This window comes from Erpetoichthys calabaricus, chromosome 14 (assembly GCF_900747795.2).
Source record: "Erpetoichthys calabaricus chromosome 14, fErpCal1.3, whole genome shotgun sequence".
In the NCBI taxonomy this organism is placed as follows: domain Eukaryota; kingdom Metazoa; phylum Chordata; class Cladistia; order Polypteriformes; family Polypteridae; genus Erpetoichthys; species Erpetoichthys calabaricus.
Window position 1 is genome coordinate 26,534,450 of NC_041407.2, and position 113,700 is coordinate 26,648,149.

A 113,700-nucleotide genomic window follows, 5' to 3' on the forward strand; every position below is an offset into this window, starting at 1 on the left:
GCCAGTGAGAAGCAGTGTGATGCTCCTGGCAGCATTTTGCTAGGATACGTTGGTTCCTGGTATTTATGTGGATGTTACTTTCAACATGTACAACCTACCTCAAGATTACTGCAGACCACATACACTCCTTCATGGCACTGGTATTTCCTGGTGGCAGTGGCCTCTTTCAGCAGGATAACGCACTTTGCTACACTGCAAAAATTGTTCAGGAATAATTTGAAGAACATGGCAAAGAGTTCAAGGTGTTGACTTTGCCTTCCAAATTCCCCAGACCATAATCGGATTGAGCAACTGTGCTGGAAAAACAAGTCTGATCCATGGAGGCCCCACCTTGCGGTTTAAAGGACTTTAAAGATCTACTGCTAACGTCTCAGTGCCAGATGCCACACAATGCCTTTGTGGATCTTGTGGCATCCATGCCTTTAATCCAGAGTTGTTTTGGTGGCACAAAACGGGCCTTCACAATTTTAGACAGCCAGTTTTAATGTTGTGGCTGATCAGTGTATTTCTTAAGCACCATGAAGCATCCTGGGTTGAAATATGGCATCATGTTGTCCGTGTGGAGCTTGCATGTTCAAATTTATTATTATTATTATTATCTCTGTGAACCTTCATCTGGGTAATTGGGGTTGACTGGGAGGTTTCCAAATTGGCCCCATTGCAGGTGTGGGTGTGTGCGATGAACTGTTGCCCTGTCCAGCCACCATTTGGAGCAACAGGAGTTAAAATGCATGTATTTTTGGTTGATGTCTTTACCTCCTGCTTTACTGCAGGAGTCCGGAGAAGACTTAGTGACTTGCAGTAAAGGCTTGCATTTCATTCATTCCAAACAGATGCGGCACGGTCCATGATCTCATGTAGCACGGAGCATGAACTGTTAACAGAAGGCCCACGCCTTCACGGGGGTCCCAGACTGCATATTTGGGACATTAAACTTCAGTCCCAGGACGACGGCTCCAGACTCTGAGCTCATCCCAAACGTGCGCCTTAGACCCCCAGGATTTGAGTCATTGCCACGTGCGCAGCCCGCCGTCACACTTGAGGCAATTAAAGCTTGCGAAACCTCAGAGACTTCAGCGTTTTCAGTTGGTGCTTCTCATTTATGTTAATGGCGCTATATGAATGAGATCGCAGCTGCCTGACTGCTTGTCTGTGCTGTGTAGACGGGATGGGATGTGACAGGGCGGAGCGAAGCGGGTGACTCGCCCGGTCAAGTGCCTCATTAGCGAGTAGTTCAGTGCAGATGGGGGAACAGGCGGACGGGGAATTTGGGACGCCGGTCCTCGGGGACTTCGATGACCCACTGCGGTCGGGCCGGCGGTGTGTCGTAACCCTGAGCGCCCGTGAGATGAACGTCCAGCGCTCGGGCTATCAGTCTCGGGAGGTCATGCAGCTCGTTGACTGCATTGGGTGCCAGGTTACTGGCCACGAACTGTCGGTCTATTTCTACCCGTTCGGCAAAAGCTGGCCGCAAGCCGGGACGGCACGACAGAGACTGGTACTCAGGTTCAAAGCTGAGAACGACGAGATGGCACGACGCTGGGCATGGATGGTGAGAGAGCGAAGCAGACATGAGCTGCCGGCGCAGGACGGTCAGTATATCGGGGATCTGGCTGGGCTCTGATTCTGGGTGAGATATGGAAGCAGCGCGACGTCCACGTCGGTGTTTGCTACACGCAGGATGGCGTGACTGCACGTCGGCCCCTTTGGATTCGGTTTATAACCCGATCCTGGGTTGGGCTCCGAAATTCCGAACTTAATGGAGCCATCCGTACGGCTTCGTGAACAGCTTTGTTCACCTGTTTCAACTACGGACGCAAAACTGCATTTCGTATCCAGGTCAACTAAACAAACAGGAAAGTTCAAAAACCCTCTTCTTCTTCCCCAAATTCCGTCTCTGCACCTACTGTCGGTCGGGGACACAAGCGCCGCAGCGTAAGACCGGTATCTCGAACGCCGATCTCGTCCCAAAGACTCAGTCTGTCACTCAGACTTCCAAGATTTGCGATCAGTATCCGAACTTTCAGTAGAAATTTTAAATATTTATATCAAATATGAAGAATCCTTTGCTGGATACACAAAGCCGATTGATTTTTTTTAATACCGAAAACCACCATTACGCTTTGATTTTGATGATCAATAAGTGTTCAAACACTAAACCCCCTTTGCATGACCGCGGAGCCTCGGGCTCATTTTTTAAAGCTGCGGCTCACCCGTCCATACCGGCTCAGGTATCACCGGTTTAGCCGGTCTGTCCTGTCTGTCAGTAGCGTACATGTCGCTTGTCGCTGGATCTGGACAGTCAATCTCGGGTGCCACTACCGAGGCGATTTCCCGAAATAACAGTGGACTCCGCTTAGTTATTCATCCATCCCTTTTCAGAAAACGCTTTATTCAGAGTAGATGTAGTGATCCGGACCCAACGGCATTGGTTAGAATCTGCTCTGGACAGGTTGCCAGGCTGTCGCAGCTCATACACGTATCGCGGGCTGAGAATTACCCGAACGAATGCACGAACCAAAGCTGTGAGTTTGTGTAAAAACTGGAACATTTCATGAAAAAAACATTGCAAAAATGAAACGCAACCGGGGTTGATCACCGAATCAAACATGCACTAGAACTCGGCTGATGATATGCGCACATGACTTCTTACCTGCAGTCATTCTTAGGACTTGCACGCTTGATGAGCGGTACACGCCTCCTATACACGTCACCAGTCCTAGCCACACCCCTTCACTCACAGTGCTGCCAATGCTAAGTTATTTGCTGAACAGTTTGGAAGGATTTTGTTAACAAAAGTCATTGATACAGAAATCACACTCAATATTTCTGATAAATCCAGAAAAGCACGGTCAGAGCATGCGCTACTACTCTGCCTATACAGTATATTAAAACATCCGTACTAAACTTAAACTTGATTAAATCGAAATGTATACCTATAACTGATTCATTTATTGACACTTGTTTGCAAGCTAAGTGCGTACCTAAATCTGTTCCTTAATATCTGTCATTAAACGACCAAAGCACGCTACATCGACATTTTTCTTTTATAAGTTTCCATGAGCTGCTTCATTCCTGGTTCATCCAGAAAGAGGCAGTTACTTCCTGGAAAAACTCTCTTTGTTATGTGTGTTTTTAATACCAGCGCTTTACGAGCGTTACCATTGATTACAATGGAACAAGTGTTTAACTGAAAATGCTCGAAATCTGCTGCATGCAGGAAATTTCAAAACACTTCGCTGGTAAAACGTGGAGGTGTGAATAGTTTCATTGGAAATTGACACATAACTTTATAAGCGGGTTTGGAGCGTTCGGGTAAAAACGTTTAGGTGTTAATGGACTCTAATTGAAGCTTCGAGGGCAGCCTCCCCGCCTTTATAATGGTGCGTCCCGCGATCCCCTTGGAAACCGACAAGCGAGAGCGGGCGCGGTTATGAGGATCAACAGACCGCCCCCTAAATCTCTTCTTACGGATCCACGTTGTGCAACTCGGTCGTTTTTGTCTGACGGGAAACCAGCCGTGCTCTTCTCATACGTCTTTTTAAAGAATTTAATGACGAAATTGACGAATTGCAAATCATACTGAGTGAGCTGTTAGCACTTTCAGTTCAATTTATTCTTACTCAGTGCTGGCCGGTGGATGTGTGCAAAAACAAACATCTACAGTACGCAATACATTTGTTGTAAACGGAAAAAAAAACATTCTTTGGAAATCAAATAGTGTAATTTGAAACATAAGGGTCATTCTCAGTTTATGATTACATTGAGCATACTAGTGAAATCCAAGAAGGGGACAGGAAAAGAAGAAGCGCCAGCTGAGACACACTCTGTTTCTGGAGAAATGTCATTAAGTCCAGGACCATCTGTCCTTGTACCCGTGTCTGCTTGACTTCCTCATTTATCCTGTCTCATGGATCCAGGATCTTTGGTTGTTAAATGCAGGTTTGCATGAGGTTTCAAAATGTGCCAGTGAGGTTAATTGGCAGTTCTGAACTGGCTGTGTGAGGGCAAATTAGTATGTGAATGGGCACTGCCATAGAATGGCACCTGGAGCACGGTTGGTTCCTGACCATTGCTCATTGGAAAGTGTTTGTCAGCTTATACACTCTTAAAAATAAAGGTGCTAGGGTGGTCCTCCAGAGAAATGTTATAAGGGAACAATTTTTGGTTCCCAAAAGACCCATCCACATGAAGGTTCCGGAAAGAACCTTTATTTATTTAGATAAATGGCTCCATACAATAAAAAAAAAAACAGATTTGTGAAATACCAACAAGTTGTGATTTTTGAAAGGACTCTTGCTGCATAAGTCCAGTAAGGCAGGCTATGTCCAAATTGTCTTAATCTGGTAAGTGTCCTGCAGCGTACCATACTTTGAAGATTTTTTTTGTACATATTAGGAAATTTTTCAAAGCACAAAGAACCAATTTCATATGCAAAGAGCCCATTCCAGAATGAAATGATGGTTTGTCAAGCAAGGGTTCTACGAGGAACCACACAACCCAGTAAAGAACCATAAAGTGTCATTAAAGAACCAATGTTTTTAAGAATGTGGATTCATTATTGTTATCCATCTTCCACAACCACTTCACCCCTAGCGGGGTTGTGGTAGAGCTGGAGTCCATCTCAACAAGCTTCAGGTTTGAGGCAGGAACCATCCCTGGACAGGGTACCATTCCAAAGTGTACAGATATTCTTACTTGCATGTACTAATCAACATGAAACATGCTGCCACACTCTGGTGCCATGACCAGTGAGTAGAACTACCTTACCTCGAAACACCCTTACCTTAAATGACCACTCTGCTTCAAAACTCCGATCTGGATTAAGCAGATTCAAGGTGAAGCGCATATTTGTTGTCCAGTTTACAGAGAACAATAGGACACTCTAGACGAGAACAGGCCATTCAGCCCAACAAAGCTCGCCAGTCCTATCCACTTATTTCTTCCAAAAAAACATCAAGTCGAGTTTTGAAAGTCCCCAAAGTCTTACTGTCTACCACACTACTTGGTAGCTTATTCCAAGTGTGTATCATTTTTTGTGTAAAGAAAAACTTCCTAATGTTTGTGCAAAATTTACCCTTAACAAGTTTCCAACTGTGTCCCCATGTTCTTGATGAACTCATTTTAAAACAACAGTCTCGATCCACTGGACTAATTCCCTTCATAATTTTAAACACTTCAGTCATGTCACCTCTTAATCGTCTTTTGCTTAAACTGTAAAGGCTCAGCTCTTTTAATCTTTCCTCATAATTCAACCCCTGTAGCCCTGGAATCAGCCTAGTTGCTCTTCTCTGGACCTTTTCCAGTGCTGCTATGTCCTTTTTGTAGCCTGGAGAGCAAAACTGCATACAGTACTTAAGATGAGGCCTCACCAGTGCATTATAAAGGTTGAGCAGAACCTCCTTGGACTTGTACTGCACACACCGTGCTATATAACCTGACATTCTGTTAGCCTTCTTAATGGCTTCTGAACACTACCTGGATGTCGATAGCTTAGAGTCCACTATGACTCCTAAATCCTTCACATAAGGTGTACTCTCAATTTTCTGACCACCCATTGTGTATTCAAACCTAACATTTTTACTTCCTATGTGTAATACTTTACATTTACTGACATTAAATTTCATCTGCCACAAATCTGCCCAAGCTTGTATGCTATCCAAGTCCTTCTGTAATGATATAATGGTTTCCAAATTATCTGCTAATCCACCTTTCTTGGTATCATCTGCAAACTTAACCAGCTCGTTCCTTATATTCCTATCTAAATCATTTATTTATATATATATTTATATATATATATATATATATATATATATATATATATATTTTATATATATATATAATATATTAAAAATAGCAGTGGCCCTAGTACTGACCCCTGTGGAACACCACTCTTAACATCGGCCAGTTCTGATGAGGGTCCTCGCACCATCACCCTCTGCTTCCTGTGTCTGAGCCAATTCTGCACCTATCTAAAAATATCACCCTGAACTCCCACTTCTTTTAATTTGATGCCCAGCCTCTCATATGGCACCTTATCAAAGAGTACTGTGAAACTCTGACTTAGATGGATGACCAACATGGTAGGCTCAAAAGAGAAATTAAAAAATGAAAAGGGGAGACTGGCCAGTCTTTGTGATTGCTTTGCATGTAAATTGTTTTTTTTTCTCCAGTCAATTAACCTTTTATATATAGCTCCTTTCCTTGATTAACATCATTCCAGTGTGCTCTACGCTACAGAGCTGTAGTACAATTTCCCCCATTTAATTCAGGTTATGGCCAGGTTGGAGCCGACTTCAGCATTGTCAGGCCTGAGGAAGGAGAACCTGCCTTGAATTTATACTAAATTCTCTGAGCCCCTTAATCCACTTCTGATTCCTGACAGTGAGAAGACCATCACAGGGCTGTGGTACAATTACTTACATTCGCTTTTAAAGGCCGGATAAGTGGCTCCCATAAATCAATGTTGCATTACTTGACTATTTCAGCTATTTTCAGTGACAGGCTTTACTTACTAGTCATGTAGTGTGGCACACACAGCAACTCCAACAAGTCTGAAAACCTCCTCTCCTGACAGAATCAAACTGGTCATATAGGTGGGCTCTGTGTCCATAAGAGAGTTGACAGTTCAATCCATATAATGCAGGCATGAGGAATAATGTATGCAATTGTTTTGCACCTCAAAAACATACAACTGAATGGGGGGAAAAAAAAGAGAATGAGGTTGTGGTTGAACTCTCCATACCTGGAAAACATTCCAGGCTTCATCAGGTAGCATGTTATTGGCTGTCAGAATGCAGTGAGCATGCAATAGTTTGGAAATGTCAAACTGTACTGGAAAGTCATCATGTAGATACAAAATTTGACATCCCCTGCAATAGCAAGTCATGTAATCTGACAGCTTCAGGTGATGAGATCAGCAACATCAGTCATCAAGTTTGACATACCCACTGACTAGAGGTCATGTAATATGACACCGGCTTTAATGTCACGTCACACTACTTGCCTTCTTTCAGTGATTTTCAGTCATACATTTCATTTACATGATCTTAGCAAGCAGAAGCAGTCATGTAGTTTGGTGTCTCCTGCAATTCAATTTGACAAAATGCCGCATTCACTTTCTATTGGGCAGACAGTAAATACAAGAATCCATCCATCCATCCATTTTCCAACCCGCTGAATCCGAACACAGGGTCACGGGGGTCTGCTGGAGCCAATCCCAGCCAACACAGGGCACAAGGCAGGGAACCAATCCTGGGCAGGGTGCCAACCCACCGCAGAAATACAAGAATTAATGCTGTAAATTCCACATGAACTAACTACAAATTCAGAGCTCCAAATCAGACAATTTGAAGAAAATTAGCTACCTGAGTTGTGACATAAGCCTGCCCTTTCATCTTAATCAATTGTATAAAATAAAAATATACAGGTGCTGGTCATAAAATTAGAATATCATGACAAAGTTGATTGATTTCAGTAATTCCATTCAAAAAGTGAAACTTGTAGATTAGATTCATTCATTACACACAGACTGATGTATTTCAAATGTTTATTTCTTTTAATGTTGATGATTATAACTGACAACTAATGAAAGTCCCAAATTCTGTATCTCGGAAAATTAGAATATCAATTAAGACCAATGCAAAAAAAGGATTTTTAGAAATGTTGGCCAACTGAAAGGTATGAACATGAAAAGTATGAGCATGTACAGCACTCAATATTTAGTTGGGGCTCCTTTGGCCTGGATTACTGCAGGAATGCGGCGTGGCATGGAGTCGATCAGTCTGTGGCACTGCTCAGGTGTTATGAGAGTCCATGTTGCTCTGATAGTGGCCTTCAGCTCTTCTGAATTGTTGGGTCTGGCGTATTGCATCTTCCTCTTCACAATACCCCATAGATTTTCTCTGGGGTTAAGGTCAGGCGAGTTTGCTGGCCAATCAAGAACAGGGATACCATGGTCCTTAAACCAGGTACTGGTAGCTTTGGCACTGTGTGCAGGTTGGAAAATGAAATCTGCATCTCCATAAAGTCCGTCAGCAGCAGGAAGCATGAAGTGCTCTAAAAGTTCTTGGTAGATGGCTGCGTTGACCTTGGACCTCAGAAAACACAATGGACCAACACCAGCAGATGACAGGGCACCCGAAACCATCACTGACTTTGGAAACTTTACACTGGACCTCACGCAATGTGGATTCTGTGCCTCTCCAGACTCTGGGACCTTGATTTCCAAAGGAAATGCAAAATTTACTTTCATCAGAGAACATAACTTTGGACCACTCAGCAGCAGTCCAGTCCTTTTTGTCTTTAGCCCAGGCGAGACGCTTCGGACTCTGTCTCTTGTTCAACTGAACATACTGAATTTGGGACTTTCATTAGTTGTCAGTTATAATCATCAACATTAAAAGAAATAAACATTTGAAATACATCAGTCTGTGTGTAATGAATGAATCTAATATACAAGTTTCACTTTTTGAATGGAATTACTGAAATAAATCAACTTTGTCATGATATTCTAATTTTATGACCAGCACCTGTATAACCTGGTCATGGTCAGACAGAAATGCAAGTTTTGTGGCCGAATTACATTTGGAGTTAAGTAATACTCCTTTAATACATTTAGTTTGCTCTTTTTTTGTTTTTTGTAGATAGTAAGAAATCAACAGCCGTGTAACATTTTTCTGTTAAGTTCGATTGGAAATTCATGTGAAAGCACTTAAGTGGGAAGGTGAAGCAGCACAAGTTAGTGCTCTGAAAATGCAGAGCGCACATGAATGCAGCAATAAGAGGGCCCATCTCAGTAAGTCAGTCCTCACCACTTTTTACAGAGGGACCATAGAAAGCGTGCTAACCAGCAGCAGCTCTCTGTGGCAGGACAGCTGCAGCGCTTCGGACTGAAAAGCACTGAGGAAAGTGGTGAGGGCTGCGGAGAGGATCATTGGAGCCCCGTTGCCAAATGTACAAGATTTGGCAAAACAACGCTGTCTGGCCAGAGCTGTGCGGATTTCTAGAGACCCTACTTATCCTGCCTCTGAACTCTTTTCCCTCATGCCCTCAAGCAGAAGGTACCACAGCCTGAAATGTAGAACTACCAGGTTTAAAAATAGTTTTTTTCCTACTGCCGTTCGTCTTTTAAATGAAGCATTTTAGTATTTTATTGTAGGCTGATTTTAACTATGTGTTTTTTATTAATGTCTTGTGCATCGTATTTTCGTTCTGCAGCACATCTTGGATGTTCTGCTAAATGACAAATAAAATTGAATTGAATTGAAATAAGTGAATTTCTGTCTAGCTGATTGTATTAGCTGTTAGGTCTTGAAACCTAACTCATTTCTGTTTTGTTCTGAGCACCTCAATTAATTCTATGACCTTATTCTGTTAGACTTGTTCCCATACAGTCCCCCAGACTGATGTTTACTCGCCTATGGTAACCTTATTTGTAAGTCACTTTGGATAAAAGCATTTGCTATGCAAATAAATGAAAATGTCAGTTGTAGGCGTGCATGGACTCTGTGTGCGGGAGAGCTGATTACCAATGAAGTCCAACGCATGTAATGCAGCTGTAGAAGTGTACATTTTGGACCTCGCAAATAGAAGAGAGACTCATCTGACTTATGTCTCCTGTTTTATGTATCACAAAAGAAGGGAAAAAAAAAAACAAGTTAGGCAATGTATGGTGTAACATTCAGGTGTGTTCGATGACTAAGTGATATCAAAGCTGGAGCGTTTCACATTTTTTATTTACATCACCCAAGAGTCAGATATTACATTATTGTCTATTAAATAGTTTTGTAACAATGAGTCATATTCAAAAGTAATAGCGATAACAGAATGCAGTTTCAAGCAGACAATAAATACGTGCTTTTTAACAGCACTTTACAGTGGAGTTAAAAGCAGAACACAAATAAGCGTGTGGTGGCTCAATGGCTTTCATACGCAGCAGACTGCAATTCAAGTGACTTGATAATGGCATCGATTTAATGTAAGTGGTAAAGGATCTGTGACTAACTGTTGTTCAATTTTCTTAAACATAACACTTTTTAAAAGTATACCCAATAGAGTATTATCCAGTAATTAGCAACTGCAAAATCTCTATTAATACAAAATCAACAATACTAGCACAAAATAAGTATCAGTGCTACCCTATGACAGGAGGAAAGGAACTGAAATATGTTCCCCATCTAGCAATTAATACTTGTTAAAACACAGAAATCCATTAAGTACATAAATAAGTAAGAACTTGAAAAGAAACTAATTTACTGTATTGTATAACAGGAGTATAAATGGTACACGATGGGCAAGAAGATCAGAGGCTTGCCGCAATTCTCTATGTACAGTGCATCCGGAAAGTATTCACAGTGTATCACTTTTTCCACATTTTGTTATGTTACAGCCTTATTCCAAAATGGATTAAATTAATTTTTTTCCTCAGAATTCTACACACAACACCCCATAATGACAATGTGAAAAAAGTTTACTTGAGATTTTTGCAAATTTGTTAAAAATAAAAAAACTGAGAAATCCCATGTACATAAGTATTCACAGCCTTTGCTCAATACTTTGTCGATGCCCCTTTGGCAGCAATTACAGCCTCAAGTCTTTTTGAATATGAAGCCACAAGCTTGGCACACCTATCCTTGGCCAGTTTCACCCATTCCTCTTTGCAGCACCTCTCAAGCTCCATCAGGTTGGATGGGAAGCGTCGGTGCACAACCATTTTAAGATCTCTCCAGAGATGTTCAATCGGATTCAAGTCTGGGCTCTGGCTGGGCCACTCAAGGACATTCACAGAGTTGTCCTGAAGCCACTCCTTTGATATCTTGGCCAGAGAATTTTCTTTCTCATGGTCTGAGAGTCCTTCAGGTGAATTTTGGCAAACTCCAGGTGGGCTGCCATGTGCCTTTTACTAAGGAGTGGCTTCCGTCTGGCCACTCTACCATACAGGCCTGATTGGTGAATTGCTGCAGAGATGGTTGTCCTTCTGGAAGGTTCTCCTCTCTCCACAGAGGACCTCTGACAGAGTGACCATCGGGTTCTTGGTCACCTCCCTGACTAAGGCCCTTCTCCCCCAATCGCTCAGTTTAGATGGCCGGCCAGCTCTAGGAAGAGTCCTGGTGGTTTCGAACTTCTTTCCCTTACGGATGATGGAGGTCACTGTGCTCATTGGGACCTTCAAAGCAGCAGAAATTTTTCTGTAACCTTTCCCAGATTTGTGCCTCGAGACAATCCTGTCTCGGAGGTCTACAGACAATTCCTTTGACTTCATGCTTGGTTTGTGCTGTGACATGAACTGTCAACTGTGGGACCTTATATAGACAGGTGTGTGCCTTTCCAAATCATGTCCAGTCAACTGAATTTACCACAGGTGGACTCCAATTAAGCTGCAGAAACATCTTAAGGATGATCAGGGGAAACCGGATGCACCTGAGCTCAATTTTGAGCTTCATGGCAAAGGCTGTGAATACTTATGTACATGTGCTTTCTCAATTTTTTATTTTTAATATATTTGCAACAATCTCAAGTAAACTTTTTTCACATTGTCATTATGGGGTGTGTTGTGTAGAATTCTAAGGAAAAAATGAATTTGATCCATTTTGGAATAAGGCTGTAACATAACAAAATGTGGAAAAAGTGATACGCTGTGAATACCTTTCCGGATGCACTGTATATCTGGGCCTTGAAGATCAGGGGCTTGAGCCACTGAAGACCCCCACCCACCGACGCCACTATCCATTTTTGTCCAGTAGGACGGCCGCGCCTTCCCCGTGTTATTAACTTATTCAAACACCGTTTACCTGCATATTGAAATTGTCGGTTCTTTACAATAATAATCTGCACATATTAGTTTAGTGATCACATAATTGCTTTTTCCTTCCATTTATTTCCAGTGAAGTTACTTTTTTGGCCTCTTTTAGTTTACTTACCTAAAGCAGCAGGAGACGGCGCTGCGGGGTAAGCGGTTTGTCCACGCGCGCTCTGCCCGCCACTTCACTCACTTGCATTGGACATCCGAGCAGCTCTCAGAACATATGCAATATATACAACGAAAATATGCAAAATACACAAGTTCAAGCAACCGCGCTCAAGGTAAACGTTAAACTATACATGAATTCCTGGTCGAAATCGTACAGAACGTTTCTCCGTTTTAAAATGGACTGGTCAACATGGGGGCAAGTTGTTTTATGCATGCGGACAGATTGAAAGTTCCGCGACTGGTTCGCGCCTTATGAGTATGACACCTAACTGTGTGTACCAGTAAATCAACGGGGCAGCGGCGCGCGCGCAGGAAGCGCGCTATTGGCTATCAGAAACTCGCGATACTTTGGAAACATGAAACTGGGCTGGCCAGCCGTCGAGCCTTTTTCACACTTCTGCATTTTAGTGATGGGAACTCCGGCTCTTTTCAAAGCTTCGGCTCTTTTGGATCGGCTCCCTTTAAAGAGCCGGCTCTTACGGCTCCCGAATGGCTCTTCGTTTAGTATCATTTGGATGCTTATATTTTAGCCTAATTAAGCAATTATGAATGGTTTGTGTATAAGCAATTTCTTATTCATTGTTTTCAGACATTACGTATTGTTATGCATTTTTTCATTACAATAAATACACAGTTACTATTGTTTAACATTTTAATAAAAGCTTTAAATGAACAACTTAACACAAAACCACAGCAAACAAATTAAATAAAGGCCAAACTCAACAACAACAACACCACACTATGACTCTTTGAATAAAAGTTTTTAGGCCAGGTTGGCATTCAGAAATGCCAGATGCCTCAGCTTAGATGGGCTGATGCGATTTCTCCTCTCCGTGATTATTTGTCCTGTTTTTGAGAAGTCTTTCTGAGGGGACCGATGTAGCGACAATGCAAAGTCTTCCTACCATTACCTTAACCAGGCATGGGTAGACTGCAGCCTTGGCCTTCCACCAGCTCAGTGGGTCTTCAGCTCTTTGGATGAGGGGCTCCTCAAGATAGGACCTCAACTCCAGCATAGCATCAGCTGTGGGATTTCTACTTGCAGTGTCTCCTGTTGCTCTTTCGTCAAAGAGCCTCCACACAGCAGAAGCTTGTGGTTCCTGTGAACACGGCCCTACTCCAATTTCTTCCTCTTGGCCCTCTGATGGAGGAGCAGACAGGCTGCTAGGGTTGCATCTTGCTGCTGCTGCACTTATTTTTTGAAATGCCTCATCCACAGCTCTGTTGTCATTAAATGCTACCTTTTTTCCAGAGCAGTGGTTTCTGAAAGCACAGTGTTGTAATCCATCCTCGGATATATAGTTATGGAATAATTGTTTGGGACAAAGTTTTTTCTGCTAGGGAGAACATACATGGGGTTTAATGCCTGTACAAAAGTTGTAAATCCTCTGTCCTCCACAATGGAAAATGGTTGAAAGTCGCCAGCTATCATTTTAGCCAGCTCCTCATCGACACTTATTTGTTTGTTTGGCGTCATTTGTTTTGGAATAAATGTGCTTATTTTGGTTTGAACTGAAGACCGTGTTATACCTGCAGTTTTCGGTAAGACAGTGGATGCTGCAGCAGAAGTACTTGGCTCTTTTCCAGGGTCAGTGGATGGCAGGAGAGAGGGCACGCTCTCCTCCAGTTGCACGGATGAGTGGGTGGTTCTTATATGTCTGTGCAGGTTTGTTGTTGACCCTGCTCTAACGGATATTTTCATATTACAAATTCTGCACTTAGCTTTGCAGTCTCCAATATCACTGAAATGCAGCCAGATGCTGCTTCTTTTTCGGCTTTCACTCATTTCTTCACTCTTCTTTTTTTCTTCACGATGCGCTTGCATTTAAATCTGGCTCCTCGTCTGTCGCAGCGACAGGTACACAGAGCGACAGTGTCGCTCTTTGTACCTGGCCTGTACCAACACTCGCTATCTTCGGAGCGTCTGCCCCCCTTCCTTCTTTCACATAATGGTACGATCCTAGTCCGATGTGTTGTTCTTGAACGAGCCGGCATTATGAGCCAATGTTCTGTGTGCCCATATAAGTAAAGTCCCGCCCCTGCCGAATGGATTTTCAGCAGAGCTGAGAAGGAGCGGCTGAAGCTTCGGCTCTGCTCGACGGGCATCAGCTCCTCTCGTTCGCTTCAAAGCATCGGCTCTTAGAGCCGGCTCGTTCGCGAACGACACATCACTACCATGAAAGTCATCATGTTTTTCTGTATGACAAAAGATTTGTATATTTATATTTTCAGTAGTTTTAATGTGAACTCTTATGCTGTAACAATACATTTCCAAAGTCAAAATAAATCATTCCCTGTAGATATTTAATTGAAGAAGAAAAACTCCAAAGTTAGTGTTTGTTTTAAGTATTCAAGCCCTACACCTTAATATTTTGTTGAGAAGCCTTTTGCTGCAACAACACCTTTCATTCTTTTGGGGTAAGCAGGTCCCAGTTTTGCACATTACTCAGGAGTGATTTCTTCCTCATTCTTCTCTCTAAAGTGGTGGGATGATGCCCCTGAACAGCAGTTTTCAAACCGTGCCACAGAAGTTAAGTTCAGGGCTTTGACTTGGCCATTCCAAAATATTCATCTTTCTGTTTCTGAGCCATTCCAGTGTCACTTTGGCCCTATGCTGAGGGCTGTTGTCATGCTGAAAGATTAATCTTCTCCCAAGCCGTAGGTTCACAGCAGACTGGAACAAATTCATGCACATCTTAACTGGGACTTCTCATGCTTTGTAGCAAATGCCATACTTGCTTTTATATGGATCTTCTTAAGGCATGACTTCGTTCTTGCTCCCCTACCATAGAAGCCTGTTTTATGGAGAGCTCTTGAATTTGTGGACCCCTGTGCCATCACAGAGCATTGCAGACTTCAATGAGTGACGGTTGGATTTTTAGTTGCCTCTCCTACCAGTCAATGTCTTGCTCTTGATGTTTAGTTTTGAGGTATGGCCTGTTCTAGTAAGAGTCTGGGTGCCGTGATGAACCTTCAACTTTCTGATGATGGATCCAACAGTGCTTAATGGGACATTCAGACTCTTTGATAATTTTGTGTAGCCATTTCCTGCCTTGTGCATTTCAATTACTTTGTTTCTCACATCAGCAGAAGGCTCCATTGTCTTCATTTTTGCAGTGATTGTCAAACAAAGACTATGGCCCTTACAAAGGAGGCTTTTTATATCCACAGAGATGTAAAGGACTCACAAGTAGTACCTCATTATGTTTAATTATGACTGTCACCATACCTTTGTGTTGTTTGTGATGAATTTGTTACTTGTGTAAATCTGGAGCTTCCAAAGTACAGGGTGGGAAGTATTCATCAAAAGTAGGAAATCAATCCTATCCAGTTCAGAAATCTCAGAGTGATGCACATTTGGTCTTACTCTTAGGATTAACACTAATAGTATTTTATCAGTTTCTCCTAACTTAGGAAACTTCTCCTAACTTCACCAGAATTTAGGAGCGCTTGTGAGGTACTGTGACACGTTAGGGGCTGCCAGAAGATGGCGTTCAGACAGAGATCAGCAGGCACATCCCAGGAAAGGCAGAATGTTTTGAAAATGTTGGTGAACAATGATCTTCTAGAAAGTATACTGATTGGACAGAGATTGATTAAATTGTTGTATGTCACGTGATCGCTCCATCTACATCTTGAAAGCCAGGTGCTGTCACCCAAAATAACAGCTTTGGTAACATTACTCTTTTTTGGCCAAAGGGAAAATGTAGCTTTGCAGTGGCCATGGTTTGGGTGTGTCACAACTGAGTATTTATTGAATTTGAACGTCATTTCAATGCATGCACAGATTTATACTTTTCTCATTCACTCTACGTGAGGTAATGTTAAAGCATGCTGCCTTTAATGTAAATGGCTTGTTTTCCTGGAGTTGTTGTTGGCACACACATCAAGACCACAGGCCCAAGTGCAGATGACCACATGTAAGACAATAGTCGTGTCACAGTACCAACACACAGGTGGTCATGGACGCCCAGAAGAGATATTCTACCCTGAAAATAGACGCAGCTAAATGGGTGATTCACAGCGGAATATCACATGGGTATGGGTATTCCATGAACCCCTGAAATATTCGTGTTAGTCTTCACAAAGCATGAAGGTTCAAGAAGACTGTTGTAAACTTCTGCAGTATCAGATAAACAGAACCTTGCAGAAGATAAGGGGGACTCACAGGGTTGGGCATGACACACGATTCTAGAAGACAACAGGGAACACAAATGATCAGAAGGACTTGAAGTTAGGCAGGCCACATCAACTGAACCCAGGGGTTCACCCCCTAATGAGATATGAGGGGTCAAAATTACTTCTTTTGGAAAAAATGGTGCTCAGTAAAATAGGGGAATGAAGTGACATTTTCTGCTATTTCGAGGTTGCTGATCATTAATATGATAGTGTTTTAGATAGTAGATTCTTTACCAATGGTCCTAGGCCTCTAAGAGCTACTCCCAGAAGGTTACAAATGACAAATTTCAAACAGAAGCATGCAAGGTATCGTTTTAGACTAATTCCAAGATCAGGGATTATAAATATGATGTTATATTTGATCATCTGCTGGAGCTGTAGCCCTCCATGGACCTCTAGAAGAGGGCATGTTCTCCCCTGTGTCTGTGTGAATTTGCTCTGGGTGCTCCTGTTTCCATTCCACTGTCCAAAGACATGCAGGTTAGGTGAATTGGCCCATGTGTGTGTGTTCACCCTGTGATGGACTGGCGCCCTTTCCATTACCTTTAATGACCTCTTGGGCACAGCCATCAGCAGTGTATCTGTTTGCGGAGAGAGTGTCGACCTCATCGAGAGGTTTACTTACCTCGGCAGTGACATTCATGTCTCTGGTGACCATTCTTATGAAGCCAGTAGAGAAATTGGAAGAGGATGGGGGGTCATGAGGTCGCTGGAAAGGGGTGTGTGGCCCTCCCAATATCTTTGCAAAAGGACAAAAGTCCAAGTCTTTAGAGTCCTGGTGCTTCCTGTCTTGCTAGATGGTTGCGAGACCTGGACGCTATCCAGTGACCTGAGACGAAGACTGGACTCCTTGGAAAATCCTTGGGTATTGCTGGTTTGACTTTGTGTTGCTCATGGCATCCCGAACACATTACCTGCATTGTGAGGGAGCATCAGTTATGGCACTACAGCCATGTGGCGCAATTCCTGAGGGTGATCCGGCTCACAGGAACCTCATTGTTGGGGACCTGAGTGGCTGGACCAGGCCAAGGGGTTGCCCATATAACACCTGGCTGCAACAGATAGGAGGTCATTTCCGGAGGTTGGGTTTGCCTATGGGGTTGCCAACCAGAATCCCAAGCTTTTTCGTCGTGTGGTGGGTGTGGCAATGCACTGTACCAGTGCATGTTCCCCAACTTGACTTGACTTCCTTACTTGTGCCCAGTGTTTGCTGGGATAGGACTCCAGCGACCCCCTACATGACCCTCATCTAGTTTAAATGGGTTAGAAAATGATATAACAATTTTAATTACAATTAAGAATATTTCGACTTGAAACATTTTCATTGAAGCACACATTTTAATATTTCAAACATTTAACACGACTGTCCTTGTTTCTTATGAACTGTACTTCTACTTCATGATGTCAGCTGTTACATTTCTTATGGACACCCTGCATTAGGGCAGCTTATGCTAATTGAGACTTTTTATTATCATGTTTGCAGTGAAGCCTTGCATTAGTATCGGTAAAACTACCAAAGCATCATCATAATTTCAAAGTAAACTAAAAGGTCTTCATGAGTGCCATTTTGTGGTTTGGCTTCTCATCAAATTGTGACATCTCTCACTGCCAAACATGGCCTCCTAGTCCTAGCTGGGCGTGTGTGTAGGATGCTTCCTAACTACTTCTCATTTCCTGCTCGGACTTTGGATTGTATTGAATTTTGGCACATATAATTGTCCATATCGTTCCCTATAATGTTTACAGAGAAGTTCTATGAAAGTGTTTATTTATTAGACTTTTAGGAGTAGTTCTAAGACGCCTGATGAATGAAGGCCCTGATCAGCCATTGTTCCATCTGGGTGGTGTCGGATAAAATGGCACCCGAATAGTGTTTAGGTTTTTATTTTTTAAGTTGTAATGTCCGACTGCACAAAACATCTTGCTGGTCAGAGGAGCTAAAGCCAATGGTCAGGTACACAGCTAAAACTAGACTTCTGCCATTCCAGTATATTTTTTCCATCTATATCTATGCACATAAATTTATATAATCTGTATTTTGTGTGGCAGCATGGTGGCACAGTGGTAGCACTGCTTCCTTGCAGTAAGGAGTCCAGGGTTCATGTCTTAGGTCCCCACTTTTTGAAGTTTGCATGTTCTCATTGTGTGTATATGTTTTTCCTCTGGGTGCTCCCACTGTCCAAAGACATGCAAGTTTAGCCCTTGTGTTAGTGTGGTGCAGTGGTCAAGGATTTGTACTTCAAACCCTGAGGTTGTGGGTTCAAATCCCACTACTGACACTGTGCGACCATGAATGAGCAAGTCACTTGATCTGCCTGCATTCTAATTGGAAAACTAAAAGAAATGAAGCCAATTGTATCATGAATGTTGTAAGCCGCCTTGGATAAAGGCATCAGCCAGATAAGTAAATGTGTGTTTGTCTGCCCTGTGATGGACTGGCACCCTGTCCACCTTGTGCCCTATGCTAGCTTGGATAGGCTCCAGCAGACCCCTGTGACCCTGTTCAGGACTAAGTGGGTTACACAATGACTGAGTGACTGTATTTTGTGTACGGCGTGGCATTCACCTAACATTTTTAGGCACATTTAATTCAAGTCTGACTGTGTTAATTGTTGATTATCCTACACATGTAAAAATTTTTCTGTCCTCTACATGTGCCAGTAATGACTCTGGAAAACTTTCAAAATGAGCTGAACTAGACATCATTAAGACTGTTCTGTGCCTCATTGATTCTGCATCTTTCGACGGTGGTCGTCTGCACCTCATTTGTGTTTCCGAACGTCTTTTTTTTCTTTTTAATAGATAGATAGATACTTTATTAATTCCCAAGGGGAAATTCACAATGCCTCTGCCTTTCATTATGTACGGTGCTACTAATGAGATGAGCAAGATGTGGTAGTGCCAATTTCATTTTAAAGTAATGAGACTAAAAAAGAGCCTGAGCTGTAAACTGCACTAAGCAGATGGAGAGGAAAGCTGAAGACCTTTTTTCTTATCGAAGAGCCTGACATGTTAATAACATGAAGTGTGGAGGAAACGGACACCAGTGAAAATGAGATGCAGTTTTGGAAAATGTACCCAAGCTACTGATTAGATTAGATAAACTTTTTTTAATCTCAAGAGGACATTTAAAAGAATTTAGCTGCAGCAACATAAAGAAAGATATAAACACACAGGGCAAATAATACAATCAACCAATAGCTGAAGGAGTGAATGAATGTTGCGCAGAAATAGCTAAATAATTTGCGATTCTTTATTGTAAGAGTGTAACTTCCTGCATGAAGTGGGGGCCTACAACTGAGAATTGTTTGGATCTAGAATGCCAAAACTGGGAGGGAACTCCAAAATACTCAAATGTCTTATGTAATTAGACATCATGACTAGTCGAAAGGTATGTAATATTGTGGGAGTTTTCTATCGTACACGCACTGGCCACTTTATTAGGTTCACCTGTTCAACTGCTTGTTAACAAAAATATCTAATCAGCCAATCACTTGACAGCAACTCAATGCATTTCGGCCTGTAGACATTGCCAAGATGACCTGCTGAAGTTCAAACCAAACATCAGAACAGGAAAGAAAGGGTATTGAAGTGACTTTGAACGTGGCCTGGTTGTTGGTGCCAGATAAGGCAGCTCTGAGTGTTTCAGAAACTGCTCATCTACTAGGATTTTCACGCACAACCATTTTTAAGGTTTACAGAAAATGGTCCGAAAAAGGGAAAATGTCCAGTGAGCAGCAGTTCTTTGGGATAAAATGCCTTGCTGATGCCAGAGGTCAGAGGAGAATGGCCAGACTGGTTTGAGCTGATAAAAAGGCAACAGTAACTCAAATGACCACTTGTTACAACTGAGGTATGAAGAAGAGCATCTCTGAACGCACATGTCGAACCTTGAAGCGGATGGGCTACAGCAGCAGGAGACCACACCGGAACCACCCCTGTCAACTAAGAATGGGCAACTGAGGCTGTAATTTGCACAGGCTCACCAAAATTGGACAACAAAAGATTGGAAAAACGTTGTCTGGTCTGATGAGTCTCAATTTCTGCTGCGACATTCGGATGGTAAAATCAGAATTTGGTGTCAACATGAAAGCATGGATCCATCCTGCCTTGTATTAACAGTTCAGGCTGGTGGTGATGGTGTAATGGTGTGGGGGATATTTTCTTGGCACAATTTGGCCCCTTAGTACAAACTGGGTATTGTTTAAATGCCACAGCCTACCTCAGTATTATTGCTGACCATGTTCATCCCTTTATGACCGCAGTGTACACATCTTCTGATTGCTACTTCAAATCATCTCAAACTGGTTTCTTAAACATGCTAATGAGTTTACTGGACTCAAATGGCCTTCAGTCATTGGATCTCAATCCAATTGAGCACCTTTGGGATGTGGTGGAATAGGAGATTCACATCATGAGTGCACAGCCGACAAATCTGCAGCAACTGTATGGTGCTATCATGTTAATATGGACCACAATCCCTGAGGAATTTTTCTAGTACCTTGTTGAATCTATGCCATGAAGAATATAACAGTTCTGAAGGCAAAAGGGGGCCTAACCCGATACTAGCAAGGTGTACTTAATAAAGTGGCCAGTGAGTGTATAATCCACAGTTCAAGTCGGCCAGTTGTACTCTGACAACATCCCCAAAACAGGCATTTTTGACAAAATATTCAACAGACTCTAGCTGCGGACCTCCAGAGCTCCACTCCATTGAGGGGTTTGTCACTTTATATTAAACATCAGTGATGGTTACACTATGATTAAGATTATGGTTGGACAAGTAAACCAAGTAACAAAAACCTGCAATGCACTTGGCTGGCTAGTGGAGCTACTGAATCGCTGGGCACATCTCAAAATATTGTTAAATAAACCATCTCCAAAAATCACTTCTCTTGAACAAAAACTGAATTGTGACCAACGGTTAAACCTCCCCTAATCTGCACATCAAGAGTGATACACATAGGTGGGAGTCTTCTCAATGTGATGGGCACAATGTGGGCACTGGAGACAAACTATAATATTCTGTCCTTCCTTTCCTTTGATCCCTAGCTGGTTCTTGGTTTAGGTCATTTCCTAAGCCCGTATGCTGCTGTTGGTGCCAATGGTTGGCGGTCCACAGCTACTGTTCTGGCACCATCAAGGGTGATTTGTTGATTCTTTGTCTTCTTCAACCTGTTTGGTCCACGTTTTCTTTGGTGCTATTCGCTGGAATCTCCACTGCATGGGTTGCTTTCACCAGAGGAGTGTTTGGAGTAACCAGCTGTTTTCCATTCTACAAACGTGGCTGAACCATCATAATTGTCATTTCTGAATCTGCTCCTCAACTGTTGGCCAGGGTTCACATCTGCGTTGAATATCCTCATTTCAAAGGCGGTCTTGAAGCGAGAATCTGGCATAGGCAGTGCATTTAGAAGACCTCCAATTTGGTAAGATCTGATTTGAGTTGTGTTCAAGTTTCCACTCCATAGAGGAGAATCAGTAGGAATAGGGTCCAGAAGGACGCAGCTTGATTTTGCTGAAAATGTTGGTTTGCTTCCACAGGAACCACTTGACAGAAGCGAATGCAGCAGTTGCGTGACCAATTTGGGTGTGGACCTCTGCTGTGGATGCTACTTTCTTCTTATGTAGCAAGCCCATGTAGTTGAATTCTGGGTGCCATTCATTTGAAGGATAGCTGGCAATCCGTTCGTTGTCAGCACTTTTGTCTTGTCTGTGTTCAGAGTTTTTCATATTGTGTAGTAAAAGGTCTAAATCCAGCAAACGTGCAATTCAAGGTAAACTAAATGGATGGGGCAGTAATTCGCAACATCAAATAGCAACGTGAAATTCACCCGAAATGTCTACTGCCCAATTGTCCGGAAGCACATCACCATAGACCCTCAGTAGAGCTTGACCTGCCATCTTCTATAGTGTCCCCTAGAGAAAACATGTCCTTCCTGTAGTATGCAAAGTAGCACATCATTTTCATGTTATCTTCTTGTTATGAGATAAATAGCCATTCAGACCAAAGATGGGTTGGCACAAAGCACTTAGCTACCTCAAATGTTGCAGTACACAAACATGGCTCTTCTTGACAGTCCATGATGATTTTTCTCCGGAAAAATTTTAGACACCTGACCAGAAGCTGCAAGTCATGGAAAAGGTTATTGCTGAAGGGAAAAATATCATGTTTTTTTTTCTCTCTTTGTAGAATATCCAATACAGCCTTTATGAATGCAAACAAATCACCGAAGTTAGCACTCTTGTTACAGCGAACAGCACAACCTGCCTGCTGGTGAACATTAGGTTGTTCAAACAATCCAAAGATGTTGCGTAATCCTGGAGAGGTTTACAGACTGTCTTAGATTGATAAAGTGTCTTCAGAATGTCTTCAGCCCCCTTTAACTTTTGTGTTGCAGCTTTGTACTAAAATCATTCACATTCATTTTTTTCCCTAATCAAAAAAATCTTAATACCTCTGAATGACAAAGTAAAAACCAGATTTTGTAGATTTTTGAAAATGCATTTAAAATAGACCTGACATATTACATTGACCCTTTATTCAGAACTTATTTGAAACCCCTTTGGCAGTGATTCCAGCCTGGAGTCTCCTTGGGTCTGATGCAACATGATTTTCTGCCATTCCTCTGCAGATCCTCTTGAGTTCTGTTAGGTTGGGTGATGACTCCAAAGATGTCCAGTTGGGTTCAAGTCCAACTGAACATGAAAATGACCCACATAAAGTTACTAGCATGATCCTCCAAGATTTTAATGAAAATTTTAAAATTCTCAATGGCACTGATAAGTAGAGCCCATCAAATTCTTTCAGGGGAAATGCACTTAAGACTGAAACCAGGATGCACTTCTTTTATCAAAGAGTTGTTCCAGATTACTACAAACTACTGAGATATGGAGTTGAAGCAGAAACCTTAACAACCTTTAAGAAGTATCAGAAGGAGATATTAGGACAACTGAGCTATTAGCAAAACAAACAAGCCTGATGAACTGAATGCTCTTCTCTCGTTTAACAAATGTCTTATGTTTTAAATTCTCTGTTGTGAACTCAGGATTCTTTTGAAGCCCACTACCCCTTAAGCAAGAAAAGATTGGATGACAATGACTGCCCACTAATCAGGTGCTTTGTGTTTGTCAACAGGCTGCCGTTATGGACTTCTGCCACAGCCCTGCCGGGCACTGGTACTGGTGAACCCTCAAGGTGGCAGTGGACAAGCATTGAGCATCTTCCACAACCAGGTGAAGAAAATGCTGATGGAGGCAGACATTCAGTACACCCTGCTGGTCACTGGTAGGTGAACAAACCTGGGGGTCAACTAAACATGTCGGCAGATTAGCAGGCATTCATATATTCTTTGTTTTCAGACAAGCAGAACCACGCTAGGGACCTCATGAGAACAGCTGAACTGTCCCAATGGGATATTGTAGTGATCCTTTCGGGCGATGGCCTCATCTTTGAGGTGAGTTTCTATATCAGCTGATGCCTCAGGATTTTACTATATGCCATTAAACTAAAACTTCTTCAATAATTGTGTCTGCAGGTGATCAATGGGCTGATGGAGAGAGCAGATTGGCGTGATGCAATCCAGAAGCCACTGGCCATCCTTCCAGGAGGTTCTGGGAATGCACTGGCTTCATCTATTAACAACTATAGCAGGTATTTAGTCTCTGAGCTGGGTGGTGTGGTCTGGAGGGCACTGATGTTCCTCTGAATGCCTGTTTTCATTCTCTCCAAGGTTCCCTCCTGTGACTGGTAACAACCTCCTGCTAAACTGCACCTTCCTCCTGTGCAAGGGCCTGATCTCCCCAATGGATCTAATGTCAGTGACCACAGTATCTGGCCACCGCCTCTTCTCCTTCCTCAGCGTGTCCTGGGGCTTTGTGTCAGATGTAGACATAGAGAGTGAGCGGCTCCGTCTCATTGGTGGAGCCCGCTTTACACTGGGTACGTTATGGCGCCTAGCATCCCTCAGGGTTTATCGGGGTAAGGTTGCCTACCTCCCCTTAGAAGCAAAGATAGACAGCAGCCCCAACTCACAGCAATTTACCACTGGTACAAATGGGCCAAAGGACACTCTGCTAGTGCCACTGGATCAACCTGTGCCTAGCCACTGGACATTGGTAGAGGAGGAGGAGCTGGTGCTGGTGCTTGGCGTTTGCCAAACGCATCTTGGGGAGGACTTCATATGTGCACCAGCCGCTTTGCTCAGTGACGGTATTATCCACCTGATAGTGGTAAAAGCAGGCATCTCTCGGTCTGCCCTTCTGAGTCTCTTTTTGGCAATGGAGAAGGGTACCCATTTGCAGGTCCAGAACCCACATGTGTTGTACATTCAAACTCGAGCCTTCCGCCTGGTGCCTCACTCAACAAAGGGCTATATGACTGTGGACGGGGAGCGAGTGGAGTGCGGCCCAATCCAGGCACAGGTCCACCATCAGCTTGGCCGGGTCATTTCAGGGTAGAGTCACCAACATATCGTTACTTGAATACACCACAGAAAATGGACGGTTAACCAAGGACTACATGGAAAAACGGCTCCTTAACTAGGAGACACACTGAGGTCAGATCTTCAATGCCTGCCACTGGTATGATTGTTAGCTTACAATGGAACTCAAGTGGATTGAGGAATAGGGAGAACCTAGATTCTAGTTACATAGAGGAGACTGGCTACCGGCCACCTGCCACCATGGCCAGTGTTGACCGGAAAGCAGTTTAGGGTGAATGGTGATGAAAGGGTGGTCCTGGGAAATGCAAATCTAGCACCTTCCAAACAGTTTGATCTTGTCAAGGAACAATGCACCAATAAACCATATACCTTAAGCGCTGCATTTTATTTGTCTCACTCTTCATTGTCACTTTTGTCCAGGCTTGCATTACCCTATAACAGGATATATAGTGTGGTTCTCAAATACAAGAAGAAAATCTCCAACATCTGTTCTTATCATCTGGGTAAGGAGGAGCTCAACAATAAGGAAGCCAGCTTGCAGGCCACGTTTTATTTAATTTTTACAAGTTGCAACCAAATCTAGCAGCAAAAGGGGAAAAAAAAAAAAAAAAACACACACACTGCACACCTAGCGTTCAGCATTCACGCCATTTCATGACTGTACAAAGTGGACAAGGCGAAGGATGGCACGGCCAGCACTAAGGCAGATAAATGGTGCATGCTTGACCGGTCCTTTAACACTATTAATTAGAAACAAGAAAAATGCCACAGTCCAGGACCCAACAGGTGACCAATGAAGTGGCCTCCAGCCAAAACGCAAGCTCCTGCACACAGCAGCCACTTGGGCATGAGGCAGTTCCCAAGCGATCACCAAGTAGGCATCTTGAGGTCTGTCTGGTCACAAGACATAGAGCTGTGCTTGAAAAACAGGTAGCACATCAGCACAGCTGCAACCACCTGTGTCAAGGGTCACACTGATGGCCAATTTGTACATTCTGAAATCTCCAGGGGAGACTAGCTGGCACAGCCCCTGCTGCCTCACCCTTGCAGGTCTCAACGGTTCCCAGTAAACGTGCAATGTATAACAACAGCAGATGGAAGCCCCATCTCCCCATCCCAGTAGCCCATCACTCCAGCTGCTTTGCACAAGACCAAGGTCAGCTGCAACTTGAGGTGTGCAGCTGGACAGCAGCAAGGTTAACATGGGCAGGGTTCCGGAGAGGAAACTCCAGTCAGGTAAGCCTTATCACATTTTTTTTTTTTTTTATTTCAGTTCAAGACTTGGCGATTGTGTCAGTCTTTGTGCAAACCTATTTTCAGTTTAACTGACACAGTCCGGTCAGTGTGGCGGCTAGCAGTTGAGGTCAGACAGCCCCAGGGCGCTGTATCAGTCATGGCACTTCCAGTGTTCTTCAGGGGCCCCTCTTGCTCAGGGCCTCTGCAGAGCACTGACATGTAAAGTAGCCACTACTTCTCCTCGGCCCGCTCGGGGAAGCCAGCAGTAGTCAGTGCTGCCCGGTAGTGCTGGATAACACCCCGGATGCTTTTGATAAATCCTTTGGAGAGGGGGAAGAGTGGAAAGCCAATATCTGGATAGCCACTCTTCTCTGGTAGGAAGCTCCGGTAGCTCTTCCTTCGCTTCTTTGGCTTGACACTAATTTGGCTGCCCACAGTGTCCACAGGCACCTTCTGATCATCAGCCGCCACGGTGACAGCCTTTAGGACACCAGTAGCTTCAGAATCAGAGTGCTGACCAGCTTCCAGTGCCGAAATTGTGGACGTACCTAGACCGGAGTCTTCCAACACCTCCTCTCTGTTGTCCAAGCTAGAAGCGGCAGAGGCCACCAGCTCATCTCCAGGCTCGGCAGACAGTGGCCGCTCAGGGGTTCTCATTTCCCTTCTGTCCACCATGTCATTGAGCTCAAGCCAGTACTCTATACGATGCACAAGCCTCCAGCCATTGGTGGAGAAATGCTCCCTTATCTCCTGCTGGAAGACCTCAACAGGCCGGAGAAGTAATTGTGTCATGGACTGAACAACCTTGATGAGGGCCATCTCATTATAGCAGCGGCTGTTCTCATAGCCCTCTTGTAACCCCCGGTCACTGTCAAAGCCTGCCTCATTGTAATAAGGCTCGTTTACCAGAATCAGCCCTGCAAAACAAGATGAGGAAACTCAGTGAGGTTCTGTCCATTAGGGATCTGACTATAATCACAGTTCATGTCATATTTAGTATCACAGATAAAGAAAACTGGAGGCGGTCACCAATTTGCTACTCTTTTTAACAGTTGCCCAAACTATCCAACTGATGTACATTAGCGACAGGCAGACTGAGTACTGCAAAACTACACAAAACCTCTTAGGACAGTAGCTCCCCAAACCCAAAGTGTAGAACCATGATGTTAAAATCCAAACACACCAAAAGATTCCTAGAATCGCAGGCCAACACTTAAGGCTGATGGTTACATTAGGACACCTACAGTAAGTGATTATGTAATTATAATGAAGTGTTGCCAAGCCGTATAACATTCAAAGGATGACATAAAACCAGATCAGTCATCATCCCTCACAGAGCATGGCTTGTCCAAGGAGTTAGCATTTTTGCTGTTGCTTGCCATGTCATGTACATACTATAGGTATATATAGAGAAGCTCATTCCCACCATTTAAAATATATATTATTGCATTATTTCACAATAATTACTGTGTTATATTGTAAAAGTATTGTTTTACATCACAATGATTTTGCCTCCTGATGCTGTTATCATTCTGCACATGCGTGCTTCTGTCATCTATTAACAGCTATTAACAAAAAGATTAGACACACAATCAGGATAAGAACTGCACTAATGCTATGGGAATGACTTTAGTTTTAATCAGATTAATGTTCAGTAAGTTTAGTACAGATGTTTATAACAGTGATAGTGCAGAGCTGTCATTCCTGCCTCACAGCACCAGGGTATATATGGAGTTTGCATGTTCTGTCCGTGCATTTCTGGACAGATTGGTAGCAGTGAGTATGCCTAACTGCAGATGACTGCATGCTTTAACAATGGATACTGAAAATGGGTCAATACTGTTTCTCAATTAAGAAAATACATTTAGTCCTTCATGTGCTGTGAAGTAAATAACATCCATCCCTTTTTTCCTCAATCTGGAGCCCCCAAAGATTTGAGGTATGCAAATTGGCGGCTGCAACACCATATCATGCTACTTCAAAATATCTGTTTGGAAATGACTGGATTAAAACTAAACTAATACTTTACTTAGAAGTTTTTTTTACTCTTTTCTGATTGGCTGTGTGATTGTGCCCTGCAATTTGATTGACTGTATGGTTATGCACTGCATTGGGCGGAACAGTTATTTCAGATATTAAAGGTTACCCATTCAGTCTCACCTTGAATCGAGATCAGCACTTGCAGCAGACTAGATTTACTTGTCCACCTCTCAGTCCCCTATACACAAAGGAAAAAAAAACAGGATGGCATCAGGGGAGGTTATTGGTTTGTTACATGGCAACACATTACCAGACAATACCAGTACCTTGCCAATCCAGGTGCCCAAAAGGCTGACACAGACTTTGCCATTGTCATACAGGTTAGGGTTGAGCCGCCCACTGCACTGAGATAGGTAGCGGAAAAGGGGAGGCACAGCAGGGTAAATGTTCGGCAACTGGATGTCAAATAAGAAAAGGCCATCCTCATAGGGGGTCCGTGTTGGGCCCTTGATCAGTGCAGAGAAGAGGTCCTGTAAACAAAGATGATCAACAGTAAATACTAGGAGTAGAAAAATGAACCACACAAGTCAATGCAATGCAAGACTCACAAGGCATTCCTCTCCCCTCCCTACCAGGGTTACACTTACCATGCGATCTTCAAAGGTTTTCACCATGATGCCATCGGGAAGTGAGGTAGCCAACAGGGCCATTTCCTTCCTCACTGTGCTGAAAAACTTTTTAGGTTCTGCTGGCTGAAACTCCATTTTCTTAAAGGAATGACTGTCTGTGAAAAGAGGGAGAACCATTACATGTTTTGTCACTTCTGACTTGGTCCTAGCCTCCGCACATTTCAGAAGCCTGATTACCCTTACCCAAGGCCCACTCCAGCACAGAGAACACCTCTCCTTTGGCACTGGTGAATATTACTCCAGGTTTACCACCACTCTGCTGGCATAAGACAGGCGTGTCACTGGGCCACTCCGACTTGACAGGAGTATGTGGCTCTGGGTGCTTCTCCTCCTTCTCTACCTCAGCCACAGCTTCCATTTTCTCCTCCTCCACAATTGCCACATTGTCCAGCGTCTTCTTCAGGTTCTCTTGCAGCTTTTTGATATCATCTAAAAACTTCTTCTCTTTGGTCTGTTTCTCAGACTCCACGGTAGGGGATGTTGGTGACCCAGTGAGCAACTGCTCCACAGTCATGTTTTTTAGGCTCTCCAGAATCTTGATGGCCTCTTTCAGCTCCCTGAAGCTCCTTGGCGTTCCATCCTTTGGTTGCTTTTCTACACCACTAGCCCCTGCTGTGGCTTCTGCACCCTGGGGCTCATCTACAGATGGTAGAGATTTCCCTTCATCAGCAGGGGCAGCAGGCGTGGAAGCAGGAGCCGTCTCGCCAGCATGTTCCTCCTCCACTTGGCCATTGTCCGTTTCCCAGCTATCACTCTCATCTTCCCACTCTTCAGAAGAAGCTGCACTGCTGCTGCCTTCCACCGAGTCGTAGTCTGATTCCTCAATCTCCGACTCCACGTTGTACAGGTGCTGTAAGGGAGAAGACCACATTAGGGGGCATCAATGTAGATATATGAATCGCGACAGCAAAGTTAACCATAATAATGCCCCACCTGAGGCAGAACGATGGTCCTTGAGTTGTCTGCCCACACAACCTCGACTTTGCTGCTTACATCCACACGGGACACCTGGCCTACTGATGGCTGGAGTGGAAACAAAGAATAAATTTACTGAGAGAGGCAACACTGATGCAGTTCTACTTCAGCACTACATTTAAAAACCAGCACAGTTTCCAGCTGCCCTATGGTCTCATTTCCACCATGCCAAAAAAACACAAACCAAGGATGAACAGGGTTGAAATTATCACTCAAAGAATATAATCCATTATAAATTACTAACTACTTCTCTCAAATTGTAATGGGATTACTTTAATTCTTCCTGGCAAAAGTACTCCCATTACCAATTATTTTATTTTTAATAATAATAATTCATTACATTTATATAGCGCTTTTCTCAGTACTCAAAGCGCTATCCACATAGGGAGGAACCGGGAAGTGAACCCACAAACTTCCACAGTCTCCTTACTGCAAAGCAGCAGCACTACTACTGCGCCACCTGTTAGGTTTTTACATTATCCTCTCAACCCATATGAATATACACCACTTGGAAAGTACTAAAATGACAACCCTCAGGTCCTTTCAGTATGTTAATAAAGAGAAATTATCAATTACAGTGAAAATAAACTCAGCTTTTAAATAAATAACCTACACAATTTTCATTAGCCATCATCCATTTTAAATTTATGAACCAGCAAGTAGCCATTTCCTGCCTTGTGCATTTCAATGACTGTTTCTTACATGAGCAGAATGCTTCTTTGTCTTCATTTTGGCAGCAATTGTCAAACAAACACTATGGCTCTTGCAAAGGGTGCTGTTTATATCCTGAGAGATATAAAGAATTCACAGGTAGTACCTAATTATGTTTATTATGACTGCCAAATGACTGTCATCTTGGTGTTGTTTGTGATTAATCTGGTTTTTTTCTTCTTTATTTCGCCTTATACAATTTCTTGTATTAGGAATTTATTAGTTTTCGCATACCCCTTGGGGTCAGAGCGCAGGGTCAGACATTGTACAGTGCCCCTGGAGCAATTACAGGTTAAGGGTCTTGCTCAAGGGCCCAGCAGAGTAGGATCTCTTTTGGCAGTGACGGGGACTCGAACTGGCAACCTTCTAGATACCAGTGCAGATCCTTAGCCTCAGAGCCACCACTCCGCCCCAAACCCCGGTATTTGTGTAAAGCTGAAGCTTTTAAAGCATAAAGGTTTAAATATTTAAGAAAAAAAAAAACACTAACTCTGGAATTTTTCTTCCTCAGTTAAATATCTACAGAAAATGATTTATTTTGACTTTAAAATGTATTGTTAGAGCATAAGAGTTCACATTACAAATACTGAATAGATAAATATGTGTACAAATCTTTTGTTATGCAGAAAATTTTGATGACATTCCAGGTGATTGAATATTTTTGCACGCTGCTGTAAATACTCCTAAACTACTGGGGTTAGGACTTTTCATCTTAATGGAAAGCTTATTGATTGTCCACTATGAAATATTGAAGGCTAAAATAACAGAATACAGCAACACAGTCCGTCTTGAAAGGCGGTGCTATTTCTCTAAAAATTATAAATAATAATGCTAGTAATCCAAGAGTTTTATTCTCAACAATTGATTGTTTGCTAAACCCAGGTCACTCAATGGAATGCCTCCATAAAACTTCCAGTGAAACCTGTGAGACTTTTGCTATATTTTGTAATCACTAAATTAATGATATTAGAAATAATATAGTATACTGTATCCTCCCAAAGCTGATCCTCTTAAACCCCGGTATTCCATTTTAAGCAAATTAAATTCTTTCACCAGGATACATTTATCCGATTTATATAAAATAATTTCTCAACTGAGACCCTCCACCTGTGTCCTTGACCCAATACCAACAAGTTTTTTCAAAGAAGTATCTGAAGTGCTAACTGAGAGTGTTCTTGACATAGTAAATTCATCATTAGATATGGGGGACTTCCCAGACTGTATTAAAACTGCTGTTGTTAAACCCCTGCTCAAGAAAAATAATCTTGACTCCTTTTTGAAAATTTTAGACCTATTTCTAACCTGCCTTTCTTAAGTAAAATCCTAGAAAAGGCAGTCATTATGCAGCTAAATGATCACTTGAATAAACATGCTGTTCTTGACAAGTTTTAGTCAGGTTTTAGAACAAATCATTGTACAGAAACTGTACTCGTTAAAGTAGTAAATGACTTGCAGGTTAATGCAGACAGAGGCCTTTTATCTATTCTAATACTCCTAGATCTGAGTGCCGCGTTTGATACCATTGATCACAATATTCTTAAATCAATCTTATAAATCACCTTAGTCAGTGGGTGGACCTCTCTGTTAACGTCTTAAATTGGTTTGAGTCTTACTTGACAGGTATAAAATTCTTTGTTAGTTGGGGTAATTATACTTCAAAGACACATAATATTCTATATGGTGTTCCACAAAGTTCTATATCCTGGGTCCACTGCTCTTTTTGATCTATATGCTTCAATTAGGTCAGATTATCTCAAGGTGTACCACAGCTATGCTAACAACACACAACTGTATTTATCAATAGTGCCAGATGACCTCAACTCTCTTGTCTCACTGACACAATGTCTGTCTTGTGTTTCTGAATGGATTAGTAGTAATTTTTTCAAACTAAATAACGAGAAAATTGGAAATCTTAGTGATTGGCAAAAATTGATATAACGAGGGTATTAGAAATAAAGCGAACCCGAGTCTCCTAACTGCGAGGCAGCAGCGCTACCACTGCGCCACCGTGCCGCTCTTGTATGAAAACATGCTATATAAATAAATGTTGTTGTTGTTATGACCGGATACATTCTGGAAATTCAAAACATTTTAGGATAGCAGCAACCTTGGTAAAGTGACCTGTGGTTGTGTGTTTATTGCAGAAAAGTGAGTGCTATTTTAAACTAGGAGTCCCAAAGCACAAAAATACCACTAGAGGGGGAAATTCCATCAACAACTCCAGCTAGGCACTAGGGCCTCATAGAAATACAAAATAAAAGCTTAATATCACAAAAATGCTCTGTAACAACAATGAAACTCTGTGAAGCCCAAAGGGAAAAGGATTTGACCAAAACAATACGGCAATCCAAAGCAACTACAGTCACAATGCAGTAAGCCAAAAACGAAGTGAAAAACAAAACATGAACTCAAATATACAAGGAATAAAAAAAACAAAAACAAAAAGTAGAGACACAAGCACAAGAACTCACCACTCCCTAGTGCATTCAGAATGAACCGCTGGGAACTATGGAAGACCCTCAGAACTTATAGGGCAGAGGGCAGTTCTTGGCAGTTGGCCATTTGGGGAAACCATCAACAAAACACATGGAACATGGCACAGGCATAGAAAACATAGCAAACAAACAAAAGTAACATTAAGATGCCTCAATGACTCAAAACTGAATAAAAAAGACATAAACCAAGACTTTAAAATCCCAACCATGGGAGGAACCCTGGCCAAGATATAACAAGTGGAAAATTAATTGACAGGGCAGAAAGAAAAAGACGACTAGCGACATGTGCTGAGAGTCAAGCAAATCACAGAAGCTGATTATGTGATGAACAACACCATAATTGGGGGAAGAAGAAGAGATGCAACATATGTCATGTTTAGGCACACCCCATTCCAACACCTGAAGCAGGACCTTCTCCATAGGCATGCAAGACAAACCAAAGACAGAAATGCATTGCGACAATCGGTAAGATCTTCAAAAAGTCAAAACTTCTAACCATATGAATGCATTGCTTTTATGTCCTTGATCAATGTTTCTTTGAAGACCACTACTTAGTGAAGTTGCATCAGCACTGTGATCAACGTCAGGCTGTATTTTTTAAATGTTGAAAAGTAAAGAATGTGTTGCCAAAATAAAAGGGTTCTGCTTGCTCTAGGTGAGCCCCTGGAAGTAATAAAGTACATTATGACTTGTAGAGGAACTGAAAAAAGCAACTACTGTATTTAGAAAACACATGAAGTATCAACAGCTCCTGATCTTTAACTTTTTTTTTTTTAAATTCCATTTTATTTTTGATTTCACTAGTCAATAAAAATACAACTGACTTAATCACTTGAACACCTCCAAATGTGGAGTTGGTATTGAATAATATGACTGCTGGTGTAGTAGCAGGCACACAAGAGTGCTTGATTGGTTGTGGCTGCAGTGTTTACAGTCAATATAAGTGTGCATCTATGTCTCTCCTGTCTGTGCTCTTACTGTACATTTACTAACAATGAAGGTAAAGATACAGTTACCTTACATGTACACCGACTTCTCCATTTTCACTGCAATGTTCATCTAAATGCATGTCAGGATACAGAACTACATTTTATGACACAACACCTACATCATTTTGATTTGGTTAGATATCAAAGACTTTTTTTGCCTCTATAAATGTAATTCCTTATGCGCATTTTGATCAGAATGCTGAACACCACAAAGAACAATCATATGTTTAATTGTAAACTTCTCAAATACGCGCTCGGATTTCCTTAAACTAGAATTACATTCTGTGAAACTGAAGTGTTATCTTTCAAAGTAAAACTCGAAATCTTTAAGTTCTTAAACAAGACAAAGTGGCTTTGCTAGAGTTACCTCACTATTTTCCTCAGCTGTCCGAGCTTCCCCTGTGCTTCCAATTCTGATCACTATGTCAGTGGTGCGAAAATGAAAGTCTGGGTGGTCTGCAATGTCATAGACGCTGACATCCTCTTCTTCCCTAATGACCTGCAAAAGAAAGAACATCATTGAGAAAAAAACTACTGCTGCCAATTCAAAGGTTCTAGACGTATGCAGTACACTGACCTCCACATCAACCCCAGTTGGCTGCAGCTTAACCCACTTCACTGCACAGGTGCGGCCTCGATGGTCCCCTGATTGAACCACCCCATAGACATTGGGATCCTGCAACGCCTGAGCTTTAGAGAGAAAGAAAGAAGAAAAATATACTTAGTGATCCTGAGAACTTTCTAAGTCCATGAGCAAAAACAAACAGACTTACGCCGCTTGTCCACTACAAAGTCTCCAGGGCAGAATTCATTGTTGTCCAAGTGGTGTATAGGCAGAAGCTCATTGGATCGAATGTTTGTCTCCACAGTGCCATCCTGCCACATCACATCAGCAGAAGTCTTGGTGGACACCACTTCAACTGCTACCCTGAAATAAGAATTGGTGAGTGTGTAAATCATCTCCCTTTTTTAAATGACTTCTTATAATTGGACCTTGAGATTCAAGTTGAGAGAAAAACTATACATGGGGAAAAACTGAGCAAAATGTGGAAAATTTTAAAAATCACTGAAGCATGAGCATAGTTCCTTCTGCCAGACAAAACTATAGGTGGGAACTGTTCAGTTACCCATAACATACTTTTATTTTTACATTTATGTCACTTTATGGACAAACATTTTTTAATTATTGCAGAATTATTCTGCAACATATTGTAATGTATTACTCCAATATCTATTTGATTGAAATTAAGCTTTAAATCACAGACTTCCCTATGATCAGAAACGTTCCATAAGAAAACAACCATAACTAAATCCATAATATTACAATCATATTTTAAATAGTTGAAATGGATTACAACAATCTCCACAGTAAGACCAAGAAAATTAATTTATTTTACACAAACAGAGTACCCAGCACTGCCCAGAGTAGAATAAAGTGCAGGTGTGGTCACTAAGGAAAACTAGGGGGACCTGAAACAAAATTTCACTGACTAAACCCACCACGGGGAGCAACTTTACATACCTGGGCCAGATCTTAAAAATGTCCCCTAAGGGCACTGAATGGATGAAACCATAGCCTATGCTTTATACCAATTGGCTATCTTTATTAGTACTAACTATACTGGAATTTTTCTCAGGGCTTTACCAGGAGGGTTTCAGAAACTTGGAATAAACCGAACAAGTAGAAACAGGATAAGAGGTGCATTAGCTCATTTGTATTTTCTATTAAATAAAACAAAGTTTTATATATATACAAAATCTTCTTCCTTAGCAAACTGCATTCATTTAATGTGGGAAGTGACATCCTTCACATCTTCAGCAACTCTGTGATGGCCAGTGTGATTTTCTATGCTGTGGTGTGCTGGACTTGTAATACCATTTCAGGAGAGGCCCACCAGGCAAGATTAAAAGGGCAAGCACAGTTACAGGGCACATTCTGGATCCCAGGGAGGTAGTAGCGAAGAGGAGGATTAAAACAAAACTGAGGTCCATTATGAAAAAAGTTGCACATCCTCTTTCTGACACACTAACACTGCGAACATTCAACCAACAAATTATTCAAAAGAACTGTCAAGAAACGCAGTGAGGGGGCCCCTTATATATCAACAGCAATATTTCTGCATAATGCCACACTGGGCCTGGGAATGCTGAGTCAGAATTTTTTTCTTTTTCATTTTCTTCTTTGTTCATACCAAAGTGCAAGTGTATATTATTTATTTACTTACTTATCTAACTATTTATGTATTTATTTATTTAAAGAGCTTCCGTAAAAAGCCAAATTTCTGCCTGGGGACAAAATAAAGTTATATTTATCTAATGTCATTTATAACTATTTGCATGAACATGAACTAAGCATTATAAAAGCTTTGCTAGTAACAGACAGGCTGACCAACCAATATAAACTTTGGAAATCCCAAAGGATAGGAGTTATAGTAACTGACAAATAGGACACAAATATACATAGAACAAGAACAATCTATAGCTGTAAGGATAATAAAAAAGTTAAAGTCCTTACTAAGTGTAAATTGATTATAAGTGCACTATGAAAGTTCTCATGTAGTGTTGCAGAGTTCATTTTATGTAATTGAAAATTGAATCCAGCACTGAAAGTGACATGCGAAGTCGCAGAGGAAATCAATGATGCTTTCATCTTGACATGCCATTGGAAAGGGGGAGTTTACAGCAGTAAACGTTACGCAGCTCAGGAAATTATAAAGGCAGCTTCCACAGCCAGACATCTGATTATGTTCCCTGCATTTAGGGTTCTATCTCACCATGTTTCCTGCACCAGCGTACCATACTGAGGCCAGTTATCATTTACACTATCAAAATAACAACTGCCTAAGGTAATTTAGCAATAATATACAGTAATCCCTCCTCCATCGCGGGGGTTGCGTTCCAGAGCCACCCGCGAAATAAGAAAATCCGCGAAGTAGAAACCATATGTTTATATGGTTATTTTTATATTGTAATGCTTGGGTCACAGATTTGCACAGAAACACAGGAGGTTGTAGAGAGACAGGAACGTTATTCAAACACTGCAAACAAACATTTGTCTCTTTTTCAAAAGTTTAAACTGTGCTCCATGACAAGACAGAGATGACAGTTCCGTCTCACAATTAAAAGAATGCAAACATATCTTCCTCTTCAAAGGAGTGCGTGTCAGGAGCAGAGACTGTCAGAAAGCGAGAGGAAAGCAAACAAATCAATAGGGCTGTTTGGCTTTTAAGTATGCGAAGCACCGCGGCACAAAGCTGTTGAAGGCGGCAGCTCACACCCCCTCCGTCAGGAGCAGAGAGAGAGACAAAGAGAGAAAAACAATCAAAAATCAATACATGCCCTTCGAGCTTTTAAGTATGCGAAGCACCGTGCAGCATGTCGCTTCACGAAGCAGCTGCACAGAAGGTAGCAACGTGAAGATAATCTTTCAGCATTTTTAGACAAGCGTCCCTATCGTCTAGGTGTGCGAACAGCCCCCCTGCTCAATCCCCCTACGTCAGGATCAGAGAATGTCAGCGCAAGAGAGAGAGAGAGAGAAAAGTAAGTTGGGTAGCTTCTCAGCCATCTGCCAGTAGCGTCCCTTGTATGAAATCAACTAGGCAAACCAACTGAGGGAGCATGTACCAGAAATTAAAAGACCCATTGTCCGCAGAAATCCGCGAACCAGCAAAAAATCCGCGATATATATTTAAATATGCTTACATATAAAATCCGCGATAGAGTGAAGCCGCGAAAGGCGAAGCGCGATATAGCGAGGGATTACTGTACACTAGAGTAGAACTGATCAAAAGTTTATAAAACTAAACTGAAAATGAACCAACAGGTTAAAGTAGTATAAAAATAAAATCTAATTAAAAAAATACTGTATCTGGGGAAAGAAACTATTAAAAACAGTCACCTCCATGTTTTCACAAAATAATATCCAAAAAATTATAGAAACACTTGTGTTACTGAGACTCTTTGGTATAAAAATTGGGCAGTATAAAAATATTTCATGCCTTCCCCCAAAAGATGTGAAGCATAGGTTAACTGGTAACTATAAACTGGCTATTGACCAGCTGACCACAAAACTGACCTGGTTAACCAGGTAAGATAAAGACGGATGGTATGGAATGTATTAAATACAGGGCACGTTGAATATGTTTTTGTAACTTGCCTTATCGCTAACCACCTACAACTGAAAAATAATCACCCACTGTAAGCAACAGTTCTAGTCAGGACTGAAAAATCTCTGACATTCATTATACTTTATATTTAGAGGTTTGGAGAAAAGGTATAATTTTTAAGGACACTTGGAGAACTCTTCAGAGAATATCAAAACAATAAGCCAGCATAAACAGCTGTAAAAATGCTAACTTGCCTGTCACCTGGCTTGAACTCCCGTGATATTTTGGTCTTCTTTTTCTTGTGCTTTCTTTTCAAATTACGAATCGACAGAGGCACGCTCTTTCTGCGGTTCAGCCCACCACTGCCACTTTGAGAGGATGCAGTAGAGCTTGCCGAGGAGGTCACAGAACTGGTGTCATCAGTGTCTTCGGCTGCTTCATCGTCAGCATCCTGTTCAGCAGACTCAACCCACAGGTCAGCAGCACCATCACCAGAATCCACTGCTTCTGACAAGTGCACGACTGGTCCATCCTCATTGGCGTATGATGGGGAGCTTTGGGTCACCCCATTGACAGATTCCTCTGAGTGCTTGTCTGCATCTGGTTGCCCACCTGCTGCAAGAGAAAAAAAAAACAAAAAAAACAAAAACAAAAAAAAAAAACAATAGATACATCAAGAGAGCAGCAGTTAAAGAAAAGAGAAAGTTGAGAGAGAGGAGGCATTCCAGAAGACCTGATTGGCTTTCTGCAGCAGTGGCACAATCTGCTGCGGGCTGTTCATTTGTCGTCTGACCATCTGTCACACTGCCCATCTTCCGCACAATCTCTTTCTTCAAAAGCCGACGAACCTGTATTAAGCATAACAGTGAGACATAGATAAAGAAAAATGTAAGGTAGTAAAAAAAATATGTAGTGATGTATAGCTTACTAATAATTGACTTTATCTCTTAGATAAATTATCCAAATAAGACATGGATTATGGTACATTAAGTTCAAGTTCAATCACTTTATTGTCATTGTGTAACACAACAAAATTACTTTTTGTGACAGCCCCAAGGTGCATTTAAAGAAAAGTCAAATAATTCCAAATACCGTATGTCGTATACCTGACCTCGACTCGGGACGTTGTGGGTCGGTGGGGGGAGTACTTCGAAGACCTCCTCAATCCCACTAACATGCCTTCCAATGTGGAAGCGGAGCCTGGGGACTCAGAGGTGGGCTCCCCCATCTCTGGGACTGAGGTCACCGAGGTGGTCAAAAAACTCCTTGGTGGCAGGGCCCCGGGGGTGAATGAGATACGCCCGGAGTTCCTCAAGGCTCTGGATGTTGTAGGACTGTCTTGGTTGACACGCCTCTGCAACATCGCATGGACATCAGGGACAGTGCCTCTGCATTGGCAGACCAGGGTGGTGGTCCCACTCTTTAAGAAAGGGGACCGGAGGGTGTGTTCCAACTACAGAGGGATCACACTCCTCAGCCTCCCTGGAAAAGTCTATTCGGGGGTCCTGGAGAGGAGGGTCGGTCGGATAGTCGAGCCTCGGATTTAGGAGGAACAGTGTGGTTTTCGTCCTGGTCGTGGAACAGTGGACCAGCTCTACACCCTTAGCAGGGTCCTAGAGGGTGCATGGGAGTTTGCCCAACCAGTCTACATGTGTTTTGTGGACTTGGAAAAGGCATTTGACCGTGTCCCTCGGGGAATCCTGTGGGGGGTACTCTGAGAGTATGGGGTACCGGACCCCCTGAAAAGGGCTGTTTGGTCCCTGTATGATCGGTGCCAGAGCTTGGTCCGCATTGCCGGCAGTAAGTCGAACCCGTTTCCAGTGAGAGTTGGACTCCGCCAGGGCTGCCCTTTGTCACCGATTCTGTTCATAACTTTTATGGACAGAATTTCTAGGCGCAACCAGGGCGTTGAGGGGGTCCGGTTTGGTGGACTCAGGATTGGGTCACTGCTTTTTGAAGATGATGTTGTCCTGTTTGCTTCATCAGGCCGTGATCTTCAGCTCTCTCTAGATCGGTTTGCAGCCGAGTGTGAAGCGGCTGGGATGGGAATCAGCACCTCCAAATTCGAGACCATGGTCCTCAGCCGGAAAAGGGTGGAGTGCCCTCTCAGGGTTGGTGGTGAGATCCTGCCCCAAGTGGAGGAGTTCAAGTATCTCGGGGTCTTGTTCACGAGTGAGGGAAGAATGGAGCGTGAGATCGACAGGCGGATCGGTGCTGCATCTGCAGTAATGCAGGCTCTGCATTGGTCTGTCGTGGTGAAAAAGGAGCTGAGAAGCAAGGTGAAGCTCTCAATTTACCAGTCGATCTATGTTCCTACCCTCACCTATGGTCATGAGCTAAGGGTAGTGACCGAAAGAACAAGATCGCGAATACAAGCGGCTGAAATGAGTTTCCTCTGCAGGGTGTCTGGGCTTTCCCTTAAAGATAGGGTGAGAAGCTCAGTCATCCGGGACGGGCTCAGAGTACAGCCGCTGCTCCTCCGCATCGAGAGGAGTCAGATGAGGTGGCTTGGGCATCTGATCAGGATGCCTCCTGGACGCCTCCCTGGCGAGGTGTTCCGGGCACATCTAACCGGGAGGAGGCCCCGGGGAAGACCCAGGACACGCTGGAGGGACTGTGTCTCCTGGCTGGCCTGGGAACGCCTTGGGATTCTCCCAGAAGAGCTAGAAGAAGTGGCCGGGGAGAGGGAAGTCTGGGCATCTCTGCTCAAGCTGCAGCCCCCGCGACCCGATCTCGGATAAGCGGAAAAGGATGGATGGATGGATGTCGTATACAGTGTTAAGCTATCAAGTAACTAGAGCAAATTATTATTGCTCAAAGTACAGCAGCATAAATTGTTATTGCACCTGTTAATGAATTGTACATTATATATGTTATATATGCTTTTAAATCTGGAGATATAGCTGCCCTTAGAACAGCAAGAGCCAACCTAAATAAAGCTATTAGAAGAGCTAAAAGGGCTCATGGAAAGAAAATAGAGAGTCATTTTCAAGATCACAGGAACAGCAGAAGATTGTGGCAGGGGATTAAATCTGTGACAGATTACAAAACAGTTTCTTACCCCTGTGATGATAGCTTCAACTTCCTGAATGACCTAAATAAGTACTTTGGACGGTTTGAAGCATTGAATGATACATCACCAGTGAAGGCCACCCCTCATCCTGATGAGAAGGCACTGTGTCTGGAACCGGATGATGTTCTACGGACTTTGAGGAGAATTAATCCAAGGAAAGCTGCGGGACCAGACCAGATACCAGGTTGTGTACTCAAAGGATGTACGGAGCAGCTGACACATGTCCTTACGGATATATTTAACATCTCTCTGTGTCAAGCTGTTGTGCCATCTTGCTTTAAAACCTCAGAAATCATCCCAGTTCTGAAAAAACCCATAGTCACAACCATGAATGACTATCGCCCTGTAGCCTTAACATCAATAGTGATGAAATGTTTCGAGAGGCTGATCAAGGACCACATTACTTCTGTCCTACCCTCCTCTTTTGACCCACTCCAATTCGCCTACCGCTCCAACCGTGCCACAGAGGATGCCATATCTATTGCACTCCATTTTTCATTGGAACATCTGGAGAATAGAGACGCTATGGTCCGCATGCTGTTTGTTGATTTTAGTTCAGCTTTTAATACCATCATCCCTCAGAATTTGATCAGCAAACTGGGCCCATTGGGACTGGGCATACCTCTGCAAAACTGGATATTGGACTTTCTAATGGATAGGCCACAATACGTACGGTTAGGAAAGAATAAATCAGATACCATCATCTCCTTGAGCACAGGTTCTCCACAGGGGTGTGTTCTAAGTCCCCTCCTCTTCACGCTCATGACCCACGATTGTTGTGCCAAGTTCAGCACAAACCAAATTATTAAGTATGCGGACGACACAACAGTGGTGGGTCTCATTCGAGGTGACGGGGAGGGGGATTACAGAGAAGAGGTGAAAAGTCTTTGTGGAATGGTGTGATAAAAACAATCTGATACTGAATGTCGAAAAAACAAAAGAACTGGTGATCGACTTCAGGAAGAAACAGCTGATACACATCCCGGTCTACATTAAGAACACTGCTGTGGAAATTGTGCAGTCTACTAAGTTCCTGGGAGTTAATGTGACGAACAACCTCACCTGGTCCCTGCACACCTCCTCCATCATCAAGAAAGCTCACCAGTGCTTGATCTTTCTGCGGAGGCTAAAGTGGGCCCATCTCAGTAAGTCAGTCCTCACCAGTTTTTACAGAGGGACCATAGAGAGCTGCAGCGCTTCGGACTGGAAAGCACTGAGGAAAGTGGTGAGAGCTGCGGAGAGGATCATTGGAGCCCTGTTGCCAAATGTACAAGATTTGGCAAAACAACGCTATCTGGCCAGAGCTGTGCGGATTTCTAGAGACCCTACTTATCCTGCCTCTGAACTCTTTTCCCTCATGCCCTCAAGCAGAAGGTACCGCAGCCTGAAATGTAGAACTACCAGGTATAAAAACAGTTTTTTTCCTACTGCCGTTCGTCTTTTAAATGAAGCATTTTAGTATTTAATTGTAGGCTGATTTTAACTATGTGTTTTTATTAATGTCTTGTGCATCGTATTTTCGTTCTGCAGCACATCTTGGATGTTCTGCTGAATGACAAATAAAATTGAATTGAATTGAATTAGTATATTGCACATTACCAATATAGCTTATTGCACATGTTCAATTAAAAATGATCTCAGACTGAGGAGATTCAGAGTTCAGAAAGTTTATGGCAGATGGGAAAAAGCTATTTTTTAGTCTGTTTGTGCATACATGGATTGACCTAAAGCGTCTTCCTGACGGAAGGAACTCAAACAAAGAATTTCCAGGATGAGTTTTGTCCTTGAGAATGTTTTTGGCCCTTCTCACACAGCGAGTCTTATACAAGAGTTCGAGTGATGGCAGTTCTGTCCCAATAATGGCCTCTGCTGTTTTTACGACTCGCTGCAGGGCTTCTTTAGCAGCCTTGGTGAAGCTGTTGTACCAGGCCATCATGCAGTTAGTTAAGATGCTCTCTATAGTGCATCTATAGAAATTAACCAGCAGCTTCTGGGGGAGGTCAGCTCCTCTTAGCTTCCTGAAAAAATAGAGGCGGCGTTGTGCTTTTAATACAATACACTCCATAATACTTGGGACAAAGACACATTTTTCCTTGATTTACCCTCTGCTCCACAGTTTAAAATTATAAACCAAACAATTCAGAGCTGATTAAAGTGCACATTGCTGACTTTCATTTAAGAGTATTTGCATACATTTCGGTCACAACATGTAGAAATAACAACCGTTTTTCTACATAATCCCCACATTTCAGGGCACCATAATGCTTGGCACATAACAATGGCATTTTTATTAAAGCCGTCATATTTAGGACTTTGTCGCATATACAACGCATACAATGACTGAGTGAAGTCTGCAATTCTTAATCACCACCAGGTGCCGAGGATCTTCTCAGGTGATTTTCTGCCAAGCCCCTAATGCAGCCAGCTTCAGCTCCTGCCTGTTCCCGGGGACTTGTACTCTTAGGCATTCTCTTTAGCATACACAAGGCCTGCTCAATTGGACTTAAATCGAGTGTCTAGCTTTGTCCATTCAAGATTTGTTTAGCTTTGAAAAACTCCTGTTTTGCCTTAGCAATATGTTTGGATTATTATCTTGTTGTAGGATGAAGCACTGGCCATTCAGTTTGGAGGCATTTACTGGAACTTGAGCAGATGTTTACACCTCAGAACTCATTGTGCCACTGCCACCAGCAGTTCCATCATCAATCAAGAGAAATGTGCCAGGATCTGTAGAAGCCATACATGCCCAAACCATAACACCCCCAGGCACCATGTTCATCTTTGTCTTGTCTGTCCAAATGACCTTTTCCAGAATTGTGCATACTCTTTCACATCCTTTTTCATAAACTGTAATCTGGCCTTCTCACTTTTGTTGCAGATGAGTGGTTTGCATCTTGCAGTGTGGCTTCTGTATTTCTGTTCATGTTCAAGTCTTCAGCAGATAGTCATCTCTGACACATCCACATCTGCCTCCTGAAGACTGCTTCTGATCTGTCAAACAGGCATATGGGGCTTTTTTCTTTACCATAGGATTCTTTTGACATCAGTAGTGGAGGTATTCTTTGGCCTTTGGTCCTTCCTTTGATTTAGGTCACTCTAAGGATTTACATAGGTCTTGAATAGTTTTATTCTATTTTTTCAGCCTCATAATGACTTCTACGACTTTCATTGGCACAATTCTTGTTGTCATGTTGAACAATTGCAACTACGACTCCAAAGAGTAAAAAGCAAAAAGATATTTTATGAAACACGCCTCAGGAATCACAAACACCTGTGACACCAATTGCCCCAAGCATTATGGTGCCCTGAACTGGGGGGACCATGTAGAAAAAGTGTTGTCATTTCTACATGCTGTGACTAAAATGTATGCAAATACCTTTAAATGAAATTGCGATGTACAATTTAATTATATCTGAATTGTTTTATTTGTAATTATAAACTGTAGAGCAGAGGGTTAAATCAAGGAAAAATGTAATTTCCCGAACATTATGGAGAGTAATAGATCCTTAAAATGTTTTGCAAATTATTTATTTTTTGCATCCAAATACAATCCACCAACGTACTCAACCCTTTAATTCCATTACAGGGCTGTGGGGAGCTGCAGCTAATCCCTGTTTAAAATCAAGCAACCAGTGATGCCGTTCACTGAAATTTCAAAACAAATTATTGATTCTGGACTACCAACCAGATTTAAATAGTTACTCAAGAGCTTTTTACAGTGTAACCCTGTCCATTTTAAAATGTCTTCCTATGATCCCCTGGTTAAGAACCAGTGTTGTGTGGTAATATGAAATTGAAAACCAAAGAATATCACGTGGTCTCCAAACTAACTGCAGCTCTACCAAAATTCTGTAGTGCAACTATAGTTTTCTGTCTTCATTTGGATGCATTAAGATCCAAACTTGGAGAGAAATTCTATAGAAATATGTATATTTTATCTATTTAACAAATTTCTCTTTGTATATTAAATGGCATTTGCATTTTACTACAACTTTTATTTTGCTGTATTTGTAACACTGTAATGCATTCCAAGATTATAAGAATAGCTTAAATTGGATTGGCCCTGCAATGGACAGGCAGCCCATACAGGTTTGGTCCCATGATTTGCACCACACAGTGATGATAAGATAGGTAATCGGTTTCCTATGCCCTTCGGCTGAATTAGTAAGTCAGAAAATGGAGTTCTTAATGTGTGCCCTTTCAAGCAATACTGTTTAATGTACAGTACATCTTCATACTTAAATGTGTCTGCTAAGGATTTGTGGCCTACTACAGTAAAGCTTTGTTGTTGGTGTTATAAATATGTTTGTGGAGCCACTCATTTTGCACAGTTCAAAACAAAAACATACATTTACTCATAAAAAAACTGACTGTGTACTTTGTCAAATCTAGCATAGCTCAGTGAAATCTATTTATCAGGAAGACAAGAAGATGTTACTTTATATTCTCAGGGAGATGAAAGCTGCAAGGTGTTTAGCAATTCTGACACAAATTATAACATTTATTCTTTCATGCATTCAGCAAAGCTATTCATTGTATGCACCATCAGTAAAAAAGAAATCCTTTTATTTATTCACAAGTCTTGCCAATTGTGCACACCCCTGCAAAGTACATTCGTCTGAGAAACTGCTAATTTCAGTATCAGCGCTTATATAAAATGGCTGTGAAAGAACACAAACATTAATGCTTTTTTCTGGCAGCTATGCTACGGACAGTTCAGCTTTACATGTAATATCATATTGGAAGACACTCTGATATGACTGAAGTGAAACTGAGGACATCCACAATGGCAGCTGAATTTCGAAAGTGCCAGTTGGCCAAATAATTAACACTGCTTACTTATTGATTTATCTATATGATTATTAGCTTAGTAATTTTTGTAACAGGAATGGCATAGGTTTTACTATCATAGAATCAGACTACAGTAATCCCTCCTCCATCGTGGGGGTTGCGTTCCAGAGCCACCCGCGAAATAAGAAAATCCGCGAAGTAGAAACCATATGTTTATATGGTTATTTTTATATTGTCATGCTTGGGTCACAGATTTGCGCAGAAACACAGGAGGTTGTAGAGAGACAGGAACGTTATTCAAACACTGCAAACAAACATTTGTCTCTTTTTCAAAAGTTTAAACTGTGCTCCATGACAAGACAGAGATGACAGTTCCGTCTCACAATTAAAAGAATGCAAACATATCTTTCTCTTCAAGTCAGGAGCAGATGTCAGAGAGATAGAGAAAAAAAGCAAACAAATCAATAGGGCTGTTTAGCTTTTAAGTATGCGAAGCACCGCGGCACAAAGCTGTTGAAGGCGGCAGCTCACACCCCCTCCGTCAGGAGCAGGGAGAGAGAGAGAGAGACAGAGAGAGATAGAGAGCCAGAGAAAAACAAACAAGCACAAATCAATACGTGCCCTTCGAGCTTTTAAGTATGCGAAGCACTGTGCAGCATGTCGCTTCAGGAAGCAGCTTGCACAGAAGGTAGCAACGTGAAGATAATCTTTCAGCATTTTTAGACGAGCGTCCCTATCGTCTAGGTTTGCGAACAGCCCCCCTGCTCAATCCCCCTACGTCAGGATCAGAGAAAGTCAGAGCAAGACAGAGACGGAGAAAAGTAAGTTGGATAGCTTCTCAGCCATCTGCCAATAGCGTCCCTTGTATGAAATCAACTGGGCAAACCAACTGAGGAAGCATGTACCAGAAATTAAAAGATCAATTGTCCGCAGAAATCCGCGAACCAGCAAAAAATCCGCGATATATATTTAAATATGCTTACATATAAAATCCGCGATGGAGTGAAGCCGCGAAAGGCGAAGCGCGATATAGCGAGGGATTACTGTATTACAAAAGCCAGGAAATCAAATTATAATACACATCTTAAATAATTTTTGAAGAATACTTGATATAAATAATGTTGAATCTATCTTTTTAAAGAAATGAAGAAATAAAACACATCAATATAATGTCAACCCAGGGTCAATGCAAAGCCATGGCTGTGGAGGACGAATGTACAGTATAATACACACAGGAATTACTACAGAAAAAATAATCTACAACTCATGGCCTCCAATTTGAACATTGCCTTTGTACAGCTTAGTATTTTCCTATGATGTGTTGCTTCAGACTTGTGGCAATGTCTTGTTGCCTTTTTTCAGCTTACTTCATTATCTACAGTACCTTGTTTTACCCTGATATTCTATCTCACAAATAAGTGACTGCAGACTATTTATGTGTACATGGTGTAGGACAGATAGACATTATCCAGGCTGGAACACTCTTAATATTAGCTTTTTTCCTCAAAGGGCCTCCCCTTTGGAATTTGATAAAATGATCAATCACCAAGTAACCTCTTAGAGCCATCTTCTTGTGGTACCAGTTAAACATTCAGCTCAAACAAACATTCAATGACTGACAAGGAAGGGCAGACCTTTGAATGAACAGTCAAAACTAAAAGGATGGGCTTATGTACACCCAAAAAACCAATGGCAAGACCCCTACTCTTTCATTTAAAAATTTCAAACAAACCTTAAGTCATTTCTCTTGTCATGTAGTTTAAAACTCTCAACCTGGCTGTAACTTTGGAAGTCATAGACTGAACCCAGCTTATAGAGTGTAGCTGTAACAGAGGTTAAAGCATTCCCTTTACTCCAAAGGACAACTGTGCTGAACTGGGAGAGTGGGAGACTTGTCTGTATTGGGAGTTTAAATGAGGGTGTCGTTAGTGCAAACCTTGCTGAGGAATAACAAGTCCAAAACCTAAGGGAGACTGTATATACAAAGGGCTATGCCTTTGCTTAGCTTAAACAACAACAGACTGATCACCAGTTTCTCAGAAGACATGATTTTGCTAGCAACAAGAGGGCAAAACATGGTTAGGTTGAACTGTCTGAAGGAAAAGAAGAAAAGCACGCTTAAAGTTCTCCCACATGTCTGTAAAAAGCTGGCCAGGAAAGGAACCAAGCATTGCTTAAATCAGAATCATAAGTACACATACATTGATTCCAAAAACTATTAATTGTAATTTAGTACAGCAGTTGGCTTTGCCCTAACTACTGAAAGTTAATAAACTTGAAGGATAAGTTCTAGTTATTACGAGTTCTCATCCTAAATCCAGTAAGAAAGTGCAGAGCAGTATCTTACACATGCATTCTATCTCACAGACACACACAGAACTCTGTGTGGAGGGGGTGGTGAGCCAATGCAGACTATCTGTGAGCAAATGAACGCCACAGTACAAGCATGAGAAACTTGATAAGTAGCTAAAAAACTTAACTTATGAATTCTGAATATTCAGATCATGTGGTTATGTGCATTTTTATATAGGAGAAAAAAAGCTAACAATTTTATGTCTTATGTTGTTTGTTATCGTCTTTTGTCTATGTATATCTATATACAAATATATACACTAGCTGTGCTACCTACCTAAGATGGTTCGAAATCTAAGAAATCCATGTAGACCTCAGCGTTAACATTTGCAGTGCACCAGGTGAGGCACATGTCTCTGTGTTGCGCCATTTAGTTAGGGATTCATAAAAGCAGTGTTAATGTTTGATGATGCGTCATCTGTTGGAATGACAAATGCAATGCATTTTATTACAAAAAACATCTGTGATGCGCCATCTTTTGGAATGACAGACATAACTGGATGGACACACAAACAGACACATGGATACTTATCCTTTTATTAAGGTAGATATATATGCTTGAATATATCCACATTTTGTTATCCTTATGTAATAAATAAATTGTATTATTTTGTTTATTGTAAAGAGCGTGTCTGGGTTATTTGCGGAAAGCAAGTCTATGGTCATGTCTGAACCACACAAGTGAATGTGTTACTGTACACTTTTGCAAATTTACCTACCTCGTTGAAAAATTGTACAGATCTCTTCATACTGTATTTTTGGCATTTCACCAGGAAAGTGAAACAGAGACCCCTCACTTAACCTACACTTAACTTGCTGTACCATACTGGCTGTGGCCAAACACAGCTTTTACCAAGTGCTATTTGACATTCAACTAGTTCTACTGTACATAAAACTTTTCAGAGACAAAAGCAAATTAACAGGTTCACTACTTACATCTGTTACATTTATATACTTGGAAGGAGAGAATTGTGGATAAATCAGAATATTTCTGAAGTGACTGATAAAAGAATATGCAATGAAACTACAAAAATTTAGACAGTGGGGGGAAGAGTCACAAGGGTCAGCGACATCAAATTATGAATGAGCTCACCAGAAACTGGACCTACTTTTTGTATGATATGGAAAGCTATACGCATACACTATTAAAATACAAAAAGACATACTGAACATATGGAGGACAGATGCAATCTTGTAAACCAGTAAAATGTAAAAACGCACCATAAATCTTCTCATGATCTTGAGAAATGTGCCTTTACTTAGGTGTCTAATGAGTTGTTGCGAAAAGCCATCTGTGTGCATGTGACCTGAATACAGTGAGCTCAGCACATCCCCCACACCACCTGTCCTAACTCGCAGCTTCTTAACTCATCCCTCAGGTTTGGTGCATGTAGAAGAGCATGAAGACAATGGCATATGGTCAGCACATAGGGGTTGCACCTGAAGTAAAAGATTGGTAGATTGCTGATTTAATGCTGGGCAGAGGTTGATAAAATGTATACAAATTCAGACCTGTTTCTATTGGTAAAATAGATATTTGAGCTGTTTAGTTTTTTTTTTTTTTGGCACAGACTGAATCATGATTTTGCCTGCCAGCTGAAAAGGGTGAAAATATATTTACAAGAATGGCTGATGTTAATTTTAGTACAATGATAATTATATCGAAATGCTTGATAGAATGTCATGATTTACTTTCCTATCTGGTTTACCAGTTGCTCATTGCAGTTAATTACTCCAATATCTCAAAACTGTCTTAAACAAAATGTTCACAGCATCCTACAATGTCATTTCCTCGGAGCAAAATAGCACATAAATATTTAATGACTAAATCAGCACCAGACAAATTGATTTAATTTGAGAATTACCTTCTCTGTGGCTTAGTCAAAGAAAAACATTCAATGGCAAAGTAGGAAAAAGAACTAAAATGTACTCTTTTAAAAGGGGCCTCAACCATATAGGGGTCAATTAGGAATGTACAGAAATCAGAAGGACAAGACGACAATCGTTACTTTTAGTGTACCATCTACACTAAACAGAAATTATCAATCTTATTTCCAAGTGTTAAAGTGGAATGTTTAGATTAACTGTAATAGATAAGTAATTGGATATTAAAAAAATAGCTCCTGTGTTGGCTACATTGCTGCAAGACGATTTTAAAGCATTCACCTGTTCAGTAAGAAATGCCCAGAGACAAAGATTACCCACAATGAGCTCCACCATATCATCAGTCCCCTAAAACACCGAGACCGTGCCCCACTAAAATGTACTTACTACGCTATGTGGTACCATGGAAGACTCATTATATTCTAAATCCTCTAATACAACAAGGAGTCAAAAAACATGCTCACCTACAAGGTAGCTAGACACTATCCATTCAGGAAAAGGTGCAATTGCTTTGAGGTTAGTTTACGAAGTCAGAACCTTTAATTCTAGAGTTGCTAGAATTACCCAAATACAGGATTCCCACACTTTACACACAACTGCTTTTGGAAAATTTTGGATACACAAAGTGTTTTAGTACCCTTTCATAATAATACATTTTATTTATATAGCGCCTTTCCCATGCTCAAGGCACTTCACAGAGTTTAAGAAAGAACGGCAGGGTATACAGTATATAGCATTGTACTAAACCAGACAAATAAATAAAGACGAGTAAGATAGTAAATTCAGAGAAGAAACCCTAACAGACAATATAATTGATGGTCTAGCACACACACACAGGTTACATGAGCATCTTGACAGAGAGGTAAACTGAAAGAAGGGTAACAAAGTCAAGTAGAGCTAAAAGCCTTCCTGAACAGATGAGTTTTGAGTTGTTTTTTAAAAGAATTCAAGGAGTCAGCTGATCTAATTAATTTTGGTAGGTTATTCCAGAGTCTGGGTGCTAAGGAGCTGAAGGTCCGGTCACCCATGGAGTGTAGATTAATGTGGGGTACAACAAGATTGCCAGAACCAGAGGACCTTAGTGGGCGGACAGGCACATAGTGATGGAGAAGGTCGTGATGAACTACAATGAATCTAAACTTTAGTTTATATAAGACCAAACCTGGGGGATTTTCACACGTGCCTTTGCAGTCATTTCAAGTTTATCCCACAGCAGCCTGCAGAATGGAGTGTGGCTGACGATGTTGGTGCCTCACAATGCCAGTCTCGCTGATATGCTCCATTCAGAGACTGGCAGCAAAGTGTTCTTGTGTTTTCACGTGCTATGATTCAATCAACTTGACATGTGTACAGCTAATGTTTTCTGGCATTTTGCTGAGCACCATGATTCCAAAGTCAATGAAATAGTTGGGAAAGTTCAAGAAAGACTGAAAGCCCACATCTTTGAATGTAAAAATTGAAGTGATAAAGTGTAGAGAAACAGCTTTATTAAACAGTGTTAATGAAAAGCAATTTCTTATTAGGGATGTTTTGGTTTACTAGCTGTGTTACCCAACTTCACCTGGGAAATTTGACAAGACAATGGGCATTTGTTATAGTGCCATCAGCTAATCAGGTATATCAGAAGTGCTATGCAACTAAGTGCCTTTCTTTACACAATATTTGTAGTGTGTGTATGTGTTTTATTTATTTATTTTTTTAAATCAAGGGCTAATATTATTGTCAGGCAGTGTTTTGTAGTGGTTAAGTCTTTGGACTTCAAACCCTGAGGTTGTGGGTTCAAATCCTGTTACTGACAGTGCAAAACTGAATAAGTCCCTTCACTTGCCTGTGTCCAATTGGAAAAAAACAAAACAAATAAAACATTTGGAAAGCAATTTGTTACAAGTCCCCTTGGATAAGGCATCAGTCAAATAAAAAGTAAAAGCAAGAATATTCTCCCTTAATGTTTTAAGAAGAGTGGGGGTAGGAGGGGGTTTGATTTTCAGTGCCACTACCAGGGCTTGGGGGTCAATGGAGGAAGAACAGATAACCAAAATAAGAGCTGGCATGCATCTAAGAGTGCCAGTAATCAACAGCAAAAAACAGCACTTGCTAAAAATTGCTTCTTCTTTGAGCTATGCTGAACTTTCTCTTTCCATTTTACAAAATGATCAAGTCTCATTTTTCCTGCCCAGAATGCCCCAACCCTGTCTTCAGTCATCTGTCCACCCTACTGGTTAGTGGTCCTATTTACATGGCCCATTGATCAATCACTTCTGCTGTATTCTTCACTTGCATAAAGCACACTGTCAAGAGGATGTCAGTATTTATTAATATGCTAAACTACAAATAAATTTTATTGACAAATGAAAAACCATGTCAGCTAATTTTCTGTTTTTTAAATAACGGCACCATATTTCAGTCAAAGCATTTTTGGGATTTTGGGGTATGTAGTTTTTCTATTGGTGGGGGAAGGGGGTGGAGGTTTATGCCTATAAATTAATATATCAAGATATCTTTTCTTATTAGTTACTTGTTGCCTTAGATTACCATCCTGCCAAATTTCAGCATTTTAACTAAACAGAAAATAATGATTTTCTTAATGAGTGAGTGATTTCATAAGTCTGCTTTTCATTCAGACAGACAGAAGTGTAACACACCATATTAGAGATACAGAGAGATAGACAGACAGACATATATAAAATTTCCATGTATTTCAATGTTATTTGAACAGAAATGAGAGTCATTTTTGGGGAAGTAAAATACTTAAAAATACTTTCTATTTAAAGTAATAGCAACTAGCCGACGCCCGCCATAGCATACGGCGGTGTAAGAATAGGAACGGAAAACGGTGAGAAAGGAATTCAGAAATCAAGTAGAAATAAATACTTCTTGAAAGACGCAGTGTGAATGTAGAATTTCCGGCCAAGTAGGATTACATGTGAAAGTGATAAATAAATCAGTCTTTCCAAATTTACGTACTATGGCCATGGCATCCTGATAGTTTTGTTGCATGTTATCTTGGACTTCCTGGAAATGTGGATGGTAATATGATCATTTTGCCTACACGTACGTTATTTTCAGCGTTTGCTTACAGTGCATCTGTAATCAAACATTGTATTGTTCCAAGCACAGATCTTGTTGATGTAATCTGAGATAGTTGAGACGCGCACCCTCTGTTTTAACATACGCATCTACGACGTACTGCTGGAATAGTTTGCCGCTGGAGTGCAAAATACTAAATGTATTCCTCATTGCTAACCTGTACACGTAAAATTGGCATTGAGTAAGCCTTATTCGCTTGGCTGTTCTTTTATCGGGAACATGTTGTAAATCTTTGTGCCAGCCAATGTCTCCGTAAGGGAATAAAAGTGGGTAAACCATAGGATTGCAATTCATATTGAGCGTGGAAATCTGTTTACAGGAGTTGCGTATGGGATAGATGCAAATGTCCCTTTCGGCAAGCGTTTCGCCATCTTCTCCGACGAAAACCGCTGCATTGCCGGGGCATTGTATCAGTAGCTTACGCTGTGTCAAAAACATACAACTGTCCATATCCTGGAGAGGTAGAAGTGTTAGCGTATAGTGGAGAGATTTGGTGATAAATTTGCCTGTGTATTTTAAAACAGTATGGTCCGTGGCCAGGAGGTTGAGTTATCTGTGCACCCATGGAAGCATATGCTAGAGAAGAGTTGTATTCTCGAATGTGTTCACGATAATTTTTAGCTTCTGATGCTTACTGTGTAAAAAGCTGTTGTAAAGACACAGGTGGCTCCCGCAAAGGTGGTAAAGCTACTTTACCGTTGTGGCAGCACCTCGAGTACTTGTTGGATGTATTACGCTCAGCAGGCCAGTATAGTACATGACATGGAAGACGATGAACAGGAATCGAGAGTCAGCTGCGTGTGGGCAGGACCGATTTTGAAGTGAAAGCAGGACGAACCAGAAGAGAAATATATATGAGATTACAGTGATTCCTCCTCGATTGCGGGGGTTGCGTTCCAGAACCCCCCACGAAAGGTAAAAATCCGCGAAGTAAAAACCATATGTTTATATGGTTATTTTTATATATTTTAAGCCCTTACAAACTCTCCCACACGCTTATAAACATTTTCCACATAGTTATACAGCATAAACCACCTTATTACGTCCACTTACAACTCGTTTCGCGCCCTGGTTAAAGGACACTGTGGCCGTATATCTTATATTCTTTTCATCCTTCTTAATACAGTATAATGAACCGTGGACTCATTGATGCCGTAATGGCATCCTACAGTGGCGTAGCTGTTCCCTTCCTTCAACATATCCAAAATTATTACCTTTTCGGCAATAATTAGCATCTTCTGTTGGCGCTTGGGTACGCCTCTGGAAGCAGTAGCAGGAGCAGATCGTTTTGGAGACATAATGAAGGGCTTGACTACGCACAAAGATAAACACAAAAGAGCAGAAAAGTTAACTCTTTACATAGCGAAACACGTTGATGCTGAATGAGCGAGACGAGATGCTGGCTAACGCAAAGCAGAATCGAATGCTGCTCTCTGTCGCTGAGCCAACCAGCACCCAGGAACTTAACCACGTGCTCTGATTGAGTAGCTTCTCAGCCATCTACCAATAGTGTCCCTTGTATGAAATCAACTGGGCAAACCAACTGAGGAAGCATTAACCAGAAATAAAAAGACCCACTGTCCTCAGAAATCCGCGAACCAGCAAAAAATCCGCGATATATATTTAGATATGCCTACATATAAAATCAGTGATAGAAAGAAGCCACGAAAGTCGAAGCGCGATATAGCGAGGGATTACTGTAGAAGTTTTGTTACAACGATTCACTTGTTTAAGGGGTTTTAAGGAATGGGATAGCATCATAAAGCAAGGGAAGTCTGTACACCTATGAGCAAACAAAAAAAAAAGTTTTCCTGAACCATGCATATGTGGTAATTTACAAAATTGCACAAATAAATATATTTTACAACCAATTTAAAGCTCAAAACATGGAACTTCGTTTCCCCATCTCTCAGAAACTATCAACAATATTTCTGTATCTTTGAAAAATCCAAATTATCAACATGCTTAATTCAAATATGTATATTACCTATACCCCTCTCCCTCATAAAATTTAGGCTATACATTTGGTTGTTAATCCCATTAATTTTCTATTAAATAACATGTATGAAATAACTTAATTATTGTTTACCATGGTACTGCAGAGAGGTGATGTGCTGCATGTTGGTCAGATATGTAAAAATTTTGCCATACACTGTACATATGGCAGCATCACCACTACTGTCACTATTACTAGTACTTCTTATTGAATCAACAATCAAACTGCTTTTTATACAATTTTCAGGCAAAGCTAAGCTTATGTTGGAAAGGAACTATGTTGGAATTCCACAGGTACAGGGGCAACTAGAGAACCCAGCAATCATTCAAGCTATTTTTTTTGTGTGTGAAAAATGTGCATTTCCTAATTTGGTTAAACGCAACTAAGTTTGTGAGAGTGAAGTTTTTGTTGAATGGGTACAAGTATGATAATATCACCATTATATTTCATTCTAATACATAAAAAAAATAAAGACTTTATTTAAAATAGCCCAGTATACTATATAGAACAAATACAAAAAACACCTTATGTCACATCAAAAATGTCAGCCTGTGACATATTTCAGCAAGATATTTATTTTATTTTTTTTAATTGGGAGATGCCACATAATTGAATGGGTATACTTTATCCTTGGTTAGATTATATCGATGAGATTGTTCATTTGGTGTGTAACAATTCAGAAAGTATTTTTTTTTTATAAAAAAAATCTCATAGCTAATCTCTAAATCTGATAGGACATCCATAAACTCCAGTACTATTTTTTCCCCAGAATTGACACAAATCAATACAACTGCCAAGGTAAAATTTTCTTTGTGAAGTTTATACCTACCCATGCTTGTTTGGATTTTCTCCTTATATTGTTGTTTTCTCCCACATCCCAAAAGAGATGCCAATTAGGTTTATGTTTATCTCAGAATTGGCTGAGTGTGAATCAGTGTGGGCTGCAATAGACAGATATCCCATACGGAGTAGGTCCTTGAATCAGTGCTGCTGAGACAGCCATTCTTCCCATAGCAGGCTCAGAAAATCAAAGTACTAATTTAAAAGAACATAACTGAAGCCCGTATAGACAAGACTGAAAACTCTCCTGATATACGGAAATTAAGTAAAAAAAATGTTTTATTAGTTGAATTCTTTAAAGCATGTTATATTAGGATAAGCAAAAAAAATCTGGTAGTCCTATTGTTTTTTTTTGGCATAAACAATGAAAGAATACCTAAAACATCATTTACCTTTCTTATACAGGATTTACATCTAATATATCCATCCCAGTGTTGCGTCACTTACTTTTTTGGCCACTGATCCCTCTGGCAGGATGGCTGCTCCCTCTGGACCCTCACAGGTTATCTGAGTTGTATCTCCTTTGGCTGGAAAAACATAGAGGCACCGCTCACCCAGTTGACGTTGAGCATGATCATAATAGCCTAAACGTTTTACTCTGAAACAAAGGGGAGAAATAGTCAACCATTACCACTATCACTAGATGATTTACAAAAGCAGGAGTCCCCAATCACCTGCACCTCATCACTCCCTCTCAGAGAACTCTAGCTGGGTACAATTTCCTTCAGTGTCAGGTGTGGTTCACTCTACTCTGAAAATTTTCACTGCAGTCTTGCATCCCCTAAGAAAGACATACCTGGACAAGTTATCTTGGGTGATGATGGATGGGGGTGGAAAGACACTCTCAGTACCTCCAGGGCAGAAGCTCTTGGTGATCCATGTGACCTTCAGTTCCACAACCTGGACCTGCATTCCAAGACAAAAACACGCAAGACAAAACATACAAATTACCCTAGAGACTGTTATTCGGCATGTCCTGTCCTGACAGGTATAACTGATATATTTACCAAGATTTTATCACTTTTGTTGCTCATAGTTTAAGGAAAGCATACCTCCTCTACAACTACTCGAAATTTGCTTTTTTTACTAAGAACTGGCTTGACTCCCGACAGCCACTGCACACTGGAAAACACCTTAGATGGTCCAATCAGCACTTGGCCAGGATAAAAACCATATGAATCATCAAAAAACAGACCCTGGAGAGAAGGATAAAAAACAGAAATCAAAGATCTGGAGACCACCAGCAAATACCACCAAGCAACCTTAACAACTAATACGTCAGCTCAAAGGCCATAGCATCTCTTACAGTATTTTCTATATGTAATAACTGTAACATCTACACACCATAAGCTAAAAGTAGCAGTGCACACACCCCATACCAGAAGAGGAAGCGGAGTTGAGCATAATAAAAGCTTCCAAAATTGTCAGATTCTTACCCAGTGTGAAGAAATATACAAAAATTATTTCTTTATATTTAATCAGTTTAAAAAATATGTATACTCATTTAAACTGCCTTTAGAAAGTATTTAGACACCTTCACTTTTTAAACATTTTGCTGTGCTTAACAATGTTTTCCTTAATTAAAGCCTGCTTTCTGGACCTCAGACTGGGTCAAAGGTTCAACTGCTGACAAGACAATTGACCCTTAGCACATGCTAAAGACAACATTGGAGTGTATTAGGGTAACCTCTGTGAATATTCTTAAGTGTCTTAACCAGGGCCTGGACTTGAAACCAATTGAACAACTCCAGAAAGACCTGAAAATATCTGTCCACTGATGGTCTTCATCCAACCCAACAGAGACTTAGGTTATCAGCAAAGCAGAATGGCAGAAAATTCCCAAATCCAGGTTTTCGAAGTTTGTCGTGTCATACCTAAGAAAACTCCAGGCCGTTGCCGCTACAAAAGGTGCTTCAACAAACTACTGTGGAAAGGGTCTGAATGCTTGTTGTCTATGTGATATTCCAGCTTTTTATTTTTAATGTTTCCAAAAAATTCTAAAATCATGTTTTTGCTTTGTCATTCTGGGGTATTGAGTGGTGCTTGACAAGGAGAGAAAATGATTGTAGAACAAGGCTGCATCAAAACAAAACGTGAAAAAAGTGACAAGGTTTGAATACTTTCTGAATGCATTGCAATATAAAACAAAGGGTTTCTTTTAGCTTCACTTGAACAATGGCATGGATTTGATGGGAAAGTCTATTACTTTATATTTCTAACTTTCCCAGTAACTTTGGACAGTCAATAGGATAATTTACTACTTTTTAGCAGTCACTCTCACCTCCTATCTATATACTGTAAGCTTATGGATGTCTTTGTCTAGTCCAGTGGTTCTCAAACTGTGGGGTGGGCCCCTCTAGGGGGACACAAAGTAACAAAAAGGGGGGCGCGAAGATGTGAAAAAAAATAAATAAATCAAGAATCGAAAATATGAAAAATACATCTATTGAAACCAAAACAAATTAACTTAAACTACATTCTGATACTAGAAAAATAAATACAGAGTTAGATAAATGTCGATAAAAGTTAAGTAGGTATAATAAAATATGCATCTATGATATATCATTAATTAAAAAAGAACAAATTGGTATTAGTGGGCTCCTTTCAAAAAAACATTAGGGGGGCGCAATTAAAACTGTTATGAAAACTCGGGTCGCAAATACTTAAAGGTTGAGAAACACTGGTCTAGTCAAAGTGGCTCAGGTTGAATGAAGAGTGCACTTGCCACTCTCTAATAGATCTACTGAATTAAAATAAATTATATACACACACCCACACCCTTTGCAGAATGACTTAGGAACACTTATTTAAAAGATATCCCTGATGTTATTCACTGCCCATAAGTAGAAACCAGAAGCGGCTTACCGAGTCACTGACATGAGGGCACATATCATAGAGTTTGGCACCATCCTCTGTATTCATTGAGCACCTGCAACAAAAAACAAAGGGGATGCCATTGAGACAGCAGAATGAATGGCTTCCACTGAATTACTCCTTTACTTTGCTTTTGTGTTTGCTTATGCACAAGAAACAAAAAAACAAATTTATTTTTAATGGCAATATTCTACAGTGATCAACCACATCAATAACATAACAGATACTGCTAAGTAAAATATGTTTTACAAGGTTAGAGGTTCACCCAAGCAACACTCACCTAGTCAGCAGCAATAATCGAGTGTGCACCATTGTGGAAATACAGTACACACTGAGGTTAGTTGTGCCATGCAAGGAGACATTTTATACTACTTGAAAATTTACCTGGCTCCATTAGACAATTTCAGGATGACATGGTTCTTCAGGTCATATACTTTCCCAAGCCAGCAGTCATATGCTATATAGTCCCCATACATAAAGGGCTGCAGAGAATTAATGACAAAGGCAAAGTCAGTGGGTCAAGTTACCCTTCTGTGGGGAGGATGGGCTATCAAAGGTACAAGGTAAGACAACAGGGAAAATTTAATGCACGAGCAAAATGTCTGGCTGGATAAGGAGGTAGGCAGCAAGTGTTACTACAGGGTCTTATCCCAAATCGCCTGCCTGGCTTTACAAAATGATTCAGGTGTTGTGGAGCGCATATTCACTACTCACCCAGATGTGCTGCAGGTCACGGCTGTTCACAGGGTACAAAACGCAATTTGTTCCAACAATCTTAACTGCACATTCAATGTTAATGTCGATGACTGTGCCACACTGGCCATCCTGAAAACAGAAGAATGAGCTATTAGTCTATTGGTACTGGTGGAATGCTTCATAAGCAGAGCCATGCTCCCGAGTGGGTGTAGCTAACCATTCTAAAGAGCCTAAGGCTGCTCAGCCAATCAGCAAAATAATGGAGATCCCTAATAGGTTTATAAATTACTAATTGGTTTTTTAGGCTCTCTTTTCCAAGTAATTTCTAGAAGACTGCAGTTTGTTTTGTCACATATTGTTTATACAAAGTAACAAACTATGCATGTATACTTTTTGTACTTTATACATACCATAAATTAGGCTCACATGCAAGTGTATGCCTCAATGTGTAAGTGGGGCCTATAATAGACTGGCACCGCTCATCCAGGGTTTGTTCCTCCCTTAAGATTAATGCTGTCAAGACAGACTTGACACCCCTGCAACTCTAAATTGAAATTAGCCTGTTTATGAATATTATGTATGTTTACTCAAACAACTGCCCGCTCCAAAACCTTTTATTCGGAGTCATTCCATATATAGTCTGATTGCAGACATAAGGTACAATCAAACTATATGTCTACATTGCAAGAGGTTCTCCACCTGGTCATAGCGGTGCTAATATGGCATGGTGCGAGGTAGTGGGGACTTCCCTGAGAAAGAACCCACAGTTATAGATACAGCACACCTCTAAACACCTGTGTCAACAGGGTACAGCAGGAATTTGTCACATCTGATAGCATGAGTAACAAAAAAAAAAAAAAGAGGTCTACAATATTATTATTCCAGGGTGTCAGAGGTCAAGGTGTCTGTCACTCTGAGATATTTTCAGCTACCATGGAGGATTGGTAACATGCCCAAAGTGACTCTTATAATGGGACAGAGGGAACACATGTAAAGGAGCAGACAGCACGGAGATGTAGCCATTGCAAGGAAAAGAGATGAAAGGACATTATGCATCACTAGGGGGAGCTCTAGAATGATTTCTCTAGCACCAGTCCTAGAAGAAACACTGAGTGGAATTAAAATTGAGCCATTAACTCAACAGGGCAAAGAGCTTTCCTGACAATGTATTTTGTTTGCTTGTTAAAATCAATCATTTGTTTGTTAGATCTCAACCATACATTTTAATAATGTATTTCTTAAATAAATCATTTGTGAGATCTGTTTGGGATATACAGGTGCTGGTCATAAAATTAGAATATCATGACAAAGTTGATTTATTTCAGTAATTCCATTCAAAAAGTGAAACTTGTATATTAGATTCATTCATTACACACAGACTGATGTATTTCAAATGTTTATTTCTTTTAATGTTGGTGATTATAACTGACAACTAATGAAAGTCCCAAATTCAGTATCTCGGAAAATTAGAATATTGTGAAAAGGTTCAATATTGAAGACACCTGGTGCCACACTCTAATCAGCTAATTAACTCAAAACACCTGCAGAAGCCTTTAAATGGTCTCTCAGTCTAGTTCTGTAGGCTACACAATCATGGGGAAGACTGCTGACTTGACAGTTGTCCAAAAGACGACCACTGACACCTTGCACAAGGAGGGCAAGACACAAAAGGTCATTGCTAAAGAGGTTGGCTGTTCACAGAGCTCTGTGTCCAAGCACATTAATAGAGAGGTGAAGGGAAGGACAAGATGTGGTAGAAAAAAGTGTACAAGCAATAGGGATAACCGCACCCTGGAGAGGATTGTGAACAAAACCTATTCAAAAATGTGGGGGAGATTCACAAAGAGTGGACTGCAGCTGGAGTCAGTGCTTCAAGAACCACCACGCACAGACGTATGCAAGATATGGGTTTCAGCTGTCGCATTCCTTGTGTCAAGCCACTCTTGAACAAGAGACAGCGTCAGAAGCGTCTCGCCTTTGGACTGCTGCTGAGTGGTCCAAAGTTATGTTCTCTGATGAAAGTAAATTTTGCATTTCCTTTGGAAATCAAGGTCCCAGAGTCTGGAGGAAGAGAGGAGAGGCACAGAATCCACGTTGCTTGAGGTCCAGTGTAAAGTTTCCACAGTCAGTGATGGTTTGGGGTGCCATGTCATCTGCTGGTGTTGGTCCATTGTGTTTTCTGAGGTCCAAGGTCAACGCAGCCGTCTACCAGGAAGTTTTAGAGCATTTCATGCTTCCTGCTGCTGACGAACTTTATGGAGATGCAGACTTCATTTTCCAACAGGACCTGGCAGCTGCACAAAGCTACCAGTACCTGGTTTAAGTACCATGGTATCCCTGTTCTTGATTGGCCAGCAAACTCACCTGACCTTAACCCCATAGAAAATCTATGGGGTATTGTGAAGAGGAAGATGCAATACGCCAGACCCAACAATTCAGTAGAGCTGAAGGCCACTATCAGAGCAACATGGGCTCTCATGACACCTGAGCAGTGCCACAGACTGATCGACTCCATGCCATGCCGCATTGCTGCAGTAATCCAGGCCAAAGGAGCCCCAACTAAATATTGAGTGCTGTACATGCTCATACTTTTCATGTTCATACCTTTCAGTTGGCCAACATTTCTAAAAATCCTTTTTTTGCATTGGTCTTAATTGATATTCTAATTATCCGAGATACAGAATTTGGGACTTTCATTAGTTGTCAGTTATAATCATCAACATTAAAAGAAATAAACATTTGAAATACATCAGTCTGTGTGTAATGAATGAATCTAATATACAAGTTTCACTTTTTGAATGGAATTACTGAAATAAATCAACTTTGTCATGATATTCTAATTTTATGGCCAGCACCTGTACTGGCATCATTTTAAATTTGGACAGATACTGTGGGCATTATCCTCTCATCTGTTTGTAATGCTTCAGCTGATTACGCCATGCACACTGGATGTGTTATGTATTTATACATGTATTTATTTACTTTTATAAAATGACACCTCCTTAGCCCCTGCTAAGCTATGTGGCTGAAGGACTGGTCCGATTACTTTGTCTTGTCAGGTGTAACTCTCAATTAAAGCGAATGGAGATGAGGTAGTGTTTTTACTGTTCAGCATTTTTTTTCCATAGCATCTATGGCAAGACAAATTCCCATATGGCTGACATACTGGCAATAAAGTGGTTTTAATTTGAATGAGAGTTTATTCCAACAATCAACCACCTCAAGCATTTACCTCAAAATTACTGCAATGCCTCAAAAATCCATTTTTAGGTTTCCAAAATTGACAATGGCATGGCGACTAACACTGGCATGCATGGGTACTATGCCTTTTTGAAGCTGTGCACATCTGTGTAACACAGGAGGAAGCAGTCTTGGTAAGTTTAAGGGGGACCATTATTGACTTCAGTTTATTGTGGGATGGGAACCCTGGTGCCCAATTTCGAGAACAGCCTTATAAAGTCTGGAAACTTGTCCATAACCTTAGCAGCCAAGTGCCTTTATGTGATGAGCATTTAAGCCGCAAGGGCCTTATAGTTTGAGATGAGCAGTTCATCTCCATTGATTATCAGGGAGGGAAAAACCTAGTTAAAGTGGGGCTGCTTTCATCTTTAGGAGCGCCTGGCCACACAGTGACTGGGATTGATTGTTTATTCTTTTTTTTTTTTTTTTTTGGAGAAGGTAACATAATATACACTCACTGAGCAAATTCATATGAGCACTATACTAATACAATACAATTTATTTTTGTATAGCCCAAAATCACACAAGAAGTGCCGCAATGGACTTTAACAGGCCCTGCCTCTTGACAGTCCCCCAGCCTTGACTCTCTAAGGAGACAAGGAAAAACTCCCAAAAAACCCTTATAGGGAAAAAATGGAAGAAACATTGGAAAAGTCAGATCAAAAAGAGACCCCTTTCCAGGTAGGTTGGACGTGCAGTGGGTATGAAAAAAAAAAGGGGGTCAATAAATTACAATACACAGAACAGAACAAATCCTCAATACAGTATAAAAAATTAAAAAATTACAAGTATGGAGCAGAATTAAACAGTAGATGATATCACATAATATGATTTGATTTAATACTAGGTAAGGCCTCCTTTTGCTCTCAAAACAGCCTCAATTCTTCATGGCATGGATTCCACAAGATGTTGGAAACATTTCTTTGACAGTCTGGTCCATGTTGACATGATAGCATCATGCAATTTCTGCAGATTTGTCAGCTGCACATTCATGCTGCGAATCTCCCGTTCTACCACAACCCAAAGGTGTTCTAGTGGATTCAGATCTGGTGACTGGGAAAGCCACTGAAGAACATGAAACAAGTTTTAGACGACTTTTTCTTTATGACATGGTACATTATCATGCCCACCCCCCATTAGAAGGTGTGTAAACTGTGGCCATGAAGAGATGCACATAGTCATCCATGGCATTCAAACAATGATTGATTGGTATTAAATGGGCCCAAAGTGTGCCAAGAAAACATTTCCCACACCATTACACCACTACCACCATCCCGGACTGTTGACACAAGACACACCAGATGCATGGATTCGTGTTGTTGATGCTACGATATGGCTCCACCATGTGTGCATTAGCAGAAATCAAGATTCATCAGATCAGACTATGACAGTCTTCAACTGTCCAGTGTTGGTGAACCTGTGCCCACTTCAGTCTCAGTGTTCTGCTCTTGGCTGACAGGACTGGAACCAAATGTGGTCTTCTGTTATTGTAGCCCATTTACCTCAAGGCTTGAAGTGCTCTGTATTTTGCTTTCCTACTCACCACAGTTGCAGGGAGTGGTTATCTGATTTACCATAGCCATTCTGTCAGCTCAAACCAGTCTGGCCATTCTTCACTGACCTCAGTCATTAACAAAGCTTTTCTGTCCATAGTGCAGCCACTCATTGGATGGTCTGTGTTCTTAACACCATTCTGAGTAAACACTAGAGATAGTTGTGCATGAAACTTCCAGGAAATCAGCAGTTACAGAAGAACTCAAACCAGCCTGTCTAGCACCAACAATCATGCCATGATTGAAATCACAGAACCTTTGGACTTGCATCTGCATGCTTTCATGCACCATGTTGCTGACACATGATTGGCTAATTAGATTACTGCCTGGAAAGAGGCAGTGTACAGGCATTCCAAAAATTTGCTCAGTGAGTGTATATATTTTATAAAAATATATCACATCTTACCTGATGAAGGGGCCTTAGCTGCCTCGAAAGTTTGCATTTCTAATGTATTTAGTTAGCCAATAAAAGGTGTCATTTCACCCTACTTTTCTCCTGTATATATTTGAGTAAGACAAAATCAATATTTTTATTTTTGTTGTGCTTTTATTCTTTTATTCACAGCTTTTAAATTATTATTTATTACGCACTTTTAATGAAGGTTCATTTTGGACTGTTTTTAAAATTGCTTTGCTTTTTTAACAAAATAAAACTACTTGGATTTGAAACCGCATCTTTTGTTTCTGCTTCCATTATTGTTCTGCTGACCCTCAGTCACTGTCAGAGCATCCCCAGATTCTAGGGCATGACAATCCGATTGTGTAACATTTAACAGGGGGCACAAATAGAAATACTGACCATGACGTGGTTGATCAGCTATAAGACAAAGCAAAACGTAATAGTATTCATTTACCCACCAATAACAGCTAATGTGTGGTGCCACAATTACTATATAGTACATCTTGCCTGAAGAAGGGGCCTGAGTTGCCTTGAAAGCTTGCATATTGTAATCTTTTTAGTTAGCCAATAAAAGGTGTCATTTTGCTTGGCTTTTCTCTATATAGTATGAGAAGCTTTTTTAATAAGCAGAGATTTGCAAAGGTGAACATACCTGTGTTGATGAGTGATGTGAGATTTTTCAATTTACATTTGTGACACCAATAACATTTACAATAAGAACTGTCAACAACACAACTACTGTATATACTCACGTATAAGTCAGGTATTGAAACCCGAAAGATCAATCATAAAATCAGACCCTGACTTATACACCCATTCAAAAATGCGACACTTAATTTTTTTTTTTTTTTAACATCTTCTTACCTCCTCCAATCTCACATCAGTTTCTCAGACGCATCAAATTTTGTTGCAGCAACGCAGTTACCAATTTCTTTCGCTACTTTAATGACATTTAATTTAAAACCAGCTTCATATTTCATTCTGATGGAACGCTCCATCGCAGATAAGGGATGCTCTTACGATAAAGATGTATGAGGGTGTGAGATACAAAAAACACAAATCAGTGCAAATGTTGCTTCGGAATACTTTGGGTATTACTGTGTGGTCACGTAGGCACAATACATAGAAAAAAAAGGCAGTGTGCTCCGTGGTTACTCTCTCAGGTGGCCATTAGCATATCATAATCTCCTGAACCAATAGCGCGAGTTTTCCGCATTCAACTTATATGACCAACATTATAAAATACCAGCAATTATACAGTAAAATCAAGCCCCGACTTATCCTCGAGTATATACGGTACTAGTCTTATGCTGTTAGGTAAGAAGACATTAACAAAGGCTTAACATTCAATAAAGTGGTTTCTTATCTCCTGCAATGTGGCGTACTAAAACAACTTCACTTAGGTAGCTTAAGTTGGTGGTCATAAGTCTCTCAATGTTGCATACTTCAGTATAAGTATTGTGACTCTTTACGTTAATATGTAATAAACCCAAATATATTTCTCATATTAACAAGCAATTTTACCAGCATAATAATAATTGTTTACATTTATATAGCGCTTTTCTTACTGCTCAAAGTGCTTTTCACAGTGAATGGGTAAGCCAATTCAACCACAACTAATGTACACCATCCATCTGGATGATGCAACAGCAGCCATTATTGTGCCAGTATGCTCACCACAAATTAGCTGTCAGGTGATGAAGGTGTGAGAGACAGTTATCCAGTTACAGCCAGGGGATGATTAGGGCACCAAAATGACTAAGCCATGGTGGGCAATTTAGCCGGGAAATCGTCATACAATTTTCTCTTTATGAAGGATGCCCAGGAATCTTTTATGACCACAGACAGTCAGGACCTTAGTTTTGCAATTCATCTGAAGGACCGTGTCATTTTTACAGCACAGAGTCTCTGTCACTACACTGGTGCATTGGGATCCACATTCAGACCACAGCAACTCAATCTTGTCCTGGCTTGACTCCCATCCAAGTACTGGCTGGGCCTGAACATGCTTCATTTAAGGTGAAATACCTGTTCAGAAGTGAAGGTGAAGTGCATATCACAAGCCTTTATGGCACTCAATGCATTGAAATGATTAACCAATATACTGATGTCCTGTAGGTGGTATTAAGTTGCCTCCATTCGGTGTGTTCATTAGAAATATAATGATTTATTTCATAAGGCAGAAGTACATAATAAACAAGAATAGCGGAGTCAAATCTAAATGTTTAAAATATTAAAGTTGTGCTATAATTTAAATGTTATTCTCAATTTTAATAGAAAAAAAAATAACATCATATTCGTAATCACAGACATTGAAGTAGTCTAAAATGACAAACCACATACTTATGTTTGAAATTTATCAATTTTACACCTTCTGTGAGTGGCTCTTTGAGGGTCTTTAACCATTGGTGAAGAGTCAAATATCAAAAATATTACATTCATGATCAGCAACTTCAAATAGCATAAAACTGAACTCCACATGCCTATATTACCAATCCCCATTTTTTTAAATAAAGTTTTGTGAAAGGGAGTAACTTTGATCCCTCATATCCCAGTGGAGGGTAAACCCCTAGGTTCAGTTGATGTGGCTTGCACAACTTCACGTCCTCCTGATCATTTGTGCTGAAGACAGATATTGGTTTACTCTTTATCATAAGGGTGTAATTTCCTACACAAAATATGGCTGAAAAATGGCCTAAAAATTAGGATTTTTCCGGGTCTAAGGGTCTAAAGGCTAAACGTCTTTAATAGCTAGACATCAAGTCTAGTCATCGGTAAATAATATGGGGGAGTTTTCTTATACAGGTAAGTAGGGAGACACTGACAAAAAAAAAAAAAAGAAGCTATTTCAAAGCGTTCATTAGTAATTCTTATGTACACAAATGAAGCCTTTGTTAAGGTCTCATTACATTACAGGATGTGATTAACACATGCATTATTTAGGGGCTAATCTAAAGTCTTACCATCATGATTTGCTACATGGTCCAGACAAAAAGCATTTAAAAAGATAAGGTTAATTTGTACATGAATATAAAGAGCCTAGTAAACAGAATAAAAGGATATCATGTTGCTCCCAATTCAATTCAATACAAAAACACCACTTATGGCTGACCAAGTTACTTTCTTTAATTATATATTACTGACTGAAGTGAAAGGAGTGTTTTTGTGACAGCTCAGAGAATCCAGTTAGGATTGTTTTCTCTGATTTGGTGCTCCCACATCGAAGTGTGCTAATGTAAAATTTCCAACTAAGAGGCTCTTATTCCTCATCTACCCAGCAGCTCTTGAACACAACAATAAGCAATGCCTTAGAAGATTTGGAGCTAGACTTTGGGAAGGAAGGACACTAAAGTGGCAAGTGCTACTACAACAATAGTTGTGTTGTGAGGCTGACTGCTGGCAGTGTGCAAGGATAGTAAATAAGACAAGAGGTCAATGTGGTCAGAGCAAAACCAGCAAATCCCTAAGCATACACAAAATCTTGCACCCAACCCCATATTTTCTCCTACTGCACCAACTCTCATTTGTTTTGCACTATTTCTGTCCAAGTTCAGACCACTTAAGACTTCATATACAGTACTTTACTAAGGCTAAATCCTGAATACATGAACTGTTTTTAATTGGAGACCTAGTACAGAACTACACCACAGGGGCCACATGCACACAAAATAAGTGCTTTGAGCATGGGAAAGCTGCTATAAAAATAAAATGTATTATTATTATTATTATTATTATATTTATATTGTCAGTATTTGTATTTATTATATAAAGAGAGGTAGTAAAAGTTTGGGGGTGTAGCATAGCAAAGTTCAAAATATATCACCAACATGGCAAGAATCTGAAATAAGATTAGTTGCCAGTCATGAAAGTGATGCTCCCAAGACTGTCCAGTAGCAAGGTGTGTTGAGAGCTAAGGGGGTGCCAGGGTAAGCAAGATTAAAACTGCAAGTAAAAGGTGCCATCAAAATGGGTAACCACACACACTTGAAGCTTCCATCATTAGCTGCAAGGAACAAACTGCCTTTGCCAAAGTGTCACTACATTGCACACTGATGCAGGAAAGGGTGCATGAAAGTGGAAGGTCAGCAATATTAGCAGCAAGCAGATAAGTGCAGCAAATTGTGAATTTGCCCTAGGGGATTAATAAAGTATCTATCTATCTATCAATTCTTGAAGCCTCTGTAAATAATTTTATGTTAACCCGGTTAAAGACATCTGTTCACCTAAACAGCAAGCATACCTTTCCACATTGCACTTGAAATAACTTCCTCTTTCAACTTAAACCACTTAAATGACTCACCGTGATGTAGGCTTTTCAGAATAGCAACATTCTTAAGGTGCACAAAATTGGCATGACAGAAATTTAACTGAGCCAACACATTCAATGAAGGACTTGTCAATCTTTGAGGATCACTTACACAAGGGTACATCCGTCTCACCATGTCTCTAGGGACGACAGAGCGGTCCTCAAGTTTTAGCTGAAAAACAATGAAAAGAGAGAGAGAGAGAGAAACAAAAAAAACAGAATTAGTGCTTCCCAAGTTAAAGGGCAGGATAGCAACTTAATAGACAGGAAATGTGGAAACACATTCATACAAAAACAAAGTGAAAACATCAATAGTTACAAAAATAAATAGGAAAAAAAGTGAGACCCGTGATATCAGGAGTATCAAGTTGCAGCTTTTGTAAAACATGTTGCTGGCCCATAACCACTTTTCCTTAAGGATTTAAAAGTAACAGCGTTACAGTTGTAAAGCATGCAAGGTGCAGCTGCTTTTTTTTGGTGCAACTCATTTTTTAGATTTAAATTGTCCAATTGAAAAATTTTCACACAACTAGAGTCACATAATCCATATGTTCCTTACCCATTCATACTGTCAAAACATGAAAAATATGTATTTTTTGCCAAAATATTAACAGTTACTTCTTGAAAACTCAGCACTGAATACCAACAGGAAAGATTACCTTCCCACAATAGTGTGTTTGAATTGAAGATCCACCACACTCCCTCACTCATTGAGTCCTGTTGTATGAGAACATGATGGCCACCGATAAGAAGGATATTATGGATGTTAAAAAGAAATGAGAGAGGAATATAGCAAATAATGTGAAAGATAACCCAAAAAAATTCTTTCAGCATCTACTATATAACAAACCACTAAGATCTGTTTTTGTCCAGTCCCTCACAGCAATCTGATTGGTCAGTTTGACTTTGGTGTGATTGGTTCATTTGGCTTTGTGACAGGGCTGAATGAGGAAGCATGAGTATTAGACACAGGCGGAGGAGAAACAACACGGTCACCTTCAAAGACAAAGTATAAAACTGGACAGGAGGCGACACAGGCACCTCAAAACTAATGACAGAGTCTGAGAAGCTGGCTTTAAAGGAATGTGGTCAAGGGAGGAAGCAACGGTGCACAGACGTAAAGATACACACGAATACAGAGGATAGACACTGAAGGTACACATAGGGCAAGAGATAGCAAATATTTTAAATTATTCTATTACTTGTCTTCAACAGGTGCTGTGGCTGGTTTCAGTAGTAAAAGAACTGTCAAGGAGGAGGTGAAATTTATCAGGAATAGTAAAGGAGAATTAAACCAAACTTTAGATAGTTCATAAAAATATAGGCCTTAGATGGTCATATTATGTCTTCTAGATCAGTGTGTCAATAGAATGGAGGGTATTACTGAGTTCCACACTTTCATTCTGAAACAAATAGGAATGCATAAGGTATCAGAATGTTCTTAAAGAAAGAAATTAAAATAGTAATCATGTGAGATCTTTGCAGACCAACAGCCCAGTGCTTGATTTAGGTGCTAATGATTAATGACATCATGTGTAGGTTGAACCAAAGTGAGGAACTGACACAAAAACGGCTATGGAGGGGGAAATCAAACTAGGCAAGGGACCATAATACTAAAAAGGTAAGGTTAATAATAATTCATTTAGGAAGAACAACAGGGAATATAGAAGTTGAGCATCCCTTGGATTATGGAATACTTCAGTTGCATATACATAATGAGATGTCTTGGGGGCACATGTGAATAAATAAGGAAATACAGCCAACCCAGCTAAATGACGACTTACACTTACAATTCTTCATATCAGCTAGCTGTTATTATAACGTGAATTGATGAAACAAACACATTAAACCTAAAAGGTGATAATATGATGCACAGACTGTATTTTAGTTCCCTGTTAAGAGGACCAATACTGTATATTTGCTATGAAGAACCAAGTTCTTTGTTAGTTTACTATATATTGGCTACTCATTGTCACTTCTCAGGAAACTGGCCAACAGGTAAGGAATATTTCAGACAAGCTTCACTCCATTATGCCCGCTGTGCTGGAAGACATTTTAAAACAAACAAGGTGTTACATTCACTTTTCATATGGTGTGGGTGTATACACATGAAACACAATATGTTCTTGCCAAAAAAAAAAAAAAGCAACCTGTATAAAGTGTCTGGTGCTCCTAACATAATCAGAACACTTTACTGCAACCATATTGTAATAACAGCACCTAGCAAGAATGAAGCTGCTTTTGTTAACTGTAACCAATGACATTCACATAACACACAAGTCACCTACGAAGTCAGTATGTGTTTTGACTTGCGTTTATTTATGTATATGTACAAGATGATTTGTGATATATATTTATGACACAATATATATTATATATAAAAGGTATATTGCATAGAAATGTGTGTAAACCAGATTTTATAAATCCGATTTTTCTTTCTGCACTCATTTTCCTGTTTTTCTGGCGTAGCCTATGCTATTTTCACAGTTGAATTCAAGCAGTTTTATAAATGAGACCTCTGGTGTGGAATTTTACACTTGTTGCGTACCACTTTTTTTTTTTTTTTTTAAAGGGTGCCACACAAAACACAACACCTGTGGTGCAGAAAAATGTCAGCAGATGCTTTAGACTGATGAGTCCAAATTTGAAAATTTTGAATCTAACAGGAGGCAGTTTATCTACCAAAAGGCACTGGAGAACAGTACATGAAAGAATGGTTGTAGGCAGCACTGAAACACAATGCAAGTTCACTGCAGGTTAGGTAGGGGCTGCATCTCTGCAAACAGAGTTTGTAATCTAAACAAAACTAATGCCTTCCTCACTGCTGAGAAGTACAGACAGTTTCTTAGCTGTCATGCGTTTAACTTCATGTCACCAAAAAAAAAAAAAGTTTACTGTGCATTGACACAGTGTTCTTACCATTCTGGTAATGAGCAGAAGCAATTAAAATTTAGAAATATTTGATTTTCCTTCTTTCACTATGGCTTTTCTTATATCTGACGGCACCACAGAGGACATGTGTCTCTTTCTTTTCAGTAACATTCAAATTCTGGCCATCTCCTTATCAAACTCACTCTCCTGAATATCATTCCATCTAGCTATTAATCTTTCTCCTCGCCACTCAGCACATTGTTTTCTGTTGTTTCTATAAACATAGCCCAATATCCCCTTCCACCTTATTGTTTCACCTTTAAGCCCTTCCTAGTGCCCCTACTTTCTACCTGATCTATTTTATTCAACTCACATTTTCATCTTTTGAAAATCCATTTTTTCTGCCCCCCCCCCCTTTCAGTCCCCATGTTTCTGCACTATACAATATTAGATTATACTCATTGAGTAAATTATTAGGAAAACTTGTACACCTACTTATCTATGCAATTATCTAATCAGTCAATCAAATAGCATCAGCACAATGCATACAATCATGCAGACACAGGTCAAGGTCGATTTCAACTCTGTGATGATTGTTGGTGCCAGATAGGTTGGTTTGAGTATTTCTGTAACTAATGAAATGTCCACATACAACAGTCTCCAGAATTTACTCATAAGGTTGCAAAAAACAAAAAAAAATCCAGTGAGCTGCAGTTTTGTGGACGGAAATGCCTTGCTAATAACAAAAGTCAGAGGAAAATGGCCAGACTGGTTCCAGCTGACAGAAAGGTAAAGGTAAGTCAGATAACTAATCTGTACAGCCGTGATGAGAAGAAAAGCATCTCAGAACGCACAACACATTGAACCTTCAGGTACAACAGCAGAAGCTGAGACTGCACTGGGTACAGGCTCAGCTGAAGACTGGAAAAACATAGCCTGGTGTGATAAATCTTGATATCTGCCGAAACAGAGAGATTATAGGGACAGAATTTAGTGCCAAGAGCATGAATCCATGCAACCAAACTGCCATGTATCAATAGTCCTGGAGGTTGGTGGAAGTGTAACGCAATGGGGAACGTTTTCTTGGGCCTATGAATATCAATAAATTATTGCTTGTCTGCCACAGCCTATTTGGGTATTGTTGCTGACCATGTCCATCCCTCCATGGCCACAATTTGCACATGTACTAATGGCTACCATCAGCATAACAATGCACCAAGTCTCAAGTTGTCTCAAACTAGGTTCATGAACATGACAATATGTTGAGTGTGCTTTAGTGGCCTTCCCAGTCACCACATCTGAATTGAACATAGCACCTATGAGCTATGTTAGAACAGGAGATTCATAGCACGAATGTGCAGCTGACAAATCTGCAGAAATTGTGTGAGGATTTCTTGTCAACATGGACCAGACTTTCATAGGAATCTACTGGAATCCATACCACGTAGAGATGAGGCTGTTTTGAAAGCAAAGGAGTCCCTAACCAGTATTTAGTATATTGTTAATAACAATTTTCTCAGTGAGTGTAAAATCTGACAGACTCTAGGGCTATCAAGATGGCATCTTAAATAGCAGGAGCAGCTCTGGCAACAGCCTGAAAAGAAGCTCAGAGAAAATCAGCCAAGTGCGCTCCAAATGCATATCCTAATACGTCAGGTTAAGGGAATGAAATCTTACTTTTTTACACACAGCGTGTTATGTGGGGCTTCTACAGGTGTCCAAGATTCTCAGAAATATCGATACAGTTGTAGTACATTCAAGATGAAAGAGGGGAAGCACTTTTTTTTTTTTTGCAAAAAGGGCTATGAAAATCTGAATTAAACTACTGAGTCATGTAGTTGAAAAAGAGGCTCTGACAAGTTTAAAAAAGCACCAAGAGGAGATATTGCAACAACTTAGCAATTACTTAAACAAATAGTTTTCTCTTATTTGTCAAACTTCTGTTTATTGCAATTTTCTCAAACCTGCTTAAATCAGTTCTGGGTTTGGAGAATTGAAGCCTATCTTGGCAGCCTTTTGGCATCAGGATAACCCAGTGTCTGGACTGGCCTGTCACAGTGCCTACTCATGACTACGCCAACACTTATATGGGGTCATTGCAAAATAAACAACTCATTTAACATGTGTGAGCAATGAAATAACAGTCAACCAGAAGGAAACCCACACAGAAGCAGATGGAGATACCTGAACCAAGGACACTGGTACTATGAGGCTTAACCTTTGCATCACCATGCCCAACCACCATCCTTATCTAACATTTAACCTTTAAAAAAATATACCTATACCAATCTTTACTGGTGAAGAAGGAGCCGAGTCAGAAGGCAAAGCTCTCAATTTACCAGTTGATCTAAGTCCCTACCCTCACCTATGGTCATTCACTTTGGGTAATGACCAAAAGAATGAGATCATGGTTACAAGCAGATGAAATGAGCTTTCTCCGCAAGGTGACAGAATGAGAACTACAGACATCCAGAAGAGGCTCGGAGTACATGCGCTGACCCTCCACATCGAGAGAAGCCAACTGAAGCGGCTTGGAGATCTGATACAGATGCCTCCTGCACATCTTCCTGTGGAGGTTTTATGGGCACGACCAGCTGGTATGAGATCCTGGGGAACGCCTAGGGCTTGCTGGGAGGATTATATCTTCCAGATGGCCTGGGAACACCTTGAGAACTCACAGTATACATTGGAAAGTATGACTGGGGAAAGGGACATACGGACCTTACTGCTATGACTGTTTCCCCTGGTTTCGGAAAAGTGGTGGAAAATGAATGAAATTAATATATATTATAAAAATAATTAAGCTCAACTTTTATTCAAACAAACTAGGCAATCTACATTGACACTTTCTAAGAGAAAATGTAATAGACAAGTTGCCCACACCCATATAAGGAGGGTGCTTAATTTAATGAGAAGTTACAAAACAAACTAGAACATTCAGTGGCTGCCCATTTCCTCGAGATACCTCATCAGCAAAAAAAAAAAAAAAAAAAGTAACACATAACATTTGGCTTTAACTATAAATTCTTTGCAATGTTGGTCAGTGCAATGGTACCATCTTTCTAATCTAATCTAATCTATAAAGCTGAATGTTTGTTTGGTATGCAAATACAGAACATCCACCAAATTTTGCAGAGATTACACATTTGCTCCTAGGAACACTGCAGGCTATGTTTTCGTTCGGAAATGTTTCCCCCAGGGAGCTTTGGTGCTTTATTAGGGAAGTGGTGCCAGGAAGCATTTTTGGGATTTGGCACAGGTATGACAGGTTGCTCCACATGATGGGTTTAGTTTGGCTTGGGGCAAAATTAACCCCCTAGGGAATATACTTAGTGACCATTCCTGCACTTTATTTCACCAGGGCAGTGCCGTGTACCGCTGCTAATATAGAAATATTGTTCAAGGTGACATTTTTAAATGTAAAGATTATTTTATTGGTAATATTGTGACACAATGTAATGTGTAACAGGTGAGAAGGAAGGGGATGTGGCCCTCTTGCTGCCAAAGCCATAATAATCACTGTAATTAATGGGGTTCTTCACACTTTCATCCATTTTCTAGCCTGCTCATCTATTTTAACTAGTGCCGGTGCTTATCTTTTAGCTCAACTGACTGTTACTTTTTGCATTTTTGTTGTTTTTGGGGAGGCAACAGCAACCCTGCACCTGCTCTGGGGACAGGGGAGTGTGAAGTGTTGTCTCAGTTACGGTCTTAAACACATATTAATACTTTACACTGTACTTATTGCCAAACATACTGAAACCAAGGTCTACTTTTGCTTTAGCACGAGGCATGGTGCTGAAATCTCACTAAGACCTTCAATTTCAAAGCTGTACTATGGATGATACATACAGTTTAGTATTCAACCCCTCGGAAGTGAAAAACAGTTTTTACATGTGGGTCTGAGTATTATGAGGATTGCTGTACTACTGAAATTATGATTAGTATTCTTGTTCATACCCTTAATAAACATGAATGAAAATATTTAGTGACTGTATTTATCATGAACTTCCACTTCATGTTTACAACTATTTGTACAACAACCTAATACAGTAGATGATGTGATAGATTTCCATTCAGTTTCTCTTTTCATGTGATGTCCTTTGTGACTGGAGCACCTCTGTGTGCCATCCTAATGTAGAACAAAAAAAACCCACAGCTAAATCTGTTAACAAACAAGTCACTTTTTATACCACACAAACACATACAGGGTTTTGGGGAGACAGTGACAGAATACTGTGACAGAATAGAAAGAAAACTAAGTGCACAAGTTTTAGACTCTGTCTTTAATGTGGGATAGCTTCTCCAACTGATTACCATCCAAAAATAGAGCTCTCCAAGCCCAAAAATCACATTTTCTCTCTCATTCTTTGTGCATAAAAAACATTCCTGCAAGGTAAGCCTTTGACACAATGGATATCTTAAATCTACACTCAAATTGCAGCTTCATGTCCTGTTCCAGCACAATGTTTGGAGCACTCTCAGGTTCATGACTGTGCTAGAAAGACCTGTGGTCATCTTTGTAGTGTTTCCCAAGGTATTCCTTCACTACTGATGCCAATTCACCAAGCTTCCTTCTGTTTTTGTAACTCTACATGTTCTTCATAACACAGCCAAGAATGTCCTCTAAAGACTGCTGCAAATCTCAAAATGCTGTCTAGTACTAGTCTTTAAAAATCAAATATGTATGCTCCACTGACAACCACAGCAGATTTGTTTTTTTTTTTGTTTTTTTTTGATCAGCGGAAAAAGACTCTTTACTGTCAAAGTAGTAACAGATCTATGCCAAGTGGTCAAGCTTAATTACAAATGTAACATACAAAACAACTGAATACAAAAATATTCACCTCGTTTAATGTGACAATAAAATCATAACTGGTGTGGCCAACTGGTTTTAGAAGTCACAGATTTAGTTAAATGGAATTCACCTCTCTTAGTTTCCATTAATTGTAGAATAAATGCACTGAATGTGAAAGGTCCCACTTGAGTGAGTCAGTATGGTGGCCTAACCTACACACTGACGACAAAAGACACTCCAAGAAACTCTGCAAAAAGGGGATTAAAAAGCACAAGTCAGGAGATGGAGACAAGAAAATATCTATAGTTAGGTCCATAAATATTTGGACAGAGACAACGTTTTTCTAATTTTGGTTCTGTACATTACCACAATGAATTTTAAATGAAACAACTCAGATGCAGTTGAAGTGCAGACTTTCAGCTTTAATTCAGTGGGGTGAACAAAACGATTGCATAAAAATGTGAGGCAACTAAAGCATTTTTTGAACACAATCCCTTCATTTCAGGGGCTCAAAAGTAATTGGACAAATTAAATAACTGGAAATAAAATGTTCATTTCTAATACTTGGTTGAAAACCCTTTGCTGGAAATGACAGCCTGAAGTCTTGAACTCATGGACATCACCAGATGCTGGGTTTCCTCCTTTTTAATGCTCTGCCAGGCCTTTACTGCAGCGGCTTTCAGTTGCTGTTTGTTTGTGGGCCTTTCTGTCTGAAGTTTAGTCTTCAACAAGTGAAATGCATGCTCAATTGGGTTAAGATCAGGTGACTGACTTGGCCATTCAAGAATTTTCCACTTCTTTGCTTTAATAAACTCCTGGGTTGCTTTGGCTGTATGTTTTGGGTCATTGTCCATCTGCATATCATGAAACGCTGCCTAATCAATTTGACTGCATTTAGCTGGATTTGAGCAGACAGGATGTCTCTGAACACCTCAGAATTCATTCGGCTGCTTCTGTCCTGTGTCACATCATCAATAAACACTAGTGTTCCAGTGCCACTGGCAGCCACGCACGCCCAAGCCATCACACTGCCTCCACCATGTTTTACAGATGATGTGGTATGCTTTGGATAATGAGCTGTTCCATGCCTTCTCCATACTTTTTTCTTGCCATCATTCTGGTAGAGGTTGATCTTGGTTTCATCTGTCCAAAGAATGTTTTTCCAGAACTGCGCTGGCTTTTTTAGATGTTCTTTAGCAAAGTCCAATCTAGCCTTTCTATTCTTGAGGCTTATGAGTGGCTTGCACCTTGCAGTGCACCCTCTGTATTTACTTTCATGCAGTCTTCTCTTTATGGTAGACTTGGATATCGATACACCTACCTCCTGGAGAGTGTTGTTCACTTGGTTGGCTGTTGTGAAGGGGTTTCTCTTCACCATGGAAATGATTCTGCGATCATCCACCACTGTTGTCTTCCGTGGATGTCCAGGTCTTTTTGCGTTGCTGAGTTCACCAGTGCTTGCTTTCTTTCTCAGGATGTACCAAACTGTAGATTTTGCCACTCATAATATTGCAGCAATTTCTCGGATGGGTTTCTTCTGTTTTCGCAGCTTAAGGATGGGTTCTTTCACCTGCATGGAGAGCTCCTTTGACCACATGTTGTCTGTTCACAGCAAAATCTTCCACATGCAAGCACCACACCTCAAATCAACTCCATGCCTTTTATCTGATTAATTGATACTGACATAACGACGGACTTGCCCACACCTGCCCATGAAATAGCATTTGAGTCAATTGTCCAATTACTTTTGAGCCCCTGAAATGAAGGGACTGTGTTAAAAAAATGCTTTAGTTGCCTCACATTTTTATGCAATCGTTTTGTCTGCACTTCAACTGCATCTGAGTTGTTTCATTTAAAATTCATTGTGGTAATGTAAAAAACCAAAATTAGAAAAAAGTTGTCTCTGTCCAAATATTTATGGACCTAACTGTAAGTCACTGAATATCCCTTGGATCCCAGTGAAATCAATCATTAAGAAATGGAAAGGGTACGGTACAGACTACAGCAGGCCATCCACAAAAACTTAGTGATCATGCATGAAGACCAAGAGTGATGGAGGCCACCAAGAGACTTATGAGAACTGTGAAGAATTACAAGCTACAGTGGGAAAGATTGGAGAGACTGCAGACAACAACTGTTGCTCAGGTGCTTCACTAGTCGCAGCTTTATAAGAGAGGCGCTGTTGGGGAAAAGGTGGAAAAAAAAAAAAAAACACACGACATCTCAGCTAGAGTTTGCCAGAAGGTACATGGTAGACTCTGAAGTCAGCATGGAGAAGGTTCTCTAATAGGATGAGACTGAAATTTAACTTTTTGCTACCAGACTAAATGCCACATTTGAACGTGGCACATTATCAAAAACATACCATTTCCACCATGAAGCATGGTGGTAGCAGGATCAGGCCCTGAAAGTTCTATGAGAGTAAAATAAATGCAGCAAAATAAATCTTGGAGGAAAACCTGATGCAGCCTGCAAGAAAGCTGTGCTTTGGGAGAAGATTTAATTTCTAGGAAGATTAGGACACCAAGCATTAAGCCAAAAGCGGTTAAATACAACAATGTTAATGTCCTGGCTTGGCCGAGTGTATGCGAGAATATGTGGCTGGACTTGGCAAAGGCTGTTCACTGATGATCTTCATGCAACCTGACAGAGCTTGAGCATTTTTGTATAATAGAATGGGTAAAGAGTCCAGATGAGCAAAGTTGATAGAGACCTGTGCACACAAACACAGGACTGCTGTGGCTGAAAAGGTGCATCTACTAAATACTAACTTGAAGGGAATAAATACTTACCATATGTGATCAATTATTTTGTCTTTTATATTAGGTAATAATGTAGAACCCTTTGCAAAGACTGGTTCTCACTTTGATATTAGAAAATCTTTTTCTCTTGATTACTTTCAAAAAAGACAAATTAAACCCACTGTGATTCAATGTTGTAAAATAAGTAAATGTGAAACTTCCAAGGGGGTGAATGCTTTCTATAGATGCTGTAAAAGAAAACAAAACCAGTCAAACTACCATAGGCTTGGTGAGCAGAGTTACTGTCATCTGCAAGAGCATTTGAGGCCAGCAGGTCACACAAACAGCATAGTACAATCACAATGGATTAGGACACAGAACACAGCAGTTCTTACACCATACCTAAAACCACTGTCCTCGGGAAAGAGCATCTCCGATTCTGAAACAACTATATAATTAAAAAGAAATGGCACCTTTTTCATATTATTTCATAAATAACAATTCCTAGATGAATCTTGCCATGGGTAAAAAAACATAAAAGATATTACTTTGTCATTAGTTGCTCAACAGAAAATAATCTGTGACTTGCAGATTTATTAGCAGGTATTCTGTACTAGGTGCTGTACTTTTGATGTTTCTATACAATTGATAATCACAAACAGCATGTTACATTCAACTGTAAAACATTATGCAAATAAGCTGAAGTATTTGACTGGTTAAATTGGTAAAAAATACACAACTAACAACAACCCAACCTAATAAATATCTAGTCGGGGGTGGCTTCAAATAAAAAGAGACATCAGAGGTACTGCAACCTATGTAGAGGCACAATTAGTCAGCCAACTAACAACCAGTTACAACAGCAATACTAAATGAGGCTTACCAGTTCAAATCGAGGCATAATGACAGTAATTGGTGTGGCCTGACTTCGCTGACAGAACAGCTAGAAAACCTCTTAGAGAGGACAAAAAGCTTAAAGGAATTCCAAAGCATGACAACATAGATTTGAATGAATGCAAAAAAGTTAACTCAACACGTGCACTCTTTCACTGACAGTAAAACACTGTATTTAACAATACAGGATAAATGAGGTCAGTAAATGTCAGTAGTACCACACTTACCTGATGTATTTGCTATATTACAGATAAAGCATGAACTATGAAGTTGTGAACTTGTGAACTATGAAGTGGACAGATGGATGCACTCAACTATAATAAAAATCTGAACATGATATACATTTTAACACAACAAAAAACTGGGTTCTTTTTTACTTTTCAATGTTTATTTTGTCACATAGCATCATCTTATTTATATTCCCTAACTAAAGATCTGGGAAAAGCAATGCCACAGTTTGGTATATTAATATAAAAATTTCATGTAGCTTTGAAAGAACTCTGTCATTTACTGTGCGATCTGTTTGAAGCCACATATTAAACCTATGAGAGCTCCTCTTAATTGAAGGACTCAAGTGTTATTAAATGGGTTCAAGTGTAACTTTACATATCAATTTGTCTAAGTAGCACTTCATAATACTTCAATATTCTCAACAAGAGACAACCCTGAATTTTTAACACATGAAAGTCTGCATCTATTCAGATTTTATACAGCAGCAGAAAAGAACAAAAAATGCCTATGGAATATGAGGCCATAGAAATTTTATTTTTATGTTTATGGAAGCAGTAAATTTCAAGTGATTCTTGTTTCATTGAAAAGCCAAAACTATATTAAATGCCCTAGTGGTCTTATAGGCAGCTTTAACAGGCATTATAACAGAAATAACACTTCTTCTAAATAAACTTGCTAATAGTCTTGCAAAGTAAACAATACTTATTACACTGAAACTGAATTACTTCTGCAAACAAGATGATGCACATATTCTTGGTAATGAGCATCCAATAAAACTCAAGCCATTTTGGCAGAATATTAAAAATCCCCATTATTTAATATGTGATGGTAATTTTCTTGTAATCAAACTACTTAATTCAATCAAATACCATAATTCAGAGACCATGCACCATGTCCTTGCTATCTGACTTTTTAACTTTTGTTTTTTATCTTTTGCAGTTCTTGTGATCCATTGTATGCTTTTACACTGTGCATACACACACACACACACACTGTACTATGCAAAACTCTTAGGCAATTTAGATGTTTCACCAAAATATTTGTCTCACAGGGTTATTTTATTCAGTCATATGAAAAAGTTTAGGAACCCCTCTTTGGATTTTTGTTTATCATTGGCTGAGCTTTCAAAGTACCAACTTCCTTTTAATATATGACATGCCTTATGGAAACAGTAGTATTTCAGCGGTGACATTAAGCTCATTGGATTAACAGAAAATATGAAATATGCATCATAACAAAATTAGACCAGGTGCATAAATTTGTGCACCCCAACAGAGATATTACATCAATACTTAGTTTAGCCTCCTTTTGCAAATATAACAGCCTCTAGACGCCTCCTATAGCCTTTGATGAGTGGATTCTGGATGGAGGTCTTTTTGACCATTCTTCCATATAAAATCTCTCCAGTTCAGTTCAATTTGATGGCTGCCGAGCATGGACAATCTGCTTCAAATCATCCCATTGATTTTCGATGATATTCAAGTCAGGGAACTGTAACGGCCATTCCAGAACATTGTACTTCTCACACTGCATGAATGCCTTTGTAGATTTCGAACTGTGTTTTGGGTCATTGTCTTGTTGGAATATCCAACCCCTGCGTAACTTCAACTTTGTGACTGATGCTTGAACATTATCCTGAAGAATTTGTTGATATTGGGTTGAATTCATCCGACCCTCGACTTTAACAAGGGCCCCAGTCCCTGAACTAGCCACACAGCCCCACAGAAGGTTGGAACCTCCCCCAAATTTGACAGTAGGTAGCAGGTGTTTTTCTTGGAATGCGGTGTTCTTCTTCCGCCATGCAAAGTGCTTTTTGTTATGACCAAATAACTCAATTTTTGTCTCATCAGTCCACAGCACTTTGTTCCAAAATGAATCTGGCTTGTCTAAATGAGCATTTGCATACAACAAGCGACTCTGTTTGTGGCGTGAGTGCAGAAAGGCCTTCTTTCTCATCACCCTGCCATACAGATGTTCTCTGTGAAAACTGTGCTGAATTGTACAGGGTGGTCCAGATCTAATTATGCAATTTTCATTACGCTATAACGTATTAAGTTTATTACATAGAGAATTCACAAAAAATTATTTTTTGTTGCCAATAGATGGCAGCACCTGCCCTGCATTCGTTTATTGCAAGATATTTCAAACAATTCTTTTGTCTTGCATTGTTTTCCTGCATTGCATTCAAAGTTGCATAGTTAGATCTGGACCACCCTATAGAACGATGTACAGATACACCATCTGCAGCAAGATGTTCTTGTGGGTCTTTGGAGGTGATCTGTGGGTTGTCTGTAACCATTCTCACAATCCTGCACATATGCCGCTCCTGTATTTTTTCTTGGCCTGCCAGACCTGCTGGGTTTAACAGCAACTGTGCCCATGGCCTTCCATTTCCTGATTACATTCCTTACAGTTGAAACTGACAGTTTAAACCTCTGAGATCGCTTTTTGTAGCCTTCCCCTAAACCAGGATACTGAACAATCTTTGTTTTCAGATCTTTTGAGAGTTGCTTTGAGGATCCCATGCTGTCACTCTTCAGAGGAGAGTCAAAGGGAAGCACAACTTGCAATTGACCACCTTAAATACCTTTATATCTCATGATTGGACACACCAGTCTATGAAGTTCAAGGCTTAACGAGCTCATTCAACCAATTTGGTGTTGCAAGTAATCAGCATTGAGCAGTGACAGGCATTCAAATCAGCAAAATTACAAGGGGACCCAAATTTTTGCACAGCCAGTTTTTCACATTTGATTTAATTTCATACAACTAAATACTTCTTCACTAAAAATCTTTATTCAGAAAACACCCCAGTACTCACATGTTCCTAGGAAATGAAAGACATACCACTGTTATCTTTTTTGTTGAAAGTAGAGTCAATTATTATGCAGGCTGAGAGGGGTTCCCAAACTTTTTCATATGACTGTAGCTTCTGGATTTATGTGTCAATAGAAATGGGATCCAAACATTTCTTTTGTAGAAAGTAAAACAGTAAAATAAGATATTTGAATGTCCTTAAAGGAAGCAACTAACATAGCAATAAAGCCTTCTCCAGTTAAAAATGTGAGATCTTTGTAGGCAAACAGCCCAGTACTTGACTCAAGCGCTAATGATCGATGATATCATGTATAGGTACACTGAATCAAAATGTTGAACTGAAACAGAAAAAACTATGTAGTGGGAATTAAATCAGAGAAGGGACAACCAGACTAAAAAGGTGAACTTGCCCAGATGCGGCAGGACCTGTAAATCTTATACAATCAAAAAATGAGCATAGCAACAAGACACACGGTGGTCACCTTACATTACTGAGATCTTTCCCAAGCAGACAGGTGTTTCCAAGCTCTTCAGCAGAAGCACAAATCAAACTGACTTCGCCAAGGACTAGAAATGTAGTGGCTGGCAATGGAAACTGAGTGCATCAAACAGAAATACTGGACATCATGCTTACCTCCATTTGAAATCAATGTCCAGCATGGCTATCAGCTCAGAACTGGCAGAAACCACTGGGACTCTAGTACACTTATCTACAGTCCAGATTTATCAAAAGTGTTCTTCATGTAAAAGAAACATTCCTCAGAGAAGAAATACATCCCAACAGCTCACCTATGCAAAAAATACAATGACTGTGGTATAGAAAAATGGCAGAAGGTGCAGTGAATTGACGAGTACAAATTTGAAATTTCTGGCTCTAACAGAAGGCAGTTTGCACACCAAAGGGCTAGAGATCAGTACATGAATGAATACCTGAAGGCAACAGTGAAGCATGATGAGGTCCTGCAGACTTGTAGCAGCATTTGTACAAACAGAGTTGTTGATATGATCAAAATTGATGTATTATTTTAAATATCGGTATATATTTTAGTGAAATGGTTCATCTTTGATATAAATCTTTTAAGTTTAAGTAGCAAAAAGCAGTCTTATAGCACATTTTAATATATATACTATAAAATGTCAAAATACAAGCAAATTTAGTTGCAAATAAAATACAACAAAAATTACCATGACTACTTTTTGTGTAGTACTCACTCAAAAATTTCTAAAGTCTTTAAAATTCTTTTTAAATATTTAAAAAGAATTTTAAATTAACATAATACTGTGTTTTATTCACAATTCTGTAAATTTAGATGTTAGATATGAAAATATAATACTCATAATAATCAAATGTGATTTGGGTATAAAAAGGAGTTGTTTTGGGAAGGGATAGTTTTGGTGGCTACAAGGTTTGCCGTATTAGGAAACATGAAATATACTAACATAAAAATGCATACTTTCTTTATTTGGCTGCTTTGTCTTAATGGCCAAAATGTTGCTTAAATTCCACATTCACATTTTTTAAATTGCAAAAAAAAAAAAAAATAATAATAATAATCTGATTTATAAAACCACATGCCTATATAAATCTAAAATCAATATTTAGCTACTCCCCATCAGGTTTAAGAAAACCCCTTTTTTGAATATTCATGATCTAATCACCACACAAATGTGGCCATGTTCCTGAGTGACGTCATCACTGCGAACGATGTGAAAGCATAGAAAATTAAACTTCAGTGAATGTAAACATAAGGTATTACTGATTCAAGTAATACCTGAAGTACTGACTGACATTCTTTTTACTTCCCTCTGTGAGCCCATCATGCAGAAATCACATAATCCATTACAGGTTTTAACAACTATTGGTTATTTGGCAATGGTTGTTTTTCAGCGTTAACTGGCTGACCTGTCAGGAATCTCGCATTCATCCCTGAGCCTTATCTTGCCATATGTATGGGATTGTATAATTAAGATGATACCCAGATGCATTGAGTTTCCTTACAGTCAAGGTGAGCAGGCCAAGATCAATTTGCAGTGATTTCCAATTTTCCTAATGAAATCGGAGCAACTGACTACACACGTTGCGATAAAGGCACATGCATAGAACGAGTGAACAGAAAGCACTTTTATTCAATTAATATACATCTAATATGTGATGCTCAAATGTGTATAGCTAATATTGTTCTCATGTGGCCCGGCTGAACCCGTAATTCCTTAATCTTTTCACACAGTAGTGTGGGAAGCAAACTTCAGGGCCATGCTATGTGTGATGGTTGGCTTCTTTGGTAACACTAACATTGCCAGTCGTACAACACACAGCTTACACATTTTATAGACAAAATGCATTAGCTACATACTAGGGCAACTAACATCAAGTGTATGTAGTAGGCCTTATTACCAATTCTGAAGACTGCTGAATTGAGAGAACGTCAGGAACTGTGACAAAATTAGTTCATGAACATCAGAATGTGGCTGATATTTTTTCTGAAATACCCAATTAAATGAGATTTTCTGGTCACTGCATTGTCCTGCTGCCTGAAGTCGCTAAAATGCCAACATCAAAAATGGCTTCAGTGCAACTTGCTTAACGTTACTGCAAATTTTAACCATCCGCCAATTTTCACACCAAGTTTGTGTTTTAAAATCCCCAACTTTTTCATTAGAAATGAATTACACGTTTCTGAGTATAAGCATGTTATAGATTTGAGGGCACACAGGTCTTTAAGCCCCAGACAAATATGGCAATAAGGTATGCATACTGTATCACTCTTTTGTGTGTGTGTGTGTGTGTGTGTGTGTGTGTGTGTGTGTGTGTGTGTCAAGGTTATTATAGTTAACGAAAACTAAAATCAAAACTGAAACTATTATTAAAAAAACATTTTCGTAAAACTGAAATAAAATAATTAACCAAATGAAAAACTAAAACTACACGAAACTATTAAAGTAGCTGGAAAGACTAACTGAAATAAAATAATAATTTACTAAAATATTTTTAGTTTTCGTTTTTGAATGAATATTCTTGCCGTTAGTCTTTAACCCTTGTAAGTTTTAACTCTTAAACAGAAAGTCATCCACCACGAGCCGCCCACATATATTCATCCAGTGAACGGCGGCTGGTGACGGAGGGCGGCTGTTCACACAGCATTTGCGGTGACAGAGCAAGCTGAGTGCGGGTGCGTAAAGTGTGAGAAATAGAAAGCGATTTGCGTGCCGCCTTTCTTTGCACTTGTTGTATATCAAGATGTAATTCAAACGGCTGAAATCAGAATGTGCTTGTCAACAAAACATTTACCCATATGAACAGAAAAATCACGAGTGAGTAACGTTACAGTTTATTTCTCAGGTGTCTGCTTTTTGTTGATAGCAATTCACCTGCCACTTCGCACTGGAGAAATCGTTTTTACGTTCTCATATATGAAGTATAGACAAAGTATAGTATCTTGAAAAAATTCGACCAAGATATTTTGATGAATCTTGACGTTTTAGACTAACCAGTGTCCACACAATTCCAAAAAACAATATTGTTGTGTGTGTATGCGTGTGTGTCTGTGCATAAACACGATAACTCAAAAACGCAACTAAATAGAGGGATAAAATGTGAATTTCCCATTGGGATTAATAAAGTATCTATCTATCTATCTATCTATCTATCTATCTAAAATTCGGCATGTGGTTGTTACGCCACAATTATAGATCTGTATTAACTTTTGGGCCAAATCCATCACCCGGAAGTGGTACTTTACCTGAACACATATTCGATTTTTTTTTTTATTTATACAGCTGCAGAGTCCGATTTGTTCCACTTTACTTTTATAATAATTGTTCAATATATTATTAATTTGATTTGTTGTTGATGGTTCCTTAATGTACATAATATAAAAATATAAACATTGTCTTGCGGTTTACTCCTCAAATGTCCGTCCCCATATCTGAGTATACAAGAAAATCGAGGGGAGAGCACTCCCGGTTTTTGAAAATAAAACAGCACTGATCGAGAGACTGACTAAGTCATCATACAAGATCAGCATATTGTTGCTGACCAGTCACTTTTGCTTTAAAAACATTGTTTAACAACAAAGCGATACAAACACTGGTAGACAGTCTGACAAGTGATGAAAAACTAAACATACTAACGGGTTTTTGTATTTATTCCATATTTATTCATTTATCTTTTTCAGTTCATACTCACAACTCAAAATACCTGATATTGTGAAAGTAATTCATTAGTAGAATTATATTTTAAAATATTTGTCTCCCTTTTTTCAATGTTTTTCTCTGTCTCTCAAAATAGATAGTTGAAATATCATATTCTTTTTGTTCTTAACATCAGACTTATCATACATATTGCATACCAGGGATTTTTCCTGCCTTGCATCCAAACCTGCTGAGGTAGACTCCAGATTTCCTGCAATCCTACTGTGCATAAACAGGTTTAGATAATGTATATGTTGTTCTTAATCTCAGACTCTCCGAGATCTCTGTTGTTTTATGTCTGTCCGTACTCCTATTACCTGCTCTTGCTCAGCTCATTATGGGTTTACTGTCCTTTATGGTGGTCTATTCAAGTCTCACTGCCCCTAACCTTGACACTACATGCTTGTTGTTCTTTGTTTCCCTCAATACAGCTAGGTGGGGTCTGCACACTCATTCAAGTCTAAGAGCCCTGTTCTTCCTAAGCCCCTGTGATTTTCATGAGAAAATATTTTAAAAATGATAAAATTGTGTAAAATTGTTCATATTCAGTGTCTAGTTTTGATTATGCTTGTTTTTATCAGACAAAAACAAAACCAGATAGTAAACCAGGCAGTGTAGTAAGCTTCCACTAACATTAAACTCATATCCAAATCTGTTAAGTGTACAGTTCTGTCTGATTGTGACACAAAACTAACTCCGTAGGCGCTCCATGCCATAATTACTAAAACTGAAACTAATATATATATAAATAAAATAGAAATGTCTTTGTGAAATAAAAACTAAACTAAAACTAAAAATACACAATGAAGGAAAACTAAAACTAAACTGAATTTCCAAGTAAGGTCAGAAAAAAATATAGAAATAAAAACTAATATAAAAAGGCAAAACTATAATAACCTTGGTGTGTGTGTGTGTGTATAAATATATATATATATATATATATATTAGTTTTACAAGTGTCTATCTCCTCATATTAACAGTGTTTTCACAGCAGTTTAGCTGAATTAACAAGTAATCAAGCCAAAAAAAGCACCATTTATAACATCTGTGGATGTCCCAATTTCAGGTAGATATTTTAAGCAGAGTCATCGCAGCTTCAAGAACTTCTTAATCATTTCAATAAAATTTCATAAACGGAATTCTACATTACTCATCAAAATACAACATTATGCAAAAACAAAACAAGACTTGATCCGATAGCTCTGGACAAGAACACAGCTGGACATAAGCATACTAAGTGACTGATCTCTCACAAATTAGCGTGATAGTTAATACCAACTATTTAGCTCATTTTATGTTGTATAAATCTGCAATGTTATAGCCTTATAGACAGTATATTCTGAAGAAAATTACTTAAGGTTGAGAATGACCACAAAACCAAACTTTTTTCATATTCTGACTCCTGGATCATAACATGATAATATGGTGGTTTATTATTGAAAACATTTAGTTATTACAGTACATTTGTGCAGTATACTGCAGTGCATTACTTTCTTTTAATCTGACTATGGTTAATGCTGAAATTATATTCCAGTTGGCACACATGTGCCAATCTAGCACACCTCATAAGAAAATCCTCTGGCTCAATTCATCTCACTTAATACAGTATGTTTTTTTTAAATGCAAAACTGGCAATTCTCACATTAACACTGTGAATTTTGGTCAGGGAATTCTCAAGGGGTGAGCAGGGCCCAAAGTCAGGAATGGCGTTTGCAGGGACACTATTTGTCATGGGCCAAATAATGCAGAATTCTTATGTGGATTGGCAGGAAGAGCGTTGAGGTGACACACGTGTGTTGCTAATCCTAGCAATACCTTCAGGTGTCTCATTAGAACTCTTGCTGAGTCACCCTCTATGTCCTTTCTGAGTTTGCTCCTAGTGTACAGAATGTTTCAAAAGACCCATTAAGTGAAACATTTTGTTTCTGTACCCAGTGTAGCATTTGGTCCCTATCCCTTATGTTAGGCATTTTTATGCAAGCTATTTTTTGGGTTTTCTTCATGCCATCACCCACTACAACCCTGTCCCCTTGAGATGGTCCTGATCTTGGCAGGTAACACATACAGGTATGCTGTCTAAATTTAGCTCTGTTTGAGGCTTTGTTTTTATAAGGCATCTTAAAACACCAGAATATTTTATATATAAAATACAGTCCGAATATATCCAAGTCTGTGTTTAAAAGTCTGTGGGCTATATAAATGTACCTTGCCATTAGGTAAATGTCGACAGTTAATCCACTGTTTTTGCAGTAAATTCGTACACTATCATGCACAACCAAAATGCATTGTTCCAGTGTACATGATTTTCATAAGAATACGCTTGCAACTTTCATCTTTCATATTTAGATCATTTTTTCCTGTGACTTAAAAAATCAACTCTGGTATAGGATTTACTGCAGCAGTTCTGATGGACTTGGAAATGCAAGTACCGAAATAACAAAATGAGGTGAAAAACACCAACATATTCCACTGTACAGACACCCCCACACCTTTTCTAATCATTTATTACTGTTAAGCCTACTCCAACCAACAAATGGTCACTGGGGGCCGAGTCTGCCCAGCAAGGATGGAAACAGCGCTAGAGACGGCACCAGTCCATTGCATTGCGATGCCCAAACATGATGAAAAGTCACACTGGGGTCAATTTGAAATCACTGTTTACCTAATATCAGGGATGAGGAAGGTAAAACAGAGTATCCAGAGGTAAAAAAAAAAATATCCAGGATTTGAATTCTGCATCAGGTTGTTGTCCATGTGTTGCTATCCCCAGTCTGCATGGATTTTCCTCCAAGGACCTGTGGAATAGGTTAACTGAAAATTTCAAGTCTGTCCCTTTAAGATCATGGCCATATAGGTGAGTGAGTCCTGTGATGGATGGGCTCCTGTCCAGGTTTGTGACCTGTCTCATGCCCAATGCTGCCGGCCGACTGGTACCAGTCCCATGGGACCCTTAATTGGGTAAAGGTGATTAAAACATTACATAAGATATCTGTTAACAATGGCTAGCTGTTGCTGTTATGTAGTGTTTTACTAGTTTTTGCAGACAATTTCTTGCAGCCATAGATTTAACAAAGAATGCCTTCCATTTCTGTTCTAAAAATGGAAGGAACGCATGCATAACATATTAAAGAAAAAAAAAAGGATATTCAAGAGAAATTTAGAGTCACATATAGTTTAACATGAGTGTTTGTCTAATGGAGAATTTCTTTCATAGGAGTCTGATTCAATAAGACATAATCAATTCTAATCCCATACCTCCCAGCTCCTAAGGAAATGATAAAACTGTATTTTACCCACAAGTAAAAAAAAATGACACTCATCAATTTAGACAGTACATGAAATACAAAAACAAACTGTACTTAGCTTTTATAACTTCACTTAACACACCAACAATTGTACCTTGGAATGTAAATGTTTGTATTATTAACATGTTTATATTACTTCCTGGGACCAGAAATTATTGTTTGGCTGACACTTTTATCCATTGATTTACAACATTTAACAGATGTAACTGGTTACTTTTTTTTTTTTCTTTTTTAAGTTGGAGCACAGGCGGATAAAGTGACTTGCTCATGGTCACACAGTGTCAATGGTGGTATTTGAATCCACAACTGCAGGGTTTGGACAAATCCTTAACCACTATGCCACATGACTGCCTTAAGAGTTTTTCTTCCCCAGTTAAATATCTACAGAAAAAGGTTTATTTTGAATTAGGAAAAATGTAATTTTACAGCACAAGAGTTCACATTAAAATATTGAATGGATAAACGAGTGCAAATATTTTGTCATGCAGAAAACTACTTTCAAGGGAACTGGATACTTTTGCACACCACTATATATGGCACAACAGCAGCAAATAGAGCTTAGACAAGCATTGTGGTCTATGGATATACTGTACTGCAGCTATATGCTGGCATGGCATGTTTGCATTTTCAATTAGACATTAATCTTAACTTCCTTTAGTTATTTGTTCAGACATGCAGTCAGCAGGTGGGTGCCGAGTAGCTTTGTCCATGTTCCTTCTGGTGTCATTAAGGCACATTTATTAATTTGGGTATTTTGAGTACGGAAATCTGTATCTCCTATGGCTCTTCATTATCAACTCTCTTAACTGCAATCCTTTCCACCTCCTTTTAAGGGGATGTGACACATTGTTTACCTCAAATGCATATTTTATAATTCACATTTTCATTAATATAGCTGCCAATTCTTTCAACCTTACATTGATTCCCACACTGTTGTCGTAACTGAACAAAAGAGCCCACACAGCACCGGTGACAACGTATTATTCACTATTACCACTAGTTCAGAGATGTTTTCAAATGCAAATGCATAATCATGTTACAGAAAGGTTTTTCGCTTACAACAGGATATGTTTATTTTCACCACTTGCAATCCGCTGTTTGCACACATGACAAACATTCATCCATTATTCCATTTGTAGCCTCATGTCAACGCTCAAAAAGGCTCATATTTTGGAATTTTGATTTAGGAATGCTCAACCTGTATTTCCATTTCTACCTATACATTTATAAATCTACTAGCCATGTAAGCCCATGCTGTAAAAAGCCCTGGGTCCTAGAAACTACCGAAATCTTCAGAAAATAAACTGAAATGTAGAGATGTCAGGTAATTGGAAGGAACTACTCTGGGCATCTCTCTCCTAAGAGGATTCGATTTGCCGATGTGTTTGCATCTTTCGTACATTAGCGGCGGGAGGAAAAGTAAAAAGGGATAGCGTTTTGCCAGTGTTTGCAGCTAAGCGACTGTCTTTCTTCTGAGGTTTTATTTTGCTGACGTGCTGGCCTCACTTGTGTTATTAGCGGCTAAGCGAGTTTTCTGTTTCCTGGAAGGCAGAGCCCTTACCCCAACTCCACCTCTCACTTCTGGGCTGGACAGACATACACACACTTCCAGGCATAGACATTTATAAACTGTATAAGACAACCCATTTGTTCCTGAAAAATAGTCCAAAGCTCCAACTTTTTAAATTAAATAAATTTAAAATGTGTTCACTAAACTAAAGACTCCATTCCCTTTTGTTGCAAGTTGGGTACTGCAATCCCACATTGAAACTTTGCCCTGTGCAGTATGTTATCAAATGCCGACCTTTTACCTTTACAAAAGTATACCTTATAATGATGATGTATTAGGCTAGAGCTCTAGTTTCCAAACTCGGTCATGGAGACTCACTGTGACTGCAGGATTTTGTTCCAACCAGTTTCTGCATTTTAAGGTCAATATAGAAATTAAACAGAATAAAGTTTGGTCATTTTTTATTAAAATACAATCATATGAGGATAATGTAGTTGGATTTTTATTTTTTTAGCAACACTGTCATCCTGATTTTCATTCTACTTTTCCAGGTATTCTGGTTATTTAATCTATTATTTACTAATTAGCGGGTCTGATGCAGAAGTTGTTGCAGTCTTTCATCATTCAGTGTTGTTTGCCCAGGTGTCTGCTCTGCTTGGTTTTAATTATCATTATTAAGATACGTACAATGAAGGAAACAAACTACACAGAAAAGTGGTCAAAATGGTACAAAAATAACAAAAGAGAGTTAAGCATTTAAAATTATACAAAAAATTGAAATATTTCTTAATGTCTTATAAATTAAAAAAAAATTGTACTGCTGTGGTTATCTGAATGCGGAATAAAAAGAGAGAAAAAAGACGAGGTAATTAAATTAAATGAGATTAGTTCTAATCATTGATTCTGAATCTGGCTGGAAAAAAAGCCTGCAGCCACAGTGGTCCCCAGGACCAAGTCTGGAAACCGACTGAGCTAGATGACATCCTAATATAATTCACTAATACCATTACATTTATGAAAATAATATTCACAAATTCATTTCTGCAATGGATTTTCTCAGTTTACATTACAGAGTAGATTATCTGAATATTTCTTTCCAACCGAAGTTTGTTTTCCTGAGCTGAGCAGTTGCGTATTTGTTGGCTAGAAAAATAAATATTTAGAAAGAGACAGAACAGAATCTGAAGTACTGTCTTTGGGAGTTAAACTCCCCTGTCATGAAGTCAGTTATTCCAGTCACAGTTTGTGCTGCCTCACCTAAATGAAGCAGAAGCAGACAAGCCCAATCACTTTCATTGCATGCTTGTGTGTTATAAGCTTCAATCTGTTTTTATGCCACTTAAACAAGGTAACCTGCCAGAATACTATGGATCAGCAGAACACTTAACGTTTGTAAGTCACTTTGTTTCTACCCATTTTAGGCAGTAAACTGATAAATCAAATGTTAATTGGTGTAACCCATCAATATCATGCACTGAAAATTGGTAGGGTAGACTTTTTAACAAAACACTACTTTTCTATTGACCTCTGGAAAACGTTGATTCTGTGCTACCATGTTTTCAAAGGATATTTTATTCCATTCCTGACAACAATCCCACAGTGAAATATTGTTCATTATCATAACTAATCATTATAACATAAACAAAGGTTCTCCGTATCAGTTTATGCTTCTCTACTAACACAGAAATATCATCACCACTGGATTTAGTAAGCCTGCTTAACACAGGTGTTGCCTGTAGAGGCTGCATATGACCAAAAGATCCAGCTGTATTTTTTGTTTGGTCCAGAACAGTAGGAGGAATACCTTGGGATTCTTGGAGTCAAGATGGACATGGCAATTAATATATAATATATTAATATATAAGTGAATATTCCAATATTAGGTCAGCATAGCCAAAGGCCATCCCTGCAACACTGATCCATTATGAAGAAATGTTCCAATTCAAAGTACTATTTTTTTTTTTTGTTCGCAAACTTTTTTTTTTTATTATTATTATTTGTGCCCATTCCTATTCCAAATGCAGCTGTATTTCTTATAGGGTCATTTATAGAAATAATATTTCTAGGCGAGTTTAGAATGTAAATGAAAATGAAAAATTCACTTTTTTGGGAATTAATGGCATTGTGGGTTAAATATTTGTCTTTCAGAAGAATTACGTGAAGTTGGAGTGGTCACCTGCAACCTCCATTCACTCTTTTGAAATTACTTTGCAAGTTTAATAAAATTGATCAAATTATACACTCATAACTTATCTGAAATGGCATGGCTCCACCCAGTGTCAAATGGATTTGTTCACTTAGTATTCTTCCCTATAATCACGTTGTGCACTCAAACACTATACAAGTTCAAATAAACGGAATGCTGCTTCACCCTTTTACCAAAAAGTCAACCTCAAGAAATTATACAAACAAAACATAGTAGAAATTCTTAAAAAAAAATTAAAAAGGAAGAATCTGGTGCAACATGTTATATTCTTGTTCCATTGCAGCTACAACATAAGTTACTTGTGCCAGCAAATATAACCCACTGAACAGACTGCAGTAAAACTCCATGAACTGGACAGGAATCAGAGGCTTGAAGGGGCTCTCATTAAGACAGCCGCCTGCAGTAGGTTGCTCCCATCACAAAGAACCTCCGTGTGATTCTTATATGATCTATTTAATGCACCTCACTCTAGCTGCCTGCTGTTTTTCTATAGTAACAAGGATCCACAGAGTGCCCAGGGATTCTGATCAATATACGCAGGCCGCTGATGAAGAGGACCGCATTTAAAATAGGCCCGCATATGCTGCAGTGTGAACAGGCACATGTCAGGAAAAATTATGCAGGACCTATTGTTAGGTCAGGCAGAGTTCACAGGAGAGAAGCACACCACAGAAAGGCATCCGGCTCACAGATGCCGAACACAAAGAGGTACAACAACAACAATGACATCAGCAAAAAATAGATAAATAAATAAATTCTGGAACTGATACATTCATATCCTACAAAAAATGAAACCATTATGAAAACACCCAACAAAACCTAGGTTTCAGGATGACTGTAGAATGTTCTCTCTTCCATATGAATGTCAGCAGAAACAAAATGGGTGGAGATTACTGACCTCCAGTGGCTCCACACCAGCATACTTGAGGAGAGCAGATGTAACATCCACAGCAGATAAGCAGAGCTTGTTGCACAACTAGTGACATACTGTACTACCTATTAGGAAAGAATAAGACTGCCACCCATCATTGTCTTAATAGGTTTTGCATCAAAATTAGATACACTGTTCTGGCCTCTGACACCAATCTGGGTAGCAGCTGTGCTCTACTACATGCATCACTTTGTTTTTGACATCACTCATTAGCAGTCCCCTGGAGAAGCCACAATAAGTGCAGCTACATTTACACCGAGGAGTACCTATTCGGAAAGCTAACTCATCTTTGTTTTGGGTCATAATAGAGAAGTAGCGCGCATCAAGCCCTCTGCAACAAGGCTGGTATTTTGACAAATCAACTCACAACTGGCTACAGAGCAGACTCAAAATCCCCCAAGTGGGTGGTCACACTTCATCCCCAACCCTCAATACAGTGGCTCCACAGGGCTGTGTTCTGAATCCATGATTTTAACATCATTGTCAAGGGGTGGTCCTGATCTCTAACAACAATGAGCAGGCTTCCTTGAATGAAGAGGTAAGTCTGTCACACTGGTGTCAAGACAACACTCTACTCATGAATGTCAACAAGACAAATGAGCTAACTGTGGACATTGCAAGAAAACAGTAGAGGCACTACCACCCCCTCAGTATTAGCAGCACACAGGTGGAGTTGGTAGACAGTTTCAGATACCTTGTTGTCCACATCACAGAGGACCAAGCATTTTGACACCTTGATGAAGGGGGTGCAACAAGGCCTTTACCACCTCAGACTGCTCAGGGAATTTAGGCTGTCCTCCTATATACCAATGAATTTCTATAAATCCACCATCAAAAAGTATCCTAACAGGAACCTGGTTTGGAAACAGCTTGCAGCAGGACCACAAGGTTCTGCTGAAAAGAACGCATCATTGGATGTACACTCTTTAACCTCCGGGACATCTATACCAAGTGATGTTGGATGGGCAAAGGAAATAGATACCACCTATTCCAACAATGGCTTTTTCTCTGTACTGTGATTAGTGAAATGCTACAGCTGCCTGAAGGTGTCCATCCACATCCTAAACTAGGACAGTGCCTTGAGCTACATGATGACTTATTGTTAATTCTACTATATTAAGCTACTGTGTTAATAAAAATTATGTATGAATGCTTTGAAAACTGCTTCCAATATGAGAAAATCCCCACATAGGATATATCATTTGACTCATTTTGGATTTTTAGCTATGCAAAATGTTATTAACTTTCAGGGGTTCCCACCTATGTTTAGCTTTCTTAATCACAAAAAAAAATGTTAGCTAATAAAACCTTACCTAAAAAACAATTTGTAGGTAATTTTGGACCAGATTATTTGCAGAAAATCACATGCTGATAACAATGAGTAAACCAATTGATGTCATCTTAATACATAATTCGCCAGTCTCCTCACTCACTCACGTCCATCCGAAGCCGAATGCGCAGTCGCCTTCTGCACAGCTGCCCGAAAAACCTTACGAGACCAACATCGCGGGAGGCGGCGGATTTACGGCCGCAAAAATTCAAAGAGAAAGGCGACTACGATTAAAGCTCTAGAGGCCTGAAAGGCGATTTCGACTACAGCTCAAGGCCTAATTACGCATTCATTCAATACACCTATATCAGGTTTGTGGTGCTTATACTTATTATATATTATACTATTCCACTCATGCCCGTTTCATCTTACGTTGTCAAAACGGCTCTTTGTTTAGTAGCAAATACAAACAGAAGGACCTGAAGTTGAGCTTGACACATCACCTGACCCCAGGGGTTCACCCCCTAGTGGAATACGAAGGGTCAAAGCTACTCTTTTACACAAAACTTTGAAAAATTTGAGGAGTGGTAAAATAGGCATGTGGAGTATTGGTTTATGCTATTTTGTGGTTGCTGATCACGAATAGAATATTTTTAATATTTGATTCTTTACCGGTTGTCCTACCCTCTGAAAGCTACTCCCAGAAAATTAAACAATTACAATTTTCAAACACAAGCATGGGAGGCACCATTTTAGACTACTTTACGGCAAACAATTATGAATATGATGTTATATTTTATCATCTACTAGGGCTCTAGCCCTGTATTGACCTCTATCAGGGGGTGAATATTACAAAGTTCTATTACAATTGAGACTTTAAACATTGATTCGAAACACACATTTTAATATTTCAAACATCTGATGCAACTCTCCTTGTTTACTATGTACTTCAACTTCATGAAGTAAATTATTACATTTCTTATAAATATTCAAAATTAGGGCAACCTATGCTAATTCAGACTTTTTACTTATATATTTGCACAATTGTAATATAATGTTGACATTGTGCATATTGATTTTTATGGAGTTGGGTATTTACTATGTATTTTCTTTTTACTTTCTTTTAATGTAAAGTCTTGAGAGTTCAGCACCTAAGCATTTCACTGTACGATGTATAAAATATGTGACAAATAGGATTTGATTTGAGCAGTTAAGATATGAGAACACTAACACAGCTGGGAACATGCCCTATTCTTCTTTTTTCGGTTACTCCCGTTAGGGGTTGCCACAGCGGATCATATTGTCCACATAATACAGGCAAACACCATGAGGCACATTAGACATCAAAAAGTAATCAATGGCTTGACATCAAGGTTTTCAAAGAGAAGCTGATCACAAAGAAGCAAAGCATACAGATTGCCATTCAGCTTTCATTTGCAAGGAACAATGATCCATAAATGATTTGGCCAAAATTGAGTGCAGTGGGACTTTGTAGCCTTTCCATGTTTAATATTACACAAGGAAAGCCAGTGGGATAAATTCACTAATTGTAACTGACAAACTGACCATTAACTCTCCTGTCTTTTGTGATGCATCAAACTCTGCACAAGCAGGCAAAAGATTGGAAAGAGAAAACAATCGGGAGGTAAATTTCAATTGGAATTTTGTCATACAAGTCCTAGCAACAGAGGATGGAACTGTCAGTTTTTCTGCGACCTTCAATGGGAGCGTTCCTTGCGCAGCTCGATTATAAACTGTACAGAATGTCATACAATAAATGCTCAATTTATCCGAGTTCGCGCTAGCAAAAGTGTATAATCTAGCTAATTTTAGAGTGGGCCATCAAGAATTAAAATTAGATGTCCTGCGCTATCTGCGAACAACTGGGCACGAGAGATGAGAGAATCTCAGGTCACTTTCACCTGGCTACAAAAAACCGGTCCTCCATTCTCCATTGTATGAGGCTTCATTAGAACGACTGGTCGTCTCGTCTCCGCCACCCCCATCCCCATTCTCATTTCGCTGAACTCCTTAACATTACCACTACAATAGTGAAGGTACAAGATGCACTCCTTAGAGTTACAACGACGACGTACTCCTGTTGCCGAGCTCGAGTCATCTCGGGCGCCGAGCAATCCCGACAGGTTGCGCAGCCCCGGCCCCGCCTCGACTTTCAAGGAAAGTCCAGCCCCTTCAGGTTTCGCCGGACGCCACAATGCACTCCGGTGGTCTTCGTTTGGTGCCCTAAACCCTGAGAAACAGCCAGACGGGGATGTCTTGCGACATTCCCTTGCTACCCCGCGTGCACTTTCACTATAGGCCCCGGCGCGCGGCTTCCAGAAGCAAGGCCTCTAGTTCATCCGGGGCTCTGCCACACCGCTTTGTTACGGCCCCGTCCTACAGGAGAGCACACCCATACGGCGGTTCCTTTCACCTTGGTTTCCCGAATGTCCTGTTTGCAGCCTTCGGGGTACCACTGCACTCGGACGTACCCCCTGCCGAGTGGCCGGGCCCGACTGTCCTTTGGCACGCTCTCCGTGTCTGAGCTGCCGGCTCCTGCCCCACCGCCGGCGCCGCTTCCAGGGGCTCCACCGCCAGCATCGGAATCCGAATCTGAGTCTTCCTCCCCGTGGATCAGCCTCACCAGTCCGAAACGAACTGAGCCCCGGTACCGGCCCGACACCAAATCATGGGAAAAGAGAAGGCGCTGCGAGCCCCCCGGCAAGCTGACGAGTTCCCCGCTCGGGGTGGATGCTACTGCTGCAGCGACTCCAGGATCCGCCATCGCTGCCGTTGTCAGGGAGTGAGGCGAATAGTGAGCAGGGATACGGTAACTAGGGACCGTGTGTGACGTCATCACGCAGCGTGCTATGCACACGACTGCCCTCTGCCAGCCACGTCGGTCTTTTCCATCTTCGTGCTTGCAGTTGTCCCTGACGTTTTGACAAGGTAATCCCGACAGCTGGGTCGGTCTGCAGGACCTGCAATTTAAATCGCACTTTCAAATGATCTTAGTATTGGTTGCAGTGCATTGTTGGTGATCGGTTCTTTGTCCTGAGGGATCATTTAAAGGTGTGTTTTATGTTTCAGTCTAAGCTTGATGTCGATTAAGGGAGATACCATGTTTTATCATTGGGGAGAATAGTGACACTAAACTTTCAATGCACTTTTTGACCCTTTAACCATCCATTTTTGTATGTATGTATGTATGTATGCATTGATTCATCCATTACTGGATCACAGGGATTCGGAATCGAAACTGCAAGACAGGAGCTAACCCTGGAAGGAATGCTGCATCCTCATCTGGCACACTCATTTACACATTCAGTCATCCAGGAACAATTTAAAGACAACTATTAATTAATGCACCGCTTTTGAATTACAGACCTTAAGGTTCTGTGGCGGGTTGGCACCCTGCCCGGGATTGGTTCCTGCCTTGTGCCCTGTGTTGGCTGGGATTGGCTCCAGCAGACCCCCATGACCCTGTGTTCGGATTCAGCGGGTTGGAAAATGGATGGATGGATGGACCTTAAGGTTGCTGCTTCACATGGTAGAACTGATTTACTCTATGACCTAGAATAAGTCAATTAAGCTGCCAATGATCATGTTGTAAATACACAGAAGTATTTATATGTATAAGTAACAAACATTACATTACAATGTCTACACATATACATAGAGAAACAATTTAAAATTAGCAATTAACCACACCTGAATGTCTTTAGGGATGTGTAAGCTAAACTCACAAAGACACTGGGAGAACATAAAAATTCCACACAGATAACATCCAGGCCTAGGATTTAAACCCAGAACATTAAATCTACAGTATAAGGCAGTACCGCTACCTACCACACAACCATCTATATACGGTCATTGTCCAGTCTGCCTGTCCACATGAAACAACCTGGCTCTCAGTGGACTAATTCTGGTGAAATGTGGCACACTTCTTGTTCATGGAAATTTGTCAGGAAAGTTCCATTTTTGTTGAGATGCCACAAATGGAATGCATAACATTTTGAAATTTCAAAAAAATCACATTGAAAAATTGAGAATTTTCAAAGTCTGAAATCTAAAATAAAATGACAGAAAAACATTCTTTATAACTTCAACTACAGATTAGTTCACAGTTTCAAATATTACTTGATTTTGTGTATTTTGTATATTTTTCTCTTTTTCTTAACCAATAGCTCCTCCTGACGGCAAAAGCAGATCCCAGATATGTTAATGAGTTTTCAGCAAAGTCAAGCATGTGACAGTGACTTGCGCCTGATGTTACTCGTAGAAGCGGTGACAGCCACATGTGAGAGCCTCTACCACACCAGATTACACTGGTCAACAAGCATTTTGCTACTGGGATTCTTTCACCTGTACCTTAACAAATTTCACTTGCTGACTCCAAATCTGAAAACTGTTTTCGTCCAGCACATCCCGTTTTTTAGTTATGATGTTACAGGTCTTGGACAACTAGGATGACTGAACAGTAAAGGCGATGCATTTCAGAATTTAAGAAATAAGTTTGGTCTCAAGAAAAGTGAAGCCAAAATTAGGGAAGGTGTTTTTGTTGGCCCTAAAATCCGTGAACTGGTGCTTGACGATGAGTTCAAAAAGAAACTGAAGCCAACTGAATCAGCACCCTCATTCGTGCAGGTTGTCCAGAATTTTCTTGACAGTCACAGAGCAGAGAATTATACTGAGCTTGTGGAGAATATGCTGAAAGTATATTAGCTTACGGGAGCCAGAATGTCACTGAAGATGCAATTTTTACATTCTCATCTCGACTTTTTTCCACCAAATCTGAGCAATGTCAGAGATGAACACGGGGAAAGATTTCAACAAGATATAAAGGTGATGGAAAACTGATATTGGGTAAAATTCACTCCGAACATGATGGGTGACTACTGTTGGTTCTTGCAAAGAGAGACAGATGTGCAGTACAAGCGCAAAAGCGAGTGCCTCCAACATTTTTGGGCATGCTGACCTCACTTTTATATTGAGGTAAATTGACATAAATGTGCTTTAACGTGTCTCTGGTATCGTCTTCTGGTTTGTTTTCAGAATAAACACATCAGGACAATTTAGGTGGGACAGAGTCCAAACTCCAGATATCGTGTTGATATATTATATTGTTATTCAAAAGTGTCAAAACGTCAATGATGTGTATTTCAAAAACCTGACGTGCTAGCTTAATTCTGATTTCATATATTGAATCAGTGTAAAAACTTAACAAAAAGCTGCTCTGAAGTTCCCAGAAGCAAAGAAAAAATATTTTTTTGTAGACCAGTTTTATTTCTTCTGCAAACAGAAATCGTTACATGACCTTCATGAATGTAAAAATAAAAAACGCATGCAACTAAACTTATCTAAAAATCAACATAAGGGGAAAGTAGCTCCCTAAACATGGTACTGTAAATTGTAATGCATAAAGTGAATAAATATGCACTCAGGGTTTATATTGCGCTAAAAGCAACCCCACATCTGCATTATGCACACACTCTAATGATTGAATATTTCTCTGATTCTATAATTTATCGGCAAAGTGCCACAATGACATGGTATTCATCACGGTCCATTGCAGCCGAAAATTTTGGCTTGGGACTATATCATAGATTTTACATCATTCTAAAATTGATGTTTAAGAAATATGAACTACAATTAGCTAAAGACAGCCCACAACCAAAAATAGTTCGTCAGTCAATGCAGTTTTTACATCTCATGGGATCTGCTGTCTCTGAAAGCTATTTAAGCCACCACAAGACTATTTGGGCTCTGTTTTTAACTACATGATATTGTAAAATGCTATTAAAAACATGTTTTATGTAGTCTGCTTACACGCATAATTACTTTCTATCATCACTGTTATTGTTGAGCATAACTCACTCTTACAAAAATATTTTTAAAATGTGATAACTGACAAAGTAACTCAGCAAAAATAAAAAATCCTCTGATTTTCAAGGCATCCAATATGCTAAGACCACCAGGTGTCTCTTTGTATTAATAAGCTGACTGGCCCCTATGTCATATTTCAGCCAGGGGGTTCAAATGCTTGTCTTGTGTCTTTGTTGTATATTTTTGATTTTATTTCTTTGTGTTGCTATTTCTTTTGTTTATGACTTACTTATCACTTCCATTTGTGGGTGGCTCTCCAAAAGGTGGGGCCACCTGCCAGTCGGCACCAGGAATTGCCCTCCACCCTATCAATTTGGAGGGTCTCCTACAGTTCCTGGTGGTTCATTATGAAAGTGCTCTGGAGTTGTGCCCTTTTGTGTGTTTATTGTGAATTATTGGATTTTTCAACTTATTTGCTCTGTGTTTTTGACCTTGACTCAGATCTTGTTTTTTGAAATTTGTTTTGCTTCAGGCAGTTCCTTTTGGCTTTTGTGCTTTACTGAGCTTGATTTTTTTCCTGAGCAACTTCTTATAATGTATTGTGATCTTCTAATCTCTAAGTAACTTGAGAAAAAAATATCTGACAAAAATATAATAATGAAAATGCATTTTCAACTGGCCCACTCACACATATTCACTCTTGCTGGAATAATTTATTGGCATCCTTTAATCTAATTTACACCTGAACAGTGTAATAAACTGGCCGCTTGGTGGCACTGTTGCCCACCTTTTTCCAACAGACAGATGCAGAACATGGGATAAAAGCACCAAGAAGTTGTTTAATTTCTTCTTTCTATAGTGCCCCAAAGCACCTCCACCAAAATAAACAGGCAATAACTACAATAAATCAGCACACTCAATCACAATATTCTCTCCTCCACACCTCCCAGCAAGCTCTGTCCTACTCCTATTGACTCCAGCTTGCTTGCTGGGTTCCCAGCAGTGCTTTACATAGTCCTTGACCCGGAAGTGTTTCTGTCCTTCGGTCCACGTGACTCGCCAGCACTTCCAGGTCAGATGGAGAACTTGTAATTTCTTCAGCCCAGAAGTATTTCTGTACTTCTGTCCCTATAACTTTAGAGTACTTCCGGGCTATGTTGACAGTAGGGACTCCCCAGTCTCCCTAAATAAAGCATCTCCTGGCGGTACCCATGGTATCCAGCAGGGCTGTGCAGCCAAACTCCAGATCCCATGGTGCCCTGCATGAATCCTGGGCACTGCTATGCTGCAGGAAAGCTGCCACCTAGCGTCGTGGGGGAGGCAGTGTCCCAAAGCAGCTGCCTTCCCCCATCCTTCCACTTCAGGGGGTTTGAGCTGCTGGCCGTCTTCTACAGCAGAAACAGAGAAAATATGGCTAGATAGATAGATAGATAGATAGATAGATAGATAGATAGATAGATAGATAGATATGTGAAAGGCACTATATGATAGATAGATAGATAGATAGATAGATAGATAGATAGATAGATAGATAGATAGATAGATAGATAGATAGATAGATAGATAGATATGTGAAAGGCACTATATGATAGATAGATAGATAGATAGATAGATAGATAGATAGATAGATAGATAGATAGATAGATAGATAGATAGATAGATAGATAGATAGATAGATAGATAGATAGAGTCAGGTCCATAAGTATTTGGACTGTGACACAATTTTCATAATCTCTATGCCACCACAATGGATTGAAATGAAGCATTCATTATTTGAAGTGTAGACTTTCAACTTTAATTTAAAGGGTTTAATAAAAATATCATATGTGCCTTTTAGGAATGACAACAATTTTTCAGCATAGTTCCTTCCATTTTCAGGGGCTCAAAAGTACTTGGACATTTGACTAACATGCTGTTCCATAGCCAGGTGCGCAGAGTTCCTTCATTATTTCATTAACTATTAAGCAGGTAGAAGGTCTGGAGTTGATTCCAAGTGTGGAATTTGCATTTGGAAGCAGTCATTGTGAAATCTCAATATGAGGTCCAAAGAGCTGTCCATGCGAGTAAAAACAGGCCATCATTAGGCAGAGAAAACAAAACAAACCCTTTAGAGAGATAGAAGAAACACCAGGAGTGGTCAAATCAACCATCTGGTACACTCTTAAAAAGAAGAAACGCACTGGTGAGCTTAGGAACACCAGAAGGTGTGGACAACCACAGAAGACAACTATGCTGGATGATTACATAATTCTGTCCTTGGCAGGGCGGCATGGTGGCGCAGTGGGTAGCGCTGCTGCCTCGCAGTTGGGAGATCTGGGGACCTGGGTTCGCTTCCTGGGTCCTCCCTGCGTGGAGTTTGCATGTTCTCCCCGTGTCTGCGTGGGTTTCCTCCGGGCGCTCCGGTTTCCTCCCACAGTCCAAAGACATGCAGGTTAGGTGGATTGGTGATTCTAAATTGGCCCTAGTGTGTGTTTGGTGTGTGGGTGTGTTTGTGTGTGTCCTGCGGTGGGTTGGCACCCTGCCCAGGATTGGTTCCCTGCCTTGTGCCCTGTGTTGGCTGGGATTGGCTCCAGCAGACCCCCGTGACCCTGTGTTCGGATTCAGCGGGTTGGAAAATGGATGGATGGATGGATGGATGTCCTTGGCAGAGAAAAAACCCTTCAAAACATTTAGCCAAACAACCAACACTCTCCAGAAGGTAGACTCATCATTGCCAAAATCCACAATCAAGAGAAGACTTCATGAAAGTAAAGACAGAGGGTTTACCACAAAGTGCAAACCACTGGTAAACCTCAAACACAGGAAGGAGAGATTAGACTTTGCCAGAAAACATTATTAAAAGCCTCTCCAGTAATCTGGTACAATTTTCTTAGGACAAAGGAGACTAAGATCAATATATACCTGAATGATGGAAAGAAAAGAACATGGAGAGGAGAAGAAACGGCTCATGATCCTATGCATACCAAATAATTGTGAAACATGTCGGAGGCAGTGTTATGGCATGGGCATTCCTGTCAGTCTCTGGTGTTTATTGATGCTATGACTGTTGGCCATGAAGTTGTAGAATGAATTCTGAAGTGTACAAGGCTGTACTGTCTGCTCACATTCAGACAAATGCTACAAATATGATTGGAAGACACTTCACATTACAGATGGACGATCAGCAAAAATATACTGTGAGGTTTCTGAACTCTTTTGGGACACACACAATGGGATGACAAACGGAAGCGCAATTGCCGCGTCTGTGGAGGGATGCTTGTCTGTCGCATGAGGCAACCGCAGGTTCACAGCACAGCGGCATAGCGCTGTGGAAACAAATACGAGCTGATCACGGTCATGCTATAAGCGACAGTTGCCGATGGGTGATGCAAGGAACATTATAAATGCAGGGAACAGTATAACTTGGCCACTGACCTGGCCCCGGCTATGCCCATTTGCTGTGTCTCTGTATAGGAGAGTGGTTGCTCCGCTGCAATAAATAACCCTGCTGTTCCTGTTTCAAGTTGAATAAAGCTAGTTTTGCTAAAGTATTGAGACTCAGCCACATTTTTGGGGTGCAAGACAGGGACTCACATGTCACAATATACTTTGACAGCAAATCAAGTGCAAAACAAATTAGTGGAATATAAGTCCAACGAATAAACAGCACCTGAAGACAGTGGCAGTAAAGGCCTGGGAAAGCAGTAGTAGGGTGGAAGCCCACTTGGAGATGGCTGTGGGTTCAGACTTCAGGCAGTCATCAACTGTAAAGGATTTTCAACCAAATATTGAAAATGATCATTATATTTATGATTATGTTAGTTTATCCAAATACTTTTGAGCCCCTGAAAATAGAGGGGTCATGTATAAAAATGTCTGTCTTTTCTAAACAGCCCATACAATATTTTTATTAAACCCCTTGAATTAAAGCTAAATGTGTACACTTCAATTGTATCTTGATTGCTTTGTTTCAAATCCATTGTGGTGATGTATAGAGCCAAAATTACAAAAACTGTATTACTGTCCAAATATACGTAGATAGATAGATTAGGTGGGGCTAGGCCATGAAGGGCCTTAAAAACTAAGAGTAGTTTATATTGAATATGAAAAAGGACAGGTAGCCAATGTAATTTTCGAAGTACAGTATAAAAGTAATGTGCTCCCGAGGTTGTAAACGTGTGACAACCCTTGCTGCTGAATTTTGCACATATTGTCGTGTGGTTAAGGTTGTGAGAAGAGACACCAAACAACAGCACATTGCAATATTCAAGTCACGAGGTGACAAAGCCATGAATAAGGTCCTCAGTTGCAATATCAAAATGGGAATAATTATAATAATAATTGTTTACATTTATATAGTGGTTTCTCACTACTCAAAGCACTTCAGAGAGTGGGTAGTCATTTCAATCACCACTAATATGCAGCATCCACATGTGACGGCAGCCATTTTTGTGCCAGTACATTCACCACACATTAACTGTTAGGTGGTGAAGTGGTGAGAGATAATTAGCCAGTTAGAGACCGGGGGTGATTAGGGGGCCAGAATGACTAGGCCATGGTGGACAATTTAGCCTGGACATCGGGATACAACCTACTCTTTATGAAGGCTGTCCGGGGATCTTTTATGTAGACAGAGTTAGGACTTCCAATTTAACATCTCATCTGAAGGATGGCGCCATTGGGGCATTGGGATCCACTTTCAGACCACAGGGTAAGCTCCCCCTACTGGCCTCACCAACACCTTTTCCAGCAGCAGCCCAAGCTTTTCCTATATGGTCTCCCGTCCAAGTACTAGCTGGGCCTTAACATGCTTAGCTTCAGGTAGATGACCTCTTCTGAAGTGCATGTGTTATGGCTGCTGGCTATAATGAAACAGCTTTGAGATTTAGTGCTGTGTCTACAGTATTCCTGCACCCTCAGACAGGTCTCAGCCACCAGAGGAGCATGTACCTTTCAGTACCAGACTCAGGGGTGCTACACTGCACTTCTCTCAGAACCCTCCTTCTTGAGGGTAACACAGACTCCATCTATCAGGACATTTGAGAGTGCAAGGAAATCTGGTCGGCCCTGCTTGAAGTAAGCCATCATGGACATGATCAAGGGATCCACCAGCGTTAGTGCTAAACTAGTCCTCAGTCTCTGAGTCATTAGTTGGTTCTTCTCCCACTGCTACTGCCATTGTAACGACCCAAAGGTATAAGACATGAAGGAATAGAATTAGCCACTTTACAGCAATTGCTGGTCAGTGACCATTAAAAGGATTTGTGGCTTCTACAGCAGTCGCTTCCACCATGCCAGCCAGGTCTTCAATGGTGTAACCCGCTCACAGCTGCTTCGTTCCTTTTCCTGCTCATACACACCACCCAGGTAAGAGGCAACCCATATGGCACACTTTCACATTGCTCTTGTTTGACCGCTGGTTTTGTACATTTCCTTCAAGTTATCATGATCTGTAGTACCACACTATTAATTAGAAAAACTAAGGGGCTTTCCCCCTGCTCGCTTCAATCGCTAGTCCCCCGGCCTGCATTACGTGCCAGCCACTTCACGTCTCTGCCGCTCGCGTATGTGGATTTCACTTTCACCAAACAACAAATCTTTTCATTCTTGCGGATACCCCTCTTCATTGGGAAGAAACACTACTTTTCCCCAATGGCAACACGAATTTGACGATCTACAAGTCTCCGACTTAAAGTTTAAATCCGAACAATATATTCGATCTCTTTTCACTGTTCTGTTATTTCACCGGGTAATAATTACCATTTGTTGGCGCTAATGCGATCTTTGCTATCATTTTTTTGAGACTTTCGAATTTTAGTACTTTCATTATATATAACCTGCTCTGCATGTGTATCGCGCCAACATTTTGGAACCTCTTTACAACGTTCTACTTTGTCATCTACTCTTTGTCTTTTATTTCCGGCCCCAGGTGTAGTTAAATCTCTTGGCACAAAGTCTTGTCTCGCGGGACTTGAAAGTGTCTCTCTGAAAAAGTCATGTCTCGTCCCAGGCTAAAAAGTCTCATCATGTCCCAGGATTTTTTTTACACAATAGAGTGAAATATTTGTTAATTTAATTATACTAAATGGTCAAAAATGTGTTAACACCAGACCATCACACATATATGAGCTTGTTGGATATTCCATTTCAAAAACATAATCATTAACATGGAGTTGCAACCTCTTTATGGTAATAAAAGCCTTTACTCTACTGGGAAGGCTTTCCACATGATTTTGGAGTGTGTCAGTGGGAATTTGTGCCCATTAGGATAAGAGACATTTTGTGAGATGGATGAGAAGACCTGGCTTGCAGGGCTTTGTGTAGGCCACTCAAGTTCCTCCATGTTTTTATGGACTTGGATTTGTGCACAGGGGCACAGTCATGCTGGAACACAAAAGGGCCTTCCTCAAAAAGTTGCCACAAAACGGGAAGTTCACAACTGTCTAAAATGTCTTTGTTTGCTTTACCATTAACAGTACCCTTTTACTTTAACCATAGAGCCTAGCCAGCCCCATACCATGCATTCTCCTGGCATCTGTCAAACCAGGATTGGTCCACCAGACTGCTAGATAGCGAAGTGTGATTCATCACTCTAGAGAACACATTTATATTGCTCCAGAGTCCAATGACGTCATGCTTTGCAACACTCCAGCTGATGCTTGGCATTGCACATTGTGAACCTAGGCTTTTGTGCAACTGCTCAGCCATGGAACATATTTCATGAAGCCCCTGATGCACACTTCATGTGCTGATGTTGGTTCCAGAGGCAGTTGTAAGTGATGCAACAGACAATACTGTAGGTGATTTTTACTTGCTATGCCCTTCAGCAATCGGCAGCCCCTCTCTGTGAGTTTGGATGGTCTACCACTTCATTACTCCTCAACACTTCCACTTCACATTTGCCCAACTCAGGGCAAAGCTAAATAGTTCAATGCCAAATTTCATTACCAGCATGGTCTGCTTTCTAATTAGGAAACTAGTTGGAATAAAAACCTGCAGCCACTGCGGCCCTCCAGGACCGTGATTGAGGACCCCTGATTTAAACCATTCTTCTTTAGCTGTGAGGCAGCAGGACTAGAACATAAGAAATCTGACAAATAAGAGGAGACCATCAGTCCACCAGGTTCAGTTGTTTAGCTAAAAGTTAACCTTCCCGATATCTCATCTGCATTCTTCTCAAAGGTTGATGAGGTTTCTGCTTCAACTGCATGTCTTGGTACTTTGTTCCTGATTCCCACAACTCTTTGATTAAAGACGTGCTTCCTGACTTCAGTCCTAAATGCACTCCCTTTTAATTTCCACTGGTGTCCTTAAGTATGTGATTAATCATTCAGTTAAAAGAATTCGGCCTTTGAGAATTTTGAAGACCTGGATTAGGTTCCTATACAGTGTCCTCTGTTCGAGACTAAGCAGGTTTAACTCTCTGAGTCTGTCATAGTAGGACACGTCCTTAAGTCCTGGGACACACTTGGTTGCTCTCTTCAGTACAGCTTCAGGTGCTGCTATGTCTATGTCTGTCCACAATACTCCAGATGTGGTTTCATTAGTGCATTCCACTCATATAGACCAGGGGTCCCCAACTCTGGTCCTGAAGGACCACCGTAGCTGCAGGTTTTCATTCTAACCCTTGTCTTAATGAGTGACCTGTTTTTGCTGCTAATTAACTTCTTTTGAAATCATTTTACTTGACTTGCTATTAAAGACTCAGACCCCTGAATTGTTTCTTTTTCCTTAATTAGCAGCCAAACAATAATGAGGTACAAAATGAGCCAAAACAACTGGTGTCCATCATACAATATCTGAAAATAAAGAAAGCTGAAGATCTCAGGAATGTCCATCTGCTCGGGTCCCCAAAACATTTTAACAGTGCTTTTAGAAAGAGGAAATCAACAATTTCAGAAATGTCTGTTAATGTACCACGAGAGCAGCAACAAGCCATGGAATTAAAGAACGGGTTTAATGAACAAAAAGAATCGGTGCCCCATTAAGTAGCTGGTTGGAGTGAAAGTGGTTGGAGTTTGAAGCCCTGACTTAGTTGGTCTTCTGTTGGCTCCCTCACTTCACATTTCATTTGTGTTTAGGTGCCATTTAATGAAAGAAATGAAGCAATTTAGAGCAGGGGTGGGCAAAGTCGTTCCTGGCGGGCCGCAGTGCCTGCCTGTTTTTGTTCCAACCCAGTGGCCTAATAAGAAGCACTTACTGCTCAAGTAACACTTCTCCTTCATTTCAGTTGACTCACTTGTTAAGATTTTGAACCCTTATTGCTTATTTTAGTCTTAAACAGCTGTATTCTCAGGTTTTAATTGCTCCTTATTAGCAATAAAATTACAGTAGCAAATGACTAAAGAAAGCAGCAGTTCTCCATTTAGCTTGTTTCCATTTACATATGTGTGTATTTATCATGCACTATTTGGTTTCATTAAATACTTGGAAGAAAAGTGAAGAGAAAAAGTGAAGGATTGAGAATTACTCCTCTGTTTTAGATTTCAAATCATTTGGATGATATCCTTAGAAAGGAAAAATAATTACCTGACATGGCAGAGTTAAAGCACTAATGAGCCATGAAAATGAATTAATTGTTTTCTAGTTAAGCAACTGGGTTGGATCAAAAACCTGCAGTCACTGCAGCCCTCCAGGACTGACTTTGCCCACCCCTGATTTAGAAGAACGATGAAGACATTCAGGGAAACAAATCTTAAAAAAGCAATTAAATTAAAATTGAAAGTTAATTAGCAGCACAAACAGGGCACTCATTTAAAAAAGGGGTCAGAATGAAAACCTGCAGCCATGGTGGTCCTCCAGGACTGGAGTTAGCGACCCCTGATATAGACTAACCACTGCGCCATGCTCAAATTAATTCAATAAAGTACAGGTCATTATACTTTGTAGTGGTGTTCACTACAGAAAGGAAACATAACATTCTCAGTTTCTTCGAATCCAGTTCAGGATCTTAGGAGTAGGAGTCCATCACACAAGCATCGAGCAAAAGACAGGATGCCATTCCACCACAGGGCTTACTCTCACACCCCCCCACCCACTAATATTCACACCAGCATGCAACAAAGTTAGAACTGCCATTGGTAATCATCATCATCCTCATTATTGTAGGTAAACCTAAATTTATGTATACAGTATTAACAATTAGCATGAAACACTGAACTTATAATTAAAATTTTTGGAAATCAGGGGACAAATAAGATTAAATTGATGTGTCAATATTTTATGTCATATTTGTGCCAGCCACTGTTTTTAAAAAAATGAATAGGCTTTATTGTAGATCAGAGAGGGCCGACTCAGACTTGTCCAGTATATACATAAGAATCAGAAGAATCCGAGGAACATTTTACTACAAAATCACATTTAACTTACTGACAGCTGCATTTTAAACGCAAAATTACTGATTTTAGTGAAGGTGGTCTAAACCTGGTCTGGACTTGTCAAATGGTAACAAAAATGTGATTGCACAGTCTTGTCTACTGGTGAGTACTGAATGCCGGAAATAAATATTTACTCTGCAGAATCTTTCTAATTATCCATTCATCTGTTTTTGAACTTCTTTAAATTGTGGGTCATGAGAAAGTGCGCACAAGGCTAACCCAACCCTGGATAAAGTGCCAGCCCGTTGTGGAGCAAACTCACATACATGATACTGGGGGGGTCGGGGGGGGGGGGGGGGTTATTACAAATACCTACAGGCTAAAGAAAGAACTTCACTAAACTTTTGGAAAATAATGCATAGAACAAATCAGACAGCAAAAACTAAGACAATTTCCTAATACTACTGTCCATAGCATATGATCAGCTTTTCAAACATTAATTAATTTAGGTGCAAAATTATAAAATACTATTTCTGCCAAAAATGAAATAAATAAAATCGTAATTATGGAATAAATAATCACACACAAATGTACAGTGATATATATATAAATGAGTCAATAAACCATGAAAAATACATAATTAAAAGAAAGTCATCTAATTATCATGAAGTGCAATGTCATCATTTTATTTATGATTCTAGACTTTATTGTAAAAATGATTTTCTATTTTGTATGGAATGCCATTTTTGCCAAAATTAACTAAATAAAAATGCAATTAGGATATAAATAACCACATGCTAAAAGCCATTTTGAATTAAAACCTGTAATATTAATAATACAATTATGTCAATGTATTTCATAATAAATAAATTACTTTTCATAGTAATTAGGTGAATTTTATTTAATGTATGCAGTTTTTCATAATGTATTGACTCATTTATAAATTTTGCATGTGGTTATGTATTTCTTAATTGCCATTTTATTTATTTCATCCATCCATTTTCCAACCCGCTGAATCCAAACACAGGGTCACGGGGGTCTGCTGGAGCCAATCCCAGCCAACACAGGGCACAAGGCAGGAACCAATTCTGGGCAGGGTGCCAACCCACCGCAGGACACACACAAACACACTCACACACCAAGCACACCCACGGGCCAATTTAGAATCGCCAATCCACCTAACCTGCATGTCTTTGGACTGTGGGAGGAAACCGGAGCACCCGGAGGAAACCCACGCAGACACGGGGAGAACATGCAAACTCCATGCAGGGAGGACCCGGGAAGCGAACCCAGGTCCCCCAACTGCGAGGCAGCAGCGCTACCCACTGCGCCACCGTGCCACTTTATTTATTTCATTTTGGCACAAATGCTATTCTATAGCAGAATCAGTATTCCTATCATCTCCCATCTGCAATCCAACGCACATTAAAAATGATTACAACATGGATACACCTTGCCTGCCCAGAGAATACAGTCTAGTGAAAACAATGAACCTGGCCAGCACATCTCTAAAGTACCATGCTGTTTCTGAGTGGGCCATTTGATTTTTAACTTTCCTTAAATTGAGCTCAGACAAATAAAGTATCTGTCTATCAAATATACTGTATCTGTGGATATCGCCTTTAAATTTGTTTCAAACATGAACACAGCATTTAGTTACAAGAGTAAGGGGGTTCTGGCCAAGACAGCACTGACATCTGATAGATAGATAGATAGATAGATAGATAGATAGATAGATAGATAGATAGATAGATAGATAGATAGATAGATAGATAGATAGATAGATAGATAGATAGATGTGAAAGGCATTATATAATAGATAGATAGATAGATAGATAGATAGATAGATAGATAGATAGATAGATAGATAGATAGATAGATAGATAGATAGATAGATGTGAAAAGCATTATATAATAGATAGATAGATAGATAGATAGATAGATAG

General features: G+C 40.1%; 2 protein-coding genes across 3 annotated transcripts; one reads left to right on the forward strand and one right to left on the reverse strand.

The window, feature by feature from the left end:
• Positions 1–1,079: 1,079 nt before the first annotated feature.
• LOC114664764 (sphingosine kinase 1) lies at positions 1,080–24,968 on the forward strand. Its single transcript, XM_028819013.2, has 5 exons — positions 1,080–1,592; positions 23,289–23,438; positions 23,513–23,607; positions 23,689–23,804; positions 23,884–24,968. Exons 1-5 carry the CDS (start codon positions 1,244–1,246, stop codon positions 24,608–24,610), a joined length of 1,437 nt encoding a protein of 478 aa, XP_028674846.1. The 5' UTR covers positions 1,080–1,243; the 3' UTR covers positions 24,611–24,968.
• Positions 24,969–25,116: 148 nt separating this feature from the next.
• On the reverse strand, positions 25,117–99,584 carry LOC114664763 ((E3-independent) E2 ubiquitin-conjugating enzyme UBE2O). Of its 2 annotated transcripts, none has more exons than XM_028819012.2 (19): positions 99,067–99,584; positions 68,980–69,039; positions 59,387–59,497; positions 59,057–59,154; positions 58,664–58,727; positions 56,851–56,994; positions 56,595–56,704; positions 56,246–56,396; positions 38,509–38,623; positions 38,030–38,387; positions 34,443–34,597; positions 34,247–34,359; positions 34,037–34,168; positions 29,433–29,522; positions 28,683–29,349; positions 28,458–28,594; positions 28,137–28,340; positions 27,991–28,048; positions 25,117–26,747 (listed from the first exon to the last, which is right to left on the reverse strand). In XM_028819012.2, the coding sequence occupies exons 1-19, from the start codon at positions 99,487–99,489 to the stop codon at positions 26,062–26,064; spliced, it is 3,876 nt and encodes a 1,291-aa protein (XP_028674845.2). In that variant the 5' UTR covers positions 99,490–99,584; the 3' UTR covers positions 25,117–26,061. The 2 variants fall into 2 exon arrangements, with proteins under 2 accessions (XP_028674845.2, XP_028674844.2); XM_028819011.2 differs by having other exon boundaries at positions 38,030–38,390.
• Between the last annotated feature and the right edge of the window lie 14,116 nt (positions 99,585–113,700).

Excerpts from the sequence above, each read along its gene's own strand:
- LOC114664764 (XM_028819013.2), top strand. The coding sequence starts at position 1,244 with ATGGGGGAACAGGCGGACGGGGAATTTGGGACGCCGGTCCTCGGGGAC. Across the intron at positions 23,439-23,512 it reads GTACACCCTGCTGGTCACTG|ACAAGCAGAACCACGCTAGG; the intron begins GTAGGTGAACAA and ends CTTTGTTTTCAG. Across the intron at positions 23,608-23,688 it reads GCGATGGCCTCATCTTTGAG|GTGATCAATGGGCTGATGGA; the intron begins GTGAGTTTCTAT and ends TTGTGTCTGCAG.
- LOC114664763 (XM_028819011.2), bottom strand. The coding sequence starts at position 99,489 with ATGACGTCACACACGGTCCCTAGTTACCGTATCCCTGCTCACTATTCG. Across the intron at positions 34,169-34,246 it reads CAACTGGGGTTGATGTGGAG|GTCATTAGGGAAGAAGAGGA; the intron begins GTCAGTGTACTG and ends TTTCTTTTGCAG. Across the intron at positions 26,748-27,990 it reads AGTGCTGATCTCGATTCAAG|GGCTGATTCTGGTAAACGAG; the intron begins GTGAGACTGAAT and ends CTTGTTTTGCAG.